This window comes from Molossus molossus, unplaced genomic scaffold (genome assembly GCF_014108415.1).
Source record: "Molossus molossus isolate mMolMol1 unplaced genomic scaffold, mMolMol1.p scaffold_m16_p_8, whole genome shotgun sequence".
Taxonomy (NCBI): Eukaryota; Metazoa; Chordata; class Mammalia; order Chiroptera; family Molossidae; genus Molossus; species Molossus molossus.
In genome coordinates, this window is record NW_023425402.1 from 15,198,946 (window position 1) to 15,315,451 (window position 116,506).

General features: G+C 52.2%; 8 protein-coding genes and 1 non-coding gene across 17 annotated transcripts; 5 read left to right on the plus strand and 4 right to left on the minus strand.

The window, feature by feature from the left end:
- The first annotated feature begins 20,625 nt into the window (after positions 1 to 20,625).
- MYMX (myomixer, myoblast fusion factor) lies at positions 20,626 to 20,880 on the plus strand. The gene has a single exon (XM_036247827.1). It carries the CDS (start codon positions 20,626 to 20,628, stop codon positions 20,878 to 20,880), a length of 255 nt encoding a protein of 84 aa, XP_036103720.1.
- A 4,869-nt stretch (positions 20,881 to 25,749) lies between these two features.
- SLC29A1 (solute carrier family 29 member 1 (Augustine blood group)) lies at positions 25,750 to 37,320 on the plus strand. 8 transcript variants are annotated; one of them, XM_036248134.1, is made up of 15 exons: positions 25,750 to 26,188; positions 27,704 to 27,813; positions 28,825 to 28,969; positions 30,641 to 30,734; positions 30,824 to 30,905; positions 31,006 to 31,208; positions 31,304 to 31,443; positions 31,770 to 31,904; positions 31,990 to 32,087; positions 32,230 to 32,308; positions 32,778 to 32,875; positions 33,653 to 33,761; positions 34,003 to 34,088; positions 34,465 to 34,664; positions 37,098 to 37,319. In XM_036248134.1, exons 5-15 carry the CDS (start codon positions 30,852 to 30,854, stop codon positions 37,270 to 37,272), a joined length of 1,377 nt encoding a protein of 458 aa, XP_036104027.1. In that variant the 5' UTR covers positions 25,750 to 26,188; positions 27,704 to 27,813; positions 28,825 to 28,969; positions 30,641 to 30,734; positions 30,824 to 30,851; the 3' UTR covers positions 37,273 to 37,319. The 8 variants fall into 8 exon arrangements, with proteins under 8 accessions (XP_036104027.1, XP_036104024.1, XP_036104025.1 ...); XM_036248131.1 differs by lacking the exon at positions 30,641 to 30,734 and having other exon boundaries at positions 37,098 to 37,320; XM_036248132.1 differs by lacking the exon at positions 30,641 to 30,734 and having other exon boundaries at positions 28,852 to 28,969; positions 37,098 to 37,320.
- A 7,747-nt stretch (positions 37,321 to 45,067) lies between these two features.
- Positions 45,068 to 45,172, plus strand: LOC118622147. The gene has a single exon (XR_004957962.1). It is a non-coding gene; the product is annotated as a small nucleolar RNA U13 (small nucleolar RNA).
- Positions 45,173 to 49,525: 4,353 nt separating this feature from the next.
- On the plus strand, positions 49,526 to 55,641 carry HSP90AB1 (heat shock protein 90 alpha family class B member 1). The gene is made up of 12 exons (XM_036248211.1): positions 49,526 to 49,658; positions 51,032 to 51,181; positions 51,652 to 51,858; positions 51,952 to 52,111; positions 52,267 to 52,400; positions 52,524 to 52,832; positions 53,173 to 53,338; positions 53,696 to 53,886; positions 54,002 to 54,149; positions 54,267 to 54,535; positions 54,820 to 55,153; positions 55,262 to 55,641. The coding sequence occupies exons 2-12, from the start codon at positions 51,032 to 51,034 to the stop codon at positions 55,369 to 55,371; spliced, it is 2,178 nt and encodes a 725-aa protein (XP_036104104.1). The 5' UTR covers positions 49,526 to 49,658; the 3' UTR covers positions 55,372 to 55,641.
- A 205-nt stretch (positions 55,642 to 55,846) lies between these two features.
- Positions 55,847 to 59,308, minus strand: SLC35B2 (solute carrier family 35 member B2). Of its 2 annotated transcripts, XM_036248212.1 has the most exons (4): positions 59,187 to 59,308; positions 58,474 to 58,667; positions 58,128 to 58,282; positions 55,847 to 57,386 (listed from the first exon to the last, which is right to left on the minus strand). In XM_036248212.1, exons 1-4 carry the CDS (start codon positions 59,195 to 59,197, stop codon positions 56,448 to 56,450), a joined length of 1,299 nt encoding a protein of 432 aa, XP_036104105.1. In that variant the 5' UTR covers positions 59,198 to 59,308; the 3' UTR covers positions 55,847 to 56,447. The 2 variants fall into 2 exon arrangements, with proteins under 2 accessions (XP_036104105.1, XP_036104106.1); XM_036248213.1 differs by lacking the exons at positions 58,128 to 58,282; positions 59,187 to 59,308 and having other exon boundaries at positions 58,474 to 58,554.
- Positions 59,309 to 59,674: 366 nt separating this feature from the next.
- On the minus strand, positions 59,675 to 67,040 carry NFKBIE (NFKB inhibitor epsilon). Its single transcript, XM_036249444.1, has 6 exons — positions 66,433 to 67,040; positions 63,994 to 64,096; positions 63,141 to 63,363; positions 62,056 to 62,144; positions 61,643 to 61,909; positions 59,675 to 60,971 (listed from the first exon to the last, which is right to left on the minus strand). Exons 1-6 carry the CDS (start codon positions 66,798 to 66,800, stop codon positions 60,906 to 60,908), a joined length of 1,116 nt encoding a protein of 371 aa, XP_036105337.1. The 5' UTR covers positions 66,801 to 67,040; the 3' UTR covers positions 59,675 to 60,905.
- A 4,467-nt stretch (positions 67,041 to 71,507) lies between these two features.
- On the plus strand, positions 71,508 to 77,331 carry TMEM151B (transmembrane protein 151B). The gene is made up of 3 exons (XM_036249028.1): positions 71,508 to 71,630; positions 73,801 to 74,241; positions 75,417 to 77,331. Exons 1-3 carry the CDS (start codon positions 71,508 to 71,510, stop codon positions 76,542 to 76,544), a joined length of 1,692 nt encoding a protein of 563 aa, XP_036104921.1. The 3' UTR covers positions 76,545 to 77,331.
- Positions 77,332 to 80,112: 2,781 nt separating this feature from the next.
- Positions 80,113 to 86,420, minus strand: TCTE1 (t-complex-associated-testis-expressed 1). Its single transcript, XM_036249353.1, has 4 exons — positions 86,156 to 86,420; positions 84,347 to 84,915; positions 81,601 to 82,050; positions 80,113 to 80,322 (listed from the first exon to the last, which is right to left on the minus strand). Exons 1-4 carry the CDS (start codon positions 86,418 to 86,420, stop codon positions 80,113 to 80,115), a joined length of 1,494 nt encoding a protein of 497 aa, XP_036105246.1.
- An 11,118-nt stretch (positions 86,421 to 97,538) lies between these two features.
- Positions 97,539 to 110,984, minus strand: AARS2 (alanyl-tRNA synthetase 2, mitochondrial). The gene is made up of 22 exons (XM_036248840.1): positions 110,742 to 110,984; positions 109,723 to 109,914; positions 108,725 to 108,870; positions 108,356 to 108,523; positions 107,640 to 107,784; positions 105,816 to 105,961; positions 105,493 to 105,601; positions 105,098 to 105,136; positions 104,901 to 105,012; positions 103,076 to 103,209; positions 102,485 to 102,629; positions 102,103 to 102,275; positions 101,864 to 101,977; positions 101,626 to 101,766; positions 100,561 to 100,698; positions 100,372 to 100,481; positions 100,114 to 100,222; positions 99,719 to 99,841; positions 99,357 to 99,467; positions 98,703 to 98,786; positions 98,483 to 98,593; positions 97,539 to 98,061 (listed from the first exon to the last, which is right to left on the minus strand). Exons 1-22 carry the CDS (start codon positions 110,982 to 110,984, stop codon positions 97,897 to 97,899), a joined length of 2,958 nt encoding a protein of 985 aa, XP_036104733.1. The 3' UTR covers positions 97,539 to 97,896.
- Positions 110,985 to 116,506: the final 5,522 nt, after the last annotated feature.

Genomic DNA, 116,506 nt, shown 5'->3' on the forward strand with positions numbered 1-116,506 from the left:
GAGCTTCTCAGCCTCTGGGATGGGGACAGCCTCCAATTCCCTTCGATTAGAGACCTGTCACCCAAACGAACCGAGCTCCTTCCTGGTCCGTGCGCCTCCAGCTTCCCCACGGGGCTGGCTTCACGTTCCCTCCTGCAGAAGTGCTCAGAGGCTCCCCTCCTTTTGCACTGACCCACCGGCCTCTCTCATGCTTCCTTGGGGGATGGAGTTCCCATCTCCCTTGCTCTGGTGAAAGATACTGCACCGGCCCTGCTGGCACGAGACTAAACCGAGTCTCCCCCCCCAGCTCCCCACCCCCACCATTGCCACCCCCACCCCTGCCTCCCAAAGAATCATTTCCCGCCCTGCCATCCCCACCCCCTCCCTTCCTCTCCCTGGTGTCTTGTCTGAGAGAGAAGGTCACACCTGTGAAGGAGTCTCTTAAAGACCACTTTCCGCCACCCCTACCTTCTGCCACTTTCCCCCACAGAGCAGCTGTCTGAGGAGCGCAGGTGGTGGGAACAATGATCGTTTGGGGAGGCCCGGAAACTGGCAGGTCCTCTGAGCCCTTGAGAGGTCCCAGGCAGCTGCGGTTGATTCTGGGGAGCCCAGCCCCTGTTCTCTGCCCTAGCGCAAGATGCTGCCAACTTCTGGCTGGGTGGCCATGGGCAAGTCCTCTTCCTTCTCTAACGGAGTCAGTCGGTCCTTTCTCATCTGTCCATTAGGGGTGACAGTGCCTATTTCAGAGGGGTCATGGGGACAACTGAGATAACAGAAGTGGAACAGAGTGCTCGGTGTGTGGCACTATGGATGGAAAAGGGGCCACATATGAAACCGGACAAGCTCAAGGAAGGCCCGCACGGCACCCGAGTTCTGCCGGGGAAGGGCCCTAACTCACCCTGCCTGCACCCTGAGCTCGTGCTGGGAGGCCTCAGCTGAGGTCACGTGGCAATCTCGATTTCATCTCTTGACTAACAGCCACTCTCCACAGCTGCTGCCCCACTTCCTCCAGATGCTCTCCACAGCCCCCAGTGTGAGTCCAAGGTGAGGCCACAGCAGAGCAGCCTCTGCAGCTTCTCCCCTCCCCAGAACACATCCATCACTTCGTCCTCGGGTCCCTGAGAAAGCGGTGTCACAGTGCACGGAAAATCTAGCCCTGGCTGGTTTGGCTCAGCGGTTGGAGCGTCAGCCCGCGGACCAGCGAGTCCCAGGTTCAGTTCCCACTAAGGGCACGTATCTCAGCTGCAGTTTGTCCCCGGTCCCAGTTGGGGTCATGTAGGTGGCAGCCGGTCGATGTGTCTCTCTCACATCGATGTTTCTTTCTCTCTCTTCCTCCCTCTCTCCCTCCCGCTCTATCTGAAGATGAATGCACAAATGTGCTCAGGTGAGGATAAAAAGAAATAAATCTTGCCACTTGCAACAACATGGATAGACCTTGAGGGGATTATGCTGGTGAAATAACAGTCAGACAGACAGAGATAAATAGCATATGATCTCACTTATATGTGAAATCCAAACCAAAAAAACCAACAACATACACATACAGAACAAACCGGTGGTTGCCAGAGGCAGAGGTGGGGAATGTGTGAATGTGCTCAAAAGGTACACACTTCCTTCACACAGTAAGTCACGGGGATGGACTGCACAGCGTGGCGACTACAGTTAGCAACGCTGTACTGTGTGTGCGCGAGCTGCCGAGAGAGTGGATCTTAAAAATTCTCGTCACAGGAAAAAATGTGTTGCTATGTATGGTGAAGCATGGTAACGAGACTGACTGTGGTGATCGTTTCTCAATGCATACAAATACCCAATCGTTCTAGGGTCTGTGTACCGCTGTGGCCCCAGTTCTCAGAGCCCCACCCCCAAGAATGTGTGGGTGGCACTGGCAAGCTGACCATGGACTTTGGCATCTGGTTGGCACTTCCTTCCCTTGTTCAATATTAGGTTTTGCTTTGCTGCTTGACATTGATTCCAAAGGTTAAGGAATGTCAATAACATTTTAAAGGACAAATTGAACCCCCTGTTAGGCCACTTCCTGAGGAAGCACACTGTTCTACTGAAACAAAGGTCCCTGGGCTGTTTGGCCTTTGCACCTGAGCATGGTGCGGGGTCAGTGTGTGTATGTAATTTGTTTATTGGGCTGGCTTGGTTTTTTTCTTTAAAAAAAAAAAAAAAATACACCCTTCCGCCCTGGCTGGTTTGGCTCAGCAGTTGGTTTGATTCTGGCCAAGGGCACCCACCTCGGTTGCGGTTCAGTCCCCCGCCCTGGTTGGGGTCATGCAGGAGGCAGCCAGTTGATGTGTCTCTCTCACATCAATGTTTCTCTCTCTCTCTCACCCTCCCACTCTATCTTAAGATAAGTGGAAAAAATATCCTTAGGTGAGGATTTAAAAAAATAAATAAGTACATTCTTCCCTTTCACATTATGGAATTAATTTCTATTTTTGAGACATTGAGTCTCCAAGTGTGAAAACAACCCTCATTCATAAAGTAGATGTTGTTGTAAGCTTGACAGCGGTTGTAAAAGGGATGTGACTTTTTCCATCTTCAGCTTACCTCTTTTTTTAAACATTTTTATTTTTTTATTTTAGACAGGAAGGAAGAGAGAGAAACATCGATTTGTTGCTCCACTTAATGCATTCATTGGTTGATTCTTCTTTTGTTGGTTTGTTTTATCCTCACCCAAGGACATTTTTGCATTTATTTTCAGATAGAGTGGGAGGGAGAAAGGGAGAAAGAGAAAGAGAAACATCGACATGAGAGAGACACATCGAGTGGTTGCCACCCACACGACCCCAACCGGGGCCGGAGACAAACTGCAACCGAGGTACGTGCCCTTAGCGGGAACCGAACCCCGAACTCTGGTTCACTGGCCGACGCTCTAACAGCTGAGCCAAACTGGCCAGGGCTCATTGGTTGATTCTTGTGTGTGCCCTGACCAGAGTTGGAACCTGCAACCTGGGCACATCTGGACAATGCTCTAACCAATCAGGCTACTGGGCCAGGGCCTCTTCATCTTACATCTTTACTAGCAAACTGGTTAGGAGAGCCCCAGGGAGGGGTTGGGGGAGGGGAGGAGGCAATCCTGAATGAATGGTTTTGTTTTTTTTTAATTTATTTTCCTTTATTGATTTTTAGAGAGAGGACGGGAGAGAGAGAGAGAGAAAGACATAGAAACATCAATGAGAGAGAACATCGATTGGCCGCCTCCTGTATGCCCCCCACTGGGGATCGGGCCCACAACCTGGGCATGTGTCCTGACTGGGAATCGAACCAGCGACCTCTTGGTGCAGGGGTCGACACTCAACCACTGAGCCACACCAGCTGGGCTGAATGGACTTTTTGTTGTTGTTTTTGCATGTTTAATATAAAAGTTGTTGTTCCTTAGGAGGTCATGGCCTTTGACTATGCACATAACCTTTGAACTGTGCCTACTAAATGATAGCAGGGGACCTGGAACCCAAGGAATTCTGACTTTCTGGAATTAGAGTAGTAATTCCCAGTCATACTCTGAACTTTATTTTGCTAACATAATTGAGCAACTGTAAATTACTGCTATATTGTTTTAAAACACTAGGATAGTCTAATTCTAACTTGCAATTAATTATGTTTTCCAATTATCTGTTTGAAATGAGTTTGTAGCCCTGGCCGGTTTGGCTCAGCGGTTAGAGCGTCGGCCTGCGGTCCGGAGAGACCCGGGTTCGGTTCCTGCTAAGGGCATGTACCTCGGTTGCAGTTTGTCCCCGGCCCTGGTTGGTCGTGCGGGTGGCAGCCACTTGATGTGTCCCTTTCACATCGATGTTTCTCTCTCTCTTCCTCTCTCCCCCTCCCACTCTACCTGAACAAAAAATAGAAAAATGTCCTCAGGTGAGGATAAAAAAAATAAATAAATGAAATGAGTTTGTATCTGAACAGTTATTGGAACTGTTAAATTGTATATATGTTATATCATGACAGCATTGTACTGTGAAATGAGCTTAATAAAAAACAAAAAGTTGGGCCCTGGCTAGTGTGGCTCAGTTGTTTGAGTCACATCTCTTGCCACTAAAAGGTTGCTGGTTTGATTCCTGGTCAGGGCACATGGGTTTCCGGCTTGATCCCCCCTCCACTGCAGAGCTGGGGGTGGGGGAGTGCACAGGAGGCAGTGGATGGATGTTTCTCTCTCACATCAATGTTTCTCTCTCTCCCTTTCCCTTCTCCTCTAAAATCAAAATACGGCCCTAATCAGTTTGGCTCAGCGGTTAGAGCATCGGCCTGCAGACCAGAGAGTCCTGGGTTCGGTTCCAGCTAAGGGCACGTACCTCGGTTGCAGTTTGTCCCCAGCCCCGGTTGGGGTCGAGTGGGTGGCACCCACTTGATGTGTCCCTTTCATGTTGATGTTTCTCTCTCTCTTCCTCCCTCATTCCCTCCTGCTCTATCTGAAGATAAATGCAAAAATGTCCTTGGGTGAGGATAAAAAATAATAATAATAAAATAAAATAAAGAAAAGAAAAGAAAAATACATATATATTTTTTAAAGTTGAAAAAAACAAATATATCATGTTGTACACCTAAAACTAATATAATGCTATATGTCAATCAATTATATCTCAATAAAAATATGGCATAAGACGAAAGGTGCTCGGAAACCATGGAATACCGCACCACAGTTGGAATGAATGGACTAGATGCCACGAGCAACAACTAGACAACTTGGAAACACGCTGAGTGGAAAACAGTACAGCAAAATGAACGCAATAACTTTTTTTTAAACATTTTAAAACATGGTGTTTTTAAATAGAAAACAAAATTCACCATCTTAGCCATTTTCAATAAATTTTGTATTGATTCATTTTAGGGGGAGACACAGGAATTTAGAGAGAGAGAGAGAGAGAGAGAGAGAGAGACATTGATTTGTTGTTCCACTTAGTTATGCAGTCATTGGTTCTTTTCTAAAAAATATTTTTTCTTTATTGATTTTAGAGAGAGAGGAAGGGAAAGGGAGAGAGAGATAGAAACATCAATGAGAGAGAACATAGACTGGCCGCCTCCTGCATTCCCTTCACTGGGGATTGGGCCCACACCTGGGCATGTGCCCTGACCGTGAATTAACAGGTGACATCTTGGTGCATTAGTCGATGCTCAATCACTAAGACACACTGGCTGGGCCACTGGTTGATTCTTGTATGTGCCCTAACTGGGGATCAAACCTGCAACCTTGTCATATCAAATGATGCTCTAACCAACTGAGCTACCCGGCCAGGGTACCATTTTAACCAATGTTAAGTATACACTTCAGTGACGTTAGTACATTCACACTGCTGTGTAACCATCACTGGCACCATGTGACTGATACGACTATGAACAATTGTGTATAAGGTTTTGTGGGAACATACATTTTTTTATTCTCTTGGTAGATTTGTATACATCTTTCTAGAGTTTTTCTATGCAAATACAAGTGTGTGTGTATATATATATATATTCTTATTTCTCCACCCTGTTTGCACAAAAGGAAAGATATTATACACATCAGTTTGCACCCTTCTTTTTTCACTTAAGATATATATATATAGCCAGGCCTTATACACTTTAAATGTATGTGGTTGGTTGTATGTAAATTATACCTCAAGAAAATTTAATAAAAGTACATGTGGGAGCCCTGGTCAGTTTGGCTCAGCGGTTGGAGTGTTGGCCTGCGGACCAGAGAATCCCGGGTTCGGTTCCCACTAGGGGCACATACCAAAAAAAAAAAGTACGTGTGGGTTCGGCCAGTGTGGCTCAGTGCTTGAGCAATGACCCATGCACTAAGAAGTTACTGGTTTGATTCCTGGTCAGGACACATGCCCAGGTTGTGGGCCCAATCCTCAGTTGGGGGCATGCAGGAGGCAGCCAATCGATGTTGTCTCTCATCGATGTTTCTATCTCTCTCCCCTCTCACTTCCTCTCTCTCTAAAATCAATAAAGAAAAGAAAAAAAACGGCCACATCCCAAAACCCTACTAGTTCTTCACTCTTCCTGGAGACTCCTCTTGTGTGTAAACAACATCGATTGTGTCTTTGTCTGACTCTTGCATGGGTCTTTGTGGCTCTCCACAAGGAGGGGAACTCAGGTGCCCTGCCCATCCCCACAGCAGCCTCATTCTCTCTCCTGGACCCCTGTCCACATTTCTTCTGCCACCCTCTCCCCTCCGCCCCTTCCAGCCCCTTCCAAGCCCACACTCCTGCCTGTCTCATCAAATCTTCAGAGCCACCTTGTGGAAACCTGGATTTATCAACCCATCCTCCGCAAACGATCCTGGCTTCCAGCTCTCTATTCCTGACACCAACAGAAAGAATGTCCAAGGCTCGCCCAAGCACTGTTTCTGGCGGATGCCTACGTGCACCAGACATTTCCTTGGTTCACCGCACTGTTAGGCCTCCTGATTTTATTCATGCTCTTCCTCGAGGGGACTTTGTCCCCCACCCTGCAGCAGGTCTCCCCACAATTGTGTGTCACTCAGCCTCCCTATCCTCTGTCCCCAGCGCATCCTCTCCTCCTGAGTCCTCCTTCAAGCCTCAGCTCTGAAGCTTTGAGAAGGCCTTCTCCGAGAAGTTCCAGCTGCACACCCATCCCCATCCCGCAGGCCTGGCACCCCGGACTCCTCTGGTCCCAGGCACTTTCCCTGGCAGAACACTTATCTCTGTATTGTCATTTCCTGTTTATTCCTCTGTCTCCCCTCTGACCACACATTGGTGCTGGATTTTCTCACTGATGCACGGATGAACATAAGGTTGTTTACTAAGGAAATGAATTGCTCCTCACACTTCATTAAACCGTTAAAGCTCTCCCACGAGGATGCCTCCCAAGGGGAACCCTCTTCGGTCTAATATGCAAACTCCTCCACCTCAGCTGTTTTCCTTCCACTCTGTCACTCAGGTCTTCTCTGAACCTCAGTTTTTTCTTCTGCCTAGAGACAAGAACCCTCAGGGGAAAATTATAAGGACCAAATGAGTCATATACTTTGTAAATGGCACTAGGATAAGTGAAATATTTGGTGTGAGAACGGCCCTCTTTAATTAATTAGTTAGTTAATTAATTAACTAACTGGCTTGTGAACTTCTCCCAGCATGACTCTAACTCCAAAACTAATTCTGTAGGTAGATTTTTTGGTAGATGACCATTCATTTATTCCAAGAATGAAGACATGTTAAAAATGTAGCTTTTTAGAAAGAACCATGCCCATATTTCCTGTTATTCATTATTTGTATTATCAGATTCGAATAGGATGCTATCAGTTAAATTAAACACAGAGAAGTTTAATGGCATCTATTTTGTCATAATTGGCACAGGCTTACTGTCAGTGGTCTTGACGGATGTGTTCTCCCTAAACCCACCGTTCTAGGTCCTCCGAACACTCGGAATGAGGTGTCCAGTCCCTCCCCTCACATTTTCAGAATTCCTTCATCAAGAGATAGATGGGGGCAAGAGGGGGGAAAGACAGCCTGAGTGGGGTGTCCACTTGGATTCCCAAGGGGCAGAAGAAGAGAGATAAGTGGAGGTTGGAAGGGTACCAGCAGCCCTTCTGGTCTGCGGCTCAGGGAGCAGCCTGTGATCGATCCCCTGGATTGCCACGGGGGTGGTGTGGCAAAGTCACCTTCACATAAGTAGTGTCCTCTGGCCTCCCTACTTTGCCTGTCCTGTTCCCACTCACCCCTGGCACAAAGCACTGACTCTTGCCTGTGGGCGGGGAGAAGAGAGGGTGGGCAGAAAGGGGCTAGCTCTGGGCACCCAAGGAGAGACTGAGGATAGACAGGAGGCTGTTCCCCCCACAAGGGACAGTGAGAAGCAAAAGGCCTACTTCCCAGCACCACAATCCCTGATTGCCAGACCACACTGCCTTTACCACTGGGGGAGTGGGAGGGAGAAATTTGTGGGAGGCAAGGACGAAAAGACAGGGGAAAAGATGGAAGAGAGGTAGGTAGGTCCAGAGAAACAGGGTAAGAGGTTAGGGAGATAATACATATTCAACCTTTTTTTTTAACTTATCTTTATTGTTGAATGTATTACAGATATTTCTTCCTTTTTCCCGTTGACCCCCCCCCTCCCTAATCCTGCCCCCCTCCTGCCTTCCCCATACTAGTGTCTATGTCTACTGGTTATGCATATATGCATAGAAGTTCTTTGGTTTATCTCATCCCACCCTCCCTCCTCTCTTCCCTTTGAGGTTGCTCAGTCTAACAACCAATTTGTACTTCTTAATTCCTTCATCTTTTTCACCCATCCCCCCAGCCATCTGGCAAGCAACAAAAAGTTCTCTGTATCTATGAGTCTGTTTCTGTTCTGCTTGCTCATTTGTTTGTAGTTTCAATTGTTGGTAGATATGTATGTATTTATTGCCATTTTATTGTTCATATTTTTGTACTTCTTTGCCTTCAACATTTCATACAATACTGGTTTGGCAGAGATGAATTCCTTTAGCTTTTTCTTGTCTGGAAAACTCTTGATATGTCCACTGATTCTAAATGATAGCTTTGCAGGATAGAGTAATCTTGGTTGTAGGTCACTGCTTTTCATCACCTTGAATATCTCCTGCCACTTCTTTCGGGCCTGCAAAGTTTATTTTGAGAAATCAGCTGACAGTCTTATGGGAGCTCCTTTGTAAGTAACAGACTGCTTTTCTCTCGCTGCTTTTAAGATTCTCTCTTTGGCCCAGCCAGTATGGCTCAGTGGTTGAGCATTGACCCATGCACCAAGAGGTTGCCGGTTCAATTCCCGGTCAGGACACATGCCCAGGTTGTGGGCCTGATCCCCAGTGGAGGGCATGTAGGAGGCAGTCAGTTGATGTTCTTCCTCATTGATGTTTCTATCTTTCTCTCTCGCTCTCTAAAATCAATAAAGAAAAAAAAAAGATTCTCTCTTTGTATTTAACCTTTGGCATTTTGATGATGATGTGTCTTGGTGTGGACCTCTTTGGGTTCAACTTGTTTGAGACTCTCTGTGCTTCCTGGACTTGTACATCTGTTTCCTTCACCAAGTTAGGACATTTTTTGTCATTATTGTTTCAAATAGGTTTTCAATTTCTTGCTCTCTCTCTTCTCCTTCAGGCACCCCTATGACGCGAATGTTGGCACACTTTAAGTTGTCCCAGAGGCTCCTTACAGTAGCCTCAGTTTTTTGGATTCTTTTTGCTTTTTGCTGTTCAGGTTGGGTGTTTTCTGTTTCCTTATATTCCAAATCAATGGTTTGTTTCTTGGTTTTACCTACTCTACTATTGATTCCCTGTAAACTATTCTTTATTTCAGTTAGTGCATCCTTAATTTCTGACTGGTCCTTTTTTATGTTGTTGATGTTCTCACTAAGTTCCTTGGAGGTCTCCTTAAGCTCCTTGAAGGTCTCACTAAGTCCCTTGAATGTCTCACCAAGTTCCTTGAGCAACCTTATAACCTGTGTTTTGAACTCTGCATATGATTGATTGCTTATCTCCATTTTGTTTAGTTCTTTTCCTGGAATTTTATTCTTTTCTTTCATTTGGGACATGTTTCTTTGTCTCCTCATTTTGGCTGCTTCCCTGTGATTGTTTCTATGTATTAGGCAGAGTTGCTATGTCTCCTAGGCTTTGTAGGGCAGCCTACTCTTGTAGGTGTCCTGTAGAATCCAGTGGCACAGTCTCCCTGATCACCCCAGCTGAGCCCTTGAGGTGCACCCTTAATGTGGACTGTACACCCTTCTGTTGTGTTTGAGTCTTGATTGCTGTTGGCATGTCAATGGGAGGGATTTACTCAGGCTGATCAGCTTCAAGGACTGGCTGTGCCCACTGACCTCTGGCCTCTGACCACCTTGGAGAATCAGTTGCATAGGGGCCCACCATCCAGAGCAAGACTTACTTTATCAGGGCTCTGGTACCCACTGAGTCCACTCATTGAGTGTGTCACTTGTGGAGGTGGTTGGGTGGTGGTGCTTTGATGTGATCTGAAGCTGTACACTAGATGCGCTGGCTCTGGGGCAAGGGCAGCCACTGCCTGTGCTCTATCCGGGGGCCACCCGGCATAAGCTACAAAGTGATCTGCAGATGGCTGCTTCTTGTGCTGGGCTTGAAGGTGCCCAGGAAAAGCCAAGTTGTGAACCAAGGCTGGCTGCTTCTAGTGTCAGGCCTGGGGCCACTTAACGAGAGGTATGGGGCTCTCTGAGACCAATTTTTGCTAGTTTGAGAAATTTTAGGAAACTCTGAAGCAGGATCCAAACAGGCCAATCCTATGGTAAAGCCTTTGGAAACAGCTTGGATGGGCCTGAAAGTTGGGTGGGGCGGGGCCTCAGGGAATCACCAGGGTGGAGCAAACAATGTGAGCCAGGTTGCAGGAGTCCCAGATATGGCAGCCATCTGTCATCCCTGGGAAGGGCTCACCACAGGAACATCAGCCTCCACCAGCACATCTGTCCAGGGGAAAGCTGCCCCTCCAGCCCTCAACCCGAAGCCAAACAGCTCAGTGCTTCCCTGTTCTCTGGTGCCCCTCAAGCTGTCTCCCCTCCAAGCTCAGAGGGAGCAAGTCCGAGTAAGTCTGTGTGCGGGCCCTTTAAGAGGAACTGCCTGGGGCTCCAGCATCAGCCTCCCTCAGCTTCAGTTCCCGCTGGGTTTACAGCCAGAAGTTCTGGGGATTCTCTCCCTGGCACTGGGATCCTGAGCTGGGCACCTGGTGTGGGACGGGGACCCCTCAGTTCTCAGGGAGGACCTTCCCAGCCGAGGTGTCCTCCTGATTTTTATCCGCCACATGTGGGTATGGGACCAGCCTGTCTGCCTCCTACCAGTCTCCATGTGGCTGCTTCTTTAATTTTCGTAGTTGTAGGACTTCCACTCAGCTCGATATCAGGTGGTTCTGAATGATGGTTGTGTTGTGGATTTGTTGTAATTTTGATGTGGTTGTGGCAGGAGGCAATACCGCGTTTACCTACGCAGACTTCTTGACCGGAACCATATTCAATTATTAAACGAATGATATTCAGAATAATAATAAAATTACAAAGAAAGACAGTAAATAATATAATGATACTTCCATTTATTCACCACCCAGATTAAATAGTGTTAATATTTTGTTGTTGTTTTTGTTACAGATATTTCTCCTTTTCCCCCCATTGACACCCTCCTCCTGATTCCTCCACCCCCAGCATTTTTGTCTATGTCCATTGGTTACGCATACATGCATATAAAGTCTGTGGTTTAGCTCTTCCCTCCCCCGCAAACCCTCTCATCTGAGGTTTGTCAATTGGTACCCTACTTCTATGTCTCTAGGTCTACTTTGTTCATTGGCTTGCTTTGTTCATATTCCACAAATAAGTGAGATCATGTGGTATTTGTCCTTCTCTGATTGGCTTGTTTCACTTAGCATAATACTCTCCAGGTCCCTCCATGTCGTCTCAAAGGATAAAAGGTCTTTCTTTCTTACAGCTGCATAGTACTCCACTGTGTATATGTACCACAGCTAAAGTGTTAATATTTTGCCCTATTTCCTTCAACTTTCTTTATTTTCTTTAACGGGATACCACATTACAGACACAGGTATAATCCCCTCCCCCCACCTGTGGACACTCATTCCTCTGTCCTTCTCCCTAACAGGAAGCCATTCCCCTGAAGGCCTGTTTGTGATTCTGTTTTTACTACACAGGTATGCATCCACAAATATACATACTATCATGCATGTGTTTTACATTTTTACATTTTTATCCCCGTTGATACATGAGAATGAGTGCATTCATTGTATCTGCTGTATAATATTTCATTTTATGACTAAGTTTTATTTTCTCCTGTTGGTGGACATTTAGGTTGTTCCTAGTGTTTTATTATTACCAAAAGCATGAATGGGCATCTTTATACACACCTCTCCATGTACAGCTGTGAGAATGGCTCAAGAGTCACACCTAGAAGTGGGATTGCTGGGTTCCAAGCAAACGTGTGTTTCCAGCTTTACCAGATTTTGCCAAATTACCCTCTCAAACGACTGTGCCAGCTAACCCTCCCCCCGGGACTCCATGAACGTCTACTGCTCGCGGGTGGGAAACGGTAGCTTTTAGTGTCTATACTTCCCCAGGCATTGGTGTGATGAGTAACTTTTTACATCTATGGACCACTCCCATTTCCTCTTTAAGAGGTGGCCTGCTCATATCCTTTGTTCTTTTTGTTGTTGTTGTTCTGTCTTATTGATTATAAAAATACTTTATTTATGATTGGTACTATATCTTTCTCAGTTATATGGACTGCAAATTTCTTCTCCCAGTCTGTGAGGGACTGTCTTTTCATTTGTAGTACCTTTTGTCAATTGAAAGTTTTTGAGTAACTATTGAAGTTGGGAGATTGATACTTGGGGGCTTGTTATCCTATTACCTTTATATTTGTGTAATTTTGAAAATTACCATAACAGCCCAGCTGGTGTGGCTCAGTGGTTGAGTGCCGACCCAGGCACCAAGAGGTTGCTTGTTCGATTCCCGGTCAGGACACATGCCCAGGTTGTGGGCCCGATCCCCAGTGGGGGGCAGGCAGGAGGCGGCCAATCGATGTTCTCTCTCATCGATGTTTCTAACTCTCTCTCCCTCTTCCTTCCTCTCTACAATCAATAAAGAAAAATAAATAAATAAAAAGAAAATCACCATAACAAAAAGTTGTACAAATATATAAAAGAAATAATTCTCTACTCTCCCAAATTCCTAAAGATCAGCTCCTATATTTTATAGTTTTCCTTTCCACACTCGGGTCTGTAATGCCATTGGAATTCATTTTTGTAGTTAGTATGTCAGAGGAGCAAATCTTATCTTCCCTCGTGGGTGGCCAACTGTTCCGGCTCCATTTCTGACCCTGTGTGTCCTTTCTCCTCTACCCAGAAAGTCCACCTCTGCCCCATATATTTCTTGCACTTGTTTCTAAACTCTCTTCTATTGCTTAGTCACTGTGTCTATTCTTGCACCTCACCACACTGCTTTCATTCCTGTGTGACCAGATTCTCTACGTTGGTATCTTTCGGGCCAGGTTTTTATCCCCCCTTCTTTCTCTTCTTCAGACTGACTGAGCTATTCCTGGCCCTTTTTTCCTTCTATGTGAATTTTATGATCAGCTTACCCAGTTCCAGAAAGGGAAAAAACAACAACTGTTGGGTTCTTAGTTGGAATCTCATTGAATTTCTAGATTCGTTTGGGGGAGAACTAACATCTTTAGAACATGATGCTTTCCTGACCATGACTTTGGCACATCCATCTGTCCAATATTTCGGTCTTCTTTTTTGTAAAAATTTTGTCTGTCTTTTCCATGAGGGTCTTGCTCAATCTTTGTTAGGTTTATTCCTGGGGGCCTGTGGGGTTTGCTGCTCTCCTACCCCCATCAATATGCCAGGCATGTCCTTCCTTGCCCACTCCAGCCCTTTGGTCCCTGCCCCTCCCTCCCGCTGTCCTGGGAGCAGCTGTCTGCTCCAACAGCTGGCTTCCGAGAGGCCTTGCCAGGAGGGTTGGGCTCACACTCCCACCTTTCGTCCTGCCAGCTGAGCCTGGGGAGAGTGACAGTTGTTTCGCTGGGGACAATGGACTGCATTCTATACAGGTCCCTCTCTGGCCAGAGCAACTGTTCCTGTGGATAGGGCCAGCCCACCTGTTAGCTCTGGTTATGCTTTCAGGCAAGATCTAAGTCCCTGACCCACTGTCTTGGTGACTTGAGAGTTATCTAGTGCATGTTGTACTGCCCAGTTGCCTGGTCATGGGTCTATCATTGCCTAGCACCGGTGGGTAGAGGAATGGCGGTCATGGGTAGGGGACTGTCCCTCCCGCGTGCATAATCTCTCACCTGGAGGAGCTAGAGTATTCTCCTAGGTAGATGGTTTTAGGACTACCACTGCAGGCGACAGGGCTGGGATTCTGCCCTTCCCTGCCAACACCGACCGGCCTCCACACCTCCTCCTGGGCACCTGTGCTTCCAACACTCCCTGCCCTCAGTGAAGCCTCCCTGGCCTTTGGCAGAGCTGCCCTCAACCTCCCACAACCAGGAAGGGTTCCAGGCCAGTGCCGATGCGCTGGAGGGGACAACAGGACAGTGAGGCATGACAGAGCCAGGGGCTAGGGCCTCGAGGGCACCCAGGCCTGCATTGATTCTTCAAGCATTAACGGCTCTAGTGTCCACTCTCGGTGGCTGCTCAGAAGCATCAGGGTGGCTTGTGGCAGGCCCTCCAGGAGCACCCCATAGGGCTGGCCGTAGACACAGAATAAACTGGGAGGGAAAACCCAGAAGGATGGAAGGAAGGAAACTCTTGTTTACTGGACACCTAGGAGAAGCTCGAGACCTAGTATTCTCCCATCCTTGATCCTGACCGAGGTAGGTGTCACGATCATTCCATTTTGGGGACGAGGACCACACACAGCACAACTCCAGATGGTAGCATTCCCACGTCGGGTTGTGCAGCCAGAGCGGCCCTGAGACCGTCCCAGCGCACGCAGGTGAATCCAGCTCTGCGTGAACGACACCCGAGCGCCCTTCACCTCCCTGTGCAGGTCATAGCAGAGGTGGTGGCAGGTTGTAGAGTGGTTTGACCCCTGGATGGGGATAAGCAGAAAGGGGTGGGAAGAGCAGGAGGCCCAGTACTCCTGGGTCTTGAAATAACCCATTAGCTCTATTACAGCTCTCACCACCGCATCCTTGGTGTCCCCATCTGCTTGTCTGTCACCCTGATGATTCTTGGTGTGTCTGTGCTGTGTCCTCGGCACCTTGCACAGGCCTGGCATACAGTAGGCACTCAATGCTTGTTGTTGACATAAATGGCCCAATTAACTGTGTATGGGGGTCGTAGGGGTCTCCGGGATGCTTCTAGATGACCTTGAGGATCTGTGGAGAGGAGCAGGCAGGAGGACCCCAGAGGTCAATTATTGCCCAGCCCTCAGATCTCCACTTCACAAGTTCCAGATTTCTTTTTATCCTCATCCAAGAATATGTTCATTGACTTTAGAGGGACAGGAAGGGGGAGAGAGAGAGAGAGAGAGAGAGAGAGAGAGAGAGAGAGAGAGAGAGAGAATATCAATCAGTTGTTTCCCATACACGCCCTGACTGGGGATCAAACTCACAACCTAGGTTTCTGAACGGAAATAGAACCCGTAAACCTTTGGTGTATGGAATGACGCTCCAACCAACTGATCCACCCAGCCTGGGTCTTGTTTTTTGTTTTTGTTTTTTTCTTTGTTGATTTTTAGAGAGAGAAGAAGGGAGAGGGAGAGAGAGACAGAAACATCGATGAGAGAGAACATCAATTGGCCGCCTCCTGCATGCCCTCCTCTGGGGATCAGGCCCACAACCTGGGCATGTGCCCTGACCGGGAATCGAACCGGCAACCTCTTGGTGCATGGGTCGATGCTCAGCCACTGAGCCACACCGGCTGGGCACTTATTTTTTTTAATTTTTTTTTTTATCATCACCCGAGGACATTTTTGCATTTATCTTCAGATAGAGCGGGAGGGAGAGAGGGAGGAAGAGGGAGAGAAACATTGATGTGAGAGAGACATATAGAGTCGCTGCCACCCACACAACACCAACTGGGGCCGGGGACAAACTGCAACAGAAGTATGTCCTCTTAGCGGGAATTGAACCCGGGACTCTGGTTCGCTGGACGATGCTCCAACCGCTGAGACAAACAGGCCAGGGCCACTTTTTTTTTAATTGATTTGTAAAAACAGGAGTTTTGGCCAATTTCCTCAAAGTTGCCTGGCTCCTCCTTGGCCAGCAGAGGATGAGAGTTAGAGGTCAGGGCGGTGGAGGCAAGACCCATTTCACAAGGCAAAATCAAGAACTAGAAGGAACTCTGGCAGCTTCGTCGCCAGAGAGGATGCTTATCTTTCCAGGAATGGCTGAGGAAATCTTCAGCAGATCCCTTGGTTTTCTGCCTTAGAGAAAATGTCTGGGGCAGACTTCGGGAAGGGGGTGGGGGTGTTAATCCCAGGTGAGGGTGGGAAGGAAGTGGAAAGGGGAGTTAATCCCAGGAGGAGTGGGGTGGAGCCTAAGCCAGATCCCTGTCCTGGACCCAGCCACTGTCCCTCCCACCTCCTCCCTACCTCCCTTCCCAACCTCCTCTGGGGCTCCCCACTGTTAACAGAGACAACATCCTGTTTCCTTTACTTGCTTCACTCTCCCAGGTCCCTGGAGCCCCTCACTCTGCTTACAGGGGCAGGGATGGTTCAGGCACCTGACCCCAAACTCAGGTCCAAGATTCTCACGGCTGGAAGCTAGGGTGGGAGGGATGGGGTGTGACTTACCCAAGGTCACAGCAACTGCAGATCTGGGCCAGCGCTTGGTCAGGCCTCCATGGTACCCTCAGAATTACTTTGGAGGTTCCCACGGAAGCTCGAGGCCTGAATTCCCTTTCCTTTGGCTCAGTGCAATCAATTCTCCCCTCCAGAGTGGCTCTCTGCAGCTGTGTGTGGCCTGCGGGTTCTCACACGTATCCTAGAAATGTGTTCAGACCAAGGTAGTTCTGGGACTTAAAGGTACAGGATCTAAGGCAAACAGGCCTAGATTTGATCCTGTCACAGAACTTTCATTTATTTATTCTTTTTTTTTTTCATCCTCACCCGAGGACATTTTTCCATTTTTTGTTCAGATAGAGTGGGAGGGAGAGAGAGGAAGAGAGAGAGAGAGAGAGAGAAACGTCGACGTGAAAGGGACACATCGAGTGGCTGCCACCGCACGACCAACCAGGGCTGGGGACAAACTACAACCAAGATACGCGCTCTTAGCAGGAACCGAACCCGGGTCTCTCTGGACCGCAGGCCGACGCTCTAACTGCTGAGCCAAACTGGCCAGGGCCATTTATTTATTCTTACATCAAATGTTTACTGCCAAGCCTTGGGGACACAGCAGCTGACAAAATAAATGTAAGTCCCTGCTCTCATAGAGTTTGCATATTAGTGGGAGAGGCAGACAGCAACAAGATAAGGAAGTAAAATTAAACATATAGCATGTCAGATAATGATTTGTTATGGAGACAAAGCAGAGGAAGGGATGAAAAGGAGACAGCAGGAGATGGGGAGGAAGGAGTATACTTTTAAATAGGCTGAATTGATAAAGTTTGGACAAAGATGTGAAGGAGATAAGAGAAGGAGCCATGTGAATACCTGGAGAAAGAATCTTGGAGACAGGAGCAAGAGTAGGTGCAAAGGCCCTGAGGCAGAAACATGTCTGACATAGTTAAAGAGGTACAAGGAAGCCAATGTGGCTGGAACAGAATGAGAGGCAAGAACTAGAAGCTGAATCAGTGAGACCATCCAGGTCAGGGCTTTGTAGGTCATAATGTAAGCCTTTGGCCTTTACTCGGAGTGAATTAGAGCCATTGGACAGTTTGAGAAAAAAAAAAAAAAGGATAAAAAGGACAGAATCTGATTCATATTTTATAAAGATCATTCTGGCACTGTGTGGAAAAGAAAAATAGGAACAGGAACACCAATTAGAAGGCTACTATAATAATTCAGGTGAGAGGTAATGCTCAGACGAAGGTAGTCATGGTGGCATTGGTGAGAAGTGGTAAGATTCTGAATATTTTGAAAGTACACCAGCTGAATGGATAAAAAAAACGAGATACTTACATATGCTGCCTATAAGAGATTCACTTCAGATCAAAAACAGACTGAAAGTAAAGTGATGGAAAAAAATATTTCATGAAAATGGAAATTAAAAAACACTGGGGTAGCAATATTTATACCAGACAAAATAGACTTTAAAACAAAGATTATAACAAAAGACAAAGAAGGGCCCAGCAATTCCACTTCTGGGCATTTATCCGAAGAAAACATAAACGCTAATTCGAAAAGATACATGCACCACCATGTTCATTGTAACATTATTTACAATAGCCTTGATAAGGAAGCAACCTAGATATTTATCGATAGATGAATGGACACACACACACACACACACATTTATTTATAAAATAAAATATTACTCAGCCACTGAAAAGAATGAAATCTTGCCATTTGGGACAACATGGATGGACCTACAGGATATTATGCTAAGTGAAATAAGTCAGACAGAGACAAATACTTTATCATTTTACTTATATGTGGAACCTAAAAGAAAACTAAACAAACAGACTCATAGATACAGAGAATAAACTGATAGCTGCCAGAGGGTTGAGTGGTGGGGAGAAGAGCAAAAAGGCGAAGGATATTAAGAGGTACAAACTTAGCCCTGGCCAGTTTGGTTCAGCGGTTAGAGCGTCGGCCTGCGGTCCCGAGAGACCCGGGTTCGGTTCCCGCTAAGGGCATGTACCTCGGTTGCAGTTTGTCCCCGGCCCTGGTCGGTCGTGCGGGTGGCAGCCACTTGATGTGTCCCTTCACATCGATGTTTCTCTCTCTCTCTCTGTTCCTCTCTCTCCCTCCCACTCTACCTGAACAAAAAAATGGAAAAATGTCCTCGGGTGAGGATAAAAAAAAAAAAAAAGAGGTACAAACTTATAAATAAGTCATAGAGATGTAAAGTACTGCGGGGAAATATAGCCAATGATATCGCAATACCTTTGTATGGTTACAGGTGGTTACCAGACCATCTGTCTGATAAGGTATGTAAATGTCAAGTCACCATGTTTATACCTGATATTAATATAATATGGTTTGTCAACTATACATTAATTAAATGAGCTTTATATTCAAGAATGAAAGGAAAAAGCAAGTAGAGCCGTCTGGATTTATGAATGTGGGCAGTGAACTGTGATAGGAAGAGAGAAGGGAAGGATTTGGGCGGAGTAACTAGAAAGGTACAGCTGCCACTTGCAGAGATGGGAAAGCCTTCGGGAGGGGCCGGTTTGGGAGGGAGATCAGCCCATCCATCTGCTGTGTCATTCTAGGTAAGTTGCTTAATCACTCTGAACCTCAGTTTCCTCATCTGTACATGCTTATAATAATCACTCTCTTGCAGAGTGGTGGTGAGAATTGAGAGAGATATTGAATTCACAGGCTTGGCACAACTGTGTACCCCATACACATCCTGCCCAGGGCCCAGGGATGACATATGGCCATCACAAATCTTCAGGAGGAAACTGGAAGGGGAGGAGTACAATATTTATAAATCTACACTCCAGCTCCTGCTTCCTCTAGCTAGAAGTGGAACAGGCCTTTTAGATAGTTAAGTTTCCTTTTTTCAGGGTCTTCTGTGGTTCTGGAGATGTGATGACGCCAGGGAGGCTGGCGGTGAAATGATCGATGGTCACCTTCCCAAGGCTAGGCTAGAGTTTATAAAACACCTTCATGGCCACTGTCTCATGGGAGTCCAGCAAGGCAGAAATTACATCCATTTTATGAAGGAGGAGAAGGAGGTGTGTGTTTAAAAACAAAAAAGACCCCACTCTGGCCGGTGTGGTTCAGTTGGTTGGGCATTGTTCTGTGCACCAAAGGTTGTGGGTTCAAGTCCTGGTTAGGACACGTGCCTGGGTTTCAGGGTTCAATCCCCAGTAGGGGCCATGCAGGAGCAGCTGATCAAGATCAATGTTTCACTCTCATATCGATGTTTCTCTCTCTCTCTACCTTCCTATCTATCTAAAAAGCAATAAAATAAAATGACCCAGACTATCTCTATATCTCACTAACACATGGAATTTCACTTAACTGGGGGGGGGGGGGTCGAGTAAGTGGAGAAGAGGGTCCTGAAGTTGGTATTCCTCTTCCTGATCCTGAGCTAGAGTGATGCCCAGCTCTTTCCCACTGGGCCCAGCTGTGAGATGGACCTGTGACCCCACTCCTCTGCCCCACAGGAGGGCCCACAAATGCCTGCCAGGCCCTGTTCTCCCCGCCTCAGCAACTCTGAGTGTGCCTGGCGTGTCTGGGCTGCAGTCTTACAGCTTCTGAGATTTGGGCAAGTGGGTTTCATACACAGTCCTGTTCCAGCTACTCCTCCCAGCGACCCCCAGCTACTGCAGGGGACCGGAGCATCGACGTGCATACAGTCACATCATTAGAAAGTGCAGTCTGGGTTCCCACTCTGAGGTCTGAACCCAGCAGGGAGAATTCCTGCCTCTGTTCCTTACACTTCTTGCAGCCCAGCTGCCCCCTCTCCTCCAGATACCAGATGCCAGCACACCAGCTGTCTCTTCCTTGCCCCCCCCCAACACAAGCTGTCCTGGGTGGGGCTGAGCTGGGTGGGGCATCCCTGGGTATTGTATGTCCAGTGAGGCTGTGTCCACACAAGCAAATTCAGCCAGAGATTGCTTCTGAGCAGTGGTTCTGACTGGTGAGAGTTGCTGCCCATGGAGGTGGGTGTTTGGGAGGGTACGGAGTATCAGGTCCGGGTGATGGATCAAGGGCCAGGAAAAGAAAGCTTAGACTTGCCTGGGGAGAACTGCTGGATCGAGGGAGAAGGGATGGAGAATGAAGGAGCGCGTGTGCAAGAGGCCGTGTGACTAGAGGAGGGAAGAGTGCAGGGAACAGCGAGAGCCCGGCGGCTGGGAACCGCAGGCTGTAGGCCCTGGTTCCCGCCTACTCTACAGGGACAGCCCTCCTGCTCTAGCTACCTCGCCAAGAGACGGGGCTTCAGGAAAGCAACATGTCGCATGAAATGGAGTCTGGGGAGCCTAGTGGCGGAATCTGAAGGGGGTGGAAATTCTGCCCACCGCCCCATGTCTTTGCCAGGTGAAGAGGGAGCAGGAGAGGAAAGCCGAGATTCCGGACTGTCTTCGACTCACTGACCCGGCCATGCCCGCACCGCTGCTCCCGCTGCTGCTTCGAATGCTGCTGTCCCGCCTGCTGCTGCCCGCCGCCCGCCTGGCCCGCCAGCACCTCCTGCCCTTGCTGCGTCAACTGGCCCGCCGCCTGGGCTCCCGGGACGTGCGAGAGGCTTTGCTGGGCTGTCTGTTGTTCGTCCTCAGCCAGAGACACTCGCCAGACACTGGAGAGATCTCCAGAGGGGCCCGCCCTGAGAGAAGGGAGAGGCTAGCCCCACAAAAATGAGGCCACGCGTCCTGGTAGCAGTAGAAACCAAAGGTTTCCTTTTGGAGTAAGACAGTCCTGGCACCATTACTGACCGAAGCCTGCCGTGTGGGCATTAGACATGGTTTGGGACTGAGCATGAGAGGAGTCTGACGTGCTTTCCGGCTCCAGCAGAAATGACTGGAGCCATGCCCTGCATCTAGCAGAAAACTTGATCTTGACTGTCCTCTGCAAGGTCTTCCTCAAGACCTTGCCTAATCACCTGGGGCCTCAGCAGGGAGAGGAACTGACTCTCCCCCTCTCCCTACCCCCAGACGAATGGGGACATGAGGTCCAGTGAGGGACAGTGTTTAACGCAGGGACAACTGACAATTTCGTGGAGAGGCAAGATTTTAATCCAGATTGTCTTCCAGACTCAGGATTTAACTTAAAAGAATAAAACCTTGATTTCCCCCAGAGAATCATTCCTGCCTCCAAAGCCCAGCATGCAGCAGGTACTCAATAAATATGTTTGAATTCCTGGAGTGCCTTTGAAATTCTTGTCACCCACACTCCTGCCTCACTGCAAGCCAGTCTCTCCTGGCCAGGGGTAAGGGTGGGGAGCAACTCAAGGCTTCCCTGGACCCCTAGTCCATTGTGCCGGCCAGCCCTCATCTCCCAGAAGCTGGTTCTCTTGTCTCGCTTCAGTTGGTCACCTCTGTCCCAGCAGGTCCTGGGCCTCTCCTGGAGAGAGTTTGGTGTACAGCTCATGGTAAGGAGGAAAAGGTCCTTGTGTTTGGAGCCTCTTCTCAGCTAGTGGTGGAGGGAAGAGGGAGATCTGTTGGCTAAGGGGCCCTGTGGGCAGCTGCTCAAGGAAACAGTGCAGAAATGCATGCTTCTGAGGAGCACTGCCCCCCCAGCAAAGAGGGGGGTGGGGTAGTAACCCGAGGAATTCACTGCTTCACTTCCTCCTCCCCTCTGAATAATCTGTTTAAGATCCTCCTGCAACATCCTCCCTCCCTCTCTCCGTCCACCAGCTCTAGGGGCAGAGGGACACAGTAAGGAATATAGGCATCTTACAGGACCCCCGACCGGCCTTTACACCCGTTAGAAGCTTGGGCCAGGGCACGATCTGAAGCCAGAGCTGCGCGCCCCCATCCCAGCCCTGTGGGGCTTTCCGCCAGCCCCCCGCCTCCGAGCCCCATCCCAGCCCTGTGGGGCTTTCCACCAGCCCCCCGCCTCCCCACCGCTGGGCCATCTGCTTGCTCTGGAGTTCTCAAAACCAGAGCACGTGCTCGCCTTCTCGGAAAGGCGGCCTGGGGGAGGAGCGGAGTGAAGGGGGTGAGAGCCCCTGGACGCCTAACCCCGGGCGCCTTCCCCCCCCTGCTCCCGGCCTCGCTCCCGGCCTCCCTTTCAGCCAGTCTCTCTCCCACCGGCCTCCCTTTCTGCAGGCCTCCCTTGCTGCCTGCCTCCCCGAAGCGCTCTGGCTCCGGAGCAGCGCAGGGCTGGCGCCGGATCACGGGTCGCAGCCGCTCTCCCACCGGCGGGGACCAGTCAGACCCGGCTGCGATTTCTGGCTAAGGCCCCAACCCTGAGGTGAGGAGGCTAGGAGGGCGACCAGGGCCCTGCTGGCCCGATCATTTCCTGCCCCCCTTCCCCAGCTCAGGATGCTCCTCCAAGGTCTCCACTGGAGTTGGGGGAGCAAAGGCGGGGGCAACAGGGGTTGGGGCGGGGGCTGCGCTGTTCCCCCGAGGTCGAGGTCGGGGAGAGAGGTGCGGTTGGGGTGGAGATAGTAGTAGAGTGGGAATCTGCGCCTTCTGCTGGAGGCCATACTTTCTGGGACTTTGAAGGCCTCAGTTAGAGGACTGCCTTTCCCCACACGTACCCCCACCCCCACCCCCATCACACACCGATCACCAAAGGTCAGAAAGGTCAGAAACCTACCCAGGGCAGAGGAAGGGGCAACGGTCAGAGAAAGTAGGCGACAAGTCCAGACCTAGTGAACAGAGCTGCTGTACACTGTCAAGGAAGGTGCAGTGCGTCTGACCCTGAGAGGCCAGATCCTGTCTTTATTTTAAATGTTGATGTTTTGTTCACAGATATTTTTTATTAACTTTGATTTTTTAAAAAATATTGCAGTAAAATATTATTCACCTTGATTCCTGAAATTTTTTGGCAACCCCTTAAATTTTGCGTTACAGGCAAGTCCATCACTGGCCTTGCCCTAGTCCCAGCCTAGCCATGGAAATGTGGTCACAAACACAACTGAGAATGCACACAGTCACGAGACATGCGCTGGTGACAGAACACTGGGCTGAGCAAACAGATGGACACAAGGCTGGAGGGAGATAGGACTGTGTGAGGTGGTGAGGCAGGCCTGGATGGGAGAGGAGGGAGTCTGGGCAAGCCACAGTTTAAACTACGGTGAGAGTGGGGAACTGGATCAGCCCTTCCCACCCCATGCCTATGCCAGGGACCTGAGGAAGCCCAGGAAGGGAGAGAGCCATGAGACTGGGCAGAGAGTGACAAGCACTGCCTTGGCCTGGCTGGCAAAACTCCAAGCACAGGCCTGGGTGAGTTGGGCTCTGAAGCTGTCCAGCAGAGGGCCCTGGCATCCAGCAATCATCTCTGCCCAGGGAAGTAGCTCTGGAGGGGTGTAGGTGGTGGCTGCGGGCCCAGGCAGAGTGAGTGCCAGATGGGCTTCTCTCTAGCAATAAGAGCCCTGGCTGTTGCCCTCTAGGGTGCAGGCCAGGCTTCAGTGGGGGTGGAGAGAGGAACCAGCCTTCCCCTGTCTGGCACAGGACCCTTGCCACTTCCCTCCAGTTTCTTTCCAATTCCAGCCCCTTTTGCACACAACTGCAACCATTGGCCACCAGCCCAGCCGTATGTAGCGGATCTGTCTGACCACTAAGGACTGCCACCCCCACAGGACAACACTGGGCAACAGAGGTGGGAAGAGAGACAGGGGCCAAGAAAGAGGGGAGAAGAGGGCCAGGAGAGGAAGAGAGAGAGACTGGACAAACACAGGGTAGGAAGGGGGTGCGTAGTCCCAGACATGAAGATGCCTTTAAGCCATGGTGCAGTGCCTAGAAAAATACCACTGATACCCCTCTTCCTGCCCTTGTTTGGTTAAGCTGGGGTATGACAGTGTGTCATGTCTCTGTGGGGCAAGGAGCCAGAAGGCTGGGACTACGGCTTCTGGAATAACTTGGGGAGTGTCCACTGATCCTAAGTAGAAAAGTTACTCCTCCCTTCAAGGCCCAGTCTGATCTCTAGGGAGAGGGTGTGACTCTGGCTTATCCCTAGATGACAGTACTCATTGTTCATTTTAATTCTTATTTTTTCCTTTATTGATTTTAGAGAGAGAGAAAGTGAGAGTGAGAAAGATAGAAACATTGATGAGAGAGAACATCGGTTGACTGACTCCTGCATGCCCCCCACTGAGGATCGGGCCCACAACCTGGGCACGTGTCCTGACCAGGAATTGAACTGGGGATCTCTTGGTACATGGGTCGGTGCTCAACCACTGAGCCACACCAGCCGGACAGTACTCATTGTTAATTAGTGTCTGTGGTTTCTTCAGGGGACAGCTCTCTTGGGTTGTAGGGGTAGGGTGGCAGCTAGATTGGATTTTCTCTCTTCAGCACCTCTCCAGCCTTTGGATTGTCCTCTAGCATTGAGGGCTTCTGTAAGGGCAGTGATTCCCCCTCCCCGAATTTGTTAATCTACAAAAAAGGAGAGATTCCCTTCCCCCTCCCTTGGAAATACAAGAAGGACTGACCACTCCTCAGCATGCCCACCCCCTCTTCCTCCGACAGTGGAGGATGTGGGGCTCAGCAAGGCTCAGCAAGCTTCCGCCCTGCCTGAGTATCAGGACAATAGAATTCACTCAGGAGGTAAGGCTGTTCCCAGCTTTTTCTCTTCCCATCCCCACTGTGCCTCAGTTTTTCCAAAGTTCTGAATTTAGAAAGAGTGAATCATGAGGGGGCTACAGGGCTGTGATTCTACCCATCACCCCCCACACAGAGCCACACATCCAAGTCAGAGTTGTGGGTGGCGTGTTTGTGTGGATGTGCGGTCTGTGTGTGTTAGGGGTAGGAAACCCCACCATGCATGTCACTGATGGTACAGATTATGTCGGAGGGATCCCAAGACGTATCGGGGTCGAGGGCAGAAGAGCAAGATCAGAACTGGTCTGAAAAGATGAAAGAGAAACTGAGGAGTGAGGGGGTCGCTGGAAAGGAAAAAGGTGCATGGCGTGGGAGGGAGGGTAATGGAACATCTGAGGTGGAGTATGGACGTGGGGCGCCCGGGCCTGTCTGGCAGGGTTGTCGTTGAGAGAGCCCTGAGATGAGCTCTGTAGAATTTGTGTAGCCCCAGGGCCTAGGAGACTAGGGGTACCCGTGTGGAGCTGCGCTCCTTGAGGGGACACAGTATCGTAGGGCCGGGCCCAGAGAGGTCCTAGCTACAGAAATAAGGCGAAGTGGGGGCCAGGCCGCCCTGGGGGCGAAGGTGTCAGGGTGAGGGCCCATCAGGTCCCCCCACCAAAGGCGCCGGGACAGTCCGGGGCGTGGCCCCCGCGGCCGAGGGGGCGGGGCGCGCTCAGGGGCGGGCCCAGGGGAAGGCGGGCAGGCGCCACGGTGGGCGCGGGAAGCACCGGGACAGACAGAGCGCGCGGATCTCAGCGCGGGAGGACGCCCTCACAGCAGGTGCTTCCTGGGCCGGGGTTCCGAGGGCTCGCGGTCCGGGACCTGCGGAGCGGAAGGCACCGCTGTCCGCCTGCCACGAGGGCAGGTAGGCGGGGGCTGGCCCCCACACGGCCGCGGAGGGGACACCCTGCGGCGCCCAGGCGCGGCGTGCCGAGCAGCGCAGCACGTGGCGTGCCAGGGCAGGGGCGCCCGAGGGAAGGGAAAGGTGCAGTGTGGAGGAGCGTGGCGTAGGAGGGGACCCGAGCGGGGCGGGGCCCGCCTGGCTCCGGGGCCTAAAACCGGCTGTCGCTAAAACCGGCTGTGCGGAGCTGACCTTCGCAAAGGCTGGGCTAGTAGATGGTTAATCTCGATCGATCTTGTTGGTATAGGGGAGCCCCGGGCCGCCAAGTACGCTGGGTGAGAGGATGGGGCTGAGGGCACGCGGAACGAAGCAGCTGTCTCTTTAACCCCGCTTTTTATTGACCGAACTCGTGTCCCTGGCCTCCCCTTGCTAAACGCGTCCTCATTTACTCCCGAAGAGCGGACCTTTCTTCACTCGGAGAAACGGCAAGGAGACACGCTCCAGGTTTTCTTCCCCGGGGAGAGCTGGTCCTGTCCTGCCCCTCGCCACCCTTGGGGCGGCCCCTCTGCCCATTTCTCTGGTAACCTTTTAAACCCTCCCACTCGTCCTCCTGCCCCCCTTCAAGCCAGGGTGTGTGTAATGGGGGGGGGGGTGCCTTACACCTGACTTCCATGTCAGGCTGGAGGTGACCTTGGCCCCCACCTTATTTTTCCCCCTTAGAGTAGAGCACCCCTACCTCCCAGTATACAGGGCCAGCAGGGAAGCAGCCTTCGTACCTCCCTCCCCACCCCAGAAGTAGCCTAGAATAAGCTGCACCTTGAGTTTGAATTCCAGCTCACCCACTCACTAGACCTTAGGCATGAGACTCAACCCCTCTGAAAGTTAGCTTCCCTATCTGTTCAATGGAGACTATTTAGAACTAGCTTATGGGTGGTTATGAGGGAAAGAGAGGGTATCTGCAGGCTGGTCCCATATGGGGTCCTGGGGAGTGGAGAATTTGATGCTACCACAGGGTGTGTCTAAAAACTGGAGTGCAGGAGAGGTGTTGGGAGCCTGAGTTTGGCGACTCATCTAGGGCCTCATCTAGGCATGCCAAGGCATGGCTGGAGGTACTCCAGATGGTCTGAGCTGGTATCAAATCCTTGTTTGCTGCTGGGCAAAGGCAGACAAAAATAAAGCACCTGGGCTGGACTGCTAAGTGTCAGGATGTGGGCAGGGGAAGGAGCTACCTCTGGAGTTGAATTGTGCCCAGGAATGGGGTGGGTTTACTGAGCAGAGAAAGCAGGCGTATAGCTGATGGAGAGGGCAGAAATTAGTATTCCTCTGGGCGTAAGGCAGACTTCACTGAGGAAACCCATCTCTGGTCTGATTTGAAACTGCCCTGCCAGGAACCTTACCTGTGGGGGTTGGGGAGGAGCACAGGGTATGCTGAGGTGAAAGCTGGGGGTTTCCCTCCCTGCTTCCTAATAGAAAACTTGAGTCCTGACCCTTCTGTACATTCCCCACTCTCCCCAGGGTAGAGCCCTCTTGCCCTCACACCTCTAGAAAGTAAAATGTTGTTCTCCACTCTCCCCAGTGCCTAGAACAGTGCCTCCTGGCCAGCCTGCAAAGCTTCTCAGTAAATATATGTTGAAAGGATGAATGAAAGAAGCCCTCTGTTTCCAGATGGAGATTTGTGGTTCTGCTCCCCCCCTCCCTGTCCTACAACCCAGGTGTGGGCTGGGGCACTAAGGAAGGCTGTGGAGAGTCTGGAGTTTACCCAGGAAGCAGTTGAGAGGACTTACTGGGATGGGTAGAAAAGTCCATTGAGAGTATGGGGTCCCGGAAGGTGTCTGTCATGGGCTGGGACCTAGAGCACTGGCTGTACCTGAGTTGACCCACCCTGCAGCTCCCCTGCTGAGACGGAGTCTGTTATCTACCAAGCTGCAGAGATGGTTTTTATCTCCACGGTTGAGGGTGTGTGTGTGCGGGCGCAGCTTCTCAGAATGGGGCAGCTTCCTCCCACAGCAAGACTGGGGGGGGGGGGTGAGGTGTGGGGGGGTGTTCTCTCCCCATATGCCCTGTGCCACAGTCTTCTTTCTGGACTGTTACCCAGGAGGAGCCCATGGACAAGGCCTGCTGCCTGAGCCGGAGCTAGGACCACCTCCTAGGAACTGCCCAGGCCTCCTCTGCCCCGACCCTTCTGCTGGCAAGTCAGAGTCTCCGGTGAGTGCTGGCCCAGGTGGGCAATGGGGAAAGCCAGTCTCCTGGCTCCAGAGCTAGGCCCTCACCTGGGGGACATGCCTGTTGGCTTTCTGTGCCATCCAAGGGGAAAGCCATTTTATCTGCTGGTGCCAAAAGGGTCCTAGCTAGAGAAATAACACAGTGGGGAGCAGGAGAGGGACACTGAGCGGGGAGGCTAGGAGCTTTGGGACTATGCAGTTAGTCAGGCCCCCACCCCCCCAACCTTCACTTCAAGTTCGCTCTCAGAAAAGGGAAGATTATAGGGGCCTGGGAGTGAGAGAGGAACCAAGGGGGGATGGGATGACTCTGGGGCCACGGCTGGGGGTCAGGCTAAGTTGTGGAAAAGGCTGTGTCCCACACTCATAGGAAAGTGTTTTCCTGGAAAACTGACCAGGAACTAGGATGTCCCTGGGCAGTGGCTGGAGAGGAAGGTTGAGGTGCCCGCAGCAGGGAGGCCAGAGTCCAGGAGGGAGCAGGTTCTCCAGAGCCACCCTAGCCTGAGTTCAGGGCCCTCCAGGAGGGTGGAGAGGCCAGACTTAACAGAGATGGCTTGGGGGGAGGCCTCCCTGGCATGGCTTCAGCCATCATCCCTGTGGCTGCTGCTCCAGCAGATGATAGTTTTGTGCCCCCTCCCCCTCTCTGCTCTCTCTCCTGTTTCTCCTTCCATTGTCGTCACTGTCCCTGACCCCTCTCATCCTCGTCCCTGCCTTTGCCAGTCTTTTCCCTCCTCTCAATCAGCTGTCCTCCTCCTTCCCTCCTGTTCTCCACCCTCCGGTTTCGCAGCTTCCCAACCGCTTCGCTGCAGGGTAAAAATAGCGGTGGCAGCGGCCAGGGCAGGCTTGTTGCCAGGGGGAGCTCGAGCAGGCAGGGGGCCCAACAGGACTGGCCAGAGAGGTCAGGGTAAGCAGTCCTGAGAGGCAGGGCCAGGAGGGGGTCCTGCTGGCCTCTAGGGCTTGCAAGCGCTGTCTGCTCTGCCCCCTCGTACCCCCCAAGAGTCTGAAGAGGCCTGTGGGGAAACAGGGTGAAACAAGGCCTCACACTGCTTCTGCCCCAAGCAAGCCTCAGAGGGAGAGAGCTGTCAGCCAGGCAAAACCAAGACCGCCAGCACCATGACAACCAGTCACCAGCCTCAGGACAGGTACTGGGAGACCTGGGTTGGGGACCTAGGGGAGTAGAAATGGGTATCCAGGGGGCTGGGTGCGGTGTCCTTTGGAATTTGGAGTTGTCACTGCTGACTGGCCTTCCAGCCAGATAGCTGTGACTCAGGGCTGTGTCAGGGTGGGGGCCATGCATGCCTTGGCTGGGTGCTGGCCGGGTGCTGGCCGGGGTGTCTGTGGGGAGGGCCAAGGTGGGTGGGCAGCAGTCCCTCCCTGGCCTGTCAGTTTTTCCACTGGTGCTCTCTAGCCAGACAGCAGCTTCTGGCTCCTCCCACCACCACATTTGGCAGCACCCCTCATTCCAGAGCACATCTGGCCGAACTGCCCCTCCCTCAGGGTTGCCTCTGTCTCACATGACCTTGGCCCACCCCAGTTCTTGCTCTGACCTTCCTCTCACGTCTGCACCTGTGGAGCCTGTGAACTCCCTCAAGTTATGCCTACACGTGTGATCGTGCACTTGTTCTGGGGAAGAGGCTGTGTCTTGATTCAAGTTCTCCAAGGAGTCCAGAACCCATGGAAGTTGATGAAGTCATGCCTCGGGTCCAAAGCTCTTCAACCTGTCACCTCTCCCTGCCCATTCTGTCTCCCTCCTGTGCCAAAGGCCACAAACTAGACCTTCGGCCTAGCTTGATCTCTCAGGGACCATTTCCCACCTGTAAAATAGAGGTGAGGTTCATTTGGATGGGAAAGAATTTAAGAAGACAGTAAGTACAGGCCCCAGGTTGGCTCCCTCCCTTGTTTCTATTCCCAGCAACTCTCTGACCTCTCTCCATCTCCATCACCTGTTGTACTCCAACCCTCTCTCCTGTGTGACCTTGACTGGGAGTTTCTCCCTTCATCCTGGGTCTCTGAGCCAAGCCCTTAGCTCTCTATTTCAAGGTGGAGATACATGAGGGGGTTGGGGGACTGCAGTTGTAATGACTCAGACCTGCCCAGTTGGGGCGCTCATCCCAGCCAGACCTGTCCTCACTGCCTTGGGCTTAGTCCCTGCCATCTCTGTGAAGAAAGCAGATGTTGGTTGTGGGGAGGGTACGGCAGACACCTCTGGAGACCATAGTGGGAGCACCCAGGGCTGCCTGGGGGAAGCTGGCCCATCCCAGACAGGCCCTGAGGTGCAGGGCTTGGGGCGATGTCCTAGCAAAAGCTGGGGCCGCACTTATTTACACTCTGGAGCCCAGATGACGTCCAGTGGCCGGATACCTCCTGGCCTACCCTGGGTGGTGTGACCTACAAAGCCGGTTCTGTCTGGGCCTGGAAAAAACAACTCCCTCATTTCCCAGCTGCCTCAAGGCACCTTGCCTGCCTGCCTGCTCCACTAGGTTCAGAATGGTCTGGGAGTTTCTTGACCTCAGAATCCTGTTTGGAGAGCCACAAAGTCCCTGCCCAGACTGCATAATCACTTCCAGCCTGCTTGGCGGATGGGGGAGGAAAACATTTGCTATTTGCTTTCTCACTCACCCGCCACCCCCAGCCTTTATGGCAGGATTTCCAAAACCTCCTCCAGATGTATGGGCCACACTGGTTCCCAAGCCTGCAGGGTCCCCTGAGTCTTCGAGGGCTGAGAGCCACCGTCTTGTGGCCATGTCCTTCAGCCTTGTGTCCCTGGTCCTCCTCCCCCTCTGCACACAGCTGGGCCCTTTTCCCTATTCTAGTACACCTCCCCCGGCACATACACCGTAGGAGGACACATGCACATGGGCGCAGACACAGATGCCCTGTGCCCTGGAATAGCTGGAGAGACTGAAGGTCAGGGGGGGACGGGCTTCCCCAGATGGGACCGGGAAGGCAAGTGCGATGGAGGGTCACTTGGCTCCTCTTTCCTCTCCCATCCCCAGGTACAAAGCCGTCTGGCTTATCTTCTTCATGCTGGGTCTGGGGACCCTGCTCCCCTGGAATTTTTTCATGACAGCCACTCAGGTGAGAATGGGGGGACTGGACTCCGGGGGGCAGGTAGAGACTGGATCTGTACTTGGTACAGGGAGCAAAGAGCTAACACTCCTCTCCGCATCCCCCACAGTATTTCACAAACCGCCTGGACCAGTCCCAGAATGTGTCCTTGGTCACTGCTGAACTGAGCAGGGACATCCAGGCCTCGGCCACCCCCACAGCACCCTCTGTGGAGCGAAGTTATCTGAGTGCCATATTCAACAATGTCATGACCTTGTGTGCCATGTTGCCCCTGCTGCTTTTCACCTGCCTCAACTCCTTCATGCATCAGAGGCGAGTGCCCGGCCTGACCCCGGCTGCCTCCTGCGTGCCCTGGGTTGAGGCTCTGCCTTAACCACGCTTCTCTGCCACCTCGGCCTCTCCTGCAGGATCCCCCAGTCTGTTCGGATCCTGGGCAGCCTGGTGGCCATCTTGCTGGTGTTCCTGATCACTGCTGTCCTTGTGAAGGTGCACCTGGATGCCCTGCCCTTCTTCATCATCACTATGATCAAGATCATGCTCATTAATTGTAAGTGGGGCTGGGTGGGGACCTGAGGCAGAGACCTTTCCACATACCCCCAGACTTCCTTCAGACCCAGTCAGCCAGAGAAGAGCCCCTTCTGACCCCCAGAAGAAATGAATGCCCAGAAGCCATGGGCATGAGGGCCCAGAGGCCTGAGCAGGCAGGGACCAGGGCTGGGAGTGGGCGGCAGAGAAAAGGGCCACTGAGCAGCGAGACCCACTGGCAGGAAGGCAGGAGTTACAGGAACCGTTTCCCCATGAGCCCCAACCACCCCATCAGAAGTGAGTCCCACCCTGCCTGCACCCCTGCTGATGCCCACCCTGTTCCCCCAGCATTCGGTGCCATCCTGCAGGGCAGTCTGTTTGGTCTGGCTGGCCTCCTGCCTGCCAGCTACACGGCCCCCATCATGAGTGGCCAGGGCCTGGCCGGCATCTTCGCCTCGGTGGCCATGATCTGCGCCATCGCCAGTAAGTCTTGCTGTCCAGCTGCCTGTCTGGTTTTTGCGGGGAGAAGAGGGTGGACCTATCTTACCACTGACACCCTCCATCCCAGGTGGCTCGGAGTTGTCAGAAAGTGCCTTCGGCTATTTTATCACAGCCTGTGGGGTCATCATTTTGACCATCATTTGTTACCTGGGATTGCCCCGGCTGGTGAGCAAAAGGAGAAAGGGGGGGTTTGGGGTTTGGGGAGTCCAGGGCTCCAGACCAGGGGTGTTCTGAGGCTGAAACCTGGGGGAGGCAGGGATTCTGAGATCCCGCCTCTGAGTCCATCTTCATCTCTCTCACTCGATAGGAATTCTACCGCTACTACCAGCAGCTCAAGCTCGAAGGACCTGGGGAACAGGAGACCAAGTTGGACCTCATTAGTAAAGGTCTGAATAGCCTGAGGAAGCTGGGCTGGAGGACCGCCTCCCTGGCTGGGGGGCAGCTGAGCACAGAGGGCCCGAATGGGTACACTGTTATTTATTGGCAGAGATGAGCCAGAGGCCAGAGGGACCAGGGGTGAGGTGAGGTGAGGGGACAATGGAGAGTAAGAGCCAGGAAAACTAAAATAGGGGGAGGTCCTGGGTGACCTTGAATGCCTGAGGGCAGTGGGGAGCAATTTTGGGTTCTTGGACAAAGTGTGGCCTGAGCGGTGGCTCCTGGAAGAGGTTAGGACCCAGGGACTGGCACTGTGAGGATTTAGAGGTCTGGGCTAGGTGTTAGGGTGATTCCGTGCACTGTGTAAGGGGGTATCCAACCCCAACTAACCCCAGCCCTTTTGGGGAATGTTTGTGTCATCTCCTGTTGCTCTGTCCTTCCTACAATTTGAAGATCTTTCTACAACCTGTCACCCCCCAGGAGAAGAGCTAAGAGCAGGCAAAGCGGAGTCTGGAGTTTCAGCCCCCAACTCTCAGTCCACCAACAAAAGTCACTCAATCCAAGCCATCCTCAAAAATGTGCGTGGGGCACAGGTGTCCTGCCCTCTACCCCTCACCCTCTTTTTCTCCTCCTGCCCCCTCCCCACACAGTCTATTCCATCCCATCCCTTTCTGACCTGAGACTGGCCACTCCTGGATGCGCGTGCGTGTTGGTGCTCTAATGCATGGCTGCCATAGAGACTGGGGCCCCAGGGTGTGTGTGTGTGTGTGTGTGTGTGTGTGTGTGTTGGTGCTCTAATGCATGGCTGCCATAAAGACTGGGGCCCAGGGTGTGTGTGTGTGTGTGTGTGTGTGTGTGTGTTGGTGCTCTAATGCATGGCTGCCATAGAGACTGGGGCCCCAGGGTGTGTGTGTGTGTGTGTGTGTGTGTGTGTGTGTGTGTTGGTGCTCTAATGCATGGCTGCCATAAAGACTGGGGCCCCGGGGTGTGTGTGTGTGTGTGTGTGTTGGTGCTCTAATGCATGGCTGCCATAGAGACTGGGGCCCCGGGGTGTGTGTGTGTGTGTGTGTGTGTGTGTGTGTGTGTGTGTGTGTTGGTGCTCTAATGCATGGCTGCCATAAAGACTGGGGCCCCGGGGTGTGTGTGTGTGTGTGTGTGTTGGTGCTCTAATGCATGGCTGCCATAAAGACTGGGGCCCCGGGTGTGTGTGTGTGCGTGTGTGTGTGTTGGTGCTCTAATGCATGGCTGCCATAAAGACTGGGGCCCCGGGTGTGTGTGTGTGCGTGTGTGCGTGTGTGTGTTGGTGCTCTAATGCATGGCTGCCATAAAGACGGGCCCTGGTCCCTTTCCTCCAGATCTTAGTCCCGGCTCTCTCGGTCTGCTTCATCTTCACGGTCACCATTGGAGTGTTTCCTGCCGTTACTGCTGAGGTCAAGTCCAGCATTGCGGGCAGTAGTGCCTGGGGTGAGGAAACCATGGGTTCCCAGGATGAGGATGGACAGGCTCCAGCAGGACTGGGAGTGGGGAGAAGAGACCCTGGGCTGCATCTCCGCAGCTCGACTCTCCTGGTCCACTTGCCCTTCCCTGGGCTAAAAGCATCTTCTCCACTTTACAGTTGGGGACACTCAGGCCCAGTGAGGGTCAAGGTTGCTAGGTCTGCTTCTGGACCTAATAACCATCCCCTAATGTACTCTTCCTTTTCCAGGATACTACTTCATTCCTGTGTCCTGTTTCTTGACTTTCAATGTCTTCGACTGGCTGGGCCGGAGCCTCACAGCCATATCCATGTGGGTAGGTGGAAGAAGAGGACACCAAGCCCCTGTGAGAGCGAAGAGCCCACCCTAAGACCAGAAAGGGCACCAAGAAAATATGGTGACAAGGGGACCATGCTTTTTAAAAAAAAAATCAAGACATTATGTATGGTTAAGTGTACAAGTCTTACATGTATAGCTTAATGACTATATACACATCCCCTGTATAATCACCACCCAGGTCAAGATGGAGAACATTTCCAACATTCCAGAAGGTTCCACCCTGCTCCTTCCCCATAAGTGTAAGCAGGCTTTGAGGTTTCAGTGCAGGTCCTGAGGGGTTCCATATGGAGCCCTGGGGGCCTGGCTGTGCCCTGGAGCCTGCGGCTGAGGCACTGCCTGGTCTGTCTCCACAGCCTGGGAAGGACAGCCGCTGGCTGCCGAGCCTGGTGCTGGCCCGGCTGGTGTTCGTGCCCCTGCTGCTGCTGTGCAATGTCCATCCCCGCCGGTACCTGACTGTGGTCTTTGAGCACGATGCCTGGTTCATCTTCTTCATGGCCGCCTTCGCCTTCTCCAATGGCTATCTCGCCAGTCTCTGCATGTGCTTCGGGCCCAAGTGAGTGTCGGGCAGGCTTCAGCACCCCAATGGGGGACACTCGACAGAGGGAGAAAGCCTGATCCTGGAGCTTTAGGTTTTCAGGCTGAGAAAGGAGCACGTGGGAGGGGCACCCGGGTTGAAGGGGTCATGTGTAGGGTGGGGTGCCCAGGCTTACTTAGGTGGGGATGTGGGAGAGGTCTCAGGTAAGGAGGAAGACAGCCCCAGGACATGTTCCCTCAAGAGGAAAAAGCCACACTGGGGTTGGGAAGGTAGGATGGGTTGGTCAGCAGAACTGGGTGCTCAGGCAAGTCTCCCCATGCTGATGCTCTGGGTGGGGCGGATGAGGGGCCATCCTAAGGTAGCTTTGCCTCTGTCCTTTAGGAAAGTGAAGCCGGCTGAGGCAGAGACAGCTGGAGCCATCATGGCCTTCTTCCTGTCTCTGGGCCTGGCCCTGGGGGCTGTCTTCTCCTTCCTGTTCCGGGCAATTGTGTGACCCCTGATGGACAGAGGACTGCACTGGCCCTGCTCTTGCCCATTCCTTATCCTTTAGGGGTGGGCAGGAGGTTTTCTCTTCCAGCCGAATTCTGCTTTCTCATGGCCTGTGCTGAGCCCAGTGTCCAGGCCCCGAGGAGGGAGCCTCTGGGTAGACAGGTGGACAATGAGGACACTGTGAGCCTGCAGGTCGGAGTCGAGGGAGGGGATGCAGTCTCTGCATATGCACAGATCCCCCCACATTAGGCTCTGACTGATTCCTACTTGAGAAGGACTGCAGAGGCTCCTAGGCTCAGAGAGTGTGTGTGTCTGTGTGTTCGTCTGCTCGTACCGCGAGTGGCCAGGGGCCAGGACTGTCTGTTCTATCGTCCCGTCTGATATTGCACCCCTCCTTTCCCCATGCCTCCTCCCCCAACCTCTCCCTGTCCCTCCCCTGCTCCCCCTGACTTGTACCTTGTCATGTACCCTGTCCAACTGTCATTTTACTGCCTTTTTTATACTCAACAGAAACCAGGTGCCTTCAGAGGCTCTCTGACTAAATAAACTTTTTTTCCATGGCTCTCTGTGTCCTCCAGCCCTGGCTTCATGCCCTGGAGAGGGTAGAGGGATGACAGTCTGCGTCTGGGGAATGAGCCTGAGCTAGCTGGGTCTTGGCCAACACCAGGCCTGGGTCCAAGGTTGGGAAGGTGGGGTAAGGGTTAGTCTTCAGCCTCAGAGGGGCTGCAGTGTCCCCTGCTGGGGCCACAGAGGAGGGACAGGCCTGGAGACAGGACACCCAGGGTGAGACCCAAAAAGGCCATTTTTCTTTGCTGCTTCATTCCTTCTTCCATAGGGCTGGGGAAGGACACAGCATCCACCTTTTTTTTTTTTAAATCTTCACTGTCACTCCCTCCACTCTGCCCTCACTCGGCCCTGGGAATGAATGAGTTCTGCAAGACTGGCCAGCTCTCCTCCTACAGCCTCCCACACCAGCTCCTGGTTGTACTCCCATACCTCCCAGCAAGAACAGGCTGCACCTGAGGGTTCTCCCCTGCCTGGCACTCTGCCCTGACATCAAGGCTCATTCTTCCTAGGGAACAAGGGGCCTGTGTGTCATTTCACTGAAGCTGGGCCCTCCCCTTCTCTTCCCAAACTCTAGCCTAGGGAGGAGTGGGACACTGAGAATGTTTCAGTGGAGGGGCCATAGCACTGGGTCCCCTTTCTCAAAAATATCTCTTCCTGACAAAGTGGGACCCCAGCTCTGGCCACTGCACCTCCCTTCCCCACCTCACTGACCCTGGCCCCGAGCACGTGTCTCAGGCTTCGCAGAAGGGCAGGAGGTAGCACGGCCCAGACTGCTCACTGATCTCCGACCAGCAGATGCTAGAGTTGGCACGTCTGCCAGAACTTAGTTTCTCAGTTTAATTGAATTGAAAGCTTCAGGCCTTATTAAAGAGCAGTTAAGTATATTACTGCTTGAGGCACTGGAGTCCATGTACTCTGTGTCAAACCAAGGTACATGTCTGATGTTGGTGGAAAACAAGGTATTTCTTTCCTATCAGGTTCAAAAGTGAGGAATTCCCCAGTCTGTGCAGTGCCCTTTGGCAATGAGTCAGGCTGAGGTAAACCCGCGCCCTTCTTGCCTCAGTCCTTCTGAACTTCCCCATTGTACCCAAACCTCAGAGTCCTGTTGGGCTCCTTGCTCAGCACCAGCAGCCCTTCAGGGACCCCATATTTCTTCCCTGGGTCCCTTCCCCACTTCCTGCCTAGTCTTTCAGGACTCCTGCCCAGGTGTCCTTCAAACCCATCCCACACATGGCCACAGGATAATCTGAAAACAAGTTTCATTATATGCTGTTTCCTCTCCTACAGATCTACCACCAGCAGCAATGGCCAGTTTATGTACTTTTCCCCCCGCTGCACCTCAGAACTGTTGTAATTGTTCGACATCTCTTTTATCATGCTCTTATCTCACTCCAGCTACCGGACTGTCCGGTTAGACTCTTTTCTCTTCATGTGTCGACTCTACGCTACAAGTGCAGAACCTGGCTCATGCATCTGCTTATTCCTCCCAGTCGGACATGCCCGACTCCAGCTGTGGGGTAGCACCCATTTCACTGCCTGTGCCTATGGGATACAGATGGGTGTACAGTAGGCTCCTCAAGCCCAGCTATGATTTGAAGGAGGAAAAGACCTTTAGGTTAGTCATTTTCCTTCTTTTTGTATTTACATAGATGTTAAAGAAATTTCTAGAATATTTTTTCCAAAAATACAGTCTCAGACTCCTCCCAGGAGGGCAGGTTTTCTAATGCAAATAACAAAACGTTTGCATTTCACTCATTTCCATTCTCCTGACCTCAGTGTTTTCATCTGAAAACCGGTGGAGTAGAGCTTAGAAAAAGCAGCTCCGAGGTCTTCTGCCTGCTCAACTGCAGTGATGGCTCCAACCACAAGTAGGCGCTCTGCACACAACACTACCTGTGGGACTTCATTGGGCCTCATGGCTTTCCTCCTGGCACTTTGCTTCCTGTATGTAAGGTGGGGAGGTCTGACCGTGAGAATCTGCCCTGTATCCGATTCTGCCACGGCTTGTGCTGGTCATCACCTTCTATGTGACATTTCTGCAGGAAATATTAGTCGGTATGCAGCTGCTGTCCTCCCTAGGGTGGCTGCCATTGCAACACAGAAATTTCCCTCTAGTTTAATCTTATACAGTGGATTGTTGGGGCTTGAGACTTTTGAAAAGCCATAAGTCCCAGTAAAGTGAGCAGTCAGCCTCAGATATAACTGATGAATGTATCTGTGTATTTATTCTTTGAGATGAACGTGGAAAGAAGATGGTGAGGGCAGTATAATGAGGGGAGTGGCTTCTAGGAAAACAATTATTGGGAATTGTTAGAATGTTAAACTGTGATAGTGACTCAACATAGATGTGAGCAGAGGCCTGGTCGGTGTCACTCAGTGGTTGAGTGTTGACCCATATATGCACCAAGAGGTTGCCGGTTTGATCTCCGGTCAGGGTACATACCCAAGTTGTGGGCCCGATCCCCAGTGAGGGGCATGCAGGAGGCGGCCAACGGATTCTCTCATCGATAATTCTGATTCTCCGTCTCCCTTCATCTCTCTCCAAAATCAATAAATAAAAATAAATTTTTAAAAATAAAAATGGATGTGAGCAGAGAAATACAGTCACTTTATTTAATCCTCACCCGAGGACATTTTTGCATTTATCTTCATATAGAGCGGGAGGGAGAAAGGGAGGAAGAGAAAGAGAAACATCGATTTGAGAGAAACACAGTGACTGGTTGCCACCCACACAACCCCAACCGGGGCTGGGGACAAACTGCAACTGAGGTACATGCCCTTAGTGGAACCAAACCTGGGTTTCTCTGGTCCATGGTCCTATACTCTAACCCAGTGATTCTCAACCTGTGGGTCACGACCCCCAGGTCGAACGACCCTTTCACAGGGGTCGCCTAAGACCATTGGAAATGTTTTCCAGTGGTGATTCATAAAAGTAGCAAAATTAGTTATGAAGTAGCAACAAAAATAATTTTATGGCTGGGGATCACCACAACATGAGGAACTGTATTAAAGGGTCACAGCATTAGGAAGGTTGAGAACTACTGCCCTAATCACTGAGCAAAACCGGCCCGGGCGAAATGCAGTCACTCTAAAGAGATCTCTGCTCTTTGGCCAGCAGTCCCTGCCTGAAATAAACATCTTGAGACTGGAAGAGTGGCCGTCTGAGGGAGGTCAGCCAGCAGATCTGACAGGGAGGCCAGGCTGGCAGTGAGGCCGGTCTGGTTCCTGGGGCAAGTTGGCAGTGAGTGTGGTGATGGGCACCTCAGACAGGCAGAGCTCAAGCCCCACCCCCAACCCATCAATGGCCTGTGCCCTAGCTGGGCTCTGTCTCCGCATGACCTGGCTTCCGGGGTGCGGCCCCTCTGAAAGGATGTGCTCACTCCCAGCCCTCTACAGCCTTGGCTGTTCTGGTGCCCCCTGTCAATGAGCCAGTTGGCATTCTGGCTCCACACTGCAGGGCGAGTGCTAAATGAGTCAGCAGGACCCCACACCTATGACAGCTGCCTTCTTCCACCTTCTTCCAGGCCTTTCCATGGGGTTGTGGGGTGGTTCAGATTCAGAGCCCGGGATCCCATCTTGGGCCTGCCAGGAACCAGCTGTGGAGCCCTGGACGAATCACACATCCTCTGTGACCCAGCTTTTTGTTCTTAAAACGGGGCGACATATCTGTGGACTTGCTAAGGGAATTAAGGGGCTCTGTGCAGGAAAGCCTGGCCACCGGAAGCGGGGACCCTAGAGACGCATGGCGGCATGTCCTTAGGATGAGCCTCAGCACTGAGCGCTCCCCGCCCCCCACCAAAGCGGCTCGTCGCTCCTTCCCACTCGCCGTTTGTTAGATCCCCAACCCCGCAGCTCCAGCCCCAGCCCCAGGAAGCTGCGAGAACCAAGCCTTATTTCCCCCATGGCAGTCATTCCCAGCGCAAATCACAACTCAAGTCCAGGCCTGGTGCGGACGGCTGGGCCAGGCACGAGCCGCGGGCGCGACAAAGGGACGAGGGAGGGTGACGTCACCTGTGCTGCGCGCCCCCTGGCGGGAGCTCTGTCTCAACCCGTGTGTCCCTCCTCTACTGAACACTGGCGGGGGAGACGAGGCTGTGTCATCAGGCCCACCCCATTCACTGTCTCTTAAATCTGAGTGACCTTGAGCCTGACACTTTCCATCTTGGAGACACTCATCTGTAAAGCAGGGGTAGTAACACTTGCCCTGCCTACCTCTGAGAAACTCCTCTGAGATAATGAATAACAACTATTACTCTCTCCTATCACTCTGCTCACTGTCTTAATCATATATTATAGCTTATAATCTCTCAATTACCCTATGAAATGCCCACTATTGTTATCCCCATTTTATGATTTATACCCTCCAGAAAACCGAGGCTGTAAAGATTAAAGATGGAAAAATATTGTAAACTGCAAAGCACCAGGTAAGTATGTCTCTGTCCCTGTCTCTCAGACACACACACAGTTCCCAGGCAGTGAGGGGGATGGGAAGACACAAGGCCTCATGTGATGGTGTGGCATGGTAAGGTAGGCTTGCTGCACCTTCCTCCCCTGCCTCCAAAACATTCCAGAGAGTTATCTTCTCTTTTCACATCCCCAGGGATCTCAAGCATCCTAAAATCCTGAATTCCCATGTCCTTCTTCCCAGGTGAAGCCAGCAAAGTCCTTCCTTCCTGACATCTAACCTCAGTCCCTTCCAGAAGCACTACTAGTCCCTTATCTGGGTGCAGGTGACCCAGAAATCCAGTCAGTTTAGACTTGCACATTGAGGAGTGACTTGTGTGCAGAGCTAAACAGGTGGCAGATAGAACAGTTAAGTAGGTCAGGGTTGTTTGTGGTGCCTCTTACACCTTCCCCTGCCTATAATCTGTTCTGGGCTGAACCAATTTGGGATTAAGTTTTACTTTCTTCATCAGAGAGGGTCTGGAACACTGAACAATGCCACGACAAAAAGGGATGCCTGGTGGTCATGGCAGGAAAAGGACAGACATTTTTGGGCTGGGCTGACAATAGCAGGTAGGCAGGACTGAGTCACACCCCTGAGGCCACTAATAGTATGCCCTTGGAAAGTCAAGACACAGTCATATGTGTATTAATAGAGCAAGTTACCAAAAATACTCAATTTATAATTCCAGAAAGGCATAGATCACAATTTCTGGCCTCACCACACTCCCGAGTGACTTGGTTCTTGCCCATGATTTTAGCCATCAGCCTGTGCCTCCTGGACATCACTCCTTGGTGCCCCACAAAGTGCCTAAAACAGACTTCCTGACCCCTCCAACCGAGGGTGGTACACCTTCCCTCCTCTCAGCCCCCACATTCTATCATTCTATCCCAGAAAAGGTGTATACCACACCTCTTCCCCACCCTGTCCAATCTCCCCAACTTCAGCCTCTCTCCAAGCTATGTCCCATGGAGTCTCTAAGAGGTTTTTTTTTTATTTTGAACAACACAATTATCTAACTTGACTTAATAAATTTAACATATTTAGACTTTTACCCAATAAGATAATATATATTTTTCTCAAGCATGCATGGAGCATTTATAAATATTTTCCACATTCTAGATTGCAAAAGAAGTCTCAAATACAAAAGAGCCAGTATTGCCTGGCCAGTGTGGCTCAGAGGTTGAGCATTGACCCGTGCACCAAGAGGTTGCCAGTTCGATTCCCGGTCAGGGCACGTGACCAGGTTGTGGGCCCGTTCTCCAGTGGAGGGCATGCAGGAGGCGGCCAATAGATATTCTCTCTTATCTACATTTCTATCTCTCCTTCTCTCTTCCTCTCTCTCTAAAATCAATAAAGAAAAATCAAAACCAAACCGAAAGAGCCAGTATTATGCATACCACACTGTATGTCTACGACACAATTAAAGGAAAATATTTTTTAAAAAAATGAAAATTCCCAGTCTGAGAAGCCAGGAGGCCTCTGCCCAGGCTGAGTCTCTATGCTCCCTCCAAGACCTCTCTGAGCTTTGGCTAGATCAGGGGTCTGTAAGAGTGTACGGCACTTACAAATGATCAAAGAAGATAACATAAAGAGAATCAGAAAATTCTTAAAACTAAATTATAATAAAAACAACATATATTGAAACCTGCAGGATATAGCTAAAATGGTTACTTGCCTTAATTTCTTATATTGGAAAAGGGGAAATGCTGAAATGTAATGTGCAAAGTATTAAAATTAAGAAAATAGAAAAAGCCCTGGCCAGTTTGGCTCAGTGGTAGAATGTTGGCCTGCAGTCCAGAAAGACCCGGGGGTTCGGTTCCTGCTAAGGGCATGTACCTCGGTTACAGTTTGTCCCCGGCCCTGGTTGGGTCGTGCGCGGGTGGCAACACTCAATGTGTTCCTTTCACGTCGATGTTTGTCTCTCTCTCTCTCTCTCTCTCTCTCTCTCTCCTCCTCCTCCCCACTCTATCTAAACAAAAAATGGAAAAATGTCCTTGGGTGAGGATTGAAAAAAAAAGAAAATAGAAAAAGAACAACAGGATTCCCCCAAAGAAAATAGAAATAATGAGATATAATTAGCAGAAAATTAAAAAATAAAGAATGTCAATTCCCAGACAAGAAAAAGCTAGAGGAACTCATTACCACCAAACCAGCATTTCAAGAAGTCTTAAAGGGCCCAGCAGGTGTGGCTCAGTGCATTGAGTAGTCCCATGGACTGAAAGGCCCTGGTTCGATCTCAGGTCAGGGCACATGCCGGAGGTTGTGGCTTCATCCTCAGTAGGGGGCATGCAGGAGGCAGCGAATCGATGTTTCTATCTCTCTCTAAAAAAAATCAATGAAAACATATTAAAAAGAAATCTTAAAGGGACTTCTTTAAGAAGAAGGGGGAAAATATTTTAAAATATGAATAACAGCCCTGGCTGGTGTGCATCAGTGGTTAGAGCATTGGTCCACGGACTGGAGAGTCCTGGGTTCGGTTCCCCGCTAAGGGCATATACCTTGGTTGCAATTTGCCCCTGGCTCTGGTTGGAATCGTGTGGGTGGCAGCCATTCCATGTGTCTTTCTCATATCAATGTTTCTCTCTCTCTCTCTTCCTCCCTCTCTTCCTCCTACTCTATCTGAAGATAAATGAAAAAAAAAAAAGATAAAATGGCTATAACTACATATCTACCAACAATTACTTTAAATGAAAATGGATTAAGTGCTTCAAACCAAAAGGTGACTGACTGAATGGTAAGAAAATAAGACCCTTACATATGCTGTCTACAAGAGACCCAATTCAGATTGAAAAACACACAAACTGAAAGTAAAAAGATGACAAAAGATATTTCATGAAAATGAAAAAAAAAAAAAAAGGCTGGGATGTCAATACTTATATTAGACAAAATAGACTTTGAAACAAAGGCTATAACAAGAAACAAGGACCCAGCAATTCCACTTCTCGGTATGTATATGATAAAACCCAAAACATTAATTTAAAAAGACATAGGCAGCCCTATGTTCATTGCAGCATTATTTACAATAGCCAAGCTATGGAAACAACCTCAGTGTCCACTGATAGACAAAGGGATAAAGAAGAGGTGGTATATATGTACAATGGAATATTACTCAGCCAATAAAGAGAATGAAATCTTGCCATCTGTGACAACATGGATGGACCTAGAGGGTATTAGGCTAAGTGAAATAAGTCAGACAGAGAAAGACAATGTATGATTTCACTTATATATGGAATTTTAAAAAAATGAACAAACAAAACAAAAACAAATTCACAGATACAAAGAATATTTTAAAAAACAGTCACAGAGCCCAGCTGGTGTGGTTCACTGGCTGAGCATCAACCCATGCACCAAGAGGTCACCAGTTTGATTCCCGGTCAGGACACATGCCCAGGTCCCAGTAGGAGGCATGCAGGAGAGGCCAATCGATGTTCTCTCTCATTGATGTTTCTCTCTCTCTCTCCTTTCCTCTCTCTAAAATCAATAAAGAAAAAAAAGAACAGTCACAGAGATGTGAAGTACAGCATAGGGAATACAATCAATAATACTATCATAACAATGTATGGTGTCAGATGCATACTAGATTTCTTGGATGATCACTTCGAACGTTATATAAATGTATAATCATTATGTTGTACACCTGAAACTAATATAATATTGTAAGTCAACTATACTTGAAAAATTAAAAAGCAGCCCTGGAAGTTTCTCTCTCTCTCTCTAACATCAGTAAAGCAAAAAATAGAAAAAATAAAATAGACAAATCTCTAGTGAAATGTCACCAAAAAAAAAGATAAGATAATGAAGAACAATTTTAGGAATAAAAAAGGAGACATACTTTAGATAGAACAGAGATTTAAAAAATAGTCAAAGCCCTGGCAGGTGTGGCTCAGTTGGTTGGAGCATCCTCCCATATACCAGAAGGTGTCGGGTTCAATTCCCAGTCAGGGCACATACTTAGGTTTGGGGTTCAATCCCCAGTTGTAACTGGGGCCCACACAGGAAGCAACCAATCGCTATTTCTCTCTCTAAAACCAATTTTTAAAAATTGTCTTAAAAGACAAAGTAAATAGTATACCATAATATTTAACGCTTTCAACATCCAGAAAAAGTATTAAATGAAATTGACTTAAGTAGAGAGAAAACCTGAATACTCTTATACCATTAAAAAAAAAAAAATTGAGCCCTGGCTCAGTGGTTAGAGCGTCAGCCTGCAGTCCAGAGAGACCCAGGTTCAGTTCCCGCTAAGGGCACGTGCTTTGGTTGCAGTTTGTCCCCGGCCCTGGTTGGTCGTGCGTGGCAGCCACTCGATGTGTCCCTTTCACGTCAATGTTCCTCTCTCTCTCCCCCTTCCACTCTATCTGAACAAAAAATGGAAAAAAATGTCCTCGGGTGAGGATAAAAAAAAAAAAATTGAGTCCTTAGTTAAAACATTTCTATACAGATCTCACTTATTTGTGTAATATAATGAACAAAAAAAACTGATGAACAAAATAGACCCAGAGACATAGAAGTAGGGTACAGACTGACAAACCTCAGAAGAGGGGTGGGGGAGAAGGGGAGAGATAAACCACAGAACTTATATGCATGTATGTGTAACCAATGGACAGAGACAACAAAGCTGGGGACGGGGTGGCCGGGGTTGGCCAGGGGGGAATTGGGAGGAGGGTGTCAATGGGGGAAAAAGGAGAAACATCCGTTACAAAAATAAATTAATAAAAAAAAAATTTCTATACAGAAAATAATACTCAACAGTTTTACAGGTGAATTCTACAAAAACTTTAAAGACATAGATTATTTCAGTCTAATATTAGTAAATCATTTATGAATTAAACATATAAAGAAAAATTTAAATGATATTCTCAATAAATGCATAAAAATAATTTTGATACCCATTCACATTAAAATTGTAACAAGTTAGTTAATCCTTTTGTAGTTCATAAGTGTGATGATTGGGTCTTTATACTTTTGTATGAGATGTGCCTCCCACTAAATCTTGTTACGATTGTAGCACATTACTCGTCTGATGTAAAAATAAATAAATAGAAGTATAACAAGTTAGGAACAGAAAAAGTAAATATTATGCTCAATGATGAAGTGCTGGAAGTTTTCCTTCTCTGATCAGAAATGAGATAGGAATACCCAGAATTACTGTTTCCACTCATTGTTCTGCAGCTGGTGCAATATAAAAAGAAAGAGGCCTAGCCAGTTTGGCTCAGCAGTTAGAGCATCAGCCAAAGAGTCGCGGGTTCGACTGGGGCCAAGGACACGTACCTTGGTAGCGGTTCATCCCTGGCCCTGGTCAGGGTCACGAGGGAGGCAACCAGTTGTTTCCCTCTCACATCGATGTTTCTCTCACCCCCTTTCTCTCCCTCCCTCCCACTGTATCTGAAGATAAATAGAAAAATATCCTCGAGTGAGGATTACAAAAAAAGAAATAAAAAATACAAAAATTAGAAACCAAACTGTCATTCTTCTCAGATGATAGATAGGTTGTACCTAGAAAACACCAAGAACTGACGGACAAATTAAGAATTAAGAAGGTAGTTTATTAAGTTGAAGGATTAATAAAAATCAATTGCTTTTCAAACTCTCTGGGAAATAGAAATTGAAGGAAAATTTCCATTCGCCATAGCATCAAAATATAGTAACAATAAAATGAGCAAAAGTTGTGCAAGTGACTCCTCATGTCCTAGCAGAATGTGGAAACTGAGGCAAAGAAATGGAGCCCAGCCCTGGCTGGTTTGGCTCAGCGGTTAGAGCGTCCCCTGCGGTCCGGAGAGACCCGGGTTCGGTTCCCGCTAAGGGCACGTACTTTGGTTGCAGTTTGTCCCCGGCCCTGGTTGGTTGTGCGGGTGGCAGTCACTCGATGTGTCCCTTTCACGTCGATGTTTCTCTCTCTCTTTCTGTTCCTCTCTCCCCCTCCCACTCTACCTGAACAGAAAATGGAAAAATGTCCTCGGGTGAGGATTAAAAAATATAAATAAATTAAACAAACAAACAAACAAACAAGAAATGGAGCCCAGGCTGACCATGCAGACCTGCTCAATTGTCTAATACATCTGAATGTCTAGTATATTTATTGGCTTGTGAGAATGTCAGTTCACATATTTCCAGTGGAATTCAGAGATGTAAGCCCTGTGGAACTGGGAAGGACCAGAACTGACAAGACACATCTGGCAGGAGCTGAGCTTGGGAGGATGCTTGTTCTGGGAGTTAAGGAACCAGATCTACTTCCCACAATTATATAATCCCTGGGGTCCCAATGCCTCTGGATGCTTTGTTCATGCATTGTCCCTTATCAAAGTGCCCCTCAGTGGTCTCTCTGAAACCCCCACCAAAGGTGCTGCCCAACTATAACTCCCAGTCTAAGCAGCAGCAGGAGGCCTCTGCTCAGGCTGAGTCTCTATGCTCCCTCCAAGACCTCACCTAGCTTTAGCTAGATCAGGGGTCTGAAACATTTTCTGAAAAAGGTAAGAGAGTAAATATTTTAGACTTTGCAAGCTATATGGTCTCTGTCACAACTATCAACCATGCCATTACAGCATGAAAGTAGTCAGAGACAACAGGTAAATAAGTGAGCTTGATGTGGCTGTATTTCAGCAGAACTTCATGGGACACAAATTCAAATTTCTTATTTTTCACATGCCAAAATATTACCTTAAAAAAAATTTTTTCCCCACCATTAAAAATGGAAAAAACTATTCTTACCCACAGGTAAAAATAGAAAAACAAGCAACAGGACTATCAGCTGCAGGCCATAGTTTCCCTTGCTTCATCTGACTATCTTCCAAAAGCAAGAGGTTGGGCTGGATCTTTGAGGCCTGGTCAGGAGTAACAGGTACCTTGGGAATATCAAGCATTGCAAGTGCTGCTGGGATAGACTTCTGGAGATCTAGATGATTTTAAGCCATCTTTAATAGCCTTCAGTAGCTTCTCTCACTCCAATTTAGGATCAGAAGTTCTTATCATGGAATTTGTGGCCCTCTGTGACTTACAAGGTCACTTTCAGCTCCTCTTGCCTGCCTTAGGGGGTCCTGGACTATGGTCCCTGTCAGGGCTGTGCCTTGCCATACTTTCCTCTATCCTAGGAGTAGACCTATGTCGTAGCCTGGCTAGCCATGGCCCTAAGCCTGCTCCCTTCCCTAGGCTGAGCTGGGAGTCTCCAATCTTCTCCACACTGCTATGATTCACCCTTGGCCTGCAACAGCCCCCAGTGGGCTGAGGACTCCCTGTCCTTCTTATGCATCTCCAGGTGAGGAGGCTCAGGGTGGGGGCTTAGTGAGTGTCAATGAGTGGGAGAAGTCATCTTGGAAGGCTTCCAGAGAGAAGGTAGAATTTCTGTGCTGATGCAAGATTTAAGATTTTCCCATCCCTGAGAAGTCTTGACACTGATCCACAGAAGCGATTCCTGCTCTGCTTTGTACTTGGGTCCTGAGAGGGGACACAGCATTCCCACTACATTTCTGGAGCAGGGAGCAAGGGAGTTAGTGGAGCAAAGGCTCTGAGCTGATCCACCCTGCAGTAGTCCCTGAAGTCTTTCTTTCCCAGTCCATAAAATGTGCAGACTCACTTTAACCTCTTCACAGGGCTGTGATACTGTGAATACCTTTTGTGAACTAGGGGACAAATTTTTATTAGCTAGTCCTCTTCTGTCCAGAGGGACAGAGGGTGTTGAGGGATGATGCTCCTAGTTCGAGATTTTGATCAGGAACATCTTGAACAAGAGCATCTTGGCACCTTCCTGGCAGCAGCATCATGTCCCTTCCCACACTCATTGACATCTCTCAGCCTCAGACTTTTCACAGACCATAATTAAGGAAAGTAGATGGGTAAAGCGAGATGAAATTTGGGTGGTGGTGGCAGGGGTGATTAGGTCTGGATTGTGGGGCAAGGAAGGCTCGGGTCCTTTGTTCTTTGGAATTCAACAAATGAACAAAGAAAACATGAAGAGAAAAGACTGGGCACCAAGGCTAGTGAAGGACTGCAGGGGATGGTGGGGGAACCCCCCGCCCAGCATTCCAGGGTCTGACAGAATGGGCCAGGAGGAGTTTGATGAACTTCCATCTTTCCTGGAGGGACTTTGGGTCCCTCTGGCTTCCAACATGAGGCCTTGGAAAAGCAAAGACAGCTTGTCAGCTGGAGGGCACGCAAATGGCAGAGCCCGGAGAAGGGTGGCGCCAGGCAGCTCGCTGGGCAGACACGGGCGAGGGGCTCCGGAGCCACAGCTTAAGAAAAGCACTTGGTTCTGGCCTCCTGAAGCGGGCCTCTTCAGGAGGCCTCCCAGAGGCCCTGCCAACCCTCCTCTCCCCAGGTCAGGGCAGCTGCAGAGAAGAGGACGAAAAGAAAGAAACCAGACTGAGAAACAGCTCTATGTGCGCACGGGGAAAGGTCACTGCGTTCCACCCACCTACTGTAGCGACCCTGTTGCCGGTCTCGGCTCGGTGAGGGCGGCGCCCGCGGAGCCGGGGGCTGTGTGATGGATGGGGGAGGGGAAGGGGCCGGTCAATCATTACCTTTACGCTCCATCCCACCCCCGAGGAAGTGCCAAGCTGGGCCTGGCGGGTGGCGACGAGGGTCCCGCCGGCTTCCTACAGTCCAGGAGACTGGGGAAACTCAACCTCTTCCCTAGGACCCCGTCGGGGGCGGAGCCACCGCGGAGATTCCGGCCCGGCCGCAGCGCGCGGGGCGGGGCCTTGAGGAAAGGGGGCGGGGCGCAGGCGGAATCTCGGAGTCGGGCTTGGAAACTGCTGGAAATAATCGTAGTACCGCCGCTGTCGCTCCTTCCGCCGCACGCGGTCAAAGAGTCCTCCCCGCCAGCCTGGCCGGTTGCCCCCACACCCCCAGCCGAAGCTACGCCCCGCGGCGAAACGCTGGCCCTTCCCCCAGCGCTTGAAAGGGCTGGGATCCCGGCTACGCGTTGTCGAGCCTGGAATTCCAGTCCGTGGAGAAAAATCCCTTACCTTTATGGGGCGTACGAATGTGTAGGGTAGAGGCTAGCAGGGTGGTCGATCCTGGGGGCGAAGTTCGGAGTGATTGGCCGCCTCCCCCTTTTTAGGAGTCCCTCGAGGCTGGGACTCATGGATGGAGGTGCCTAAGCTATAGGTTTTACGGGTGGTCAGTGAGATCCTCGCTTCTATATCCACTGCTTCTGTCATCTGAGCATCGCCAATTTCTAGTTCTGGTGGGGCCCGGCCTGGAAGGGAGGAGGCGGAGGTCCGTACACGAGTGTCGACGCTCCGTGCGGGAGCGAAGCCCGTCCTCCACCCCTCCCCGCCTCCGGCCCTGGTTGGGCCCCGACGTCGAGGTGGGCGGGCCGCAGCAGGTGCGGGCTGACAGGCCTGCTCCTTTAAGGCGGAGGGATCTGTGGGCGGGCAGCTGGTGTGCTTCGCCTTATATAGAGCGACTGGGGACACACAGCCCTCCTCTTGAGTCACCCCCGCGCAGACCGCTTGCGGTTTGTGAGCCAAATACCGTCCTTGCTCTGTCTATACTTGGATCTCGTCACCTTCAAGGTAAGGCCACAGGCGTCTCCTTCCGGCTTTTCCGTTTTGAGGGCCATTTAGAGTTGTTTTCGTTTCTCCCCTTGGATGTGCCGGGCAGCTTTCTGGAGAGGGGGAGTGTTGGGAGTGGGCTCCCGATTGTAGCTTGCTCGTCCTTCTGTGCTGAGGCCGCGAGGCTTCCCCCAAGCGGCGACGAGCCCTGGCCGAGGTGGGCCGCGGGGTGGGCTTGGGTCAGGGGGCAGCTGCACGTGGTGGACGTGCTGGCCTGGGACGCTGCCATCTTTGCCCCTCCATTTCCGGACGCGGCTGTGGGGCGCTGCAGGGTCCGCAGGTGGTGGGTGTGCGCGCTCGGTGTGACTCAGCACAGCCTGGTGTCGTCCTGGCTTTGCCACCTTTCCTGTCGGACGCGTTTCTCGAGCTTGTGAGGGTCCGCGGCAGGGAACGCTTTAGGCCTCCATTGGGCCATCGTTCTTCCTTCCAGATCTTTCCTGCAGTCCGGATGGGGTGGGGGTGGGGGGCACGACTATTCATGAGCTCCTACCTCCCTCCCCCATCCCGGAGAGCTGAGATTGTTCTGGAAGCTTCTGGAGCCCAACGCCCCGCCCAGGTGCCCGGATGCTGGGGCGGGTAGGGAGGCTGCGCGGTAGCGCCCCCTCCTCGCGTGTTCCCGGGCGACAGTTGTCCAGCGGTGAGGGGCTTCGTCCTGGCTGACCTAGGCCACCATTTTAGTTGTGTTCGGTTTGGCCTTGTACTTGTTACACGCTGAAGGGTCACGATTGAGCTTTTGCTTTATTGGTTCTTTGTTTTAATAGCCTCCCCAGGTGGGTATCCCAGGGATATCTCGGGGGTTGTTATTCCCTACCCGGTGAGGCAGCACATGCCTGATGGGGGGGCAGTTTCAGGTCGTTGCCGTTTAACGTCGAATTATTGACCTTGGTTTTTTTTCTCTCCCATCTGGTATCAGAAAAGGTAGTAGAACTGTAGTTAGTGATAACCATTCTTAAGTATGTGTGTGGATTCCCTGGGATTCGTTTTCGAGATATGTGGGTTGGGGCCGGTATTCTGCCTGTCTAACAAGCTGCAAGGTGATGTTGAACCTTTTGGCCCATGGACCACTTACACTAGTTTGGCCTCCAAAAAACCTGATCCTGTTTTTTTGTTTAGGAACGGGTCAGCTTTCTCCCTACTCAGTTGGTTTCTGACTTAAGTTTACATCCTGCAGTGTTTGAAGAAAAGGTTCTTCAATGCCTTGGAAATGGATACTACTCAGATCAAGTTGTTTGAACTAAATCTTTTCACATTTTCATTGTGATTGGGGTGAACTTTAGGAGTCTTAAATTCGGGCCATTATGCTCCTTTGTAATTCTTGACAATTCTTATTTTAGATGCCTGAGGAAGTGGTGCACCATGGAGAGGAGGAGGTGGAGACTTTTGCCTTCCAGGCAGAAATTGCCCAACTCATGTCTCTCATTATCAATACTTTCTATTCCAACAAGGAAATTTTTCTTCGGGAGTTGATCAGTAATGCTTCTGATGTGAGTACTTTGGGCTTCTTGATGGTTGATGTGGGGTTTTTGTTTTGTTTTGGATTTTTGGCATTTTTGTGGGGTCTGCTGTTTGAAGGGGATAAACCTGGTATTCCAAAAAACATTTGCCTTGCTCTATGTGGATAGTTGGTGAGATATTGTAGCCATTTGTGTGTGTGTGTTTGTTTTGTTTAATCCTCACTATAATGCTTATTGATTTTAGAGAAGGGAAAGAGGGGGGGGAGAAAGAGAACTCAGTTGGTTGTCTCCCATATATACCCCTACCAGGGATTGAATCCACAACCTTTTTGGTGTATGGGACAACACTCTAACCAACTGAGCCACATCGGCCCAGGCTGTATGTGGTTTTTAAACCTCAAGGAGTTGCCAGAATTGAGGACATTTGAGAGTAACAAGCCAAAAAAGGTTTTTTTTGAAAGAAGAGATGGAATTGTAAAAATTGTGATTTGTGTTTTTAGGCCTTGGACAAGATACGCTATGAGAGCCTGACTGACCCTTCCAAGTTGGACAGTGGTAAAGAGCTGAAAATTGACATCATCCCCAACCCCCAGGAACGCACCCTGACTCTGGTGGACACAGGTATTGGCATGACCAAAGCTGATCTCATAAATAATCTGGGAACGATTGCCAAGTCTGGTACAAAAGCATTTATGGAGGCTCTTCAGGTATGTGGTGCTTCAGCTAAGGCACACACCATATTTATCCATGGCTTGCTCCCCCCCGCCCCCAAAGTTTAACTTTTTAAAACTTCTTGGCAGGCTGGTGCAGACATCTCCATGATTGGACAATTTGGTGTTGGCTTTTATTCTGCCTACCTTGTGGCAGAGAAAGTGGTTGTGATCACAAAGCACAATGATGATGAGCAGTATGCCTGGGAGTCTTCTGCTGGGGGTTCCTTCACTGTGCGAGCTGACCATGGTAGGCTGGCTTTCGTGTAAAGGTATCTGGGTTAGAATTCTGGGGAAAGCTATAGTAGATATCTTGAGTATCCTATCTGTAAAGCAGTTAACCTTTCACTAAGTTTTGCATTTAGTTTCATTTTCTCATAGTCCATTTTGATTGTCTCTTTCTAGGTGAGCCCATTGGCCGGGGTACCAAAGTGATCCTCCACCTTAAAGAAGACCAGACAGAATACTTAGAGGAGAGGCGGGTCAAGGAAGTGGTGAAGAAGCACTCACAGTTCATAGGTTATCCCATCACCCTTTATGTGAGTATGGGCTGGAAACCCTCACATGCATGATGTCTCCTGCTCTGGAGAATTGCATGGTCCCTGGTTTTTTGCTTTCCCTGGTGTTCTGTACTCTGAAACTATTGTCTTTGGTACCTTCAGTTGGAGAAGGAACGAGAGAAAGAAATTAGTGATGATGAAGCAGAGGAAGAGAAAGGGGAGAAAGAAGAGGAGGATAAAGATGATGAGGAAAAACCCAAGATTGAAGATGTGGGCTCGGATGAGGAGGATGATAGTGCTAAGGACAAGAAAAAGAAAACAAAGAAGATTAAGGAGAAGTATATTGATCATGAAGAACTGAACAAAACCAAGCCCATTTGGACCAGAAACCCTGATGACATCACCCAGGAGGAATACGGAGAGTTCTATAAGAGCCTTACCAATGACTGGGAAGACCACTTGGCAGTCAAGGTGAGAAACCCTGTATGCAATGATGTTATTTTGACCACGGTAACCTTACACGTTGTGGGTTTGGACTTGGACTACACTCATTGACCCCTGGGTAATACACAGCTTTTTGTCAAAGTACCCTACACTCTAGTGCTTAGGGAAGATCTTTGTTCCAAACAATTTGATTATTTGGTGTTGGTTCTAAAAGCTATGCTTAGCCCTGGCTGGTTTGGCTCAGCGTTTGGAGCATCCGGGTTCGGTTCCCGCTAGGGGCACGTACCAAAAAGAATAAATAAAATAAAAATTTTAAAAAAGCTATGCTTAACCTTGAAATGTGCTGTTGGCTTATCTTAAATTTCAGCACTTCTCTGTAGAAGGTCAGTTGGAATTCAGGGCACTGCTTTTCATCCCCCGTCGGGCTCCCTTTGATCTCTTTGAGAACAAGAAGAAGAAGAACAACATCAAACTCTATGTCCGCCGCGTGTTCATAATGGATAGCTGCGATGAGTTGATACCAGAGTATCTCAGTGAGTATCCTCTTGGTCTTACGTTGTTGGGTGAAGTTCTATGAAGCCTTTAGCATTCTCAGGGAGACTAAAGTCTTAGATAATTAACTCACTATTGACTGCTCACGAGGTGTTTGCACTTGCATTAGCTATTTCGGTTTTTGAAACTCGGGGTAATTTTTGACTCTTCACCCTGAGGGTGAAAAAATAGCCGGTAACATGAGATAACTTCTGCGTAAAATTGCCAGTCAGCAATGTGTTAAGGATTCTCCGCAACATAGTAAATGAAAGTTCTGTAAGAAAATGTATTCTTCTGCTGAATCTAGGTGACCCCATCTACCTTTTTTAAACTGAGTTTTCTTCCCTGTGTGATTGCAGACTTCATCCGCGGTGTGGTTGACTCTGAGGACCTGCCCCTGAACATCTCCCGAGAAATGCTCCAGCAGAGCAAAATCTTGAAGGTCATTCGTAAAAACATTGTTAAGAAGTGCCTTGAGCTCTTCTCTGAGCTGGCGGAAGACAAGGAGAACTATAAGAAATTCTATGAGGCATTCTCTAAAAACCTAAAGGTAAGGAGACAGCAAATGCTTACTTTCTTTATAATTACAATGGATTTATTTTTCATTCATAAGAGTAAGAGGTTAATTCCAAGTAAGACTGGTTTTTTTCTTTCCATCCTTAAAGCTTGGAATCCACGAGGACTCAACTAATCGGCGACGCCTTTCTGAGCTTCTGCGCTATCACACCTCTCAGTCTGGAGATGAAATGACTTCTCTTTCCGAGTATGTCTCTCGCATGAAGGAGACCCAGAAGTCCATCTATTACATCACTGGTGCGTCCTTAGAGGTGGTGTAGGGGCTGGAGGGGGCGGGGGTGGCATTCGGGGATGCCTGGGAACTGGTAATGAAGCATTTTGGTCTCTGAGTCACATTCAATAATAACCCTATAGGTGAGAGCAAAGAGCAAGTTGCCAACTCTGCTTTTGTGGAGCGAGTGCGGAAGCGGGGATTTGAAGTAGTCTATATGACAGAGCCTATTGATGAGTACTGTGTGCAGCAGCTTAAGGAGTTTGATGGGAAAAGCTTGGTCTCAGTTACCAAGGAGGGCCTGGAGCTACCTGAGGATGAAGAGGAGAAAAAGAAAATGGAAGAGAGCAAGGCTAAGTTTGAGAACCTCTGCAAGCTCATGAAAGAAATCTTGGATAAAAAGGTTGAGAAGGTAAGCAATTCTGGGACTAATCTGTTTTGTAATAGATGTCTTCAGAGCTGTTTCCCTCAGGATCTTGTGTTGCTACACAATTAGTGGTTTTTTAAGCAACCTAATGTAGCGCCATCTTAATCTCTTGCTCATAAGCAAATAGGTTTAAGGTTGCTATTTTTAATACAATTGGGCAAAGATAAAGCATTTCTTGTGAGAATAAAATTTAAAATACCATTAACTCTATTATACCTTAAAGTGGTAATCTGGTTTAATAAACCTAAAGTGTTTGTGACTATCCATAGGTGACAATCTCCAATAGGCTTGTGTCTTCACCCTGCTGCATTGTGACTAGCACCTACGGTTGGACAGCTAACATGGAGCGTATCATGAAAGCCCAGGCACTTCGGGATAACTCAACAATGGGCTACATGATGGCCAAAAAGCACCTGGAGATCAACCCAGACCACCCCATTGTGGAGACTCTGCGGCAGAAGGCAGAAGCAGACAAGAATGACAAGGCTGTCAAGGACCTTGTGGTGTTGCTGTTTGAAACTGCGCTGCTCTCTTCTGGCTTCTCACTTGAGGACCCCCAGACCCACTCCAACCGCATCTACCGCATGATCAAGCTAGGCCTAGGTGAGCACCCCTGTTGGGGAACTGGTCTTGCATGGACAGACTTGACTTGATGCTATTTAGGTCAATGCTACTTGGGTCAAATCTCGTGACATTCTTTTCTACTTTTAGGCATTGATGAAGATGAAGTGTCAGCAGAAGAACCCAGTGCTGCTGTTCCTGATGAGATTCCCCCTCTTGAGGGTGATGAGGATGCCTCTCGCATGGAAGAAGTAGATTAGTAGTTTCTACCTGCAAACTTTGTGTCCTCTGTGTAGTGTCTTCATGTTTTCCCCAGCGGCCCTGAGTGGCCCTAGCCCATCTGGTTTCTTCTGGTGATGTTTAGTGGTTTTTTTTCCCCCTCTCCTGTCTTTGCCTTAAGACAGGTTACAAGGGCCTCAAGCCTTCTCATGTTTGACATCAGGTTTGGATGTTGTGTATTGTGGTATTTTTTTTCTTATTTTGTTCTGAAATTAAAGTATGCAAAATAAAGAAGATGCAGTTTTAATACAGTTTTGCTCCTTTTGAGTTCCCTTGACTGCCCTATTGCAAGTCTCACTTGCCATCAGAAGTAAAAGTTATATGGAACATCAATATTACTGCGGACCAGGTAGCCATTGAAGAAGTCTGTGACACACTGACTAAAGAGAACTAGTGCTGGCACCCTTATTATATATACCATCAACCAAAAACACAGGACCAAGCCCACTGCAGCAATTTAATTTAATAAAAATAAAAATTATGAGAGCAGAAAGTTACATTTCCAAAGTACCAAAACCTGCAACTGGCTCACGGAGTAGAGCCTAGGGATCCAGGAGCATAGAGGGTGGTGTTGCTGGGCCGGGCTTTCCCATCCCCCTCCCCTAGCACAGCACCGTCTTCCATTTATCCTAGGAAAGCAGCATTCCACTTAAAATCACCAGAGTAAGAAAAGCATTTCTCTGGAAGGGGGTCTATAAAAGTGGCTAGTCTGGGCAGGGGACAAGCACAGGTGAGGTTGGTGGCAGAGCCAATAGGGTATGACATAGGGGAATTTGAGGGGCAAGAGGCTCTGGAAGATACCCCCATCTCCATACTGAGGACTGTCCTCTACCCTGGGGCTCAAGAATCCTGCCTATTAGAGGACTGGTGACTTAAGGCAAAAGGGGAAGGCTGCCTCCTGGCCTCCCTACCCCTAACCAGAGTTAGTTTGTGATACTGAGAAAACACCTGCATTTTGCCCTCAAGCCAGCCACCTCTGAGAAGTTACAGTAGGAGAGGAAAACAGTATGGTAAGGTATGGTGAAAGGGTCCTAGTTCCCTTTGCCACTGAGGTCCCTTAAACCTTCTGCACAGGGGACTCGATGGGCACAGCCTTCTTTACCCGTTGCTTTAAGCGGCCCCGGGCATAGACTCGGAGCAGGAGGGCAACAAAGACCACAGCTGCCCCCAGTGCCCCAACCACAGTTAAGGTGTGGCCATAGAGGAGGCAGGAAAGGAGAATGGCAAAGGCCTGACGGAGGGTCATGATGATGGTGAAGACTGCAGCCCCAAACTGTCCAATGGTGTAGAAGATGAAGAGCTGGCCACATGCAGAGCAGACTGAGAGCAGCAGGGCATGTGCAGCAAACTCACTGTGTCTCCCCATGAAGCGGGTCCCCTCCAGAAGGGTTCCTTGCTCTAGCAGGGAGCCCACTGTGAAGAGGCAGGAGAAGAGGTTGACCCCAAACATCATCTGCACTGATGACATCTTATAGGCAAACAGGGCATCCTGCCAGTTTGAGGTGAAGCTGTCAAAGGCAATGTAACCTGCCAACAGGATCAGGCCCGAGAGTGTGGTGGCCGGAGAGCTTCGGGGCTCTGATCCGCTGGACAGCAGAAACATGCTGACCCCAATGGAGATGAGGCCAGCTGTCAGGTATTCCCATTGTTCGTAGCTGCGCCGAGACACCAACTTTCCCATCAGCATGACAGGGATCACCTTAGAGGCCTTGGCCAGCACCTGGGTGGGGAAGCTGACAAACTTGAGAGCTTCATATTGGCACCAACTGCTAAGCACATTTGACAGGCTGGCAAAGGAGTACCGGTACATGGGTGCCCCATGTCGGGGCTGTTTGCAGAAGAGGCAGTAGAGGCCTGCCACGACCAGTGCCAGCACTCGGTTCATTAGCACCAGGAACTGAGAGTCTGTGAAGCGCTCACCTGCCCATGTGGCTGTGGCCCCATAGCTGCGGGTCATCACTCTTTCCTGTAGCACTCCCCAAGTCAGGTAACACACCTGGGTGAGGAAGGGTGGAGATAAAGAAGATAAAAGAAGAAAAAGTTTGGCAAAAAAGGATATCAATAACCTCCCTCTTCCTCAGAATGCTGTTTAAATGACTTGAAGGATAGCATGCATAATTTGGTTCTTCTGTAAGTAACTAGGAGTTTTCCTTTCCCTCTCAAGCCTGGATTCATCTTGTAGGGAATCAAGTGTGTATGAAACACAACAACCAATGCTTTAGAGCTGCCCAGACCCTGGTCTGTCCCCACAGTAGGGCACGTTAGAGCTGACTCCACCCCAAATATTTTCCTATTTCCACCCCACTCAGGGAGACAAGAATTCTTAGAGAAGGTCAGACACCTATCAATTTCACATGTTCTATGAGGTGAAACTAGTAGTGTCTACTCAAAAATGCCATGAGGTCAGCATCTTGGCATCCCTTTTCACATGCAGTGTGGGAGAAGACTGAAGAGCTTCCCCCCAAACTGTTATCAGTGGATTTACAGTACATGAAACACACTGCAGGAAAAGTGTAATAATAGGACAATAGAAATCACAGAAAAAAAGAGAAAGGAGGGGGAAAAAAGACATTTCTTCCAACCAAGTCTAAGAATATGGTGTGCCCCTAGGAGGAGGGGGACACAACCAGCCAGCACACTGTTGAGACTGGAAGGGTGAAAACTTTGGTTGCAGAGACCCTGCCCCCCAGGACCCAACACAGAAAGAGAAGCAGAGCCTGCCTGCCTGCCTACATACCTGGAGTCCTGCCGCACAGAAGAGCAGCTTCAGGGCCTGCCAAGTAGGAGTGGTGTCTGCAGCCTCTGTCCGGGGAGCCAGGGGAACCTCATCGGAGGCCTTGGGCTCATTGCCAAATACACAAGTTTTCACCAGAGGGAAGCAGAGGCCCCTGCCTGAAGAAGGCACACAAGGTCAAGCCCCAGTCTTCTCCCTAGCGCCTCAAATTCTCCAGAGCAACCGGCCTTCCCTGTGGTCAGGCCTGCTGCCCTCCCTCCCTTTCCTGTTTGGACACGTCCCTGTTTGGACAGATGGCCAACACTCTTAATGTGGACCTAGCACACTTCCCCACCCCTTCTCCACACACCTGTCTCCAGGTAGTTCCTCCGCCTGAAGTACTGCACCAGCAGGTAGCCAGGTACCATAAAGCTGGCATAGCCGGCAGCATTCACCAAAAAGCGGAAGAACCATTGCTGAGTCCAGGACTCCGGAGGGGCTTCGGGGGTCTCCCCACCTGCCCCCAGGGAAGGGAGCGCAACCAGCACCACCACTGCCCACCACCTGCAGGGAGGGCAGACACAGAATTAAGGTGCAGATCATTATCCACATCATCTCCAGGGGGGACCACACTGAAGAAGGACCCGGAGTCACCTCCCCGCCCCCTTCAGCTGCAGCCCAGTCGGGACAAAGAACCTCTCTCTCTCCTTGGGGGGCCGGCGCCGTCCAGGCAGGGCTCCCTCCCTCCCTCCCCCGGGACGGACCCGCCCCTCCGGCCACACAGGTTCCCTCTGTTCCCTCCAGCGCTCGCCGGCTGCTCGGGCCAGAGGCGGCGCCCCTTCCTTACCCCCGCCCTCCAGGTTCCCGGAACGCCGGGGTTCCCCCACTCCTCCGCCTGACACTCCCTAAGTCCCCCAAAGAACGCAAACCCACGCGCGCCCCGGCCGGCTCCGCGTAGCGCTCTGCGGGCCCACCGCCCGGCAGCTGGGAACCAACCCGGCCCACCCGGCTGAGGAGCGGCAGTCACGTGGCCCCGGGGCTCGGTCACGTGGACTCGCCCCCCCCTCCTCGCCAGCCCCCCACCTGGCAACCATGGTCCGGGCCGAGTGGGGCGGAGGGGGGCCGGGGAATGCGAGACCCCGGGCCGCGCGGTCCCTCCGCTCCCGCCGTCGCCTCCAGACGCTGCCAGCGAGCCAGCGGCTAGCGGAAGTGCGGCGATCTTCCCGCCCCCCTCACTGCCCGCGGCCGCCCCTCCGCCCCCCGCCGCGACCATGCAGTGCCCCGGGCCGCCGCCCGGCCACAGCGCCCCCGCGCGGCCCGGAGGGAGAGGCTCGTGCCTGGCGTTTGCTGCCTGGACCGGGGAGGTGGGAGTCCGGAGCCCCATGCTTACCCCTGCTTTGTCATCGCCCGCCCGTGGGCCTCACAAGCAGCCCGGAAGGCAATGCCATCTTGGGGGCGGGGGTATTGAGGTTCTGACCCAAGCACTTCCCCTTATGTTACTGTTTTCTGTCAGAAAGACATCTCCCTTTTTAGTCGGGACCAGCAGTTCTGTCCTCTTTCCCCATGACCTTCAAGGCTCTGCATGACCTGGCCCGTCTACCTCGCCCACTCACTCATCCCCTTCGGAGGCCACTGGCCTGTTCTCAGTTCCTCTAATTAGCTCTCTCCCCATCCCTTACTCATCCTTGTGTCGGAGTTGAGATGACACTCCGAGGCCTCCCCGGACCACCCAGAGTATGGCCCTCTGCCACTCCATGCCTCTCCTCCCTACTTTTTTCCTTCACAGCATCCATTGCAACTTGGGATTGCATGTTTACACATTACAAGGAAATACACATTTATGATTTTAATGGCTGCTTCACTCGCCAGACTATAGGCTCCAAGTGGCCTGACACTGTGTTGGTTTATTCCTATATCCTTCATCCCAGCATATGCCTGACCTAAGAGGGCCCTCAAATATAAAAAGCCACAGCTCCCTAGACCAGCTCTTCTCTCCAGACTCCTCCAGATGGAAATCTCCAAGGCAGTGGTGAGGCCTCCCCAACCTGTGTCTCCTTATTTCTCTTTCTCTTCCTCAATCCCTCTGCATTTTCACAGAAAGGACAAGGGTTTGTGCTGGACAGAGGCCTGAGGACTGTTAGTCCTCCTATCCTACTTAGCAAGGTCTTACCCTGCTTAGGTAACAATTTCCTTATTTCTGCCTCTACCACAAGGTCACAGGGCAGGCCTAAAAATCCCCAATCCACACAGACATGCATTTACACAAAACAACTCTACGGGGGGAAACTTTTTAAAAGTCTCTGCCATTTTAGTGTCATGTTATTGAAACTTCCCCTTCCCCAAAGGCTCAAGCCGGGGCCTTCTGTGCCAAGTCTTTAAACAACAGTGTTTAACAGTTCTCCATAGCAGTGAGATGGAAGCCATCAGAGCCCTGCTTGCTCATATTTCAGTTTCTCTCCTCACTCAGGAGAGTCCTTGTTTTCCTACTGGTTGGCAGTTTCACAGCGTGGGTAGAAACAAGAGTCCCTGCCATCTTCCAGAGACGTAAACAGGCTTCGCCCAGGATACCTCGGGCTTTGGGGGGATGTCTTCCAAGAATCTCTGTCCACTTGGGAAGCTCTTCTTTCCAGACTGGCTCTCCCTCACTTGTGATCCCTCCTCTCAGCTCAGGACTGTGCTGGCCCCAGCAGTCCCCAGGACTCCGGAAGGGCACACTGCCTGGGCCCAAACTGCAGCAACTGTGGCTCCAGCTTCCAGATGGGAAGAGGTGAAGCCTCCGGGGCCCCAGACCCTGTCCTGGCTTCAGTTGGCACACATCAGTGGTTTTCCAGAGATCTTTAGGTCATCGAAGGGCAAAAGAGCAAAGGGCTGAGGAAGACAATGGAGAGAAGCAAGATCAGGGCCCAGGGTGGAAAAGGCAGCAGTGGGGGAAGGGAGCTGGGGAGACCTACTGGGCTATTTTGTCCCCATCAACTAATAGTTGGACATCAGGGAACAAATCTTCCTACTGATCTACCAAATGGTGGCCTATCAAGGGCTATCAAGGGCCTTGAGGCCTTAGGCAAGCCCTCACTCTCTAAGAAAATCCCTGAATATCACAGATAAGAAGGATCCAGCCCATGGGTCTGGTTTTTGGGGTTGGGGGTGGAGAAAGGGCACTCAAAATATTTTGAACATTTTTTTTACATCGGGCTTATATTCCTCCTCTGCAACTATCCACTGAAGGTGAATAGAGTGACCCTTGGGCAGAGACTCTGGTCTCCCACAGGCCCCACCACACCACTGTCTTATATCTGGCCTGCTTCACCGATCCACTTCAGCTGCAGGCTCCTGCAGGAGTCCAAGTTGGGCCCCCTGGCCATAGACAACTAAGGCTGAGAGGGGCAGAAGCTTGCCCAAGGTGCCACAGTTGGTGAGTAGCAGAACCGTGGATTGCATCCCAGGACCCTAACTCCTTGGCCCTTTCCACCATTACAGCTCCTGTCTCTGCTGTGGGTGTGAGATGGACTAGAGAGCAGAGCTGAGTGTATGCCTCTTACATCCTCAGCCAGGTCTTGGGGCATCTCATCTTCAGCCAAGTCCTGGGGCGTCTCATCCTCCACGTTCCGCAGCAGAGAGTCGGCACCTGCCTTGCGCAGAGTGGATGAGATGCTCTTGAGGCCCCTGCCTGCAGCAAGGTGCAGGGGTGTGCACCCATTGAGCATACGGGCATCTACCCGGGCCCCAGCCTGGAGCAGGAACTGCACCAGACCCCGCTCCTGGGTCTCCACAGCCAGGTGCAGCGCTGTCTTCCCACTCGTGCCCTCCTGGAAGAGAAGAAGGATGTCAGCCAAGGTCCTCACGAGAAAGCACACAGGGTCCAGGCCCCGGACAAGGTGAGTGCCACTTCTGACACTGGGAGTGGACCTGGGGCAGAGCCTGGGCTGGGCAGCATCCTGACTGGCCACCTCACCTGCACGTCAATGTCAGCTCCGTTTTCAAGAAGCAGTTCCATGAGTGGCTGGTTCCTCTGTAGAGTGGCGATGTGGAGACAGGCCAGACCTAGGATGGGGTGAATGTGGGGGCTGCTAATCTGCATCCACAGACTCTCTCTCCTACTCCTCAGGGATCTCCCTCCCCTCAGCCCCAAGGGACCTACTGCCCACTCACTACCTCTGATCACAGGGCTGTTGAACACAAACCCAAAAACCCCCTCAAAAGTCTGAGGGGAAAGGAATGCAAAGTTTCCACCTTTTCAGAGTCATGTTATTGAAACTTTCATGCTTCAGGGGTCAGGTTGCTGAGTGACACCCCCCTTCAGGCATCCTCCCCCTTCCCCATTCTCTCTAACTCTAACTCTGCTGGCCTTCAAGCCCTGTCAAATGCTACCTTCTTCAGCGGTCTCTGGGATCTTCCTGCTTCCAGCCGCTCCCCAGGGCCACTTCCTCCCTCGTGTTCCCCAGCCTTTTTGCTATCTCCTTTCTGGCCTGGATTCCCCTCTGCTTAGAGAACTAGACTCAGATTCACATGCCTCATCTCCCTTGAGTCTCTGCTCAAATGTCCCTGCTCCATGAGGCTTTCCCTGACCACCCTATTTAATCACATAGAATCACACAGCCCCATCCCCCACATCCCAGTTCTTCTCACTCTGCTCTACTTTCATATAGCCCTTACTGCCTTTTAACCGACTAGAGAATCCACTTCTCATTTATTTTCTATCCCAATTATTCTCTGTTTTGTTCATAGATACAGGCCCAGCTCCAAGAATAGTGTCTGGCACATAGAGGCCCTCAGTTTATTTTTGTTGAATAAGTTAACAATCTCTGCTAAATTGAATATTTTGAGGGCAAGATTTAGCTCTCTGTTTGGCACACAGCAGATTCTAAGTAAATTCTAAATCAAATTCATTCATTCCTTTATTCAGCGAAGATGTACTGAGTATCTGCGCGCTTAGAACTGGAGGCGCATCAATGGACAAGCTACAACTCCCCTTCCCTGAGAGTGGGGTCCCTGTGTCTTGTCCCCCTCTCATCCACCATGCCCTGCGGCTGTCTGTACCTTGCCAGTTTTGCAGCTGGAGGTCCAGGGAGTGAGGTGGTCCTCTGCCTTGTTCTGGCTGTCCCTCCAGCAGGCAGCGGGCACAGGCTAGGTGCTGGCGCTGGCAGGCCACATGCAGGGCTGTGTCACCATGTCGGTCCTGTAGCATGCGGCTGGCCCCCTTCAGCACTAGGGCCCGAACTGCACGCGGCTGGTCCAGATGTACAGCCAGATGGAGTGCTGTCTGTAGGCACAGACAGAGGGTCACAGGGCCACTGCAGCATGCTCCCACCTCTGGGAACATGCTCAGGTGGTACAGGAATTGACAGCTACCAGCACCTTTCTTGAGGGCAGCTTATAGAGGCTTTGGCTCTATAAGGCCACACTACCAAGCCCTTCCCTCTGTCACCCCCCACCAAGCTCTTGAGACCCCAATTCTAGAGGCAGGGTGAAGGAAGTAGTCCCCTGCCCCTTAACCCCTAGAGAAAGGACAGATAGGGATAGGGTCTACCTTCTCACCCTCTAAGGAGACCTCTGTTATCCCCAAGCACTAGGTGACAGAGGCACCAGACAGTCTCCACCTGGCACAGTCCTCTTTAGGCTCCATGCAGGTGTCACCTCCTGTATTAACCCTTCCCTGGCTGCTCCCCACAGACACTGGATCCCACAGCAGCTGGTATGTGCCTCCATCACAACTCTTGTCACCATGCTGTGTAATTAGGTGTTGACATGAGTCCCTGCACCAGGCTCAAGCACCTTGTGGGCAGAGGCTGTTCTGACTTGTATCTGCATCCTCAGCTTCTAGCTCAGTGTCTGCAGGATGGCTGTCAGGGCAGATATGGGTAGCTGGGCACAGCCCACCCTTTCCACCCACCTGGTAAAGGTTGTTCTGAATGTCCAGGACCTCCTGGGGCAGCAAAGCCAGGCAACAGAGTAGCACAGCTGGGGCCTCGTGAATCACAGCCAAGTGGACCAGCCTGGAGGGCAGGGGCAGGGTTTACTGTCAGAGCCCAGGGCAGAGAGAGTGGGCTGGGGTCCTGAGGTTAGAAGGAACACATGTCTAAGCCACCCATAGGATAGGTGCAGGAAGCGAGAGTCTGAGCCAGGAAGTGAGGGTTGATGCAGGAAGCCAGGATCCTGGGGGTAGAGGCTCCAAGTTCCCATCGCTTGTCTTCAAGAAGGGCCTTGGTTCAGTGGGAGTGTGGGCAGGGTGCTGACAGGCCAAGGAGCTTCCTGTCCCACACCCCACTGCGCCCGGTCCAGCTGCAGCTCCAAAGCCAGACTGAAAGCCACAGAGTGGTACAGAGGTGGCTTCCAGGGCTGAGCTCCCCACTTACCCCACCCCAACAGGGAGAACAGAAGGCAGGAGTGGGCTCACCCTCCCCCAAAACTCAATGTTGCATGTGCCAAGGAAGAGAAAACAAGCTCTTGAATGAGGAGCAAGAAGAAGTGCAACATCCTGTCCTGCTGCCCTCCCCCCCAGGGGCCACTCTTCAGACAGCACAGACTGGGTGGGTCTGGTTAGAGCCCTCCACTCTGCATGCACCCCCAAGGGGAGGTCTGTGCAGTGCAGAGAATGTGTGTTTGTTGGGGGACAAAGAGCCTTAACCTAGGGGTAGAAGGGCAGCTGGGAGGGGAAGTTCCAGTCCTGGGGTTTCCCCACATCAGGTGGGGAAAATGAAAGCCAAAGCTGGAGGGTCTAGGCCAGGACAGCTGCCCTGGGACATGAGTGACTGGGGTAGCTTGACTAAAAGGCCTGTCTAGGCTGGGGAGGGGGCTGCTCAGGCAGGAGCGGGGCAGGCTTGGCGGCAGGCAGCAGAAGAGGCCCAGAGAGAGAAGGAGGGAGGAACCGCTTTGGAAATCCCCTCGGCCAGGACCAGCTCTCTGGGTCACATTCCTGCAGCCACCTCCCTCTCTCCCTCAGTCTCCCCTCCTCCCACTTCCTCTTCCCACTTCCATATGTCCCACACCCCAGACACTTCCTAGGGAAGGGACCCCCCCTGGAGAGTCCAGACACCTCCCCCTGCCCATTCTAGACACAACACCTGTCTCTAAGTAGAGGTGGTAAAGGCTGGGCTGAGAAGCTAACAAAGGAGGGCAGCACCAGAAGTCCCCACTCCTTGGGTCAAAGGTCAGACATAGGTATTCCACATAGAGCCCCCACTCCCTGGGTCGAAGGCCAGCCATAGGTATTTCACATGGAGCCCCAAAAATCTTGGTTCTTGGCCCGACGGCTGGTGATTTGGGCACAGAGTTCAAAAGGCCCGGGGACACTCCTCTCCTGCCCATTGGGTGCCGAGGCTATCTTTGTCCAAGGTCACCCAGGATTATGACTGCTGCATTTCCAAAAATGCAGACATTTCCTGCCCCTTCTACATCCCCCCTATCTTGTTCAACATCCCTGATCTGGGACCCCAGCTCCCTCTATTCTGTTTATCACTCCTAAATCCCAGCCACTCCCTCTTCTAACATTTTTTTTCTTCCTGAGGGGCAAATCCTCAACTGGCTGGACCTTCTGCACTACTGCCTCTTACTCCAACTGCTTCCTAGCCCAGTCCCCACAAAGCTCCACCTGGGTCTGGGGGGAAATGGTAAAGTAAACGGTTCAGACAGGACAGTGAGGGGGACTGGGGGCTTGGGAGATAGAAGGTGTCGGTAAGGCTGACTCCAACCCTCACTTCCCCTTTCTCAGCAGAGGAGGAAGTAAGCTGGGGTAACCAACCTCCAGTCAGACGGCTGGGACAAGAGTGCCCCAACCTGGCTCACCCCCTCCTCCTCAGGGCCAGTCTCAGCTCTGCACCCTGGCAATACCCCCACCCCTAGCTTCCTGGACTCCATTGACAACCTGAAACTGGCACCTCTTGTTCCTTGAGACAGGACATTCTGAGGTCAAGGGCCGGGAATTCCAGATATTGCGCAAGTAAGGATGCCCTCTCCCCCAGCAAAATACAAGACAACACATAAAAGCTGGAATGGCCAGGGGAATTTTCTCTTCCTAGTGGTGGGTTATTGGTAGGTTTCCAAGATTCTAGCTGGGGTTCCAGGTGCCAGCTCTGCCAGTCCTGCCCACCTCCAAAAGGGAGGGCAGAGCGGCGATTCCAGGTCCCTCGGCCTGGGCCTGGCTAGAGCTGGAAAGTGAGCCGAGAGTTAAGTTTGGAGTTTGGAAGAGGGAGTGGAGAATGCCACTCCCAGGGCAGGTGCCTTGAGGGGTCATCATAGAGGGGTGCCCAGTCTGTGCTTCTCCTAGAGTGGCCCCGGGCTAGCATCGGGAAGAAGGGGTGCTGTCCCCTTCTGGCCTAGCCCCCATACTCACGTGTCTCCGTCCTCAGAGATGTAAGTGAGCGCTTCCAGTTGCTGAGGACTCAGCGGCCCAGCCGGGGGGAGCGGCGAGCCTGGGGGTGGATTTTCCGTCTCAGGGCCCTCCCAAAAGGTCAAAGGCTCCAGGAGCGACGAGGAGCCATAGGTGGAGTCAGCCCTCTCCCCATCTGTTTCTTCCTTCTCCTGTCGCTCTTTGGTGGTTCCCGGAGGAGGAGTCCAGGGCTGGGGGCCTCCGCCGCCTGAGGGCCCGGGGGCCGAGGGCGGGGTGGTCTCGGGCAAGGAGCGCAGAGAGCGCAGAGACTCGATGCCCGAGTCATACTGGCTCTCGTCCGACTCGTCCGTCCCCTTGCGCGCCTCCGACATGCCCGCGGCACCGGCCCGCGGGGGCCCTGTCCAAGCAAGATCCGGCTCCGGGCTCCGCCGCGCCGCCTTTCCGGGTTGCAGGTTCGTCTTGCGGGACGGGCGCTCGGCCTGGAGAGTCCTCCTTCCCGGGCTGCTGGGGTCCGAGGAGTCGGCGAGAAGCTTGGGAGAGGCTCGGAGCGCTCACTGGTGGGGTCCACCGCAGAGGTTACTCAGGGAAGCCGGGATGCCCAGTCTGACGCGCTCTCTCGACCCGCCCCTCAGGCCCCGCCCCGCCAGGAGCTTCCGGACATGGGCCCCGCCCCCCGGAATCCCCCTGTCCCCGCCCTCTGCGTTGGCTTGGAGTCAGGGGTTACCCAGTCCTGACTCACTCGTGCGTTAATTCACCCGTTCATCATCCATCCATCCATCCATCCATCCATCCATCCATCCATCCATCCATCCTTCCTTCCGTCCATTCATTCATTCTCTTGCCCCCCCTTCTTGTCCATTCATAATCCCATGCAGTCTTTCCTTCCTTCACTTCCTCTATTTCTTCATTCATTGTTTCCATTCATTCATTTATTCATTATTTTGTTGTTAAAGAAATATTTATTAATTGTACAAACTAGACATCTTGTGGGGGCCTGTGCGTGGCTGGTGGGATGGGAAGTATTGCTTCCTATCTTCTCCCTATTTCTTTCCATTTCTCTTGTTTTCTCATCTACTAGTGTCCAAGAGTTCGGTTAGGGAAAAAGGGCACCCATTGTCTTTAAAGGAGAGGTTTTCCCTTTGGGTCCTGGATAGAGGGTCTCCTGTGTCGACTTCCCGGATCAAATAGAACTGGGCATGAGGATGTGTTTTTCAAAAATGGGTTTTCTCAGGCAGACTGTTGTCTAAAACAAGGAGGTTGGTCACGCTTTTTTTTTTTTTTTGCCTAAAAAAGCAAAGTGATCATTCCTCACAGGGGTGAAACACTGGCCTCTGTGTTTACAACATCTGGTTACCCCCACCTGTCAGGGAATATTAGTTCCTCATGGTGGGGCCAGGATGGGGAGGCCCCAGACACTCTGGCCACACTCTGCTGTGGTGACTGCCCCAGCTCCAGCCCTAGTGCCAACACATCTTCCCTCCTTCCCTGTCCCTGCTTTCTCTGGGCCCAGGGAGGCCATAGGCAAACCCCACCCACATGGTGAGCCCCAAACCAGTGCCCCATGATTTACTCCCTACCCCAAGTGCCATCGACCATGGACCAACAATGCCGTTAGAAGATCATCCCCACAAGAGCATCCTTTCTATCTCTGGGAGCAGAACCCTGGAGTGAGTATAGACAGCTTCTAACCACCTTCCCTACTGCCCTCCCCTATGCAACCTCATTTTTATTCGTCCATTTGACAGACATGTGTGGAGCTTCTCCTACATGTATGACAATGTTCTCTCTGCTGGAAGCAAAACTGAGTATCACAGTAACAGTAATATCCACCAACTACCAACCCCACCAAGCCCCCTGGCAATTACAACACAGTGATTGTGCTAAGACAGGAGTGAGAATAGGGTGCTGTGGGGGCTCACAGTGGGGCCAACTACTCAGTGGGGTGAGGGGCAGAGAACTTTCCATTTGAACTGGAAATGAGAAGGAAAGAGGTCTGGGGAGAAGAGAAGTACCTAGTGTCTGGGAAGAGTGGTAAAAAGAGAGGAGAGAGGGGAGGGCAGATGAGAGGAGATGACCTACTCCTCCTCATCTCCCTGGAGGACCAGAGACGGGGGATGTGTTGAGCATGAGGCAGTAAGAAGCCCAAGGAAACTGAGGCATCTCCCTCCCACGGGGTCAGTGTGATTTCAGGTGCTTCCTCCCCTGACCTGTTCTCCCATCCTCAAAAGCTGGAGCAAAAGTATAGTCATAGACTCCAGACCCAGATCACTTGGGTTCAAAATCTGGCACTATCCCCATTTTAAGTTGGGAAGCTGAGGCCCAGAGAGGTGAGTTGACTTTCCTAAGGTCAAATAAAGTGCAGAGGCAGGCAGGCACTCCTGTCCCTAATCCAAAACTTACCATTTTTTTCAGTGAAACTTTTTTTTTTCTTTATGAAAGCCCAAGGGCTTGGGGCATTTGAACCCTTTACAAGCACACAAGAACTCAGGAATGTTCAGTGACCGCACCTATCATTCATACAGAGGTTGAATTTAAGGAAAAACTCTCTTTCAGCCCTATGTGTGGCTCTGAACCATAACAGGTGTGTGGCAGCCCCTTTTCTGGCCACATGAGGTCAGCGTTGAGTTACTCACGGCTTCCAGCCCCTATCCTATACTCTGACAAGAAGCCCTGCTGGAGAAACTTCAGGAATAGGGGGAGGGAACATGCACTATCATCTGGAAAGATGGCTAGGGGACTTTGACTCAGGCCACAGTGTGGTCAGGGCCCTGACTTCATTTCCTCAGCACCAGCTTCTCTCTCTCCCTCTCTCTGTCTCTCTCTGTCTGCTGGTGTTTTCTAGTTCTCTTAGTCTTTCTCTCACTCCCAGCCTCCACCCACCCCAGCCAGGCTCATCTTCTGGAAGCAGGCTTGGTTGCCATGGTGACCAGCTGGTCAGCTGGCTCCTTCCAAGCCCCCTCCCTTCACCCCTCTTTTCTCTGGCTTTCAAGGAAAAGTAATATGTGTGAGTGGAGGGTGTGCGTGTGTTCTTTTTATCTCTTGGACGCTCTGGGGTTGGCCAAGAGGAGTTGGACTATCTCCCTTCCAAAGCCCCCTGAAGTGAGAAAGGGAAGGTTGTGGGGGTGGGGGACGAGAAGAAGGTTATAACAACTAAACGGGGAATGTGAGGTTTTTATCTGGGTTAGAAAAGGTCAGGGTTAGGACCTCTTCTCTCTGTCTGCAGCAAGGACTAAACTAGGGGATGAAACCAGAAGTAGAAGGGTCAGAGTTAGCTGTGAGACAGGACTTTCCAAAAAGCAAGGGTGGGAGACATTGGACTGAGCCACCAAATGAGATTCTCCTCTGCCACGGGGGTGAGAGAACCCCTGCCTCTTCGGGAGCACACCCTTCCAGTTTGGGCAGGGAGGATAGACTCGCTGATCTGGGGAGGACCATACAGGCTGGATCATTCTGAACTAATTAGCAGACAGAGTCACCTTCACCTCGACTGGTAAGGGAACAGTAGGAAAATGGAGGCAGGGCCAGGAGTGGGGGGAGAGTGTGTGGAGAGAGGAGGCAGTGGCCCTTCTGCTCTAGTGGGGGCAGGACCATCCCAGCAGATGAGTGTGTTTGCCCCCTACCCCCAAAGAGCAGATATCCAGGCTTTGCCTAGAGCTAACTTTCTACTCCCCAAAATCCCCATGAACTTTTGAATGGGGAAGATCTGGATTCTAGCTCTGTGAATACGAGCAGGTGACCTTGAGTAAGTCCCTCAACCTTCCATCTGCCTCAGTTCCTAAAGGGTAAAGAGAAAAAGTGGCAATCTGTCAAAGACTCCAATGTAGCACGTAACACACAGGATTCCACAGTGACTGTGCACACAGATTGATCATGCATAGCCTTTATGATAGCCTATTCTACCATAATGACTGGTTTCATGTCCCCCCTCCCTCACGTGCTCTTTGAGGATAGGACACCATGTGTTTCATTTCTGAACAGGGCCTACTGTTCAGAAATGAAACAGTAGGTACCTAATACCTGTTTATTGAATGGATGTATCCATGAATGAATGAATATCAGTTTCCTTTCTTCCTGTCCTAGGTGTGGCAGGGAAAAAAAGTACAAGTGGATGGCATAAAGGGGTAGGCTACCTGCAGTAACCCAGCCTGGCCTATGGTCTGTGATTTTGCCTCCTGCACCTACAGAAGGTCAGAGCCTTAGAGATTGTCCAGTCAACTATCTCACTGCACAGATGAGGAAACTAAGGCTCAGAGAAAGAAAGGCACTTGCCCAAGGTCACACTACTTGTTAGTGGAAGAGCCAGGATTAAGCACTAGAATTCTAGTTCCCTGATCTCCAGCATAGGGCAAGGTACACACTTCTTTGCTTCTCCCGGGCAGTACTTCTAGGGAAGGAAGATGGTCTGTGAAGACTGGTGCCAAGGTCCTCTCCTCTGCCCTCTGCTAGCCCTTTCTCACAGATAGCTCCAATCCTTTCCATTTTGCCCTATTCCATCCTGGTTCAGTTGGGTCTGGCCTCTTAAGTATGGCTCCTGCTTTAACCCTTTACCACCCAACTGGGAATAAGGATCTTCCTAGGGTTCCAAGACTCACTTTCATGTATCCTCCGGCTGTGTGTGCGCGCGCGGTTAGCAGGGCTACGGGAGGGGAAGGGGTACGGGGAACCCCTGTTGCTTCTCCTGTTTAGGGGGCGGCTAGGCTTGGAAAGGCGGAGTTTGGGGGGCTGGGGGCGGGGCTCCGGCGCTGGGAGGAAGAGGGGGGGCGCACTGGCTTCAGCTCGGCTCAGACAAAAGGCGGCGGCGGGAGCGGGCGGGAGGCGGAGCGGCGCCGCGCGGGCCTCAAGGTGACACCCGCCCCCGGCCCCGGCCCCCCCAGCCCGGCCCCCCAGCCTGCCTGCCCACCCCGAGCCCCTAGACCCTTACCCCCGGTGCCCTTTAAAGGTCCCCTCCCCCCGTGCGGGGGGTGGGGAGCAGCGAGGGCCCCGCCCCCTCCCGTCCCCTCCCCAGAGCCCGCGCAGGATGCCCCCGGCCCCCGGCAGCCCCCCGGGAGGCCCTGAGCTCGACGCACCCCCTCTACGCCATGTCCCCCCCTGGCTCGGCCGCGGGAGAGAGCGCCGGCGGCGGCGGCGGCGGTGGCGGCCCCGGGGTCCCGGAGGAGCCCACGGCAGCGGCGGCGGCGGACGAGGGCCCCGCCCGAGAGGAGGTGAGAGCCCGAGGAGCCCCTTCCCCGGGCGCGGTGACAGCCTGGCCCCCCATTCTCCGCTGCGCGCGGCCCCCGCCGGTTCCGCCGCAGCGCGGCGGGCGCCCCGCACCCCGAGCCGGCCGCAGCAGCCGCAGTCCCGCGCCTCTGTCCCCACCCGGCGGCGGGAGCTGTCCGCGGTGGCGGGGAAGGGGCCGCGCCAGAGGCGGGGCTCGGGGGTCCTGGGCAAGGGGCGGGGCCTAGGGGCGGAGCCTCGCGGACCCCGGGTGGATCCGGGTGGGGATAGTGGCCGGGATCCTCTATCACGGAGGGGATGATATTTTGAAGGCCAGGAAGGGTGACTTGTGGGGGCTACAGAGGCAGGAGACTACCAGGGAGAAATGGTGGTATTACCCGAGCTGGGGCCCTAAGAAGGTCAAATGTGTAGAGAGGGCACACTCATCAAACCCTCATCCCTTTTCCTCTCCCCCATTACTGGGAGTGTGTGTATGTGGGGGGCGCAGCTCTCTCTCCCACTGTCCATGCGGTCCCCCGCCCAGGGGACCCTGAGCCCAGAAATATTTCACAGTTCTGGTACTGAGCCTGTCCCTACTTGGGGGCCTTACTCTTCCGTCCTCTGAACCTGGAGACAAAGAGATGCAGGGAAGTACCAGGAGCATCCCCTTCTCCCATGCACACACATGCACACTGCACTAGGGCAGAAGCGCACCGGCAGATGGGCCTGCAGGTAGGGGCCCTTTCAGATGTGTTTTCATTGGGACAAGTGCACACCCAGGTAGGTGCACATATGCACCCCCCAAGGACAAGGCTTCCTGAAAGGTTCATGGACCCTAATCTGGTTTGTTCATGCCGTGTGCTATTTCCTAGCCCACCTACCTCTCTACACTTCCAGATCTTTCCTTTGGTCTCACACAGGACCAGGGCCCACTGCCTGTTACTGTCCCTTTCTTTTCCACCCTTTTCTCCTGCACGCTGGCTAGCCTTCAGGTCAGGCCCTGGGAATTGAAGGAATAAGTGAGGATATCAGCAGGAGGGTGTGTGCGAGGTTCCTACAGCTAGACAGCAGGGAGGAGAAGCGGGGAAGCCCAGGCATCACCAGAAATCTAACTCAATCGACTGTGGCTATTGGGTGCCAGCACCATGGTAGGAACCAGAATGCAAAGAGATGGGGCCCTGCCCTCAGGAATACCCAGTCTAGTGGTGGAGCCAGACATGTAAACAAGTCACTGGGGCGGCGTGGGACAGAACCCGCCAAGTGCTTTAACAAGCTAACAGGCCCTGGGAGAAGACCAAAAATCATTCTCCCTTGATAAATGGCTGAGCCACAAATGTCTTTCCAACCCTCTAATCCCTGTCCCCCCCCCCCCCTTTCCCCTGCCACAAGTCTCTGCCCTTCTAGATATCTCCTCCAGGACTGCTTTTTGCTCAGGGACACCAGCCCCCTCCTTCCCATCTTAGAACAGAGGAAGGATGTTAAGGTACAGGAGGGAGACTCAGAGGGTCTGGGGTACAGAATGTAGGGAAAGAGACAGGGCCTGGGGTTTCGTGGGGGCACCTGTCCAAAGGAGGTATGAGGCTAATTGTCTGTGAGGGACACAGAGGTGGATGGGTCAAAGAGGTGTGGCTCCTCCAGAATGCAGGACTGAAAGAGCCTGGAAGTGAGGGACCCACCTGTTAAGTGGGAAGTGATGTCAGTGAAACACCTGAAAGGGATGGTGGCTGGGGACCTGCCTTTGCTGATGCCTGTCTGTCCTCCCCTGTCTTCCCCATCCACACCGTCTCCTGTTTCATTGCCATCTTTGTGTCTGTCTTTGTACTCTGTTTCCCTGGGTGCCATCCTATCCTGTGTGTCTTTGCCACCTGGGCCTCCTCCCTTCATCTCTGGCACTGATCCCTTTCTGCTTCTTGGGATGTCTGTCTCTTTGCACTTCCCTGTATTGGCATTCTGTTTCCTTTTCCTGTCCCCATGGCTCACTCTCGGTCACTTCCGTTTTTTTCTCTGGTCCTTGGCTCCCCTCTCGGTCTTACGTGTTCCTGTCACATCCTTGTCGGTCTCTGCCTGTCATCTCTGGTGCTGGCCTCTGCCCCTCCATCCCTGCATCCATCTGTTTTGGGTCCTGCCACTGTCTCACTTCCCTCTCATCTCTGCCCCTCTTCCTGTCCCTCTGAGTAGCAGCGTCCCATCCAGCCCTCCTTCACCAAGTCCCTCTGCCGTGAATCCCACTGGAAGTGCCTGCTGCTCTCCCTGCTCATGTACGGCTGCCTGGGGGCCGTGGCTTGGTGCCACGTCACCACGGTGACCCGCCTCACCTTCAGCAGCGCCTATCAGGGCAACAGCCTCATGTACCATGACAGCCCCTGCTCCAACGGCTATGTCTACATCCCCCTGGCCTTCCTGCTCATGCTGTACGCTGTCTATCTGGTGGAGTGCTGGCACTGCCAAGCCCGCCATGAGCTGCAGCACCGTGTTGATGTCACCAGTGTGCGGGAGCGCGTGGGCCGCATGCAGCAGGCCACGCCCTGTATCTGGTGGAAGGCCATCAGCTACCATTATGTCCGGCGCACCCGCCAGGTCACCCGATACCGCAACGGAGATGCCTACACCACCACCCAGGTGAGAAGCTGGAGGGGAGCACAGGTCAGTCCAGATGGGAGGAGGGTGCCCATTTGCTTCAACCCTACCTGACTGTCCTCAAGGCAAGGAGCAGAGGCAGCAGTGAGCTCCTGTGAGCACTGCAACAGGAGGGCAGTAACAACAGCCATAACAGTAACAGCAAAGGCCAGCAGGCAGGCTGCTCTAAATATTTTACAGACATCAAATAATTTGTTTAACCCTCATAATAACCAGATGAGGTAGGTAACTATTATCTTCGTTTTACAGATTAGGAAACTGAGGCTTAGAGAGCTTAAGTAACTTGCTCGAAGTCAGACAGCTAGTATGTGAGGGAGTTGGGATTTGAACCCAGGCCATCTGGCTCCAAAGTCTATACCATTTAGTGCTTAATGGTCGGAGACAGCTCCAAGTGTGGCCTCACAGCATGCCCTCACCGGCTCAGTGAGGTGGCTGCTACCAAGTCCTCTTTCACAGGTAGAGATACCTTAGCTCAGGGACCTGCCCAAGGTCCACAGCTTCTAAGTGGTAGTACTAGACTCAAACCCAGGGCCCTGGATCCCAAGTCCAAGGCTCCCATAGCTGGCAAAAAAGGTGGAGGTAGGCATGGGAGGCCACATGGAGAGTGGTGGTGTTGGGACACTCATTCAGCACTTCGTGGACCCTCCAGGATTAGAGCCCCGGAGGAAGAGATTTTCCCAGATGAGAGTGACCTTCATCTCACTACTGGGATGGGTAAACAGAAGAAGCCTGGAGCCTTAAGAATCAGGAGGGAAGCTGGGTGGCAGCTAAGCTCCTCTGGGGGGCCCATTTGGAAGTACTTATAAAAGGGAGGACAGGCAGGCTGTGGTGATCAGAGGGCAGTGTGGGACAGTGGAAACAGGCAAAAGGGTCAGGCAAGGCGGAGGCCTGGGTGTGACCCCCAAACGAAGCAGAGCTTAATTAAAATGAGAACGCACACAGGTAGGGATGAGGTTGATTCCTGCCATCATCTCTAACTCACTGGTTAAACTGAGGGCCTCAGTTTCTCTATAAACCAGATGAGAAGATCCTACTGGGGTCCAACCGAGGTCAAAACCAGAATAGGCTTAGGGTATGACCAGGCAACAAGAGCAGCGATGGGACAGATGAGGATGACCAGACATAAGTGACTCCTGCCTCCTTCTCCGACACCGCAGGTGTATCATGAGCGCGTCAACACGCACGTGGCGGAGGCTGAGTTTGACTACGCGCGTTGCGGTGTCCGCGACGTATCCAAGGCGCTCGTGGGGCTGGAGGGCGCGCCGGCCACGCGGCTGCGCTTCACCAAGTGCTTCAGCTTCGCCAGCGTGGAGGCTGAGAACGCGTATCTGTGCCAGCGCGCGCGCTTCTTCGCCGAGAACGAGGGCCTGGACGACTACATGGAGGCGCGCGAGGGCATGCACCTCAAGAACGTGGACTTCCGCGAGTTCATGGTGGCCTTCCCGGACCCGGCCAGGCCGCCGTGGTACGCCTGCTCATCGGCCTTCTGGGCTGCGGCCCTGCTGACGCTGTCGTGGCCGCTGCGCGTGCTGTCTGAGTACCGCACGGCCTATGCGCACTACCACGTGGAGAAGCTCTTCGGCCTGGAGGGCCCGGGCTCGGCCAGCAGCGCGGGCGGCGGCCTGAGCCCCACCGACGAGCTGCTGCCCCCGCTCACCCACCGCCTGCCGCGGGTCAACACGGTGGACAGCACAGAGCTCGAGTGGCACATCCGCTCCAACCAGCAGCTGGTGCCCAGTTACTCAGAGGCGGTGCTCATGGACTTGGCCGGGCTTGGGGCGCGCGGCTCCGGGGGCGCGGCCGGCGGCTACGCGTCCACGTGCCGCTACGGCGGGGTGGGCGGCCCGGGCGCCGCGGGGGTGGCCCCCTACCGGCGCAGCTGCGAGCACTGCCAGCGCGCCGTCAGCAGCTCGTCCATCTTCTCGCGCAGCGCCCTGAGCATCTGCGCCAGCCCGCGGGCCGGCCCGGGGCCCGGAGGAGGGCCGGGCTGCGGGGGCAGCCGCTTCTCGCTCGGCCGCCTCTACGGCTCGCGGCGCAGCTGCCTGTGGCGCAGCCGGAGCGGGAGCGTCAACGAGGCGAGCTGTCCAACGGAGCAGACGCGGTTGTCGAGCCAGGCCAGCATGGGGGACGATGAGGACGACGACGAGGAGGAGGCCGGGCCACCGCCGCCCTACCACGACGCCCTCTACTTTCCGGTCCTCATCGTGCACCGGCAGGAGGGATGTCTGGGCCACAGCCACCGGCCGTTGCACCGCCACGGCTCCTGCGTGGAGACCTCACTGTGACCAATGGCTCTCGACAAACCCGCTGCCCTCCTCCTGCCTCTTGCCGGACTGTGCTCCCTGCCTGTAGCAGGGGGAGTCACGATGATGACCGAGGCTGTGCTGAGCACGGTGGGAGTTTGAGAGGCAAGGGTGAGCGGGACAGACTCCACGGGGCTGAGACCCCCGCCTTCCCTATACATAAAAAGGCAGATGGGTGGGAGGGGGTCAGCAGTACCTGGAGAATCCCACCCCGGTAGAGTCGTCTCTTTCAGCCCCGCCCCTGAGTTCCTAAGGGGACCCCTTCCTACACGCACACTCGATATTTCCAGTCCAGCCTTCCAACGGATCTTCTGACTGTTATGTGGCGACTATGTTGTGGGACCCGAGCTGGGCCTCCTCTCAAGTGAGAGGCTTTTACTGTGCAGCTGGGGAGGTTCAGAGGCTGTGGGGAAGGGAAAATTGGGGCTTTCCTACTTCCCCTGGCTGGCTCCCCAGGGCCTCTCTCTACTGAGGGGGCGATGGTTTGGTGAACAGCAGGGCTGGCTTCAAGCCAGTTAATGAATTCAGTGGGTCTGAGGCTGGGGCCAGGTGTCAGCCCCCCATCTCAAAACCAATACTCCATCTCAAAGCCGTGGGCATGTCGCTATCCTCTTCTTGGCTCATGCCCCAAAGATGGGGGTTTCGTTTCTGCCACTCTCACCGCTGTTTATTTCACTGGGCCCTTGGAGTCTGGGTCCCGGAGAGACTGTGCTCACCACAGAGACGTCACTGTCCTCCCTCCCTTTCTGCTCCTGGCTCTGGAGCGCTGTTGCCGGCGGGGCAGGGACAGAGCAGTGTACCTTAGCCTCTCCTCAGTCCTCTGGGCAGGGGCCTCCTCCCCGGGGTTCCAGGAGAGCACGCCCTTCAGAGAGGGTGAGACCCCACCCGAGCAGCATTCCTTAAAGCTGGCCATGGTGACTGACTGAGTGGGGACATTGGAAGAGAGATCTGAGTGACAGTGGGAAGCTCTGGAAGCAGATGGGAGTCAGAAGAGAGGGCAGTGGAGGGCGAAGTGAAAGAACCTCCAAAGGAGGCCATGGCTTTGGGGGGCAGCCCACACATTGCCTCTGCAGGGCTGAGGACATTGTCACAAGTCCCAGTTGGAGAAATACTCAATTCCAGAGGCAGGGCCAGTCAGGAACTCTCTAACTCTTGCCCAATCCTTTTATCCTCCCCTATCCCATGAGCTGAACAAGCCCTGCTGTGTGTCCCAGGGTCTTCAAAGGGGCATCCTGCCGCCACCACCGGGCCCTGGCCCCACATCCTGTTTCCCCCAAAGTTCTGCCGTAGCCTCCACTCCCACCCTGATGTGCTCCAGTGTGCATGTCTGTGTCCACCCCCCTCCCCCACCCAAATCCCCTGGCTAAAGTTTTCCCAGCAGACTTAGTGCCTAGGGATTGAGCTCATCTTTCAAGCTGGAGAGGATAACCCTTGGCCGCCTGACATTGCTCACCCCTGACGCTTCTCACTTCTCCTGAGCCATCAGAGCTCCTTGGTTCCCTCCTGCAGCCTCTCCCATCTTCCTCCAGCCAAGCTAGGCCTGCACCCGCCAAGGGCACGGCCTCCACCTATGCAACATCTCTGGCTCCCCTGCCCTGCTTTCCCAGGGGAAACTTGGGAGGCATAGACTGTGGGGACACCACGGTCTGTGGCCCATTGCGGTTGAGCTTTATTTTCCTATGGAGATGGCTGAGTGAACAGGGAGAGGGGGCTGGAGAAGGGGAGGCTTGGGCAGGAAGGAACAGCTGCCATTATGATTCCCTGGGCAGCAGTGCCTACCTGCCTGCCAGCACTGAACCCATCTGGACCCTGAGTCTGTTCTCCTCGGGGATCTGGCGGTTGGAGCGCCCCTCTTTCCTCTGAGCGGACATCTGTGAAGTACAGATGGTGAGCTGTGGCCTCAGGTCCCAGTTCCTGGCCAGTTGGCATGTCTTGCCCTTGTGTGGGGGCAGCCTGGCCACCTCCTGGCTTCAAGGAAAGAGGAGCTCGGCTCCTCCTCCCTTGGGCTCAGTTCTGAGACAGCCTCTGAGCTGGGAGGCCAAGCGGGGGCTCTGTTATTACTTTTGCCTGTGTTGACCATTCCTGCCTAGGTCTTCTCACACAGACAGCCTCACCTCCCACTCATGCACAGACTTAGAAACCAAAACCAATTCTTTGCTCTATTTCCTTGGTAGCTTTATTGATTGCCAGGGAAAAGGAAAACCAGAAAATTAATTAATCTCTAAAATTAAACTTTACACTGAATGTTCTTGTTTCCCTAATTAGAACCTCTGCTAGCAGCTGTGGCTATGTACACACACACACTCACACACTCACCATCACATCTACACATTTGCACTCTGGAACTGTCGGAGGGCGTCAGGCACAGACAGACTCTAGGTTGCCCAGACAGGCACACATGTGCAGTCACTCCCAAGCCCCCTTTGGTGCTCTGCTCAGCGCCTGCTTGTTGGAAGGAGTCCCCACAGAGCAGGCACCCCGAGGCTGTGGTTGCAGCCCATGACTCACCCCTTGGAAACAGATCTGGAGGTTCTGGGGCCCCTCAGCCTGAGGAGGATGGACATGGGGCTCGGCCTGAATCCATTAGTCAGGCCCTTCCGTGGCCCCACGAGTTGACTGAGTTCTGTGGGTGTGGCTCCAGGGTGGGCAACCACAGAATGATGGGGACTCTAGGAGGGCACCTGGAAGGCTCCATGTGTCCTGGGGACAAGGGCTTGTGGGGTGGGCTGGGCCTGGCTCGGGAGAAGACAGGTCTCTGTCAATTGGGTGCATCACACTGTGGCCTTTCTGTCATGGATTTCCAAGCGCAAAGATTGTACAAATCAGACTGGTGGAAAATAAAGTTTCGGATGACTCACTGACTTCCCTTCCCAGCGTGGCACTTCCCCCATCTCCTCCTCCCATGAAAAGCTCTCTGGGGCGGCCCCTCTGAGTCCCTCCGGTCACTTCTGTTTCCCTGTCCCAGGTTGTGGGGAAGGATTAGGGGATATCATGGTTTGTAGAACTGAGTTACTTAAGCAGAGTTAAGTAATAGGGAGGTGGCATCTGCCGGGGGAGGGGGCAAGATCCAGGCCAAGTTCTGCTGTAGCAGGACTGGGGGCAGGGAGAGTGTGTGTGTGTGTGTGTGTGTGTGTGTAGGTTACGAGGTCAAGGATCTGTTTAGTAAAGAGGAAACTGGTGAAAGGGATGGGGGTCAGGGGCATGGGTGGCCCTGTGGGAGTCTGGCAGGCACAGTCCCTCAGAATTCAGGGTGTTGCCCACCCTGGAGCCACACCCACAGAATGCTCCCCACACCTAGAAGTCAGTTATTTCAGAGGGTCCGGTAATGCCTTCTCCCTGGGGAGGTAGGGGGCTGGGTCTGACTTATATTCCTTCTCCCCCTGGTGTAGGCCCCTCCCCTTCCTCACACCTTCATGCACACAATCCTTGATCACACCCCAAGGATCTTCATGGTCTCCCCCTCCCTGTGGACCGGAGTGACATTGCAGCAGGCGGTGGGGCATGAGATGAGGGGCGGAGGTGGGGCGGTGCCCCAGCCCTGTCCCCTAGCTTATCCCTCAGGGTTCTCAGGGCCCGTGGCAGTGAGTGGTGACATGAAGTGGCTGGCATTCAAGGCCCGCTGGCGGGCTTCTTCACGGTTGGCACAGAGAGCCTGGCCAATGAGGTATTCGCTCTCCTGGGCTACATCGGACAGGCGCAAATCAAAGTCCAGGAGGGTCCTGTTGTCTGACATGCCTTCCAGGAGCTGCTTCCCGCCATCCTGGGAGAGGAGCACAAGGAAAGTCGTTTTTACATCACTACCCAGGATCGCACACGCGCACGCACACGCGTTTATATAGGGATGTGACTGGTGTTCCTCTCGTTTAAGCCAATTCCTGGCTAAGCTTTCTGTTTGTTACTTGTAGCCAAGAGCACTTCCTGTGGAGACAGCGTGAGTGTGAGAGGGGGGTTTGGAAGAAGGTGCAGGGCCCTAACTGGAGTGCGCAGAGGGCCCTGCTCACGACTCCTCACAGCTTCAGCCCCTTCTGGGCTGGGTGGGCTAGGCCCCATGTGAAAGAATTTCATGTTGGGAGGCAGAGTGCTGCTGTTCTATGGTTGTGAACCAGTAGTGTATTTCAAAATCATACAGAAGCATTTATAAAAAATAACATAAAGCTGCCTGACCGGTGTGGCTCAGTGGTTGAGCATCGCCCCATGCACCAAGAGGTCACCGGTTCAATTCCCGATCAGGGCACATGCCCAAGTTGTGGGCCTGATCCCCAGTTGGGGGCATGCAGGAGGCGGCCAATCGATGTTCTCTCTCATCAATGTTTCTATCTCTCCCTCTCCCTTCCTTTTTCTTTAAAATCAATGAAGAGCCCTGGCCAGTTTGGCTCAGCGGTTAGAGCGTCGGCCTGCGGTCCAGAGAGACCCGGGTTCGGTTCCCGCTAAGGGCACATACTTCGGTTGCAGTTTGTCCCCGGCCCTGGTTGGTCGTGCGGGTGGCAGCCACTCGATGTGTCCCTTCACATCGATGTTTCTCTCTCTCTCTCTCCCTTCCTCTCTCTCCCTCCCACTCTATCTGTACAAAAAATGGAAAAATATCCTCGGGTGAGGATAAAAAAAATAATAATAAAAATAAAATAAAATAAAATCAATGAAGAAAAAAATTTTTTTTAGAGAATACGCATTTTACTAGATTACTGAGAATTAAAGGAAAACTAATGGATATTGGGTGCCGAACATAGCATATAACCCTGATTAATCATACAGCTAGCAGTTCCTATGAATCTAGCCAGTGCCTGTAACGGTTAATCATTTCACAAGTATAACACATTTACTACTCTCAGTAACAGCACTTACAGATGGATACTATTATTATTCCCATTTTACAGATGAGAAAACAGAGGCCCAAAGTGCTAAATGGCAGGCCTGGGATTTGAACCAGGTAAGGCTGTGATCTTAAAAATCACCTGGTAAGTATCCCATGACAGTTGGATTGCACCCCCTCCCCCAAGGCCTCTCCTTGACCCTTCCTGCCCCCAGAGCTGTGGCTCACCAGTCCTATGTGGTTGCAGGACAGGTTGATGCTGGTGAGGGTCGTGTTGACGGAGAGCACCTGGGAGAGGAGCGTGGCCGTAGGCTCCGACAGCTCGTTGCCACCAAGGTGCAGCGTGGTGAGGCACTTGTTGGTCTGCAAGGCGTGGGCGAGTGCCTGGCCACCCTCATCCTCAATGCGGTTGAGGCGCAGGTTGAGGGAAAGGAGGTTGGTGTTGTGTGCCAGGGCGTAAGCCAGTGACTGAGCACCGGGCGCACACACCTGGTTGTTGGCCAGGTTGAGCACACGTAGGTGGCTGTGGCTCAGGAGCTTGGCGGCGGCACGTGCACCACGGTCCCCAATGCAGTTGTGTGACAGGTCCAGCTCCTCGAGGGCCGGGTGGTCCAGGAGGCTGCGAATTAGGATGCGTGCCTTGTCGTCATCCACCTTGCTTTGGGTCAGCCTGAAGATCTGTGGGCAGGTAAAGGGTTTATAGCACCTGGTGGCCAGGGATAACCTGCTTGCCTACCTACCTCCTGCAGGGAGAGGAGGGAGCCACAGGGAGGTCTGAGGTTCTGCTCACCTTGCGTTGCCCCCTGGCTGGCTCTTGGGCGGGGCAGGCCTACCTAGCATGGCAGGATGGTGCAGAATTGGTGGCTAGTAGGGGGGAAAGGCTACCATTTCTTGAGAAGTTACTATGTGCTGGGCATGCTGCTAGAACATGTCAGAAACACTGTCTCTTACCCTCAGCATCCCAGTGACATAAAATGAGTTCTCTCCCTTTACAGATAGAAAATGGAGCCTTAGGGTGGACACGTCATTTGCCCAGAGTCGCACTGTGATTAAGCTGTGGAGTCAGGTTTTGAATCCAGATCTGTTTGGCCCAGCAGCCCCTCGCTGCACCCTCCTCAGCTGGCTAAGATCCACCCTGGCAAGGAGAGGAACTTTTCTTTTCCTTAAATAATTTTTTAAAGTTGATTTTAGAGAGAGAGGAAGGGAGAGAGAGAGAGAGAGATAGAAACATCGATGAGAGAGAACATCGACTGGCTGCCACCTGCATGTCCCTCACTGGGGATCAGGCTCACAACTTGGGCATGTGCCCTGACTGGGGATCGAACCAGTGACCTCTTGGTGCGTGGGTCGATACTCAACCACTGAGCCACACTGGCTAGTCAGGAGAGGAAATTTTGAAGCTTGCCAGGTTAAGAACCAGGAGAAAGTGAGAAAGGTGAGAACCAAGAAATGGATGGGACAAAGTGAAAAGATTTTTTAAAGGGTGTAGGATTAGCATCATGCATATGGGCGATGGGAATCCCTCTCCCTTTCCTTCTCATGGACTCATTCTACTCCTTCTTCTTCTTTGAGACCTCAGAGAGGCTGGCCTGTGCATCTGTCCCTAGCCACTAGTCCTTTCCTTTCTTTACACCCCTCTTGCCAGCTCAGAGTCTCTGTCTTTCTCACCTTTTCATTGCATCTATCTGGCAAAGCTCCAACTCTGGGCCCAGCCCACTCCGTATTTTCTGCATGTCCGTGATGGAAACTGTTACGTGACAGAACTGGTTGGTTTCACGGGAACCACTCCTGGGCCTTCAAGGCTGTGTGCTCATTCAACTCTGTTTCTCTGGCCAACATATTCTCTCACAACCTACAAGTCCAACCTTCTCCAGCTCCCACAAACTTCAGGGGCCACCCTAAAGCCTCCTTTCAGCAAGCAAATCTCCTCCTACCTCCGCAGCCCCTGAATGGGAACCCCTCATTTTCCTGTACCAAACACAACATCCCACTACACCCACTCTGCCCGCTGCCCAGAGCCAACCGTCCCGCCTCAATCCTAGACCCACGCCCTTGCCTTCTCGGGAACCTTCCATGGTCAATCAATCTGTGCCTCTGTGCTGGACTCAACTCTTCTTGAAATTGCATGGAAATTTACATTGGTTTTAAACACATGCAAATTTATTCTTAAGAAAACCCAAACCCCTCATCTTCTACTCTACCTCTATCCCCTTTCACAGCCAAGTTCTTGAAAATGTTGACCACAGACATCCTGTTTCCTCACTTCCCACTCTCTCCATAAACCGCTCCGATCTGGCCTCTGCTCCTGGCCCTCCACTGGCATAGCTCCCCCCCTCCAAGTAACCTCCACGTTTGCTAAATCCAGTCCTCAGCCCCACCCCACCCCTTGGGTACTCACCCCATCTTCTCAAAACGCACCCGTCCCTTGGCTTGGTGACACAATGCTGTGTCCATTTTTCTTCCTTCTCTGATTTTCTGGCTTTCCCTCTTCCAACCAGAATATTTAGGACATATTTACACTAAGAAATCATTCAGTAGGTATCTGGAATTCAAATTTAACTGGAGGCCGTGTTTGTTTTGTTTTTATTTTTTTTTCTAAATCTGGCAAATATCCTAGTTGCAGTTTCACAGTCACATGGTTGCTGATTGGAGTCTTTTATCGCACGAGACAGTTAACTCTAGAGGGCACAGATGGTATAATTTTACTCAGTGCTGAATCTTCAGCACCTAGGACAGGGCCGCGAGCACAGATGTTTGTTGACTGAATAAGTAGCTGGCGAACTGGGAGGGCCGTGCTTTGTTCATATCTGCATCCCCAGAACCCAGCTGGGTGCAGGGTGCATAGAAGGACCCTCTATCGGTGAATAAGGAAGTGAGGGGAGGAAGACGAGGATAGCCAAGGGAGAGGAGGTGAGAAGGAATCAGAGAGATGCTGAGAATAGAAAATGGGGGAAGGCTGGGGGACAGTTGGTACCTTGAGGGTGTGGCATGCCTTAATGGTAGCCGCCAGGGAGTGGCAGTCGCGGTAGGTGAAGAGAAAGAGGTTCCACTCGAAGTTCATGCCACAGTCCTTGACGCCATACACCAGGTCCAGCTCCACCAGCTGGCTCAGGCCAGCCACCAGGTCCCCCAGTTGGTAGTGGTCCATGGTGGGCTCCTCCATCTCTCCCTCGCTGCCGGAATCCGACTGGTCCCCACTGTGCGGCGGGGGCGGCAGCTGCACCGGTGGCAGGAACTGGTCCACACGGATCCTGTGCACGTAGTTTCTGCAGAGCGGCAGCAGGTCGAGGATCACCGCGGGGTCCGTGGTGCCCGGGATGAAGTGCTTTATCAGGTTCTCCAGGTGCTTCTCGAAGAACGTGCATTTCCAGCTGCCGCCGTGGCAGTCCAAGTGGCACACGGGCCAGCGCTGCACACAGCAGCGGTGCCAGTAGTTCTCGTCGTCGATCAGGTTGGCGGTCACAGCCAGCGGCAGGTCAGGGGACAGGTTGTTCAGGACCTTCTGCTGGTGCCTTGCAGGCAGCTGCTTCAGGATAGGGTTGTCTTTGGGAACAGAGGAAGGAAAGCAAGGGTCACAGTATTGGGGACAATACCAGATGGTGACCGGGCCAGGCCTGCTCAGGAGCATGAGGAAAGGGAAACCTTCCCCTGCCTTCAGGGAGCCCCGGGCCGAGAGGGAAGACAGACTCTACTCTCGGGGAGGCTTCAATCTGAGGGAGAAGACACAGCCCCTGGCTTTGGGGTGTTCCTTGCCTGAAAGTTGACATCTTTGCGTGCGGTCTCAGGGAGCTCCTGGTCTGAGGAAGAATTTTAGGTCCCGCCCTCAGTCATCACTTACCCTGATAGAGGAAACAATCCCTGACTTTAGAGGCTCCCAGTGTGATTTGATTCATTCGTTCAAAAATTTCTCTGAGCACCTGCTATATGCCAGACACTATTCTAAGTGCTGAGGGTTCAAGAGTAAAAGAAACAGCCCTGGCCGGTTTGGCTCAGCGGTTGGAGCGTCCGCCTGCGGTCCTGAGAGACCCGGGTTCAGTTCCCGCTAAGGGCACGTACCTCGGTTGCAGTTTGTCCCCGGCCCTGGTTGGTCGTGCAGGTGGCAGCCACTCGATGTGTCCCTTTCACATCGATGTTTCCCTCTCTCTCTCTCCCTCCCACTCTATCTGTACAAAAAATGGAAAAATGTCCTCAGGTGAGGATAAAAAAAAAAAAAGAGTAAAAGAAACAGAGGAAGCCACTCGCTCTTATGAGGGGAGGCAGAGGATAAACAGGTCAAATGAATATATTGCAGGTCAGGTGGTGATAGATGCTATAGATAAATGATGGCCCTGTCCTCAGAGGGCTCCCATCCAGTAGGAGAGGCTGGTAACTTGTCTTTGAAAAGGATGAACCTTACAGCACATAGAGAACAGAAGAAAACCAAGAACTTACACATGCCACAGAAGACCCCAAGAGAGTAAAGGTCAGCCAAGCAGGGAGGTTCTTTCTGGAGAAGGAGGTAGGTAGGGTTTGGGCTGGGTTTTGTTGGAGGGAGTGGCAAAGGTGAGGAGAGGCCACAGGCACGGAGCACATTGTGGGTAGGGGTCTAGTGGGGCCTGGAAGTAGGGGCAGCCGGAGAAACTGTCCTGGCTGTAGGGAGCTAAGGAAGAGTTGAGTGGGATGAGGACTCTGCAGGAGGGCCGGGGTTGCCCAGGACCCAGCCTCAGGCCTCTCCCCCAGGCAGTCCCCATCCACCCTGCCCCCCTCCTGGCCTCCTTCCTGCTCCAGGCAAGAACAGACTCACTCTGGAAGTTCTTGACAATGTGTCGAATGCAGAGCTCCGTGAGCAGGGGTACAATAGCCAGTGACCACTCAGCATCCTCTGCGATGATCCTGCGCATCCGATGTACACTGGCCCCAGGATTCAGGCTCTTGGCCTTCAAGGGGGCTGGGATGCTTGACTTTGAGACCCTTGAGCCTGAGGCCAAGCCTTGGCCTAGACTGGAGGCCCGGCTCTGGGTGGAGATTATGGACCGGCTGCGAGACGAGGCTGTTCCGGTTTCCTGCATGCTGGTGACTAGCAGCACAGGGGCAGGCGACCCCTTGGTGATGGCTTTGTGACAGGAAGTTTCTCAACCAGGTAGGTCCTTGATGCTGGTGGGAACCTGGAGCCGGAGGAAGGGGTAGAGGTGTTAATTTGGAGGGTCTTGGCGGGCATTTATCGAGAGAGGTAGCACAGAGTGGTTCTTATAGGTCAGTCTCTGGGGGTAGAGCAGATCCAGGTGCATCCCAGTGACTAGTGTGGTGTTGGGCAAATTACTGCACCTCTCTGAATTTCAGATACACTCTGCGAAGTGAGGATAACAGTTACCAGGAAGATGACTGGGAGGAGGGAATGCACCCACAGAGGCACAGTATACTGTGACACATGAAACTGTAGCAAGAACAGCCCCAATTTTAGGTAATAATAACCACACAGCAGCTACAAGCAATTGCTAGATACTGGATACTTTTTAAAGTTTGCATATTAACTCATTTAATCTTTGCAAAAGCCTTTTTGAGATAGGCACTTGTAGTATTCCCATTTTTCTGATGTGAAACTAAAGCACAGAGAGGTTAACTGACTTGCCCAATGCCACACAGCTTAAAAATAACAAGAATGGATGTAAACTCAGTCTATCAAGTTCATATTCTCATATGAGGGGGAGGGGTGGGGGTGTATATTGCCAAAAGACTGAGGTATAGTAAAGAACCATTTAGTTCAAAACAGCTCCCTGCAGTAAGTATTTTACAGAACAGCAACTTCCTGGCCCAGAGGATGAGCTGAGAATAGCAATGGCCAATCAAAATGTAATGCAAGCCACATACACGACTTTAAAATTTCTAGTAGCCACATTAAACAAGTAAAGAGAAACAAGTGAAATTCATTTTATGTTTAACCCAATATGTCTAAAATATTATCATTTAAATGTCAGCAATATACAAATTATTGAGTTTTTGTTTTGTTTTGTTTTTTCCCATACGAAGCCTTCAAAATCAGAGGTAACTGGTGCTGCTGTTTCGGACAGTGCAGCTGAGAGAGTAAGGAGAGGGGAAACTGGCCCCTCCCTGTCCAGGGTGCCAGCACCTTCTTTTCCCCCTCCCCCCTGAGGGTTCAGCTCTGGGCCCCTCCCTTCAATCTCCCTCTCCCAGTCTTCCAGTCCTCCAGCCTCCTAGCATTCCAGATGGCAGCAGGAAGTCGTGGGACGTGAAAAGGCAGCTAAATCTGGGGTTGAAGACAGAAGACAGAAGGTGCATCTGGGGCTGGAGATCACCACCCCCGTTTGTGCATCCCTACGCCCTGCCCTGGGGCCGGAGACTGAAGCGGGGCTGCCCCGCTCAGCAGCTCCTCCAGGCGGCTTCTCTGCGATGTGCTCCTTGACCTGGGGCCCTGTGTAGTGACCAGTGGGAAAGAACACTCTGAACCAGCAAAGGTGTCCTTGGCAGACGGTGGAGACCAGATGGTGCTCCCCAGCCCGGCAGGCGTCTCAAGGAGGAAGAGCCTGGCTCTGTGTGTGTATGTGAGTGAGGCAGAGAAAAAGAGAAGGAGAAGGAAGGCGGGTTGTAGGGAACATATCTCTGTATTTGTGACACCCTTATGCAAATCAAATGCAAATCTCGGATTGTGTCCAGAACTGTGGAAGAACCAGCTGGTGCTTTCTGACTAATGGCCCCTCAGAGGGTGTGGCCAGGAGGGATGCTGCTCACAGGCATCAGATGACTTTGCATTTCTTTCTGGCTTTGCCAGTGACTTGCTGTGTGACCCTTGGCCGGTTTATTTAACCTATCTGAGTTTCATTTTCCTTATCTGCAAAACGGGAGAACACCATTTTCCTATTCAGTGTTGTGGGGATCATTCTAATATATTTGAGAAGTGTTGATAAGACTTGGAAAGAGTGCTGGGGGGTGTGGGGGATGAAGGCACCGTGAAGGACAGGCCTCCTAGGTGCGGAGGACACCCTGACGCCTGCTTCGTGAGTGCTAACCACAGAGGGTCTCTTTGCGTGGGGCCTTCCCTATTTCCAGGGGACAGGTGAAGGGCAAGATGGCAATGGCTGTGTTCAGGGCTGGATGGAAGGTTGGCCAGAGAAGGGGATAGACAGCAGGCCAGCCGTGTTCCTGCTAGCTCCACATCTGGGCTCCCTCCAAAGTCCTGGCCCGAAACATCCCGTGTTCCCCTCAGTCCCAGTGCATCCCCAGACACCCCCTGAGCACGCCCAGGGAGCAGGGCACAGCCTGGCAGGGGAAGCCCCGGCATTACTCACAATGCCCATTACTCACAGTGCCATCAGGCCTCGCCATCCTGGGAGGCGGTGCCTTTCCTTCCTCCTGGGAGGCCATGTGTTGGACAACCCCACCTGGGCCCAGGTGGGCACCCTGGGGAGCTGGGTGGGCCCAGCCTCCCTGTCTCAGGAACTGGCATTTCTTACTGAGGTCTGGTCCTAGAACCCGGAGCCGCCTCTGGGAAAGGAAAGGGCAGCGCGTACCTCCGAGGGCTCCGTGGGCACGGTGGGTATAAAGGAGCCCCTGCTGTCCTGTGATATTCACAGAAACCTCCACACATGACCAGCTCTGATGTTGCTTGCAACGCAAATGTTGAACCATTGACCTCATAAATTCAGAGCAGATTATTTTCACTTAATAACGTCTTGATTTTTAACAAAAGATCTTACAAAAGTATTTTTTGGCAAGCAAATTACTACCCAACACAGAGGATTCTTCTAAGGAGAATTTTAGTTTCAGATGATTTTTAAAAAAATCTATGATTAGGCCAGCCATGTGGCTCCGTGGTTGAGCATCGACCAAGAGATTGTGGGTTCAATTCCTGGTCAGGGCACATGCCCAGGTTGTGGGCCTGATTCCCAGTGGGGGGCATGCAGGAGGCGGCCAATTGATGTTCTCTCTCATCCATGTTTCTATCTCTCTCCCCCTCTCCCTTCCTCTCTCTCTAAAAAAGTAATAAAGAAAAAAAATATTTTTAATCTATGATTAAAAATGAACAAAACATAAAACATAGTCTATTTAAAAGGGTATGAACAAACTCCTTGTCTCCCTGTTAGTAATGTTATACAGATGGTATAAGGTGTGGCCCCTCCCGGGCAGGTTGTGACCCTGACTCCTGCCCTCTCCTCCACCACAAGGCTGCCACACTCCTGGCCCCTCCCCTCCCCGCCCTTCTCAATATTTTTTCTCAAAGTCTCCAGCACAGGCTCCTTGCACTCTGCCCACTCCTGTGTTGTGGTTCCTCAGGATTCTGAGTGGTCGCCCTGCCTCACTCCTGTTGATGGATCGCAGCTGTCACTCCCCTCTGGGCCCAGGGCCTGACCCCCGCTTCCTCAAACTCAACTGCCCCGAAAGAGAAACCAGTGCCTCCTGCAAGCTGCCCCTCCTCCTGGCTCCTTACCTTGGCCAGGGGCGCCGCGGCCCATCCAGATGCCTGAACCAGAAGCTGGGAGTCACCCATCTCCTTCCGGTCCCTGACATCTGGTTACTGTCGGAGCCCCTGGGTTCTGTCTCCCACCCCAGCACCCACGGTCTCCCCTCCTGCTGCTGCCTTAGCCCAGGACCTCACTGTCTGCCTGGATCATAGCTCCAGCTGCCCGGCACCTGGGCCTGTCGTCCAGTGTGGTCCTCTCACATCTAGCCGTCCCACAGCGGCATGGCAGGCCTCCACGCCAGCCCTTGGGGGCTCACCACTGCTCACTGGGTACCGCTCAGCTTCCTCCGGACTCCGCGACAGGACGCTCTCTTTGCACCTGGATGGAACACTTCAGGCCCGTTCGTGCTGCCCGGCCTTTGCTCATGCTGTTCCCTCTGCTTGGAGTGCCTTCCCCAGCCTCGGCTCAGGAAGCAGAGGTGCTCTTCAGTCTGCGCTCAAGCTCCACTTCAGCCTTTCTTGGCCCCCATCCTCCAAACAGTTCCTCCCTCTATCAGACCCCCACTACCTGTGTCACTTCAGTGATCTGATCTGAACCCCACAACCACACTAGGCTGTGAGCTCCTCAGGGTGCAGGGACTGTGTGCTACTCTCTTTGATCTCTGGTCCCTAGCCAGTGTCATGTCTGCATTAGGCGAGGTAGCTGTTGTTTGGGGGTACCCCACCCCTTCTGATAATAGATTCTGGCCAATAGGAGTAACCTATATCGGTCAGAGCGATTGGTTCAGGGTGGCTGCCTGCTGCAAGCCAATCAGAGTCCCCCTGGGGGCTTGTCCAAGTGGAGGTAGACAGGGACATGTGTCCTCGAAGGACACAGATCCCCTACTGCAGGCAGCTGTTTCCCTTCCCGAGGAAAAGACCTGTCCGCCGCAGGGGGTGGGCGAGGCCGGGTGGGGACCAGCAGGGGTGAGAGGTGAGCAGAGGACCTTCAGTCCCCAGTCCCAGTCCCCCAGGCCCCAGAACTGCCTGATTCCTCAACGGTTCCTTCAATTCTGAGACCTAACTTGGTGTCTTCTAACAATCCCTTTGGCTGAAGCTAAGAATTGGGTTTCTGCCCCTTTCTGAACACAGAGTCCTGGTCCTAACCATTCTGATAGGCGCACCATTTGGTGAATTAACTTATGGAAAAGGTCCAAAATCAGCAGTTTAAATACTTCAGTGGGATTCCCGAAAAGGGCCAATGGCTCCCAGTATTATACCCAGAGCCTGACAACCAACTCCTGTGGCCTCTTCCCGTGACAATCCGGAGCCTCCAGTCTTACCTCCCGTCTCTCCAGCCACTGGACACTGTCAGCACTGCCCTGTGCGTGGCACTGAACTGTTGCCAGCCCCTTTCAGACTTTTCTCTCATCTGAGTGTTACACACACTGTACCGTGGAGGCAGGGCAGGCTGCGTAGCCCCATTTTGCTGATGAAGAAACTGAGGACCAGACTAGGAAATGACCGGCCCTGGAACATCTAGGAGGGCTGGGCCTGGGCACTGCTCTTTCACAGTCACTCGCCATGTCCCCTTCTCACACTTCCCTACTCTCCACTCAGAGAGGACCGTCAGGGAGGGCCCCCCAGGCTGGGAGAGCAACCAGGCCTCGGTGCCTCAGGGCGGAATTTCAGGCCCCTATTATAGGCTTTCATCCCTGTTACATTAAAATGCACTTTCCCCCTCAATGAAACGATATGTTAATGTAACATACTTGTGTACATGTTCATATGTTAACCTTGAACTGCTTTTTAAAAATGTATCTCATCATTTTAGGTCAAACATAGTAAATTATGAAATATATACTGCCACTAATGTTAGTCTCTGACATTCCAGAGAGAAGGTTGGGGCCACCAGGACTGAGTGACTCTTGTGTCACCACCTGGTGTCCTCATATAAGGGCACACCCTGCTCTCGGATGGAGAAAGTGGGGACATACCCAGTGACCCTGCCCTTGGATGGGGAAGAGGGAACATGACCACTGACCTTTCATCTCCCTAAGCCTGTCTCATGGGCCTGCTGGGCTTCACATGTTGTGCCTCTGACATCAATCCAGCCCAGCCCAGGACCACAGTCCCTGGGGGAAGGCCAATCCTCCCCAGCCCCAGGTCCCCGCCCTGTGTCCTCCACCAGGGGTCCAGGGTCCTCAAACCACATTCAGGTCATGACTAAAAGGGTTAGGTGCTAAGGTCTGCTTTCTATATCCCCAAGCGCAGGTAATAAGTGATGAGGCACCCCAGTTTGGCCAGGGATGTCCTTATTTCTTTTTTAAATCCTCATCTGAGGATACTTTTTACCCCTATTTTTATCTTCAGATAGAGAGAGAGAGAGAGAGAGAGAGAGAGAGAGAGAAATTGCTCGTCTCCCACGTGACCCTGACCAGGGCCAGGGACCAAACCGCCACTGAGGTACACGCCCTTGACCAGAATCGAACCCAGGACTCTTTGGTCCACAGGCTGATGCTCTACCACTGAGCCAAATTGGCCAGGGCCTTATTATTATTTTCTTAAATCCTCGCCTGAGGACATGCTTAGAAAGAGGAAGGGAGAGGAGAGAGGGGGAGAGAGAGAGAGAGGCATCGATGTGATAGAGAAACATTGACCAGCTTGCCTTCCCTATGTGCCCCAACTGGGGATCGAACCAGCAACCTTTCAGTGCACAGGATGTCACTCAACCAACTGAGCCACTGCAGCAGGGCAGGGTTGTCCTTATTTTTGATGGCTGTGTCTGGTGGACAGGTGTTCTGGGAACCATGTCTTTGCCTATATAGAGCTGCTATTCATTGACTTGTAGGCTCCCAGTAGCAAGTGCACAGCTGGAGGCAGTCTCGCAGCTGGCTAGGGACTCAGGAATTACACTGCCTAAGGTCAAGCCTCCACGCTGCCCGCCAGCATCTAAGTCATTTCACCCCACTAAGCCTCCATTTCTTTCTCTATAAATGGGGATGGTAATTAACAGTACCTACTTCATAGGATTATCCAGAGGATTAAGGAGCTAATGGGTGTGAGGCATTTCATATAGTGCTGGGCTCAGAGCCAGCACTCGAGATAAGCATTAGATATAATGATGAAGATGTTAGATGCCTTACCCAAGTTTATTAAATCTTCAAATGTATTGTTGAGGATTATTATGGTTGTTATAACATCATTATCCTCATTTCACAAACGAGGATACCCTTAGAAAGGTTACGCAACTTGCTAAACTTCACACAGCTAGTAAGGGGAGAAGCTAAGGTTTGAGTTGACGTCTGTCTGAAGCTCTCTCTGACTTCCATGAACAAAAGCATAACAACTAATATGTTGGGGTGGTTTCCTAAATGCCCCAGACTGGTTGTTCACAGCGCTCTTCCAGCAGACCTCCCACTTCCTCCAGCTCGTGAGCTCGCGTGTTGTCACCAGCATGGAGTGTGGGGGTCCCCTTTTGGGACTGACCCGCACAGCCCAGGCTCCCTCACCCCCTAAATCACAGCCAGAAACAGGGTCTTTCCACAGAACCGAATCGTTTGGCGCCTGGATCTTTCGGCTTAAGGCCCCATGGAGACCCACCAGAATCCTGCAGAACTGTGCTCTCCTGTCCCCACAGCTCACGCCACCCTTGACTTTCTTCACAGACCTAGGATTCAAAGCTTGACTCTAGCACATTCCCTTTCTCAGAGGAGGTCTCAGACCTTGTCCAGCCTTCTGAAGTCCCCAGTTAAATCCAATCATCTTGGGCAGAGGCTCCTCCCACCTCCCACAGGGGAAAGCTGAAGATGCTGGAGGGGGCCATCCCCCCTTCCGGCTCATCCCATCCCTGGTCCTCAGCTGTCCTCATCTCCCTTCCTCTGAACTGAGAAGCTGAGGCCTCTGGCCCTCTTTAGGCTCATGAGCACCTCTGTGACCCGGACACAGCCCCCATTGGCCTCCAGTGCTCCACCCACTACTCTGGTGCTTCTTGCGCCATCAAACCCAGCCTCTGCTCCACCCGGGCATCTGTCCTCAGGGCCTGGGGCTTCTGTCCGCATTTCCCTGGTCTTTTTCCTGCCCACCATGTCAGACCCTACCTCAGGTCAGGTCACTCCCAATTCCCATTTGGGAATTCTCAATTCGTGGCATCTCAGAAGGGGGGCAAAAAACTTCCTCTGACAGGCCCAGGCCCAGCTTGCTTGGTGTCTAGCCAGCGAAACAGCGCACTTTGTCACACCCCTGGGCCGGGCCCTTCCCGCACGTCTGCCCCCTGAGGTCTGTTGTCTTAAAAAGGTCTCCAGCCGCTCGACTCCCCGCCCCTCTTCCCTACCAGTCAGCTCAGACGCCCAGCGGGACGCTCAGCATCAAAGGTCAGCGATCCCTCCCCCAACCGCCGAGGGCGAGGAGGCCCACGTTTCTCCAAGGCAACGCAGGGAAACCAGCCTCGCTGTGGGAGGGAGAGGGGCGCGGAAGCTTCTGGACCTGCAGGAGGGAGGGCAGCCCGCCCGAGCTGGGGTGGGGGACAGCCTTTCTGAGGAGACGGGCCCTATGACGGCACTCCTCCACGTCCCCCCATGCCCTGCTTTCCCCTTCTCCTTCTCACGGCACCCCCGCCCCTTACTCGAACACCCCAAGCCTCTGGGCCAGTTTGCTGACAGTGACTGGCGGGGAGGAGCACGGATTCCACCTCAAATGGGTGGGGGTGGGAGGCCTCTTGAAGTTACAGATCGGCCCTTCCCCGCCACGCGAAGTGTGGGAGCCAAGGCTGGGGCCTCCTGCGGGCTTTGGGCCGGGGTGGGTTGAGGGCGCCCCGCGGGCGGGAATGGGGGAAGGTTGAGTTCAGCCCGACGAGGGAGACCCGGGGTTGTGTTCTCTCTTCCGGAGGTATCCTCACCGATTCCCTGTCTCCAGGCGCTCGCCTGTCCGCAGGCTTCGCGCGGCGGTGCCGGTCGCTAGGGACGCCCCGCGTCTCCAGGGGGCGGGGCCAGGCCGCGGCGCTCCGGTGCGTGTCGCCGCGAGCATGCTAGTCTCCGCCGGCTGCGGTCCTTCCATGGTTGCCTTTACGCACCCAGGCACGGAGTGGACGCCAGGAAGTTCCTGGCTAATGCTCTGTGTGAGGCCGACGAAACTGTGGTCGTGGGCATGCTTCGTGCTTTGGGAGGACATGTTTGGGAACGGGTGGGCTTTTGTGGGGAAAGGTGAGAAGTGGGGACCCGCGGGCAGGGCTCCTGGACTGGGGTGCTGTTCCTTCTTGGTACCTTAGGTGTGGAAGTGGGGGTGGGGGTGGCGGGTGTTAGGACCGTCCAGGAGAAGCATCAGTAGTCAATCTCTTCCGGAAGATGAGGAGCGTGGAAGGACACCTGCGGGTGTTGCTGGAACTCCCTGGGGCATGCCCTGCAGGAGAGCTGCGGGCCGCAGCAAGGCTGATGCCTGGCACCAGGCAGGAAAGTTCCAGCCTCCGCAGCTCTCCTTCAGCCTGATGCCAACCCCACCCCAGCCCTGGGTGACAGCATGTGTTGTCCCGGAGGGGCGCAGATTACCCATTTCAGGGGACTGGCTAGGAAGAAATTGTTCTTCAGGAGGGGAGAGGCAAGCAGGGTGATGGGAAGTTTCACAGGCAGGTGGAGCTCAGCTTTAATTTCAGCTCTGCTGATGATGTCTTTTTGATGTGTGGCTGGGAACCCGATCATGCAGAGTGTGGACTTTCAACGGTCTCTGCATGGGTAGTTGGTACCCTTAACCCCTGTGTTGTTCAAGAATCAACTGTACTAGTTGGATAGCCTGGATAACATCTTAGAAACTCGGTTAACTCATCAATAAAGTGGGGTACCACACCTCACGTTGGCATGCACGTGTGGAAAGCTGGGCCATCATGAGCACCACTACTACTACAGTTGCCAAGATTGAGGTAAAACTTTGCAACTCTAGAGCTGAACAAGTGGTTGGGGCCAGGCACCGATTCAGGTCCCTTTCAAGACCTCATCAGTGATTTACCAACAGATCACTGGTGTCTCAAAAGAATGAGAAATCATGCAGGAAAAGATGCTAGGAGGGCCTGCTCCGCTCTAATAATTTTAAACAGCCCCAGAACTTGGTAGCCAGGGAGCCTTGACTTGAAGATGGGTCTCCTGAGGTCCTTTCCTTCTTATAAATAACAGAGATTTGGAACAGAGGTGGAGCTCCAGCATCGACTTGGTTCTGCAAGCTTCATTCTGGTAGGGAAGGAGGGCTGCCCTCTATCCATCCCTCAGCTTCCTCTTGCTCTGAGCTGCCAATTTTAGCCCCAGGTATGGGGTAGGATTGTTTAAAGAGCCGTGTTGCCCTGGTTCCTACTCTTGGACCCCATCACCTGCCACTCACCCAGCTCACTGTGCCTGCCCCCCCCGCCCCCCGCCCCGCCCCAGGGCCTCTGCACTGGCTGTTCCCTCAGCCTGGACGGCTCTTCCCTCGGATGCCACCTCTCAGTGAGGAAATACCACCCCACTCTTCTGATCCCGTCTGCTTTCTTCAGACCTCATCACGGCTGGCACCCTCTCCTTTCTCTTTATTGCCTGTTTCCCACTAGAAGTGAGCTCCACAAGGACAGGAAGTTTTGTCTGTTTGGTTCTCACCATTCTCAGCAACTGACCAGTACCTGTTACTCATTTCATCAAGTCACCAGGGCCTTCAATAAGACAAGTTACTGTTAAAGAACTAAGTGACTCCAGAGAGGATCTGACCTGCTATTGTGACTTTCACAGGACAGTTCAGGATCTTGGTGGCCAGGGAGGCCTTTCTGGGTGCCCAGGACAGGCTGGCACAGAGAGCCTGCCTGAGCACTGTGGCGATGTGGACGGTTCGGATGTGGATGCTGGGTGGCCTTTCAGCCCAGTGTGATGAGTCAAACTGGGGTACCCATACCAGGCTGCTGGGAGGGGAAAGTCTGCCTTTTTTTTTGGTACGTGCCCCTAGCGGGATCCGAACCTGGGACTCTCTGGTCCATAGGCCAGTGCTTCAACCGCTGAGCCAAACTGGCCAGGGCAAGTCTGCTCTTTTTTAAGCAAAAGAACCTTTTGGAACTTCTTCTCTGGGAAATACTTTTTTTTTTGGTTAATCCTCACCTGAGGATATTTTTTTCTACTGATTTTTAGAGAGAATGGGAGGGGCTGGGGTGGCATAGAGAAACATTGATGTGAGAGACACATCAATTTTTTTTTTGCTACATGTGCCCCAACCAGGGCCAGGGATAGAAACTGCAAAGTATGTGCCCTTGACTGGGAATCAAACCCATGACCCTTCGGTGCATGGGCCAACACTCTAACCACTGAGCCACACTGACCAAGGCTGGGAAATACTTAAAAAAAATTTTTTTTTCTTTACTGATTTGAGAGAGAGGAATGGAGAGAGAGAAACATCGATGAGAGAGAACAGTGACTGGCTGGTTCTTGCATGGCTCCCACTGGGGATTTGTCCCACCACCTGGGCATGTGCCCTGACTGGGAATCGAACCAGCGACCGCTTGGTGCATGGGTCAATGCTCAAACACTGAGTCACACCAGCTGGGCAGGAAAATACTTTTTATTTTTAATCCTTACCTGAGGATATTTTTTTATTTATCTTCAGATAGAGTGGGAGGGTGGAAGGGAGAGAGAGGGAGGGAAAGAGAGGGAGAGAGAGAGATATCAACATGAGAGGGACACACTGACTGGTTGCCTCCCACACGACCCTGACCAGGGCCGGGGATGAACCACAACTGAGCTACGTGACCTTGACTGGAATCAAACCTGTGAGTCACTGGTCCGTGGGTCGATGCTCTAACCACTGAGCCAAACCGGCCAGGGTGGGAAATCCTTTTAAATGAGCAATCATAGCCAGGACGGCCCATGTTTTCACATTCACCTAGCACGGGGTGTCTCTGGGCCCGCTTCTGTCTTTGCTGGCCCACATCTCCAGTGTCCATGTGGGACTCAGCCCAGGGTGGCCCTCTTCAGCTCAGCTGCTTGGCCTCCAGCCTCTAGTCCTCCGCCTCAGCGTCCAGGGAGGTTCTGTTGGTTCCTTCAGGGCTCTTTCAGGAAGTTTTATCTATTTGGTTCTCGCCACATTCAACAACTGGCCAGTAACTGTTACTGGCCCGTCTGCTGTCTCCTTAGTCTGTGTGAGTCCCTGGGTCAGAGCTGGTTAAGGGCATAGGCTCGGGCTGTCCTGAGGGCATCTTCCAGGTCAGCAGTGCTTCCGGTGCCCTGGGCCACCATTCGGGAGCCCCAGGCCTTGCCGCCCATGTGGCTGCACACGGCCAGCGCCCAGGCCTCTGCAGTGAAAGCTGGTGTGGCACTCTGGGGACAGAAACAGAAGAGGCAGCAATGCAGAGTAGCCCTCCCTGCCACCATCCACTCAATGTACCCTTGATAGTGGAGTCGCGGTGACTAGCACCCCCTCCCCGGCCAGGCACATGGGGGGAATGGGATGAAGACAGGTGAGGGTTGGGATGAGAATGTGTGTGGAGGTTGCCGAACGTCTGCGCCTTGTTTGCAAGGGATGTGCAGCCTGGAGGGCGATGGTGGTAATTAGGGAATCTCATGGCCCCTGTCTGATGGAGATGTGTGTTAGGGAACAAGATGGCCTATGTCCTGGGGTGTCCTCATAGATCAGCTCTACCCAGCCTTGGCTCCCTTGTCTGGGAGAATAAAAGAAGTGGAATCAGGGGGCTGGACTAGGAGATGGGCAGGGTGGGGGCTGGCCTCCCGCTTCCCTCACCTGGGCCACCTGACAGGCACACAGCACATGCCCCGGGGGCTGGGGGCTGAGTAGCAGCACGGATGTGCTGGGCACCTGCTCACACAGCTGTCGGACCACCTTCACCAGCACCTGGACAGAGAGGGAAGGTGGTGACCCTGCAGTCCCCAGCCTCCCAGCTGTCTCTGTTAGCGCTTTCCCCTCCCCAGACCCTGGGGCCACCCCTAACCCCAATACTCGCCGAGAGGGACTCAGTGGAAACGGTGTCCACAATCAGGGGCCCCTCTGAGTGCCGCTGCAGCAGTTCCTGGGTTTTCTGTGCCACCTGTGCAGCGGGGAGGACAGTACCGGTCAGGCCAGAAGGCAACTGGCCCCCACTTCTGAACAGAACCCCAGTCCAGAAATGTCCTCCCATCCCCCCTCTCCTCTCCAGCAAAGGTCTTCAGCTTTGAGCAGAGGGGCCAGGGTTCTGCCCGGAATGGCCTCCTTCTTTTGGGCTCCGCCTGTGTCCTTCCTGTCCTCCCTCCCCTCCTCCCTTTCCTCTTAGCTCCAGGCCCCAACAACTAGGTCATCGAAGGTGAAAGGACTAAGGCTGGAGTCCAGATGGACGAGAGGGGCAGGAGGAAGGGGAATGCAGTCAAGGAGTAATTAGGGCTGAATAGAGTAATCAGTTCGCTTCCTGGAGGGAGAGCTTGAACCAGGCTTGGGAGCTGGGGAGACATAGTTTGGCAGAGAGAAGTGGGGGTCTGGTGATGGTGCCCAGCTGGCATGGGAGGGAACTGATCCCACCCCCACACCAGGCCCGAGGCTTCACTGTGTTAGTACTAGAGTCTCTCTGACCCTTGCTGGATGTGCCTGCTATCTGCCCCGTGGGTACAGCCGAAGGCCATCCTACCTGCCTTGTTTCCAGCTTCCGGATGGCAGTGTTGGCACGCCGCTGCAGCACCTTCAGTGTGGCCTGCAGCTCCCGCCGCTGCCACTGGGGCATCACAGCAGTGTCCACCGCCTATGGCCAGGAGCAGTCCATCATCCTCACCTCTCCCTGAGCCACGGCCTGAGGCAGGGACCAGCAGGGCCAGGGAAGAGACTGCACCCACCACATCCCACCCTGCAGACAAATGTCAAACATCTAGGCCAGCTGGAGTCCAACAGGAGTGCTGGGGAGGGACTGGCAGGGCACAGGGAGGCATGAGGAAGGGCATAGGACCAGGATTCGGGCGCGTGCATGCGTGCCGCTGTGGTGAGCATCACCCTCACATCAGTGAGTCGTCCTATGTCCTTGGACAGCCGCTGAGCCTCCACCACATCCCGGCTGCCCTGACTCAGCCGCTTTGTGGCCGCTTCCACCTCCTGGGCTAGGCTCTGGCCCACTTCTCGGGCCTGCAGGGAGGGAGGGAACAGGATAGTCAGGACGGCTCGGCTTACTTTCTAGGCTCTCAGCCTATCCCTGCTCAAGGCCAAATTAGAAATATTTAACAATCAGGACCAATCAAGGCACCAAATAATCACGCAGATGCGGCTGCATCAGTGCACACGCAGGAACTAGTTCTGCTGCTGGCCTCTCCCAGCCTGAGCGGATCAGCTGTGTGTGCCCCGCCCCCACCCACACTCAGCAGCCTCCCGGGCCGGCCCTGCTGGCTGGCGTGCCCGACCTGCTGGGCCTGCTCCCCAGTGACGGCCAGCAGGCGTGTGGTCCCCTTGGTGAGCTGGCGCTCCCCAATGATGACCAGGTCCCCGACAGCCCCTGTGCGCAGCAAGTGCCTGTGGGCAGAGGGAGGGAGGAAAGAGTCAGGGAGGGTTAGGGAAGAGGAAAGAGCAGCCCGAGCTCCGAACCAGGGCTGGTGGCTCCAAAGACCGGGGAAGGGTGAGGATCCAGCCCCAGCCAGGGCAGGCAGAAGGGGGTGACTCACGTCCCACAGCACAGCTCCACAGAAGTCTGCAGTGCAGCCTGAGAGGCTGGGTCCAGCGCATGGGCCACAGGGACCCCCACTGACACCACCCGCACCGGGTCTGGGTACACCTGTGGGTGAGAGGAGACAGGTCTGTTACCTGGCCTGTGGGGGAAGTTGATCTCCACCAAGTGGGCTCCCTCAACTCACCTCATCCAGAGAGCGCAGGCCAGGGACATGGGCAGTGTGTGCCAGGGCTACCTCCTCCATGTACACGGCCTCATCCTGCCTCACGGCCTCCTGCACAGTGATCTCCACTGCCCGGAGTTGCTCTGAGGTTAGTGGGGCCTGGTGGGGTGGGAGGGCAATGGACAGACCGACAGGCAGTCAGCCCCATGACTGCAAATGATGCATTAAGAAGCAGTCAGTTTACTGAACCACCCCAGGTTCTAGAACAGTGGCTAGCACATAACAGGTGGTCAATAAACATGTGCAGAGCAAATAATTATTTTCCTTAGAAAGCTACCTGGAAGTTAGACCTATTGGAAGCTGCAGGCCTTTCACTAGGCATTAAACGTTGATGGAGAGTCCTGACCAGTGGCTCAGTTGGTAGGAGTATTGTCTCATACCCCAAAAAGTCAGTAGGTTTGATTCCCGGGCAGGACATATACCTAGGTTGCAGGTTCTATCCCCAGTCAGGGTGCACACAGGAGGCAACTGATTGATGTTTCTCTCGTACATCAGTGTTTCTATCTCTCTCTCTCTCTCTCTTCCCCTTCCTTTCTCTAAAATCAATAAACATGTTCCAGTGAGGATTAAAACAGAAAATGGAGACTCTGTACTCAGAGAGCTTATGACAAGGGGCAGCCCAATGGCAGAGAAGTACAGGATGGGGGAAATGCAGGAGGAGTAGTCTGCTGGAATGGGATTTAGTCGGTAAGTGCTTGCTGGGGGGCGTATTGAGCCAGATATGCAAGGAGAGGTGGGAAACAGGGTGGCAGAGAAGGGAGCGAGCAGCTCCGTTTGTGCAAGAATGGCTTGGTGACAGCGGGAACAAGGAAGATGGAGGGCTGGAGGTGAACGGAGAGCTCTACGCGCTGTCTAGCTGATCCCTTGCTGTGCAGGAGCAGCCTGGTGGGAAGACACCCACCCACGTTCCCATGGTGACTGAATGACAGGGAGACCAGGCCCTCGATTAGCGACACTCCTCCTGCCACCACTTTCTCACTTTGAGCCTGTCGCTCACTTGAAGCCCGTCTTTCTGGCCCTGCTCACCTGGGTGGCCACATCAAAGCGCAGCCGCTCGGGATTGAGATGGGAGCCTCGCTGTTCTGTGCCAGGGCCCAGGGTCTGCCACAGTGCCCAGTTTAGCAGGTGGGTGGCCGTGTGCTTCTCCATGCAGCCCAGACGCCAGGCCTGAAACACTTTTGTCACCCAGAGTCCTGGTGAGAGTGGGGGGTGGAGGGAGTAAAGGGGCTACAGGATATTAAGAACAGCAGGGTGGGGTCCTCACCTTATCCACATGCAGCTGGACCTGGTCCCCCACCTTCAGGTACTCAGTGGCCACAGCCTCGTGCAGGATAAAGCCTCCGCAGACCTGGGCCCGGGCCACTGGGAATAGCACATCCTGGGGAAGGTCAGGGAACAAGGTGCTGGAGTGACTGCCTATAGCCTTTCCCTCCCCTTGGCTCCCTTTCTGGTCCGGGTCTGCCTCCTGTAGAATTTAGTCCGTGTGTATGGGTGGGGGCTCACCTGTTGCCCCACCCGTACCAGGTAGCCTCGGTCTGAGGCCTGACCCCCCTGTTCAGCGTAGAAGTTGGTTCTGTCTAAGAGAAGGCCACAGCGCTGGCCTTCCCCGACAGAGGCCACGGCTGTTCCATCCTCTGTATACAGCTGGAGCACCTGGGCCTCACAGGTGCCAAATTCTGCCAGGACAAAAAATGGTTATCGGTGCTAGGCTGGGTTTGAGAGGTACAGGTGGGTCTGTGCCTTACTTGAAGCAAACAGGCACCAGTTCTGAGCCACAGCGACCCCTGGTGGCTCCCCTGGGGAATACATACAGCTACCATCTGCCCATCCCTCCCAATCACCATCAGGCAAGCATGTGGCCACTGGCCAGAGTCCAGGCTCTCACCATAACCCCCACTGGGTTGAAGGCAGTAGTTGTACTTGGGGCTGTCATCGGTTGGGGGCACCCCTTGGCGTTGCAGCTCCCCCAGCGCATGGACGTCAAGCCTCAGTCCCTTCTCCTCCACTGGCTCAGCCTGCTGGGCCTGGCGCTACAGGATGTATGTGTGCACAGAAGGTACACATGGAGAGCGCTATGGGACTTGAGCCTCGAAACAGCTGTCCCTACCACACTGTTCTGTGGACCCTAAAATGCCCTCTGGAACAAGTGCTCAGGAGCTAGAGACCCTGGGTTGGCTGGTGAATCACCCATTGTGCGGGTGTGAGGATCAGGTCTCCCTCCCCCAAGTCCATCCCTGGGGGCGTCTCCTAGCATGCTGCGCTGGTCTCTCCCCTTCTGCTTCCGTTTAGCCATGTGCTAGTGTTCCCCTCAGCGGGCTGCGTGTGGGTGTGGGTGTGGGTGGGACTAGAGGGGAAGGACAGACCCTAGCTCAGCCTTCTGTTTCCTTCAATAGCTGCAACTCTACCCCCAGGAACTCAGGGAGGGGGACTGGGCTGACTCCCAACAGAACCCTGGTGGGGGGGCCCCAGCCTGTACCTGGGCCTCCTCCTGGGCCAGCCGCGCCAGCCCAGCAGGGTCCATCTTCACTCCTTTCTCCTCCAGTATCAGCTCTACCAGGTCCAGAGGGAACCCCAGGTCCCCAGACATTGACAAGGACCAGGCCACTTCAGCTTTTTGGAAAGAAGACAAGGTGTTTTGAGTGGGGGGAGGAGAAGTGAGGGAGAAGGGCCAGGGCTTTTCTAACACCAGGTGCCAAGAACAAGTGCCCTCTCCCCACACGGGGTTGGCTCAGGACAGAAGTCACCTTCAGGCTTCGTGCTCCAAGGCCAGAGCTGGGGGTAGCCCAGGGTACTCCCTTGGCAACCGTCATTTCAGAGGAGGGAAGCTCATTCTAGGCATGAAGGCAGCCTTAGGAAGCAGAGACTAAGGCAGGGCCAACTGGGCAGTGAGGAAGAGGGGAGACAGGAAGAAGCAGGCGGTGTTCACACCACAGAGGAGTCTGGGAGTTAGAAGGAGCACAGGGAGGGGGCACAGGAGGAGGCAGGTGGTGTTCACACCATAGAGGAGTCCGGGCGTTAGAAAGAGCACAGGGAGAGGGCACAGGAGGAGGCAGGTGGTGTTCACACCACAGAGGAGTCTGTGCGTTAGAAAGAGCACAGGGAGGGGGCACAGGAGGAGGCAGGTGGTGTTCACACCATAGAGGAGTCCGGGCGTTAGAAAGAGCACAGGGAGAGGGCACAGGAGGAAGCAGGCGGTGTTCACACCACAGAGGAGTCTGGGCGTTAGAAAGAGCACAGGACAGGGCACAGGAGGAAGCAGGCGGTGTTCACACCACAGAGGAGTCTGGGCGTTAGAAAGAGCACAGGACAGGGCACAGTAGGAAGCAGGCGGTGTTCACACCACAGAGGAGTCTGGGCGTTAGAAAGAGCACAGGACAGGGCACAGGAGGAAGCAGGCGGTGTTCACACCACAGAGGAGTCTGGGCGTTAGAAAGAGCACAGGACAGGGCACAGGAGGAAGCAGGCGGTGTTCACACCACAGAGGAATCTGGGCGTTAGAAAGAGCACAGGACAGGGCACAGGAGGAAGCAGGCGGTGTTCACACCACAGAGGAGTCTGGGCGTTAGAAAGAGCACAGGGAGAGGGCACAGGAGGAAGCAGGCGGTGTTCACACCACAGAGGAGTCTGGGCGTTAGAAAGAGCACAGGACAGGGCACAGGAGGAAGCAGGCGGTGTTCACACCACAGAGGAGTCTGGGCGTTAGAAAGAGCACAGGGAGAGGGCACAGGAGGAGGCAGGTGGTGTTCACACCACAGAGGAGTCTGGGCGTTAGAAAGAGCACAGGGAGAGGACACAGGCGGAGGCAGGCGGTGTTCACACCACAGAGGAGTCTGGGCGTTAGAAAGAGCACAGGGAGAGGACACAGGAGGAGGCAGGTGGTGTTCACACCACAGAGGAGTCTGGGCATTAGAGCACAGGGAGAGGACACAGGAGGAGGCAGGCGGTGTTCACACCACAGAGTCTGGGCGTTAGAAAGAGCACAGGGAGAGGGCACAGGAGGAAGCAGGTGGTGTTCACACCACAGAGGAGTCTGGGCGTTAGAAAGAGCACAGGGAGAGGGCACAGGAGGAGGCAGGCAGTGTTCACACCACAGAGGAGTCTGGGCGTTAGAAAGAGCACAGGGAGAGGGCACAGGAGGAAGCAGGCGGTGTTCACACCACAGAGGAGTCTGGGCGTTAGAAAGAGCACAGGGAGAGGGCACAGGAGGCGGCGTGGTGGGTGTGAGGCCCAGGCCTGGCCCAGAGCTCCCTCTCAGCGTTCCCTGAGTGAAGGCCTCACGCCTTGGCGAGGCCCCTACTCACCAGGGAACACATCAGAAGGTCCCAGGCGCTGGACGGTCCGGTCGATGATCCGTCGACCCCGCTGCAGGGAGGCCATGAAGGCTGCCTCGTCCTCCGACACCAGGTTGGCTATCTGAACCGGGGGTGGACAGGACTGGAGGGAGAGCCTCTCTCCACCACTCTCATCAGCCCATCCCACCCCTATCTGAAACCAGTACCTGGGCTGAGTTCTTCTGCAGTTCTGGATACGTGTTTCCCTGGAGGAGACAGTGAGGGCTGAGGAGGTGTGACAGGCAACCAGTCTGCTCTCTACCTCCGCACCCTGGGCCTCCCTGAGCACACCTGTCCTGGGCTCAGATGGGCTGATGGATGGGGGAGGGACCCAAATGGGGAATCAGTTTCCCTGTGGGGTGGGGACACAGGCAGAGGGGTGTCCCAAGGTGAAAGGTTCAGCAGCTTGGGCAAGGAGGCCTCCTGAAGGCTCCTTGCTTTTGTAAGCAATTCCAGCTCTCTCAGCCTGCTGATAGGACACAGGGGTGGGCATTCGGGTGGAAAGCCCAGGCTCTCCGAGTGCCCAGGGAGGCCTGGAGGGATAAGGAAGCTCTGTCTTTACCAGTGTCTCCACCACCACAGGTACCAGGCTGGCGAGGAAGCCAGGTGGTGCCCGCAACACTTCTGTAGCAAACCGCACGGCTCGACGAAGGATCTGACGAAGAACCAGCCTGGAGGGGTTCAGAGCCAGATATGAACCCCCAGCAGCCCCTAGTCAGCAGTACGGGTATTGGGGAGGGCAAGGCCCAGTGTGTGTTCCCACCCCAAAGCCCTTTACCTTCCCAAGCTCCTCCTGCCATCTCAACCCGACCCACCTCTCATCTGTTCTCTCCCCCCCTGCAGGCCCCAGCTGCCCCTGCCCCCCTGAAGTCCTTCCAGACTCACGGGGCGCCTGACATTCCAGGTAAGATGCCGTCGGCAATGCAGACACTGAGTGTGCGAATGTGATCCGCCACCACGCGGTACGCCATATCTGTGCGGCCCTCGTCTGCTGCCCCTACGCGGCCCAAATAAGGGGGTGCCCTGCAACCCTGGAAAGCAGAATACATGGCTGCCGGCCCTGCCTGATCTGGCCCAGTGGTTTGCTCTTCATTACCCCAAACGTCAACTACATCTGGAAGGGCCTGGCTGGAGACACTTCAAAGATGAATGGGAGTCAGTCAATGCCCCCCAGGGGCCTACAGGCACAGTAACAATCACAGGTGTGATCATTTACTGAATCTCTACTATCAGAACTGTGTGGGTGTTCGGACAGCATGGTGTCTAATCCCCAAACATCCAGTTCTGGGAGGTATTACTATCCCCACTCTAAGAGGAAACGGGCTCAGAGGATCTAAGTGCCACGAGACCACCCAACTCCTCAGGAGCAGATCTGAGATTTGAACCAGGCCTGACCAACTCCAGATGCTCCCCACATCCCACACCTGCCTCTACAGGCTTTATGGGGGTGAGGGACGGTGTAAGCTGTGTGTACCTGTGCTCGAGCAGAGTGCTGGACTCACGCAGCTCCAGCCCTGTCTCTTCTCCAAGCTGTTCCTCTCAATACACAGTCTTGCCGTTCACCACACTGCTCAAGTCAAACGCCTGGGAGCCAGACTTTTCTTTCCCCTCCCCATCCAGGCCATCAGTGGGGCCTCTGCTTCTACCTCCATGAAATCTCCCAAATCAATCTACTTTTCTTCACTTCCACTACCAACCTAAGCCATGAACTATGTCTCTTCCCTGGACTATGAAATAGCCTCCCAACTGGTTTCTCAGCTTCTCCTCTTGTCTCCCTCCAGCCCATCGTCCACACAACAAGAGTGGTCTTTTAAAAGTGTTCGTCAGGCCCTGGCTGGTGTGGCTCAGTGGCTGGAGTGCTGGCCCATGCTCCGAGGATCACGGGTTCCATTCCCAGTCAGGGGCACGTACCTGGGTTACAGGTTTGATCCCTGGTCCAGTCAGGGCACATGTGGGAGGCAACTGATTGTTGTGTCTCTCTCACATTGATCTTTCTCTATTTTTCTCTCTCTCCCTCACCCTCCCTCCCTTCCACTTTCTCTAAAAATCAATGGAAAAAATATCCTCAGGTGAGGATTAACAACAACAACAACAAAAATGAAAGTGTATCAGATCACGCTCTTCCCCACTTAGAGATCTGCTCACCACACTTAGAATAAAAGCCCTACTTGGGACTTCTAGGTCCCACGAGACTGGACTCTAGCTTTCCTCTCTGGGGTAGACTGTTTGCAGAAACGGCCACAATCCTCCCTTTTTCTGTGTGCACGCCACTTTGCAATGTGACTTTACAGATGCTTTCCATCAAGAGGAGCATCTATTTCTCCATCTCCTGAATGTGGGCTGGCCTGTGACTTGCTTTGGTCAACAGGACGTGGTGGGAATGACACTGTTCTGAGCCTAGGCCTCAAGGGGCCTGTGTGCTTCTGCTCTCCTTCTCGGAACCTTGCTGAGCTGTGACGTGAGCAAGTCCAAGTTAACCTGCTGGAGGAAGACAGACACAGGGCCTGGTCACCCCCACTGCCCTAAAGTGACAGCCACAACTCCCAGAAGTACAGCTGCGACCACTCTCCTGACTGCTACCTTTTTCACTTCTGGCTGGGGTCTCTCCTCTTGCTCAGCACCCCATTACCTGTTGTATTGCATGAAGACCAGATTCTGAAAGCATTGAGCAGGCCAGAGAGGCTTCTGGAAGGGAAGAGGCAGGCTCACCTGGTGTATAGCTTTGAGCAGCGGGGAAAAGAGGTCAGTGTCGTAGGTGGAGCGTCTGCCTTGCAGCACAGCTACCAGCCTTTCCAGGCCCATTCCCGTGTCCACGTGCTTCTGGGGCAGGGGCTGCAGACTTCCATCTGCCTCCCTGGCCAGGGAAGGTATGTAAGGTGAGGCCCCACATAAAATGACAGGTGTGAGGCAGATGCTCAAGTAGAGGGATGAAGGGGGTCTAAGGGGGCTGACAGAGGGAGGAACCAGAGACAGTATAATCCCCCACCCCTCTCTCAAACACAGACAATGATGGCCTTGGGTCCTCTCCTTTCTCATAAAGGGTCATCTCCACCCCCACCCCCACACCCCTCCCTTGGGTCCTTGCCTGGACCCAGACATCCCCTTTCTGGGACAGAATTCTTTGCTCTTAGAAAGAGGCATGTCAAGGCTGGAAGATAATCTTAGAGATCAAGTTCAACTCCACCATTTGATAAGAGAGCAGAGGCCAGAGGGCAGCAGTGACTAGTTTAAACTGCTATGTGCAAAGACTAGGATTAATTCAGTTACTATCTGAAAAGTGTTTAGAAATGTGTCTGGCACACAGTAAGTGCCATTTAAGTGTGTGTATGTGTGTGTGTGGTTATAAGAAATGGATCAAAGTCTCCTGACTGCTACCTTTTTTACTTCTAGCCAGGGATTTTTCTCCTGCTTCAGCACCCCATTACCTGTTTAGTTGCATGAAGACCAGATTCCAAAGCTCCACCAGCTGGGGGGCTCCTACCCCACCAGCCAAGTCATAGTGGATCTCAGTACAGGGCCCACAAGGGCCAGTATCCCCCATCTCCCAGAAGTTCTCTTGTAGTCCAAAGGAAAGCACACGGCTGGCAGGTACCCTGGAAAGCAAGCCAGGTGGGTAGTGGGGAGACAGACAAACCCAGAAACCAGACCCTCTCTGCCATGAGAGCCTCTCCGTCAAGCTCAGCAAAAGAAGGAACAGGACTGACCCGTCTCCTGGGAATGTTGAAGCTCTAGAGACTGGTGCTAATAGTCTCTATTTCCCAGTCCTCCTGCCCTCATAGGGAGGGTGAACTTACCCTAAGCTGAGCCAGATGTCCCTGCTCTCCAGGTCTGGGTCCAGCCCTGTCTTGGGGTCACCACCAAAGTAGGAGACCCATAGCCTGTCCTCGGGGATCCCATAGACCTGAGTCAGCAGTTCCCAGGCCATGCTGCAAGCCTCCTCCTGCAGCGGAACCAATGAGGTGAAAAGAGGAAGATGGGCGAGAAGAAAGTCCCACTGAAGCACCAATCAAGCCACATGAGTTCAGCCCTCAGCTTCAGACAAAACCATTTCCACTGTCCACCTTACTTCTAAAAAAATAAGAAATTAGAAATGTGTCTCGCACACAGTGCCATTTAAGCGTGTGTGTGTGTTTTTTCTACTGTTTTTTTTTTTTCCTCCCCAGAAAGCTTCCTCCCTCTTCTACTTTCTAAAAATTTTTTAATTTTTTTTTTAATCCTCACCTGGGGATATTTTTCTATTTATCTTCAGATAGAGTGGGAGGGAGAGAAAAGAAGAGAGAGAAAGAGAAACATCGACGTGAGAGGGACTCATTGATTGGTTGCCTCCTGCATGACCCAGACTAGGGCTGGGGACAAACCGCAACTGAGGTATGTGCCCTTGACCAGAATCGAACCTGAGACTCATTGGTCCTTGGGCAGACGCTCTACCGCTGAGCCAAACCGGCCAGGGCATCCTCCTACTTCTAAATCCTTTCTTTCTCACCTTCTCCAAGAAGTCCTCTAACCCCTCTAGGGGATGATTTTTAACTCATGCATTTTAGTATTATTGTCTATTTAGTCATACAACAATTACTGACCAGCTGTTAGGCAGGAGGCACAGTCCTGGCCATCAAGGAGCTTACAATCCAATTAAGGCAATGAGACACATTTCTATTATACATGTTTATCTTGCACTTTGACTCTGTGTCTGGTATGAGGCTCTGCCACTCTAGGAGTGGAGAGGACTAACCTTTACCCCCTTCTTGGTTGACCACTGACCCTTTCCTAACTCCAGGACTTCCTGGAGACTCACCTTAAAATATTCACCCCCAAATGCCCAATTGCCAAGCATCTCAAAGAAGGTATGATGGGAAAGGTCTCGGCCCACATCCTCCAGGTCGTTGTGGCGTCCTCCAGCCCTCACACATTTCTGGCTGTTGGCCACACGTCGGAAGCCTGCCATCTCACTTCGTGGATCCACAGTGCCCAGGAAGATTGGCTTGAACTGGAACATATTAAGGGGAGGATATTCCAGTCCCTCATTAGGAGAGAAATGTGGGGAGTGAGGACAGAGATGGCTGTTCAGACTGAAGGCTGACTGTGCCCGAGAGTGCAGTGCGGTCTTGGCTAGGGGGGCAACCTGGGACCCTAGGGAGACCCATCTCTTGTGTGTACGGGGGCAGACAAGGGGTAAATAAATCATGAAATAGATATCCTCTACTAGTAAAATAGGCAAGATAAAAAGAGGAGGAATGTGTTGGTGGCTGGAAATGGAGCACTGAGTGGCAGCATCCTCCAACTCAGCTTCTTCAACCACACCCAATAACTTCAGGGTACAAAACTGAGACTACAGGGTACTGGCCATGTGAAACAATGCCAGCATTCGATAGGGACCTTGCACAGTCTTTAAGGTTAATCAGTTACCCCTCTACCCCCTCTCCTACCCATTTACAGATGAGCATAACCAAGTCTAGGGAGGGTAGGTAGTGCTCGAAGCCAAAGGCTTAGAGAACATAATCTAGCATATAGCATGTGCTCAACAACACATTCATGTAGTGAATGTCACCTTTATTCAAAGAATAAATAAATGAAGCCAGACTTCCTCCATCATTTTACTCCCATGGGACTCCACAGCCACCGTTTCTGGGCCTAAAACTCAAGCCCAAACTTGGAGTTCCCAGGACGAGTCTTCCCCAAGCTCTAACTCACGCCCCAATCACTTAGCCCAACTATTGCCCTCTTTCCCTAGAAGCTATGAGCCCCGCCCCTTGCTTCTTTTGCCCAATCGTGTGGCGCCTTCCTTTCACGAAAACTCACAAACCCCGCCCCCACCTGGTTCATGCCGGCATTGACGAACAGTAGACTGCGGTCGCCGCGGGGCCGCACGGAAGCGGACGGCACGAGGCGGTGGCCATGGCGGTCCCGAAAAAAGCTCAGGAAGGCGTCACGTACGGCTGTCGCCTTGGTTGGAGGGGGCTCGGATGACAGCGGCCGACAGCTGGGGCCCCGCCACGAGGGCGACCTTCGAATGGCCCGCCGCAGTCCTCCGACTGCAGCTGCCACCGACGCCGCCATCTTAACTCAGGGCGGAGACTTCACGGGGTCAAAGGGCACGGCGGGGATAGAAGGTGACGTGGGAACAAAGCTGGGCGTTTCCTACAGTGACTCCTGGTGGTGGGAGGGCTCCAGGCAGCCTCTGCCGCCATTGTGGAAAAGATTGTGAAGGGGGCGGGCGCTCGCGGGAGGGGCCTAGCAAAGGGCACGGCACCTTGTAGCCTAATTCATTCGGCAATAAACAGATATTCACTGAGAGCCTACAGTGTGCCAGGAATTGTTTTAGGCGCTTAAGGTATATTAGTAACAAAATTAACAAAAATCTCTGCCCTCCAGACATCTATATTGTAGCAGTAATTGTTAATTTTATTAATTTGTCAAGGTTACATTCAAAGGGAGTTGCAGTGAACAGTCGTGGATTGAACTTCGTGTGTGTGTGTGTGTGTGTGTGTGTGTATTTCCAGGCTGAGGAAAGAATGCAAGAGTGCCATTGAATACCAGCATTCATTCAAGAGGCATTCAATAAATTTACCGAGAACCTCTTAGGTGTCAGCCACTGTTCTAGGCACTTGCTAGTTCCCCGTGTCCTTGGCATTGGAAATGACCGTTTGTTTTTTGGATCTGAAGCATTTAGAACAGGAGTCTAACAGAGAGGCAGAAACCGAACAGCATCTGATCCATTATTAATTGGTTAATAACATTTGGTCTTTTAATTGATTTTCCCGGGGATTAGAGAGAATCCAGTTTGTCAGGGCAGGATGAAGCTGTTGGCCAATAGCTGCAGAGATTTCTCTTTCCCTAAGCTTCCCAACGCCCCTAGGGTTTTGTGTGTTTTGCTTTAGGGTAAGAGATACCTGGCCCACCTACCCCTTCTGTCTTTCTTTCCATGATGACAGCTGTGACCATGAGGCGCACACAGTCCCTTGTGGGTGCAGCCCAGAATCCTCATGGGGCTTCTCGTGATACCCTCTGCTCTTGGTTTGGGAAATTAAATAGGTTTAGAAGAGAATTTGCCAAGGTGAAAACCCAATAGGGGCAGAAGAACTGAGGTCAGTGTGGTCACTTACAAGGTCTCAGCCATCCAGGTGGGTTCTTTTGGCTACCATTCTTTGTGAGTTATGTTTTTTAGGGACTTTCAAAACATAGCTTCCTTGGGAAATGGATAGTATTTTTTTGACTCAAGTTTCTATAATAATAGTGAATTCTTAACTTTGTCTTTTGATCTGTCCCATGATCCTCTGTTTCTTCCCTTGCCCATGTAGATTAAAGGTGTTGTTTTGAAAGTGTGTTTTGCCTGTTTTGGTTTTTCCAGTGTTTTTGGAACAGGAACTTAAAACCAGATGGGGATTTCCATGAGATTGATAATTTTAAGACACGACTGTGAAATTATTCTTAACATTTCATGTAAATGCAACCATACAATATATCGTCCTTTGTGACTGAATTCTTGCACATAGCAAACTGTTTTCAAGGTTCATCCATGTTGTAGCATGTATCATGGATTTTTAGAAATGCATTTTTTGAGTTGTTTTCTGTTTAAAGAAGGGTTTTTTCCTCATCTTACTATTTTGTCCTTGACATTAAGAAATGATCATTTTCTTTTCTTTGAGGTGTTCTTTGGTAAGTCAGTCTCTTCTTTTTAATATTTCCCAGTGAAGCAAAGTGGTTCTTCAAGGACTGGGATGTGTCTATTCTGATTTGCCAGTCATCTGATGAAGTTAAACTGAAGGTCTGCAGTATCCCAAGATAGATGAATATGGAGAGAACTTACCAGACTGGGAAGTTGCTGACCTGGGAACTTCTCTCAGGAGTACTTACCCACTGACTTAGTATTAGTAAGATTTTCATTTTGAGGTTTAAAATGCAAGTGGGGTCTGCTTCCTGGGAGCTGTTCAGCTGGGTTTGGGTGCTGCCTTCTCTGGGTCTGGGATTACCTTTATGTTGCCATTTGACTTAATTATCCTGCAGTTCCAAGGTACACATTCTTTCACCCTCTCTTTCTACATTACCCCTTACTCTGGGAATGGAAATTGTCCTTCCAGATTGTCTCATCGGCTTTGAGAGCAGGAACCTGAGGTCAGTGATGCATTCTATCCTGGACTGATGATCAGAGGAGACACAGGGAATTTTCACCCTTACTGAACATAGAGAACTCAGCTTTGGGAACTTCCTCCTATAAGTCATAAAGGCTGTCTTTTAGTGTCTAGGTTAAAAGTTTAATCTATTAGAGGTGTTCCTAGCTTGATGTATTTATTTATGACTTCGCCTTCTCTGGATTGTAAAAGCAACACTTGTCAGATGTTAATAAGAATGGGGATCTCCTGGGATCTTGCTAAAAATGCAGAGGAGATTCATTCAGAGGGTCTGGGATGAGGTAGAAATTCTGTATTTCTAGCAGGCTCCTAGGTGATGCTGTTGCTGCCCCCTAGTTTCCTAGACAATACCTTGTGTAACAAGGGTGTGGTAGAGGACTTGTGGGAAGAGTCAGGACACAGACTTTTGTGTGCACCCAGGTCCTAGGGCTTGGGTGGCCCAGGGCTCTCCCTTTTCTGCCAGAGAGGGTGGGTGGAGCCGAGAACTGTTAGTAGCCAGCGTGCTTGCTCCCACCCACCCCATCTTGGGTCATACCAAAGGCGGCAGTCCTATCTGCCTGTTGCTAAGAGACACGGAGGTTGTACCAGCCGGAGGGGAGCTGTGCCCATTGGAGCCTGGCCACGACATGTGGACATGGATGGCGTGGCTCAAGGGTCAGAACCTCCTGGGATCGGAAATTCAAGGATTAGTGGACCCTCGAGGGCCTCAGTGCTCTGGTTTGCCCTTATGCATTATTAAATGGTTATGTTTTAAATGATTAAATAACCCCAGCCGGTGTGGCTCAGTGGTTGAGCGTCGACCCATGCACCAAGAGGTCACCGGTTCGATTCCTGGTCAGGGCACATGCCCAGGTTTTGGGCCAAAATCCCCAGTGGAGAGCATGCAGGAGGCAGCCAGTCGATGTTCTCTCTCATCAATGTTTCTATCTCTCTCTCCTTCTTACTTCCTGTCTCTCTCTAAAATCAATAAAGGCAAAAAAGTTAAAATCAATAAAGAAAAAATATTTTAAAAAATAAATAAATGGTTAAATAAGTACCTACACAATATCCTCGATTTTTGTCTCCTGGTCTACAAAATCTAAAATAAAATATGTACTATCTGGCCCATTGAAAAAAGTTTGCCAACCCCTGTATTAGAGGTTAGAAAAAAAAATGTTTTTTCTAAATCTCAACAAAACACAGATGTAGAAAAATCAACCAAACTAAATGTATGTTTTCATCATTAGAAGGCAAACACCTTTGTAGCTACCACCCAGGTCTGCAAAAGAACTTTTCAGCCACCTCAGAAACTCTCCATGGACTCTGCCCTCACCCACCACTTTCTCCTGGCAGAGGTGACCAAGCCTCTGACTTTCACAGTAACCGCAACTTTGCATGTCTTTATAGTTTGTTTTTTTTAATCCTCACTCGAGGATATTTTTCCATTTATTTTCAGACAGAGTGGGAGGGAGAGAGAGAGAGAGAGAGGAGAGAGAGAGAGAAACATTGATGTGAAAGAGACACATCGACTAGTTGCCTCCTGCACGATCCTGACCAGGGCTGGGGACTGAACCGAAACCACGGTACCTGCCCTTGACCGAGTCAAACCTGTGACTCTGGTCTGTGGGCCCATGCTCTAACCGCTGAGCCAAACCGGCCAGAGTACATTTTAAGTCTTTTAATCTTCAGGTTCCTTCTCAATCCCCTTCTTTTCCTTGGAGTGTATGTAGTGCAGAGTCAAGCAGGTTTGAACTGTAGAGTTTCCCACAGTCTAAGTTTTTGCTGACTGCATATTCAACATTCAACTCACATTCAGTGTGTTCCTCTGTTTTCTCTCTCTCATGCTAATTGGCACCTGGATCTGGAGACTTGATCAGACACAAGTTCAGATCCCTTTGACAAGACTACACGGTACTGTGCTCTTTCAGCAGAGGGTGTCTGGTTTTCTTAGTATGGTCTTAGCAGCCAATTGTATATAATGCCTATGTCTGTTAATTTACTGCAAGGTGCTGCATGGTGATATTCCAATTCTGTTACCTCTTTTTTTCATGTATTAGTTGGAATCTTTCTATAAAGAGTTGCTTTCTTTATTAGTTGTTCAATAGTGGTACAGCTAATGTAGAAATGTCAGGATAAATGTTTGACTTCTTCCTTCTTTTTTTTTTTTTTGATCCTCACCCGAGGACATTTTTCCATTTTTTTTTTTTATCCTCACCAGAGGACATTTTTCCATTTTTTGTTCAGGTAGAGTGGGAAGGAGAGAGAGGAACAGAGAGAGAGAGAGAAACATCGATGTGAAGGAACACATCGAGTGGCTGCCACCCACACAACTGACCAGGGCCGGGGACAAACTGCAACCAAGGTACATGCCCTTAGTGGGAACCGAACCCGGGTCTCTCAGGACCGCAGGCCAACGCTCTAACCGCTGAGCCAAACCGGCCAGGGCCATTTTTCCATTTTTTGTTCAGGTAGAGTGGGAGGGAGAGAGAGGAACAGAGAGAGAGAGAGAAACATCGATGTGAAAGGGACACATCGAGTGGCTGCCACCCGCATGACTGACCAGAGCCGGAGACAAACTGCAACCAAGGTACGTGCCTTTAGGGGGAACCGAACCCGGGTCTCTCAGGACCGCAGGCCGACGCTTTAACCGCTGAGCCAATCCGGCCAGGGCGACTTCTTCCTTCTTTAGTTATCAATGTTTAAGATAATAAATTTATCTCTTATCACACTTCAAAAGGGACTTACTATTATGTTTATTGATATCATTATGAACTCATGGATTGCAGTGTATTTCATGGTTTCTGTCCATTGTAATTATTGTCTCTGTTAAAACTCAAATTGTCCCATCTTTGGCCTGTGGGATCCTCTTTGATTTAGCTTCTGAGTCCTTTTGATGCGACTCTGGTAGACATTGATAGGTTTCTTGCTTTCTGTTATGGTAAGATATTTCTGGCTCATTCTGTATATTTCTTGCCCTGGACTTGGAATCAGCCACTTCCAAAAGTTCTGGTTAATTTTAGTGGGAAATGATATTTCAAAACTGCCTAGTGATGCTCATTGTTACTGGGCTGGTCATTGTTTCTAGGTTTTTGTAGAGGACAGAGATAGGGAGACTATATATTTACAGATAAAATGTTCCATCGGAGGGTTTTAAGCAGGGGAGCAACATGATCTGATTTATGCTTTTGAAAGTTCATCTCATTCAGAGAGAATGGACTGTGGGGCAAGAGGGGAAGCAGGAATGTTAGGGTGTTGTTGTCCAGCAGAGAGGTGATGGTCAGGACTGTAGCAGTGGAGACAAGAAGTGGTTGGATTCAGGCCATATGTGGAGATAGAGCTACATATGCTGGTGGATGGAATTCAGAGAAAGAGGGAAAAGACTAATGTCTGAGTTTATCTGTCTCTGAGTAACTGGGTGGCGGTGGTGCCACTCACTGACGTGGGAAAGCCTGGGAAAGGGGCAGATCTGTG

What these genes read in the sequence shown, in the direction of transcription:
- MYMX (XM_036247827.1), top strand. Translation starts at nt 20,626, where the DNA reads ATGCCCGCACCGCTGCTCCCGCTGCTGCTTCGAATGCTGCTGTCCCGC.
- SLC29A1 (XM_036248129.1), top strand. Translation starts at nt 27,664, where the DNA reads ATGCCCTGTGCCACAGTCTTCTTTCTGGACTGTTACCCAGGAGGAGCC. An exon ending in GTTGGACCTCATTAGTAAAG is followed by an intron (nt 32,309 to 32,777) that starts GTCTGAATAGCC and finishes GTCACCCCCCAG; the next exon opens with GAGAAGAGCTAAGAGCAGGC. An exon ending in TCCAAGCCATCCTCAAAAAT is followed by an intron (nt 32,876 to 33,652) that starts GTGCGTGGGGCA and finishes CCTTTCCTCCAG; the next exon opens with ATCTTAGTCCCGGCTCTCTC.
- HSP90AB1 (XM_036248211.1), top strand. Translation starts at nt 51,032, where the DNA reads ATGCCTGAGGAAGTGGTGCACCATGGAGAGGAGGAGGTGGAGACTTTT. An exon ending in CACTGTGCGAGCTGACCATG is followed by an intron (nt 52,112 to 52,266) that starts GTAGGCTGGCTT and finishes GTCTCTTTCTAG; the next exon opens with GTGAGCCCATTGGCCGGGGT. An exon ending in TGGATAAAAAGGTTGAGAAG is followed by an intron (nt 54,536 to 54,819) that starts GTAAGCAATTCT and finishes GACTATCCATAG; the next exon opens with GTGACAATCTCCAATAGGCT.
- SLC35B2 (XM_036248212.1), bottom strand. An exon ending in GAGGAACTACCTGGAGACAG is followed by an intron (nt 58,283 to 58,473) that starts GTGTGTGGAGAA and finishes TGCCTTCTTCAG; the next exon opens with GCAGGGGCCTCTGCTTCCCT. An exon ending in TCTGTGCGGCAGGACTCCAG is followed by an intron (nt 57,387 to 58,127) that starts GTATGTAGGCAG and finishes TTCCTCACCCAG; the next exon opens with GTGTGTTACCTGACTTGGGG.
- NFKBIE (XM_036249444.1), bottom strand. Translation starts at nt 66,800, where the DNA reads ATGTCGGAGGCGCGCAAGGGGACGGACGAGTCGGACGAGAGCCAGTAT. An exon ending in ATCTCTGAGGACGGAGACAC is followed by an intron (nt 64,097 to 66,432) that starts GTGAGTATGGGG and finishes CCTGCCCTCCAG; the next exon opens with GCTGGTCCACTTGGCTGTGA. An exon ending in CCCAAGACCTGGCTGAGGAT is followed by an intron (nt 60,972 to 61,642) that starts GTAAGAGGCATA and finishes TGTCTTCCTCAG; the next exon opens with CCCTTTGCTCTTTTGCCCTT.
- TMEM151B (XM_036249028.1), top strand. Translation starts at nt 71,508, where the DNA reads ATGTCCCCCCCTGGCTCGGCCGCGGGAGAGAGCGCCGGCGGCGGCGGC. An exon ending in AGGGCCCCGCCCGAGAGGAG is followed by an intron (nt 71,631 to 73,800) that starts GTGAGAGCCCGA and finishes CCCTCTGAGTAG; the next exon opens with CAGCGTCCCATCCAGCCCTC. An exon ending in ATGCCTACACCACCACCCAG is followed by an intron (nt 74,242 to 75,416) that starts GTGAGAAGCTGG and finishes CCGACACCGCAG; the next exon opens with GTGTATCATGAGCGCGTCAA.
- TCTE1 (XM_036249353.1), bottom strand. Translation starts at nt 86,420, where the DNA reads ATGCAGGAAACCGGAACAGCCTCGTCTCGCAGCCGGTCCATAATCTCC. An exon ending in CATTGTCAAGAACTTCCAGA is followed by an intron (nt 84,916 to 86,155) that starts GTGAGTCTGTTC and finishes CTGTTCCCAAAG; the next exon opens with ACAACCCTATCCTGAAGCAG. An exon ending in CCTGCAACCACATAGGACTG is followed by an intron (nt 80,323 to 81,600) that starts GTGAGCCACAGC and finishes CTCCTCTCCCAG; the next exon opens with GATGGCGGGAAGCAGCTCCT.
- AARS2 (XM_036248840.1), bottom strand. Translation starts at nt 110,984, where the DNA reads ATGGCGGCGTCGGTGGCAGCTGCAGTCGGAGGACTGCGGCGGGCCATT. An exon ending in CCTGGAATGTCAGGCGCCCC is followed by an intron (nt 105,602 to 105,815) that starts GTGAGTCTGGAA and finishes GAACCCCTCCAG; the next exon opens with GCTGGTTCTTCGTCAGATCC. An exon ending in CTGTGGTGGTGGAGACACTG is followed by an intron (nt 105,137 to 105,492) that starts GTAAAGACAGAG and finishes TGTCTCCTCCAG; the next exon opens with GGAAACACGTATCCAGAACT.